The 137521-nt window shown below is 37.0% G+C and overlaps 1 protein-coding gene and 1 pseudogene across 3 annotated transcripts; one reads left to right on the top strand and one right to left on the bottom strand.

Moving 5' to 3' along the window:
• Positions 1-28747: 28747 nt before the first annotated feature.
• On the bottom strand, positions 28748-118827 carry TRAPPC8 (trafficking protein particle complex subunit 8). 3 transcript variants are annotated; one of them, XM_007167039.2, is made up of 29 exons: positions 118298-118827; positions 112016-112210; positions 101335-101424; positions 100339-100513; positions 98088-98241; positions 95723-95816; positions 94831-95087; positions 94360-94475; positions 93490-93640; positions 87796-87896; positions 83688-83793; positions 76915-77046; positions 72833-73057; positions 71495-71603; positions 69872-70066; positions 68563-68693; positions 65572-65646; positions 64919-65045; positions 62872-63026; positions 56151-56593; positions 54655-54802; positions 53348-53444; positions 45314-45382; positions 45165-45223; positions 42798-42971; positions 39723-39824; positions 37169-37314; positions 30762-30851; positions 28748-29802 (listed from the first exon to the last, which is right to left on the bottom strand). In XM_007167039.2, the coding sequence occupies exons 1-29, from the start codon at positions 118452-118454 to the stop codon at positions 29568-29570; spliced, it is 4308 nt and encodes a 1435-aa protein (XP_007167101.2). In that variant the 5' UTR covers positions 118455-118827; the 3' UTR covers positions 28748-29567. The 3 variants fall into 3 exon arrangements, with proteins under 3 accessions (XP_007167101.2, XP_057382605.1, XP_057382606.1); XM_057526622.1 differs by lacking the exon at positions 95723-95816 and having other exon boundaries at positions 94831-95090; positions 98123-98241; XM_057526623.1 differs by lacking the exons at positions 101335-101424; positions 112016-112210; positions 118298-118827 and having other exon boundaries at positions 98123-98241; positions 100339-100478.
• On the top strand, positions 90705-91301 carry LOC103009825 (small ubiquitin-related modifier 2-like; annotated as a pseudogene).
• Positions 118828-137521: the final 18694 nt, after the last annotated feature.

The raw sequence follows: 137521 nt of genomic DNA, 5'->3' as shown, positions 1-137521 counted from the left end.
GGTTGCCTGTAGGTCACAGGGATTAATGGGATGAGACATGAGGGAAATTTCTGAAGTGAAAGTAATGTTCTATATCCTGATCAGAATTTCGGTTATACAGGTGTATGCATACTTAAGATTCGTGCATTTCATTTTACGTACAGGAAAAATAAAACTAAAAAAAAATTGAACTAATGCTATGTATGCTGAAGTATTTAGGGGAAACTATTCAAATGTCTTCAATTTACTTTCAAATGTATCAAAAAAAAAAGATGACTTGATGGATGACTAGAAGATGGGCAGAGAGATGTGTGATAAAGCAAAATGTTGGTGGTAGAATCTAGGTGGTGGTATTGGTGTTCATTGTAAAATTATTTCAACTTTTGTAAATGTTAAAAAAAAAAATGATGTGGCTGGTTAGTGGTGTCAGATGGCCTAAACCAGCAGCTTCATAAATATTCATGCTGATAAAGCCAGTCCTTTGCTCCCTCACTGCATTCAGGTCTCCACTCAAATTTCACCTTATCAGAGCTATCTCTGACTCTTTCTGTAAAAATAATGCCACAACCCCGCTCAAGCCCCTAATGCTATCTTCTGCATTATTTTACTCTATAGTTCATATTATAACCTGACATACATTTATTTCCTAGTTGCTCATCTCCTTCTGCTAGAACACAAGCTCCATGCAATCAGAGTCATTGTTTTATACTACTGACTCCCCAAAATCTAGAACAATGTCTGACACAGAGTAGCAGCTCAATAAATATGTGTTGGATGAAAAAAATGCTGAAAGAACCAAGAAGATTTCTCATGTACAATTGCTCTGTGCAAGATGCTAGGCCAAACATAGAAAGTAAGACTGGCTATCATCTCTCTTCTCAACAGATCTTCAGCCTAGTTGGGTGTCACAGGATAGTAATAAATACAATAATAGCAACACACAGTGGCAAATGCAAAGTGCCCAAGGAAAGCTAAAAAACAAAACAAGAAAGGGCCTCTTGGAGATGAGATTTAAGCTTTGTCTCAAAGGAACAGTAATGACTTCTTAGTTTCCTTGAAAGGTACACCTGTCACTCTAAATTAATACATTGGGATGCCACTTTTCAGGATTGTTTGATATATCAGTTCTCGTGAATTCACTCAACTTCGCAGATGTTGACATAATTGAGCTTTGGGGAATCACAAAGCTAGAAAAAGCCAATGAAAGAAAGAATTTGAAGACAGGAAATAACTGAGAGAACCGGGTCTCAGAAGAGGGAATATGATGGATATCTCAAGTGGAGGGATTTACCTGGGACAGAAAAAAGCATTTCTTGTTCTGAGCCTGGAGGGAAAGAAGTTGTTTATCAGTATAGAACTGAGTAGATGAAAGACAAGAAGGTAATGGTGTTTATGCTTTCATCATCTCTTTGTAAGAGAGGACCTTGGTCAGAGCCCAAATGTACGGGAAACAGAGGCAATGTCACATAGTGATTAAGAGATTCTGCAGACAGGATGCCTACATTTAAATCTTAGTTCTGGTACTTAGTAGCTGTGTGACCTTGAGCAAGTTATATAACTTCTCTGTGCCTTAATTTCCTCATCTATAAAATGAGGTGAGAAGTAATAATAATAGTATCTACCTCCCAGCGTTGTTATGAGAATTAAATTTAAATGACTTAATACATAAGAAGGGTTTTGAATAGTGACTGACACATATTAAGTGTATTATTATTTGGAGGCTTAAGGTTGGTAAGAGCTACTGTGAGAAACCAGAGCAAGAGGAAGGTAAAGTGAAATTCCAGTGATGCTTAAATGAGGTTGCAGACGATGGGTTGATTGTTGTATTAATCTAAAGATGTTTAGGGAGGGATAAACTGGGAGATTGGGATTGACATATACACACTACTATATGTAGGTAACTAATGAGAACCTACTGGATAGCACAGGGAACTCTACTCAATACTCTGTAATGACCTATATGGGAAGAGAATCTAAAAAAGAGTGGATTTATGTGTATGTATAACTGATGCACTTTGCTGTATATCTGAAACTAACACAACATTGTAAATCAACTATACTCCAATAAAAATTAATTTAAAAAAATAAAGATGTTTAGATTTTCTCAAGAAGAGCTAAGCTACCTAGTGCTGGAGAAGAGAAAGTGAGCTTTAAGACATATCCAAGGTCGAGGGCCTACGAAGTGAGTTGGATGGAACCCCAGTGGATCTACGAGCTGAGACTGGTAAGGAGGAAGTAGTTCAATGGGTCAACCTGGTTGTAAAGATGTGAGTCCTGGGGGAGAAGTGTTCCACTTGCTGAAGTCACCCACGGTGACAGCATGAGGAAGGGTGGAGTCAAGACTGGACTCTGGGGTGAGCGTCACCATGTGTAGGGGAGTCTCCTGATGCTCAATCAGTGGTGACAAGGACTGTATGGGGAGTTGATGCGGTCATAGACAAGGGTCATTAGGGAAGGGTTGTCTAGGGAGGGCAGTTGGTTTCTTTGAGCCTCACAGAGCGGTATTCCTGGGGTTAGGGGGGAGAAGAAGGAGGGTATTGTGAACAAAACTGTGCCCCCAAAATTCATGTTGAAGCCCTATCACCCAATGTGATAGAACAGAATTTGTAGGCAGAACCTTTAAAGAAGTAATTAAGGTCATTAAGGGTGGGGCCCTAATTCAGTATGATTGGTGTCCTTTACAAGAAGAGAAAGAGACACCAAGGATGGGTGCACAGAGAAAAGGCCAAGTGAGGATACAGTAAGAAGACAGCCATCTGCGAGCCAAAGAGAGAGGCCTCAGGAGAAACCAAACCTGCCAACACCTGATCTTGGATTCTCAGCCTCCAGAACTGTGAGAAAATAAAATTCTGCTGTCTGAGCCACGCAGTCTATGGTACTTTGCTCTGGCAGCCAGAGCAGACTAACATAAGAGGCTATGGACCCGGATCTCACCCTCAACCCTGCAGAAACAAAAATCTGATTTTGTTCGTGAGCACGCTAGATAATCATTCAAGGGCTGACGCATAGGTACCAAACTCATGAAAGGTTATTTTATGGACCAGAAGAGTAATATTGATTAACAAGCAAAATAAAGCCTGCAGGAGAACTGGAATACAGATTACTACTACTACCAGTATGTTCTCTCCCTGTTGGCAAATCCTGGGGAAGTTAAATCATTATTTAAAGGTCACTCGGTGAGCGTGGCTTTAGGAGAAAGGGAAGTGGAGGGTGTGAAAGACACTGCCGCAACTCCTGTTGCCAGTGACAAGGGCCTGTGACCTCAGAATGGGCTTACATTTTTGTTTATGCAACTTATTATGACTCAGACACCACAGGCCTGCTTCCACCAAAGTGCCTTCCTAGCTATTTGCTGGCGTTTCCAAGGTCCTGCCTCAGGGGAATTTTACCGCAGGTGCCCTGGTTTCTTCTTAACGTGCAACCCTGATGAGCCTTGTGAAATGGCCCCCTGGTGGGGTCAGCTGTCCCTCATGACGACCATGCCGCTGCTTCCACTCGGCCCTCAGCTTGGGGATCCTGTTGCCACTAATTGCCCAGAGAACAGCTGAGACCAGATGGCAGCTTTTATTAATTTTTAGTAAAGTGGGAATACAGAAAATTATGCTGAGAACACAGTGTAACTGCTACAAACCTAACCTTGAGACTTACTTAACCGACTTACAACAGACCTCCTCGTGCCAGGAGCAGGCCTTGCTCCCCAGTGGGAATCCCAGGCATCTCTAAGCATCCCCACAAATTGACTCCAGACCCAACTCTACCCCAGATGGTGTCTTCCCTCCTCCCATCCTACCTCAGGATGATTAACAGTAGAAACATGTATTCTCTTCAGGGGAAACCTCACACACACACACACACACACAACACACACACACACCACACACACACACAACACACACACACAACACACACACAACACACACACACACAACACACACACACACAACACACACACACAACACACACACACACACACACACACACACAGCATGGTGCGGGGTCCAAGGCTCAGCCAGTGCCATGGCAACAGTCAGCAGTCCCCCAAGTCCAAAATCCCTCCTTTCGTGACATTTCCACCTTCTGATAATGACACATATATGGATGTGACTGTGAAATCTCCCCCAATAAATTTTAAGAAAGAGATACCATATTAACCCCTGAGTGTTAAACCAGTGAATTATAACAGATGTGATTCAATCTGCTCAAAGTTTATCTTAGAGTTTCTCCCAGGGCCATGAATGGGAAGAAAGCAGAAGAAAAGCAACTGATGCTTGATTGAACACAGAAGGAAACCAGCTTTATCACCGCCACAGGAGTATCTGAAGAGGGAACAGGTGAGCAGAGGCAGTCATCTGCAGGGAAGGTAATAAATGGGTATTGAATGATAAGGGATTCCTCAGGGTTCAGCCAGGAAGAAGAAACATTGAATCTGAGAAACTCCATCACCAGAAAGTACTTTTTTGGAGGATGTGGTTTACGGAGAAACAGGAATGCAGGCTAGAGAAACAAGAAGAGAGCAGAGGAAAGCTGCTTCCTCATTTCCCAGGGGGGACCCACCTCAGCTCTCTGTGGCCTGTCGCTCTTGTTAAATTAGACAAGGAGGCCATTAGACTGAGGTGATGCCCTCTGATGCCCTGCCGTCCTCCATTAGCAAACCAGTGTGATGTAAATGCCTCAAGGTTACAAATCAAAACACTAAGGTCACAAACAGCCACGTAGGCTTTAAGCTGTAGCCAATCAAATACAGTAAGTCCCCTACATACCAACCTTCAAGTTGCGAACTTTCAAAGATGCGAACATGCATTCACACGTCCAATCACGTAAGTCAGTTCACTTGTCTGGCGTACATTGTCATGTGCGTGCATCCTCTACAAGAGGTTGTGCTATTGTGTACTTTACTGCACAGTACGGTATAGAGTACAGTAGTACAGTATCTTTATTTCAAGCCGAGGATGTCCGGAAGCAAGCGTAAAAGCGGCAGTGATGTAGCTGGTACTACTGTACTTTTCAAGGTACTGTATTGTAAGGTTAAAAATGTTTTCTTTATTTTTTATGTTTGTTTTTTATGTGTTATTTGTGTGAAAAGTATTATAAACCTATTACAGTGCAGTACTATATAGTCGATCGTGTTAGTTGGGTACCTAGGCTAACTTTGTTGGACTCATGAACAAATTGGACTTACAAATGCACTCTCGGAACAGAACTCATTCATATGTAGGGGACTTACTGTAATTTCCTTTCTTTCTTACTGTAATTTCCTTTTTGTGAATTTTCTCTGAGGGTCCCCCAGCTCCTTGTCCTTGGATGCCCTTAATCACTTCCAGTTTGCCGCTGCCTGATTCTCATAGATTTTTGCTCAGACAAACTCAACATTTTTAATATGCCTCAGCTTAACACTCTTGAGGACTCCTATTTATTTGGATTCTGCTGTACAGTTCACAGAGGGTTTCATCTGCATCTCACTGGCTGCAGTCTCCGTGAGGGGAGCAAAGAAGGTGGTGTCAGGCTCCCCTTGCTAAGAGGAAACAGGCAACACCATTGCTAGTATGCAGCAAACTGAACTAAAACCGATCTTCAGAGTCCAAGTCAAAGAAACTGCCCCCGTAGGATTGTTGACCCAAAAACAATGTTCGTCTCCCCAGATATGCCCTTTCTCGTCAAGGCTCTGTCATTTCTCTTTCCTGCTTGCCGCTCCATCCTTCCCCTTTACGTTCCTCCCAATTTGTGCCTCTTGGTGGCGCTGTGTCTAGACTGTCATGAGGACCACGTAGAAACATCGCAACAGCGCCGCCCTCTCCCCTCACTCTGTGATGCCACCGCTCTTTGCCTTGGGATTTTTCATTTAGGTAATAACTGAACTATAAATTACAACCCCTATTCTGTCCTCTTTTAGCAAGGAGTCCTAAGGCAAGGCAACACTAACCTGGATGGGTTCTGGGAAGAGAAGATTGTGAGGAGAAAGAGGAAAAACAGCCGTTTATCACAATCTGGATTGTTCAGTGGTGAAGCAAAACGGATACACTTTGTCCCCGCAAATACTTGTTACAGCTCATGAGATGCAAAATAGGTGGGAAATGGACTACTACACTTTTAAAAGATTATGTTCCTTGCTTATTTTCTTGTGTGTCCTTGACCCTGAAACTTAGGGGAAAAAAACCTTCAACGTTGAGGAGATACCAAAAGGAGACCAAACCAGAATGCGAGAACATCATTTACGTCAGAAATCATCTGCTAGTCTTTACTGTTAAGCAAAATCTGTTAGCCTGGTTTAATGGGGATGGCTCGGTCTGAATGGGGTGAATTGTGCTGAAAGAAAACATTATGCATTTATCTTCCTTTCCTGTGGGTGTAAAGCTGGTTCTGACTGTTATCTATGCAAGGAAAGCTGGCATTTAATGACCTTGCATTTGCATAATGACCAGCCTTTGTAGCTTTTGCTGTCCCAGCTAATTGCCTTAGAATACTTCTGCTACATCTGTTGGGTTTTATCACTTTCTAATAGAATCAAAATCCTCAATCCCAGCCAAATCCACACCACTTATATACAAATTTTGAAACATGGGGTTGTATGAAACATCCAGAATTCACGTGATTTGCCTGCTGACAAGATCATGCTCTATCAGAAAGAAGGTAACAACCCAGAAAGGACACACAGTCATCAAAGAAAAAAAAAAATCAAAATCCTGTTTTCTATGTCCTCTGTACCTCACTGGAATAAGCTTTGAACAAAGCTTTGTTTCCTCTCATGATAGAGGTATCTTCCTATGAATAGAATCCAAGATTCTACATGCCAGGCGGTTCTCGGGAGCTCAGTAGGGTCTCTTTTATAAGATCATTAATTTCATTCGTGAAAGCTCCACCCTCATGACCTAATCACCTCCTAACACCATCACACTGGGCATTAGGATTCACCATGTGAATTGTACAGGGGTGCAAACATTCAGACCATACATAGCACTTGGTGTGAGGACTTTTTTCATTTTCTAATGAGGAAACTGTACTTCACGTCAAGGTCAATGACTGGTGGGGTTGAGGCAGGACACAAGGGCACAGGTCTGGATGGGGTGCCCTCTCTCCTAAACCTGTTTGGGTGGGTGCTGCCAACGGCTGGTTCTTTGGGAACAAGTTTTATAGGTTTCAAATTAACCAAGCCACTTGTGTTTCTGCAGGCTTTCTCCAAAGAAGGCGTCATATTACTTGGTTTTCCCCTTACTAAATTATAATCACTTTCCAGTCCCTTGCTTCAGAGTAATCTAGATTGAAGGATTAGATATTTGTAGACTTTTCAGACACATTATTTATCTACAGTTTACTCCCAGATCTCCTATCCAAGATCTTCTTCATGGAGATTGATATAGGTCAGTGAAATTCAAGATTCCAATCAAAAAACTCCCCTTGCTCTGACCCTACACTCTCCAAACCACATTTGGATGACAACTTGGCTCCTTAGTAGCTTGTCCACAAGAAGCCCAAGGGCAGATCTGACAACGTAAGCGTTCTGATCAATTTGTCGGTGCTGTTGTTTTTGTAAGTTAAAAAATGGGTGTGCACGATACACTCCCCTCAGTTATTATGCATGTGTCGGGGCAGGGCTTGTGTGCCTACCTCAGTCTATGCAAGTATTGAATCTTTTTCTCGGTTTTTGTCAAAGCCAGATTGCTGAGAGTTGGAGGCTCTGGAACATCCCTTCAAAGCCGTGAACGGGCTGAGGCGAATACCACCTGTGAACGCTCTTGGGCATGGCAGCTGGTCTCTGCCGGCGACAGACACCCTCCTGCAACACCTGGGCATGTATCCTAATGTTCAAAATGGCAACAGTATAAGATCCTGTGCTTTAAGAACGTTTAACAGGTGAGAATTTGAGCTTAATTTAAATCAACAAATTAGAGAACTTCCTTTGTACGAAACCTCATCAGTTCCAACCAAATAGGGACATTGCTTTGATTATTGCAAACAATTCTAATTTTTAGAATAACTATTTCTATGAAACAGTCTATGAATTAATAAATATACACATATATGTATTTTAATATTACAGACAAGAAAGTGTATATCACACACACACACTTTCTAATTCACAAATTGGAGCACATAGAATTTTAATTTTAATTTTAATTCCCAAGGCCACAATCACTTAAAAGTTGACAAAAAGTTCAGAGTTTAATTTGCTCAATGAGAGTCAGCTTGTCTCTTTCTTTCTTTTTAAATTATATTTTTTCTATCATATTATTCCATCACATAAAAAATAAAAGAATTAAAAATACTACAAAATATGAGAGTTGTGATATTTCTGTCATAAATAAGGAAAAGGTAAAGCTACACTACTTGGCAAGAGTTAACAATCCTCTATGATATCACCCCATCTCGTATTGGGGAAGAGTTATGCTAAATATAGAACCTTTGAATGCATGCAAAGCCAAACTGGTGAATAAAAAAGAGGAAATAACAAGCTGTGGACCAGGTGCCAGCCTCCCCAAATAGAAAAATTTGTGTGAAGATCAGGAACCCTGGAATTGCTTTATCAGTCATTTGAGGACAGACTGTAGAACAACTGTCTTCATCTGCAAAGAATTCCTGATTATCATCAGACTATTAAGGCATGATACCAAGAAATAAATGTCTAGCACAGATTTTTGTTTATGATGAAACAGCAGAGGGTATAGATATCGTTTCTAAGGCTATCCATGTTCCTTGGTTCTTGGCTAGCAATCCCAACAATTTCTTGATATAACCTGTTCCTTGTTCCTTTAGGATTACATGCTGAGGCGTAAAAGTGTTTTGCTAGTCTTAACATTACTCGGGAAACTTCTCAAATGTTCAAGTAGCCTCAAGAGACAAAATGCTGCTTTCTGTTGGGAGACAGTTCCCCACGGGGCTCCTGCATTTCTGCTTGTCTTGTGAGCTGAAGCATCACGTGGCCATTGGTTTCAGACTACCCTTTCCAGGATGTGTAGTGAACAGCCTTGTAAGCTTAGTGTCCAGGATAACCCTAGTTAATGACCCACTCTGCAGTCAAGTTCAAGCAGGTTGGCTTATAGCCCATTATAAAAGGTATCTTACAAATGATGAAATAAAATTCATATTTTACGGCAAGACAAGAAAAATTTAAACATAAAAGTTTTCTCTGCCCGTTTAGGCCTCCTCCCTCCCCTCTAGTGTGAATTGTGCATCGGCATTAACCAGCCCTCCTAGGAGATAACTTTACTTCTTAATCTCGTAAGGGATCATGATGACCTACTACTTGCTTTGTACATGCAGATCTGGATTATGTAAACTGTCAGTGCATTATTTGATGTATAATCCTTTGTTTCAAAAACATATATAACTATGCTTTGATCTCTAATGGGCAGAACAGCACTCAGAACTTTCTGAAAGACTATCTCTTGGGTTGTAATCCTCAGGTTGACTCGAATAAAATCTTCCATTTCTTTCTTAGATCAACTATTGATTAATTTTTTGTTGGCATAAATATTCTATAAACAGCCTTTTGAACTTATGTTGTCCCATAAATCAATCAGTGAAAGCCCTCTGAGAAAAATGGATTGATGAAGACTGGACTTTAAACTTTTGTTTAAATTAGGAAATTTGGCCATTTAGGCAACTTCGCTCCATTTGAAAACAGACTCTAGTTTGTGTTCTTGTTAACGGTAAGCCTTCAGTGAATTCTTGTTTCAATGCTACAGCTTAGTAACAGCTGTCCTTTGGGGACTTAATAAAGGGCCCAGGTTGGCCACACTTGGGGCAAAGCAGCCTGGGAGAAGCTGCAGCTGAAGAGAAGCCTGTTACCTTCCCAATGGCCAGAGGTGGCCCAGAAGCCAGAGCAGCAGCTGTCCAGACAAGCATAACAAGGATGAACTTGAGGCAGGAGATGGATGGGCTCCAGGTTAGACATTTACAGCCAGCCTCCTGTTTATACTTCAAGATAGAAATAACAACAGGAATAGGGTAAATAGCTGGACTTTGTCTCCTGTGGACACTTTAAGAAAACAGTAATGGCAGAGACAGAGGGGGACTAACCACTGCCTGTGTAAAAAATAAAGAGGTCACATAATTTTCATCCTTGGGGTCAGAGAGACCTCGACTGCACATGAGCAGAAAGGCTCCTCGGGGATCAAAAAGGGAGGGGACGCCAGAGCATAATAAGTTCTGCTAACTTCCCAAAGGTCCTTGCACTGAAATCCATCTTGGCTAAAGGATGCACGCACACATAAGAGAGGGTCCTGAGTCAAAGAACAAAGCAAGACGATTGGCCAGAGGAAAACAAAGACCTGGAAGGCTGGCCCCTTATAAATGGTTTAAACTTCCCAAAGGCACGACTCTCTCTCTGAGCTCTCCCGTGCATCTGTCTGCATGTACTCTGTTTTTCTAAAACAACGCCTTACTTTCCTTTCTACCTTCTGTCTCCTTGTCTATTTTTTTTTCAAGGCAGATGAGAACTGGGACCCAGACTCTAGCCACTGACCCTCGTGGTCTAGTGGTTAGGACTTGGCGCTCTCACCACCGAGACCAGGGTTTGATCCCCAGTCAGGGAACTAAGATCTTGCTTCAAGCTGCCGCTCACTGAGAGCTAGCACTCACTGCTGTCTCTCCAAAATCAGACTTACAGTAGGGTAAACTTCCTTGGGAATGGTGAGGGGAATCTGGTCGAAGACTAGACTTTAAAAGGATGAGTCTGGGAAATGGAGAATTAGGGGGAATAATTGGTTTACAATAGCAATGCTAACCTCAACCAAATTAACTGCTGTATTAAAAGTTGGGTTTAAATAATAAAATATAGGGGACTTCCCTGGTGGTGCAGTGGTTAAGAATCCGCCTGCCAATGCAGAGGACACGGGTTCGAGCCCTCGTGCAGGAAGATCCCACATGCCATAGAGCAACTAAGCCCGTGAGCCACAACTACTGAGCCCATGCGCTCTAAGGTCTGCTTGCCACAACTACTGAGCCCATGTGCCGCAACTACTGAAGCCTGCGCACCTAGAGCCCGCGCTCCACAACAAGAGAAGCCACCCAATGAGAAGCCCACGCACCGCAATGAAGAGTAGCCCCCACTCACCACAACTAGAGAAAGCCTGTGCGCAGCAATGAAGACCCAAAGCAGCCAAAAAAAAAAAAAAAAGCAAAATTATATAAATAAAGAAATAAAAATTAAAAAAATAAAATATGGCACACCAAACCAGCCTGCCTCCATAAATCCATCAGAGTGATCCACTCACTGGACAAATACTTCTGAGGATATAGTTGCCGGCCAGCACTATGCTAAGATGCAGAGGTGCAATGGCGAACGTGATGCATGCCTGCAAGGATCTTAACAGTTAAAGGTAACAACACATCTTGCTGACAATGGCTACACAGCTTTATTATGTTTTATTTAGGGTTATGTTCAGTAAAAAGAGCAATGGCTTAAATAAAATTAAGGTTCCTTTCTTTTCCACCAAAGTTCAGGTAGACAGGCTACTATGTAGACTCCACAATCACTAGGACCACGGGCTTCTACTAATTGGTTTCTCCATTCTCAACACATGGCTTCCACCTTGTGGCTGAGGATGGCTGTTCTAGCTTCAGCCATCCCAGCCTGTGTTTCCTGGCCTTTAGCAAGGATGAAAAGACAGAAAGAAGGTATACCCCCTCCCTTTTGGGACACTCCCCAGAAGTCCCACATAATACTTCCAATTACATACCAGAGGCTGGAGTTTAGAAACATAGCTACATCAACTCTACCAGAGAGTTCCTTATTCTGACCAGCCATGTGCCAGCTAAAGACGTGGGGCTCTACTATGTGAAAGGAGGAGAGATGACCAGCACCGCCATAGCTTGTATAACACAATGCGGTAGGCAGCGCACTGGGAGCTATGGGAACTACTTCTGGGATTTAGGGGACGTTTGGGGAAGAGATCTAACTGGAATCCTGAAGGACAGCTAGGCTTGTCCTGAAGGCATGAGTGGGAGGGTACATTCCAGGTAGAGGAGGGAGTTTATACAAAGACCTGGAAGTGAGAGAAAGCACGATGCATTAGAGAAGCTCAAAGTCCTTTTGAAAGCTGAGCACAGAGTGCAAGGTTGAGGCGGGTGGGAGATGCAGCTAAAATAAAACTCACAATGAAGAGCTTGCTGGGAGTTTAGATTTTCTTTTTGGAAAATGAAGGGGGTCAAACGGAAATAACTTGATCACCTTTGCACTTTAGAAGGAGACTCCGGCTGCAATGTGGAAACTGGATTGGAGGTGGGGTAGCACAAGGGTTAGACACATTAGGTCACTTTTGTAGTAAACCAGACTAGCCATCACAGCAGTCTGGAGTCTGGGGGTAGCAAGGGAAAAGGAGAAGGGAAGACAAATTCACCTGGTAGGAGACAGTATCAAGAGGACATGGCGGTTCATTGGATGTGGAGAATGGGGGCGAGGAAAAAGTTAGGGACAAGTCTACGACGTGTCCTGGCTTTGATGTGGCTGATGGTAGTGCCACATTCAAGACAAGGAAGTTGGCAGGCGCATCAGGGTTTGGGAGGGTTGGGGAGCTCAGAACATGCTGAGGCCAAATGTGCAGGGCTACGGCTCAGAGAGAAAGTTTGGCTAGAGATGGAAATTTGTGATTGATCATCATGTTCAAAATGGTGGATCTAAGCTTACATTTTCAATTAATTATAACTGACAAATGTGTGTTTGTGAAAAGTATCCAATTCCAAATTCCTATATGGTAGACCTAAATTTACATTTTAAAATAATTATAATAGGCAGATGAATGTTTATGTAAAGTAGCCCCTTCCAAGTTCCTGTATACAGGAATATAGGAATTACTACATTACATTAATTGTATTAGGTTAATTATTATTATTATTATTATTTATTATATATATTTTTTTAATTTTATTTATTTATTTATTTATTTATTTATTTATGGCTGTGTTGGGTCTTCGTTTCTGTGCAGGGGCTTTCTCTAGTTGCGGCGAGTGGGGGCCACTCTTCATCGCGGTGCGCGGGCCTCTCATTATCGCGGCCTATGTTGTTGCGGAGCACAGGCTCCAGACGCGCAGGCTCAGTAATTGTGGCTCACGGGCGTAGTAGCTCCGCGGCATGTGGGATCTTCCCAGACCAGGGCTCGAACCCGTGTCCCCTATATTGGCAGGCAGATTCTCAACCACTGCGCCACCAGGGAAGCCCAGTATTAGGTTAATTATTACATTAGCAATAATCATTTATTTTTAAATCATACCTGAATTGCAGGTATGATTGCATGCATGAAATATGCATCATAAAAAATTTAACTGCTAGGCAGATGGTCCCAATTTTTTAAATATTAAACTTAACAAGGAGGTTTTTTTTTTTTTTTTTGGTTGTAAAATCAAATACATTTTATTTTGCATTTTTAGATCCTTTTTAAAAATTAAGTTGATAACTTCCATAAATATTTTGTCTGCTGGTGGTTTGAGTCTGTTTATTTATTCAAAAATTCAGTTAGCTTTGGCTAAGTGAATAGTTTTACCTCAATTAAATGACAAGATTCATCAGTTATAGGGACACGTGGCATGCATGTCATGGGTGATCTAGGATCCTTAACAAGGAGTTTTGAACCTCCCCAAACTGCAATTCATTTTAGACTAACAGACATTTCCTAGATTTTAATTAACTTTCCTTGAGTCTACAATTCTGTTTTTCATAACAAAATAATAACTTTCTAAAGAATAGCATTTATTATATAAGAATATTTTAAAAATTCATTTTATCTCATTTCTCTGGAGTGTTTTTCTATTATACAGCTATTTCTCTATTGTCTTTCTTATTAATTCATCTAGTCCTTGAGCACTGTTAATTTTTAAATGCTTAATTACACACCCTGAAAATCCAGGAGAAAGGTCACTTTCCCTATGATTTTCTATGCTTACTAACCCCAAATCCCAGGGAAGTGTGGACATAAAAAATAGGAATAGGATCAAGCCCCCCTTTTAATGGAAACCTCACTCTGTGCCCAAACCAGCTCACTCTTTAAGAAAATAATTAGGCCTGTTGAAGTGGTTGAAGAAAGGAAAACGAGCTTAAAAAGGAGACACAAACGGAGCATCAGATTTGTCTGAGGAAAACCAGAAGGGTGTTCTAACATAAAAGTCAAGATGACAGTCTATCCTGAGTTTGAATCTGAAGAAAAGCAGAGAAGGCAGGGCTGAACTAGAAATTACACTGACCAGCCATTTTTCTAAAAAAATCTTGCAGTGAGGCAGAGTGCAACTCTGCAACAACTTCTACAGCTATTAATCCTAGTTGGCTAAAAAATAGCAAAGGCTAAAATTATCTATCTATCTATCTCTATATCTATCTATATAAATATATATATAATAAAATAATCTATCTACCTATCTATCTGTATATAAAACCCTCAATCGTAAGGAAATTACTGGGACACAACAATATCAAACATACACAACCCTCTCTCCATGGGCCTCTTGCAAATGGGAACAATAGGTCGAGGAACTCATTTCTTTTAAAGATAGGTTTAGAAATCGGACTAGAATATATATAAAAAATACTACAAGGAAAAAGGAAGGACAAGAAAAATTATCAGAATAATGTTGACACAGAGCAGACAGAATATGCAACCGAAGATACTGATACACCCATCAGATAAAAAAACAAACACAATGAACCAAACCCCTGTGTAACAAGAGCACAAGGCAGAGAGATACAAGATCACAAGGACAAGATGTTGAGAATGAGTTTTAAACAGCTACCAAGACCAGAGTGCCCAGAGGACATCAATGCCAGATTCCCACAGCACCAGGGAGGGAGGACAAATTCTGGGAGGTAGGTATACTGAGACAGAAGAGGCGGTGCCCACGATAGAAGAAGGGAGATTTGGCCACCCTCCTCCCTAATTTAAGGCTTCCCAGCAGAAAGCTAGAGCTTTAACATTATGACATTCAGAATGCTGGTTGTTTAAAGTGCTTAGAAAATTTAATTATTGAAATCGAGGCTGTTCTTGAGATTTAAAGTGACAGGAGCACATTGACTGAAAGAGTTACCAACATTTCATTCAATGTGTCTGGGTGGGTTTGGGTGCATGTGTTGGGGGCAGGGGACGGGAGGGAAAAGAATAGAATTGTTTTCTCCTGCATCCTATGAAGTCCTGCTCTTTCCAGGTAACAGCTACACAAGACAGGAAGACTGCATTTCAGGAGGCAGTGCAAAAGGGAGACAGGTTTGGGAGCCAGATGATGAGATGGAAACTGTGCGAAAGTAGATCAGCGGGAAATGATGCCCAAGGATTAGGGTTGTCAAAGGACTTCTACCTAGATGTCTGGTTTTCAGTTTTCACTTGCTATAGGGTTGGCTTCAAGATAACAACCCTCCAATGCCACAAACCTTCGAGCTTCTGTTACACAGAGTTTGGGTTATTGGTAATTCAAAGAGTGAAACAACTGAGCATTGTGTGAGGAAATGGGACGTGTTTTGCCCATGAGTGATGTAAAGTACTTCTTGAGAATCTCTGTGAGAACATGCCACTCCCTCGTCAACAAGGGGAATTGATCCAAAGACATCAGTTAGAGGCAAAAAAACTAGATTATTATGAATCTAGTTAATGTGAAAACTACAGCAATTAACAGCAACAACTGGTAAATATTGATACTATGCATTCTTTCAGAAGAGAATTCTAAATTCTATCATTACACTCATACCAATGACAAGTTCCTGAGGAAACCTAAAAAGTTAACTTTTTTGTTGTTATATATGTAAATTCATGATTCCCTACTCAGAGCTGCTTAATTAAAAGTTGGAAGTTGGGGCTTCCCTGGTGGCGCAGTGGTTGAGAGTCTGCCTGCTAATGCAGGGGACACGGGTTCGAGCCCTGGTCTGGGAAGATCCCACATGCCACGGAGCGGCTGGGCCCGTGAGCCACAGCTGCTGAGCCTGCGTGTCTGGAGCCTGTGCCCCGCAACGGGAGGGGCCGCGATGGTGAAAGGCCCGCGCAGCGCGATGAAGAGCGGTCCCCGCACCGCGATGAAGAGTGGCCCCCACTTGCCGCAACTAGAGAAAGCCCTCGCACGAACCGAAGACCCAGCACAACCAAAAATAAATAAATAAATAAATAAATAAATAAATAAATAAATAAATAAATAAATAAAATAAATTAAAAAAAAGAAAACTGATAAAAAAAAAAAAAGTTGGAAGTTAGCTTTTAAGTTATTTGTTTTTAGTTATTTCAATTTTTAAAATAAAGATATTTGCCTAGTTTGAAATATAAATGGCGACAAAGCATATGGAGTGGAAAGCAAGTTTCCCTCCCACTCCTGTCCCACTATTATCAACTTTCCAGTCTAGAGGCAACCACCATGATTTGGTTCTTCTGTAACCTTCCATAAATATAATCTAAACATCACGCGGTTTTCAAAATCTGTATTTAAATAGCACACAACCAACTCCTGTGGGCTTAGAAGTTATAAACCATTCAAATTTTAGAAAGCATATTGTAACCTAGTTTTTTTTAATAGGTAGTAACACTCGTGATGCTTTGGGAAACCGTATTTTTTTTTGACAAAATAAAATTGTTGGGTTTTTTACTTGTTTTAAGGTAAAATACTATATTTCAATGCAAGAACCCAAGAAATAAGAAAGCAGCATCAAACTGAGGCTAAGAGTAAAGGCATGATGGCAGAATTAACTCACATGCTCCTTGATATATTACAACAAGGTTTAAACCTCTAATGAAAATAAAATGATTTTCTTTATAAGCAAAAACATACAAAGAGAGTCCTCAAATATCAAGAGATGACAGGATTTATACAGCATAACAATTATAGTACAAACAGTAGGTACCCATCATATTAACAAAAGAATTTTTAAGTGATGACTATTAGAGAAATGCTAATTAAAACCATGAAGAAATGCTAATTAAAACCACTAACCCTGGTGGTCCAGTGGTTAAGACTCTGCGCTTCCACTGCAGGGGGCATGGGTTTGATCCCTGGTTGGGGAACTAAGATCCCCGCAAGCCACACGGCACAGCCAAAAAAAAAAAAGCTAAGAATTACCATACCTATTAGAATGGCTAAAATTTTAAAATAAATAAATAAACTGATAATATTAATTGCTGGCAAGAATGCAGAGCAACAAGAACTCTCATTCATTGCTGGTGACAATGCCAACTGGTAGAGCCACTTTAGAAAACAATTTGGGAGTTTCTTATCAAGTTAAACATACACTACCTGCACAGTATGTGACACAGTAATCCCACTCCTAGGAATTCACAAAAAAAAAAAAATCAAAACTATGTTCACATAAAACCACGAATGTGACTGTTAATAGCAAGCTTATCTGTGACCTCCAGAAACTGGTATTAATTCAACAATGTGTATGAATCTCAAATGCAGTATACTAAGTGAAAGAAGCCAGAGACAAGAGTCTATACTGTATAATGCTACTGATATGACTTTCTGAAAAAGGAACAATTATGGACCTGAAAACAGGTCAGTGGCTGCCAGGGATGACGGTCGGGGTAGTGGTTGGCTACTGGTATGAGTTGAATTGTGTCCCCGCCCCCAGTTCATATTGTGTCCCCGCCCCAGTTCAACTCCCCAGTACCTCAGAATGTGACCTTATTTGGAAATGGGGTCACTGCAGATGTAATTAGCTAAGATGAAGTCATACTGGAGTAGGCTGGGCCCTTCATTTGAAATGACTGGTGTCCTTATAAAAACGAGAAATTGGGACACGGACTTGCACATAGAGAGAACCCATGAGAAGATGAAGGCAGAGATAGGATGATGATTCCACACAGCAAAGAATACCAAAGATTGCCAGCAAACTATCCGAAGGGAGGGGAGAGGCATGGAACAGATTCTCACAGCTCTCAGAAGGAACCAACTCTGCCAACACCTTGATCTTGGACTTCTGGCCTCCAAAACAATATGAAGATTAATTTCTATTGTGTGATTCAGCCAATTTGTGGTTCTTTATTACAGCAGCCCTAGGAAACTAAACTAAAGGGGTGGCACAAGGGAATTTTGGGGGTTATGAACTGTTCTGTCTCTGAATCATGATGGTAGTCACATGATTACATGTGTTTGTCAAAACTCAGAAGTGTATACCGAAAGGAATGAATTTACAGTATGTAAATAAAGTGAACAAAAAATTTAAAGGTAGTAGCTTGAAAAATGTAATCAAAAGATTTCATTGCTTGGTCTAGTAAATTCACATAGCAAAACACTTTCCTGTAACTTTCAAATATGAAATTCTGATTCTTCACAAATGTACTATTCATACAGTTGTTGTCTGAAGGATGCCACACTTAAGTTAAAAATTATACTTTTTTTTTTCTTTTTGGTCCCGCCATGCGGCATGCAGGATCTTAGTTCCCCGACCAGGGTTTGAACCCGTGCTCCCTGCAGTGGAAGCGTGGAACCCTAACCACTGGACTCCAGGGAATTCCCCCCCACCTCAAATTCGTATCTTTAAATTAACATTAGCTATTACTGCAGCCAATGCCCAGGATTGTCTTTCTAGCACCTAGAACAGTGCCAAGGCAAAACCCTATTCATAACTGTTGAATGAATGACCCATTAGAACTTCTATACTTGAAATCACTTTTAGTGAAAATGTTAGCAAAAAGGCACAATACAGAAGCAAACCCAATGTTTCCACTTCCTTAAAACCCTTAAACTTTTTGTCATGAATAAAAGGCTCAGTTATTCTTGCTGTTTGCTTCCATTCTTTTAACAGGAAAATGAATTCATTTTGAAAATGAATGCAAGTATGTAAATTCAGTTTTAAAAGCTCATTTTTATCAAACTAAATGCCAGGATTATGAATATTTCTCATTTATAAAGCATTACACATGTTATATTAAAGTCATTGAAGAGCTGCTGCCCGTTGGCACTGAGAATCACAAGATTCATTGCGCTTGTAATAGACAAAAGGTAATTTAATCAATTCTTATATTCAACTCAACAAGAATTTCTAGCATGTGTCCCACACCGTTCTAAGTATTAAGGGATGATATGAAGGGAGCAAATCTCATAGTTGATGTGCATGAGGCCTAAGCCTGCAATCAAAATAAAGCCTATAATCTTGAACAAAATTGGAAACTTAAAATAGTGCGGTGGTTGCTATAGATAGAATTATGGGTTTATGGTTCATACAGCCATTTGAAATGACATCTATTAGAGGAGCTTACAAAGAGCATTCTTAAATGGGATTTAAGTAAATCATGTTTAAAAATAACAGGGCTACCCTCGTGGCGCAGTGGTTGAGAATCCGCCTGCCAATGCAGGGGACACGGGTTCGAGCCCTGGTCTGCGAAGATCCCACATGCCGCGGAGCAACTGGGCCCGTGAGCCACAACTACTGAGCCTGCGCGTCTGGAGCCTGTGCTCCGCAACAAGAGAGGCCGCGATAGTGAGAGGCCCGTGCACCGCGATGAAGAGTGGCCCCCACTCACCGCAACTAGAGAAAGCCCCTGCACAGAAACGAAGACCCAACACAGCCAAATAAATAAATAAATAAATAAATTTTAAAAAATAAAAAATAAATATCAGATTATTGAGTGTTCACTACCAGTCACTGAACTAAGAAATTCATGGAATTTAGTCATTTGATCACCACAATGACCTAGTCATATGGGAACTATTGTTGTCACACTATACGGATGAGAAAACTAAGGTAGTTAAGTTACCTTTACTTTCCCAAGGTCTTGCATTTATTTGGTAAGGAGCAAAGCTGTGGATTCAAACCCATGTAGGCTTAGGAGCCATTGGTACTAGATCTTCCAAGGCAGTCTTGTCTGCAGAGATTATGGTCCATTATCCACAAGTCAATTCATATGCCCCGAATCATGGCCCCTTACTTTTTTGCTTAGGAAATATTACAACCTCCCTTTAAATATCTAAAATATTTAAGTATTACATTTGACATCTCTATCTTGGTACTGATTTTGAAATCAATGTTTTAGTTTATAATATCGTAACTTCTGTTACAAAATTTGAAAGATTATGCAAGCCAACTTCTTCTTAACAGCCCCAGATTGTGACTTTTGGGTAACTGTGGGATACTTTAAAAAACTGCCCAAATGACTGAATCAAGCTGGTAAGTTTTCCTGTTCTCCACAATGCGTGGGCGTTCTTCTGGTTTGAGTCATCTTGCCCTATAACGTCATATCCTGCTGGGAGGAACCCTCCAGGTACATTGGTAGCTCCCCAACTCATGACTTAGTCAGCATGCACTGGATACCAACCACGTTCTAGGAACTTTAAAACCCATTATCTCACCGTATATAAAAGAATCCTGTGATATAAGGAAAGAAAAAGGTTAAGAGGTGTGTCCACCAAGCAGGGATGGAAGAATTCTTACCCACATATTTCATCAGAAGTTTCATTGATTTAACAATGTTCCATTTTAGCCTCCATCTTAGATTGCACTATGACAAATTAAATGACTTTCTGATCAGTAAAACTTTACAATGTCTGAAAAGATTAAGTTTTGGGAAAATCCATCTATCTTGATTCTCTGGATGAAGTAAAGACTACTGAAAAGTCAGCAACAGTTTTGTTTTTTTTAAAAATAAATAAATTTATTTATTTATTTAATTTATTTTTGGCTGCATCGGGTCTTCGTTGCTGCATGCGGGCTTTTCTCTAGTTGTGGCGAGCGGGGGCTACTCTTTGTTGTGGTGCGCAGGCTTATTGCTGTGGCTTCTTTTGTTGCGGAGCATGGGCTCTGGGCGCTCGGGCTTCAGTAGTTGTGGCACGCAGGCTTAGTTGCTCCGCGGCATGTGGGATCTTCCTGGACCAGGTCTCGAACCTGTTGCGTGCATTGGCAGGCGGATTCGGTTTTTTTTTTTTTTTTTTTGACATTTTTATTGGAGTATAATTGCTTTACAATGGTGTGTTAGTTTCTGCTGTATAACAAAGTGAATCAGCTATACATATACATATATCCCCATATCTCCTCCCTCTTGCGTCTCCCTCCCACCCTCCCTATCCCAGCCCTCTAGGTGGTCACAAAGCACCGAGCTGATCTCCCTGTGCTATGCTGCTGCTTCCCACTAGCTATCTATTTTACATTTGGTAGTGTATATATGTCCATGCCACTCTCTCACTCCGTCCCAGCTTACCCTTCCCCCTCCCTGTGTCCTCAAGTCCATTCTCTACATCTGGCAGGCAGATTCTTAACCACTGTACCACCAGGGAAGCCCAGCAGCAACAGTTTTAATTATGAGGTATTTCCTGAGTTAATATCGTAACTTTAGGTTGGTAGATTATCATTAACTTGTCTGATTCTAATTCTCTGTAGCAGAAGAAAAAAATGTGTAATGTGAAACCCAACCCCACTAAGTGTTACCTCATAAAATGCTAATTCCAATATTTTACAGGTAAATAGTAAGGATGGCACTGATGCAAAATTGCACTTCTGGTGCCCTCTAGTGGATACAGTTGGTTTCAAGAATCACTTGCTAGGTTTTAACAAACCTGCCTTAGAAAGGAATGAGGCATACCTTCTCCCTACAATCGGTCCTCTCTCCTTTCTCCTCTATTGTCTAGTCTTATCCAGGTTTCCAAGATATGCTGACAATGTCATTCAGTGCTAAAGCTAATATAACTTTATTTACAGAAATAGGTATTTACAAAAATAGCTACACTCACATATTGGGTTTGGCAGCTTTTGTGCTACAGCTGGAAGAGTTAAGTAGCTTCAACAGAGACTGTAGGACCCATAAGGCCTAAACTACTATCTGCCACTTTGCAGAAGAAGTTTACCAACCTCTAGTCTATAAGCATGTCACCAGTTATGAAAAAGGCTTTGTCTGGGAAGAGCTGGCTGGTCCCTATCAATATGTTTGGGAAACCCCCATGAATGCACATGAGCAATAAAGAAACCTCTTTAATTTCATTTAATTCCATATTTCCCTAATTTGTTTAGTCAGGGAACTCCTTTTTCACCTAATACCTATTAACATCCTATTCAGTGAAATAGGCAAATACTATTTTATAATATTGTGCTTAAATTTAAGATTCAAGTCATTATTACTACACTTCTTATCGATATAAGAGGAAATTCTGTCTTGGAACATTGTGCCTTAGGAATCAAATGTTATATTGAGTATAATTTACTTTAAAATATTTCACCAAAAACAGTGTGATATATATGTAAGTTAAGTTAGTTTTAACCACCTAGAAGTAGTTAAAAAACATTTCAAGTACCTAACCCAGGGGTGGTTATTTAGCCTTTGAAAAACTCTGGTCAGTCCATAATCCAGAAGTGGCTACCAAAAGCCTTTCAAATATGAGCTATCTCAGCAGATATTAGCACTAACAAGTTTGCAAAGCAACATAAAAGACATATAAGTGGTGTTCAAGATACGTGCATTGGGGCTTCCCAGGTGGCGCAGTGGTTGAGAATCTGCCTGCTAATGCAGGGGACACGGGTTCGAGCCCTGGCCTGGGAAGATCCCACATGCCGCAGAGCGGCTGGGCCCGTGAGCCACAACTGCTGAGCCTGCGCGTCTGGAGCCTGTGCTCCGCAACGAGAGAGGCCGCGACGGTGAGAGGCCCGCGCATCGCGATGAAGAGTGGCCCCCGCTTGCCACAACTGGAGAAAGCCCTCGCACAGAAACGAAGACCCAACACAGCCAAAATCAATCAATCAATCAATCAATCAAACATACGCATCTGATTCAAGATCGTCAATTAAAAAAAAAAAAAAAAAAAAAAAAAGATACATGCATTGGCTAAAAATATTGTACAAGCTCCTTCACACTTGAATGAAAAGGGTTTAGGAATCTAGTTAGGCCGGTAGCCCATACCCATTGCAGTGGCATTCTTAGCCCAGGGCTAAAATTCAGTCCTGGTTCCAGGCACTAGGTAACCAGAGGATTCTGCCACCGGATTCTGATCTGAAGGTTAGCTGACTCTTGCCACTCATCATCACATCTGAATTGAGTGAACATTTCTGCCAAAAAAACAGGGAACTAGGACTCCCCCAGGCATCTAAGGATAAGCCGTATGAGTTTCGTGAATATGCAGTATTTGTATGTGTAGCAGAATTCATTGTAACATACCAGCCAGCAAAGAGCCTGAGAGGAGAGCTGAGGTCAGTATGAACTCACACTCCAGCGTGTCTGGAACACACCGTAATTGTTCAAGTGCCCCCTTTCCCTCTCAAAATGCCTCATTTTGGGTGAAAACTTCAGCGGTTATCCTATCTACAGCTCTCATCTACCTGTACCTAGTAGAGACTACAAGTTATCTGTCCAAAAGAGCCTAACCATTGTGAATGGCAAAAGGGACAACACCAAAAGCTAGTAAGTGTTAGCAGTTATGATCAATGGCCAAGAAGTAAAACTGACAGGCAAGCTGGGATTGAGTGTCAATCCCAGCCTTTAGTGTTTAACTAATTGAGCAAATGAGTTATTGTAAACCCAATTTTTATTGCAACTGTCCTTAAGCAGAAAATTAATCTTTGAGCAATTTGCCATGTCTTAGGGGCATATATTCAAAACACTGGCCCAGCCACCCAGAACTTTTAAAGACTAGTAACGTTTCCATGACGTGCCTGAAAACTTGATAGAAACAAACTTTATAAAAGTCTGCTGCTGGACACAGTGCTTCTCAGGCTCCCCGGGGCAACGTTTCCCAAAGTGTGGTGTCCAGGTCTCCTCTTCAGAGTCAGGGCTTGTTAAAAACCCCACGATTTAAAAACAACAAACGAAACAAAACCCAACAACAAAAATAAGATTCCACACTCAAACCAGACCAACAAAACTAATCGAGGCAGGTAGACCAAATTGCTGGGGAGGTAGCCTCTGGAATTGCATTTTTGGTAGCTACCCCAATGATCATGACCATACGTTTCGAGAACCGCTGCTTCATGGGTTCCTAATGGCTGGAAGATTCAGCAAGACACCTTACCTCTCGGCTAAGAGCAACGTGGATGTCAGGACACTAACTTTTTCATGGTCTATGCTCATACCCTGAGGTGTGCTGATAAATGTCTACCAAATCCTCTCCAGGAAAAAAAAACACATTTTTTTAACTGATATAAAGTCTTTGTAGCACATAATTTACAAACAAAAACAAAATATGCAATACTCTTTACTGAAAATTCCATATAGCCTACTGATTCTCACAAAGGACTTTTGTTGAGTTTTGCCGAGCTCTTGGATAACCAGCCTGGGCTCCGATTCACAAATGAGAATAATTCCAGTATGATGCTGGTTGATATTTTTGTTTATGCTAAGGAGGAAGAGAAAAGTGAGAAGGCACATCTGCTCCTGTTCACCAATGACATGAGCAACTTTGCTGACCTGGGTAACCGTTTTTGGACACCAGAGGAATATCTTCTCAATTATTTGTGCTATTCATAATGTGACAGCTACAGACAGGCAACGCTTTAAAGTTTAATCTGCATTAACATTTTCTGCATGTCTTTCTTAGTTTGAGAGTAAACAGCCAAAATCAATACAGCAAGCCCGGATGTTCAGCATTTGATTTTCCAGAGCTCAAAATTCCCACTCTGGCCAATTTCAAGCTCCCAGAGCCAGATAACATGGAGTTGGGAAGAGATGGGATTGAACACAGAGTTGGGAGGAGATGCGCAGGGGCTCTCCATTAGGTAGTATTCACCCCTGCACCCCTCCACACACACAATAGACACAAACAACAGTATAAGTAACAGTAAAATATTTAGCAAGTGAGGAATTTTCAGTTTTACCTTCATTTTGAATACACCGTATTTAGCTGTAAGTTTATATAATTTGATTTTTCAGGAGTGTCTGTGTTTAACAGTTGGTTCACAGAAGTCCTGAACATTAATAACTGGCCCTCCTGCATGTTATGAACATGCTTCTGAGACAGGAGGGAAGGGGGCAGGGCACAATACACAGCCCTTGAGAAAAACTGGATAGACAAAAACCGGTTAGAACTGATTAGGCCCAAGATGGTGGAAGAGTCAACCTCCACTGGACCTTGAGCCTCATTATGCGCTCACTGTAATACATTAGCATATGCTAAATGACACCCCCACAGGCGCCAGGGCAGTTCCCAGGCTGACCATAAAAGGCCAAAAAGTGGGCAGTGGCCCTATTCCTGGAAATCCCCTTCCCCTCCCCAAAATAGTTGGAATAATCCTCCCACTCGTTAGCCTATGAAATTACCTAGCCCATAAAAACTATCCACCTCATATTCTGGGGTCGCTCTTGCCTTCTGAGAGGGGCCGCATTCTGCCTATGGAATGCGTCTCTCTCAATAAGTTTACTTCTTACATGTCACTCTGCTGCTTGCTGAATTCCTTCTGCGCTGAGACATAAAGAACCTGAGCTTCATTAAGTCCTCAGATCAGTTGTGCGGATTCAGTCGGAAGATGGTGGGTTCCAGCCCCATCTGAGGTGTACCGTGTCACCTCAGCAGTGACTACACCTCCCTCTCACTCTCAAATTTGCTCTCTTTGCTGAACATTCTTTGCAAACCATAGCCCTAAACTTCCAGGAAAGAAATACGTGCCCCCAAATGTGACCTTGCCCTACACACCGGGAAACGCAGGGCGGAAGGCGTGGAGGAGCAGACGAGATGCCCACGTGAGACGTGGCAGGCGCAGACCAGCAACCCCTGCTCTCAACAAGAGTTGCTCTGCGCCCAGGCTTTGAATCCTCAGTCTTTTTGAAAATGGGGTTTATTGATCTCGCCTCACTTTCGTGCAGTTCCCCCTGGAGGGTTGCTGGGATGCAGACTGGAACAGACCTTGGAGCCGCAGGTGGCACAGGGGTCGGGCTCCCGCAGCTACCCTCTCGCCCACAGCCCTTCTCCTTCAAGGACAGGAGCCTCCCTTCCAAGCACTCTCCTCCCCTTCCTCTGTGCTTTGCATTAAAAGTCCCTATTGTTCCTTCTTGCGGCCAAATGCCTCTTCTCTAGTGCAAAAAGTTATTTTTAGAGCAGACTTTCTAAGCAACAGATTGCTAATGGTCTTCAAAAGATTTCACGTTGTTTTATATACTACATTCTGGTGGAATGTTGATTCAACTAAGACATACCATTCGTTCACATGTGAAAAAGAACACTCGTTTTTGCCTTTTCACAAACATCCCGTTACCAGACGCATCCTCTCCTGCCACCAAGTACAGCATAACTACTCAAGTAGGTGAGATACTGAAAACTGTTCCAAGTTTTAGGAAAGCTGACATCTATCACAGCTTAAAAATCAAAACAAAAACACAGGGAGTGGGACTTCCCTGGTGGCACAGCGGTTAAGAAGCTGCTGCCTATGCAGGCGACACGGGTTTGAGCCCTGGTCCGCGAAGATCCCACATGCCGCAGAGCAACTAAGCCCGTGCGCCACAACTACTGAGCCTGTGCTCTGGAGCCCGTGCTCCCCAACAAGAGAAGGCACCACAATGAGAAGCCCGCGCACCGCAACGAAGAGTGGCCCCGCTCGCCGCAACTAGAGAAAGCCCGCGTGCAACAACCAAGAGTAGCCCCCGCTAGCCGCAACTAGAGAAAGCCCGCGCGCAGCAACGAAGACCCAACGCAGCCAAAAATAAATAAATTAGAAAAAAAAAAAAAACACAGGGTGTGGGGACAGACGACACATGACATGCAAACTTTTCTCCTGAAGTGAAAAACTACAGCCCGATAATCCTGAGGAACAATGGAATACTACCAAATAGGGTTTGACCCTAAGCAAGATTATGAAACGGGCCAAGTTTTCCTTCAGCATCCTATCCCTTCCTCCTTCCCCTCTCCCCATTTCCTGCTCCTCCCCCCAGCTCCCCTCACCGCCCTTCTAGACACTGTTGTGTCCCATTCCAAGTCTTGCCTCACTCTTATAGGCTGCCTGACAAATCTTAACATTTTAAAGGTCAATGAGGGTGAGTTATTAGGGTACCTACAGGCAGTTGCATTTTAATGGAGTCTTCTGGAACTGAGGCCTAAGGGTATGAAGTTTTAATGGAACAATTTCACTTGATTCGGGGTGCACAAGCCTCAAAATACTCGACACTCTAAGTAACCAATTTATCAGGTAATTCCTATTAGGAGGCATTTCTTTAGCTGTGTGATAAATGGACCCTGTTCCTTTCTGCTCCTACAAGACCCCACTGCAAAGCCTCAAGTGCCTTGCCTGTCACCAGGGCTCTGATCTACCAGATGTCTTGTACTTTTACAGTCAGGATGACTTTCTTTGTTTAGTGATTTCAGCTCACCCTTAAGCCCTGTTCTCTTATTTCCTTTCCATAGGGTCTTTCCGGATGCCGGTCTTCCCCACCTGCATCCACTCTGTACAAAGGCTTGACAGATGCTTGAGATAGCCAGCTGGAATTTAAGGCTAAATTTTCCATGTGCAGATAATTTGAAGTTCATATTTTGTCTAGTTATGCTAAACACACGAGCTAGGTGTGGTTTCACTTGCTCTTGTTGATTTGTATACTTATTTGGAGAATGAGTGGAAAGATTTAGATTTAGGCAGATTATCCTAGAGTCACATGAAGTAAACTCTCTGGTTTTGTCTGAAAACGTCTTTGTTTCACTTCCATTCTTGAAAGGTATCCTTGCCATTTAGAATTTGGGCTTAGCAGTTAGTGGGGTATCTTCAAGGGTTGAAAGAAACTATCTTCTGGCTTCCATTATTTTTGTTGAGAAGTCTGCTATCAGTTGAATTACTGCTACCACTCAAGGAAATTTTGCCTTCTGTACTCAAGACTGTTTCTCCCCTTGTCTTTGATTTCTAGCAGTTCCGCTATGATGCATCTGTATATAGGTTCCTTTACATTTATGTTGTTTGGAATTTACTGAACTACTTGAATCTGTAACTTGTTGTCCGTCTTGGAAAATTCTCAGATTCTATACTGCTTCTGCCCTATCCTCTCCCCTTTCTAGGACTCCAAATAAATATGTAAGACTTTCTCACTGAATCCAGGTTTTTTTTGGCCTATTTTCCATCCTTTTCTTCTCTTTGCTTCAGTTTCAATTATTTCTCCTAACCTATACTTCTTGTCTCAAAATAAGTCAAACATAGGCTCTGCCTCTCAGCTGCTTCTTCCTAAGTGGGCAAACCTCCCAAGGCAAAGTAGGTCCAAATATCATCTCTCTAGACTTTCTTCTACTGGATTTTGGTCCTCTAATAACGGACTATATTGATAACACTTTGTTTTTAGTAAAACATTTTCTTCTATTTTGTTCTGACTTTTTACTTTTCTCCAGCAGGAGGGCTAAATTACCTAGTCTGCCATAACCAGCGTAAGTGTCTGCAATGTGGTTATTTACAGTAGGGTCAATAAGCATTGATCTTCCTTTCTCCCAGGATATAAAAAGGTTATCCAAAATTGTAACTGGGTATCAGACATGAAACATTTAAAGACAAAACTCATTTGTTCATGTATAACACGGCCACCAAGGACTATAGGAACAAAGATTGTCCTTCACTTTTGGAAACAAAGATAATGCTTTCTCAGGAAATTGACCTGGTACCTGCTATAATAATATGGTTGGCATTCTTTTTTTTTAAAATATCCATCTACCCATCTATTTATTCGACTGTACTGGGTCCTAGTTGTGGCGTGCGGGATCCTTAGCTGCAGTGTGTGGGATCCCCAGCTGCGGCATGCGGGAACTTTAGTTGCGGCAGGTGAACTCCTAGTTGTCGCACGTGAGATTCAGCTTCCTGACCTGGGATCGAACCCAGGCCCCCTGCGCTGGGAGCACGGAGCCCCAGCCACTGGACCACCAGGGAAGTCTCGGCTGACAGTCATTTTCAATAATATGTTAAGTTCTCAGAATTTTTTTAAAAAGGCATCTAATAAATCTATACAGTGAATAGCATGTCTTTATTCTATTTACAGTACATTTGTTATAAATATAATACATTTTTGAAAAGCTTATTTTTAATTAACTTGAGTAGATTTATATTTTAAACAGATCATCTCAATTGTTAAAGTTACATAATAAAGAATATGATAATTTAAATGACAAAAATCTCATATTGTGAAATAGTGCACTCTATGCTGAGATGAATGAGGGGGGGGGGAAAGTCAAACTCTTTCCAAAACTATAATCAAAGCATCAGAAAAAAAAGTTTTTGTTTTTACAAAGTTATGTATAAGCCATAGGAACAACCAGATACTGAAGTATGAAGACCCTATAACCAACGTTCAAAACTGATTTTAGAGAACTGTGTGAAGCAAGACAGGAAAATCTGTATTTAACACTCTATGGAACTTCACACTAAAGCTGGAATTTATAGACTAATGGCTTAACAGGAATATTGCCACCTTACAAGGCCTTTTCTTCCTCAAAATCATCTCCTAATGTTCATATACCATTGATAAGTTGTAACAGCAGACTTAGACACTGGTTTTAAGTGGGGCTTAATAAGGTGCATGGATATGCTGAAATTCTGTATTATGAGCATGTAAATTATTACCAGGGATTAAAGAAATACAAAAAAAGAATTTAAGTACTCTCAGTCCAACGTGCTTTACATCATCAACAAATTGACAAATCAAAAGTATTTTACAGTGATCTAACACCAACCTCCCGAACAAGTTAGGTATTTCAAATACTGCTGTAAAAACCATTCAGTAAAATAAAACTGATTCCTGTGGATTTCAGTACAAATTTGTAAGTTGTCACACATTATTGATGATGATCAGGGCAGGCATGGAGCTCTGCTGACTTGTTTCAAACACTGTAACTTGGTCCGATAACTTGGCAAATACCCTAGGAGTTCCAAGGTTATAAACACCTGTATGGACAAAGCATGCTTTCAGCTGCAAACTGTGAAGCTCCTGGCTTTTAAGATGAAGTTTATATTGTGTTTGTCCAAGCCATGTAAATGATCCATGGATTTCCAATGCTTCTGGGCTAAGGGAGGAGGCAAGTAGTAAGTTGGAGAATTTTTTTCTTCATAAATTTTTTCCCAAAGTCCCAATAACACATCCCTTTCATCTAGCAATTCTATTTCTAGAAATTATTTTATGACACCAACTGTATTAATAACAATAACGGCAATAGCTAATATTACAATTTCTATAACAGCTAAAATTTATTAACACTTACTATGTTCCAGGCACAATGCTAAGAATGAATTATCTCACTTAACACTCACAACAGCAGCTAGTAAACAATGGAACCTGATTTCAAACCTGAGCTTTTAACCACTTGGTTATCCATACCTAAAAGTAAATGTGCATATAAGAATGCTTATAATATTGAAATTGTTTATAATACTGAAAAATGGAAAGCAACCAAGGGTCTACCAATAAGGCATTAGCAAATTAATTTATGATACACATAATCATACACAAAATGTTCGGATTTCACAGAGCTAACCCAGATCCTGTTTGGAGTGTTATACAATAATAATCAGTATACGCTTCACACTGCTTTTCTAAAAACCCAAAAATTTCTGAATTCTGAAAAGCATCTAGCTCTTGGAGCGCCAGTATGGACCAGCATTTTTGTTGTTGTTGTTAAGCATTATTTTATAAATCAGAAAACAAGACAAAAGAAACTTCTATTCTGAACTTGCTGATTTTCAATTTTAGAGTTCTTTATCACCAACAAACTTTTATAAAAATTGTTGCCTCTGGTCAAAATAATTTGTTGCTTTTGGAAATTGCTTTCCATTTGCCACTATTGAAATTCTAAGATAATCTTCGGTAAGTCTTCTCTAACACTTCTTAATACCAAATAAAAAAATAAAGGCATGCCTGAGTAAACTTTATCTATGTTAGGTAATTATTTCCATAATTTCAAAATATTAAATTGCTTTCAAATCAATCTTTAACTACAAAATAAACTTGCCCTAAATAAATCTTTACCTTGTTGTTTTATGCCTAAGATCAACTATTACATCGACGTCGGCCTTTGAACAATTGGAAAGTAAAAGGGTCACTGGTACTAAACAAAGGCTGTGGAAAAAAAATAAATAAAAAAGGTTAGCGGGATATTAAAAAAAAAACAACAACAAAAAAACACTTTCTTGAAAATAAAACTTAAGAGTACCTAATAGCATAAGCTCCTCAAAAACAATTAGATTCAAGTAAGGAAAAAAACTGAATTCTAAAATCACTCAAGCCAAATTATTTGCATAAACAAGAAGTAAAACATACTAATACAATGCCTGAATACTAAATACCAGAATATATACATCCACAAAACCATTTTATTTATATATATTAAAACTAATCTTAAAAAATAACCAAAATGTTTCTAGGTGGTTATTTCCCAAAATGCAAAACAGAATAATCGCAACTAAGAAAGATCAATGGAGAAAAGAAAATCATGAAAATGCCAACAACTAATCCTGTTCTCTATGCTTCGTGAAAATTACTTAATTTTGAGAACTGACATTTGCTCTTCTATCAAATTTGCATAAAAGCCATCACGTTCGGGAGAATATGAGAATTATTTCTGTACAGCAAGTTATGAGGAGAGCCCTTTCAAGTAGACACATCTGCTCAGTTAACCTAATTTCTGATCTCACTTTATAATTAGTAAATCACTAAAGCATAGGAGAAAGGACATGGAGTGATAGAAGAGGACCTAATGAACAGACTGGTGCAGATTTAAAATCAAGAACACAATAAATGAACGTAACTATGCACAAATGGTTACACACTATTATTGAAAATAGTTTACTCTATTAACACAAAGAACAAAGGGATAGTAAAAAAGAAAAAAGGAATCCTATAAGCTCCCACAAAATTAACTTTAAAATTCTGCTCAGATAATATATTTTTATGCTTTCAGAAATTTTATATCCTCTTACTAAGAAATACTTTCTGAACCATACTGCAAATAACAAATTTCCCTAAACAAAAACTAAGATAATTTCAAAGACTTATTCTTAGATTGCACCGGTGCTACGCCCTCACCTCCTCCACAAACTTCTAACAAGGAGAAGAGGACAGCAGAGACTACCGAATAGGTTTCCAGTCTAGAGCACCCCACTGAGTTAAATTCTAATCGCATAATTTGTAACCCAAAGCAAAAGCTCAGAAACTTTGCTATTCTGTTACCATTTGGGCCTCAAATTCTCCATGCTTTATCTAAATGCTTCTAGTAAAAGAAGAAATCAGAACATCTGGATGTTTCCCAGCCCCAAAATCATTTCCTTCATTCCTCTTCTTCCTCCATTCACTGCTTCAGTGAATAGCACCCCCATCTCCCCAGCAAACCTTAGGCATCATGCTAAGTGTTAATAAGTGGGAATGGGGGCTACTGCCTCACTAGCCCCCATTCCCAATTTTCTACTATTCTTCACAAATTCCTGTCAATTTCTTTGATTCATACCTTTGTTATCTCTGGTCACCTGCTGTTTCTCATATTCTCATTCCTCTGCTGCCCTGTGTTCCACTGCCATGACCAAACCTCCTCCCTGTCCCATCCCTCCCACATTTCTGTATTACGTTAACAACACTCCTCTAGATCCTCAATCTCCTCTCTTTATATGTCTACATCTTACTTTAACTGAAATTTGGCTGACTACACAGCTTCCTCTGCAGGCCTCTCAGTAACACATGCTGTTCTTCTTCCAACATCTTCCATATCTCTAGCCAGAATGTCTCATTAATACAGTTAATACCACTTCTTGAGTTCTTCCTCCTATCTCTCCTATAAAAACACCTCATTTTTTTGGTCATAAACTACTCCAAGGTTTTTATTCTTTTTTTCTGTCCCCATACTGACAAACTAAAACCAGTGACAGTAACTCAGTACAGGAGATTCTTTGGGGGAGGGGGACGGGATGAGTCTTTTGAAATATCTGCTTCACCCCCTTCCCCCCACCCCAAATTCATCTAGTACATCTGTCAAGCAGAGGCCTACCATCTAGACAGGAAACATTGCTCAAGATTTTTCTTCCATATCATCTTATTGGCTTCATTTATTAAAAGCTTCTGGATGAGTCTGCTTTCTTCTTTTCAATCCTGAATTTTGTCATCTTTTTGGAGAACTTCACTGTCAAGGTAAGACAACTCATTCAACTCCTTCTCAAACCCTTGATCTGTCACCTCCATAACCACCAGTACTATTCAAAACTCAGCCATCTAACTTCCATGACCATACTGTGAATTTGTTTTAGTCACCTAAAATAAATGCCTCTGAAATACCACTCAGATTCTCCACTCTCTGACCACTATCTCCAGCTCTCTCACTCAATTACACTTCTGATATTTAGTTTCACAAGGATGCCCAATCACTTGACCCTCTACTTCAGTGATTCTCAATCCTGGTTACTGTGGTAATGGTAATTATTGTTTAGCAGTTATTCACTCCCCTCACCTCCCACTGTGCAACGGTGGATCATCCTTGTTGATTGTTAAGGAGAGGCTATTTGGCAATGGAATATTAATGACTCTGATGCAAACAGAAGCCTTAAACGTGCTACTGCAATGTGGCTCACTTTTTGTACTCCAGAGATATGCCATGAGAAGAACATAACCCAGCTAGCTGCTGCCCATTTGGACTGAGCCCAAATATATGTGGCACAAACACGAACCCAACCAACCCACAGTCTGAAGCAGAGCTTCAGCCAAATCGTCATTGGCCTGCAGACCCATGAGCATGGGAATAAATGCCTTGTAAACTACTGAATTCTGGAGTGGGTTCTTACGAAGCATTATTTAGCAATAGTAACTGATACAGATTCACTCTGGTATCATCTGAGGATTTATTTAAAATATATAGACACATAGGTCCTACTCCCAGAGATTGTGATTTAACTGGCCTAAGTATCAGGATTTTCAAAAATTCTTCAGGTGATTTTTTTTTTTTTTTTCTTAAAGATAGTAGTCATCTTTTCTTTTTAAAATTTATTTATTTATTTTTGGCTGTGTTGGGTCTTCGTTTCTGTGCGAGGGCTTTCTCTAGTTGTGGCAAGCGGGGGCCACTCTTCATCGCGGTGCACGGGCCTCTCACTATCGCAGCCTCTCTTGTTGCGGAGCACAGGCTCCAGACACGCAAGCTCAGTAGTTGTGGCTCACGGGCCCAGTTGCTCCGCGGCATGTGGGATCTTCCCAGATCAGGGCTCGAACCCGTGTCCCCTGCATTGGCAGGCGGATTCTCAACCACTGCACCACCAGGGAAGCCCTCTTCAGGTGATTCTAATGTGCAGCCAAAGTTGGAAGAACCTGCCATATCTTATCCTTCTCAAACCTGCCTTGTTTTCACATACTTCCATGCACAGTTTTAATTCTGTGATGCTTTATTTTAGCCCACTGCTCTCCTTTTAGTTTGATCAAACCTGTCCTGTTTCACATACTTCCCTGAACTGCCTAGAGTCTATGATGCTTTTTACCCTAATAGAAGCACATGGAGAAGTCCTACATATCCCAGCCTCTAAGGCATAGCCAGGGCTTCAACCATTAAGCAGCACCATGGCATCTAAGATATTCAGGAAGTACGTGAAGCAGGACAGGTCTGATAAACAGGGACAAAGTAGAACGGTGGGTTAAAATGAAACATTATGGAATCAAAACTGTCTATGGAAGAGTGGGAAGACAGGTTCACTAGGGATAAAACAAGAAATTTTTTCTCAGCTTTGGCTGTACATTAGAATCACCTGGAGAACTTTAGGTAATCTAGATGTCCAGCCCCCAACCTTCAGCCAATCAAATCAGATTCTCTGGGAGTAGGACCAAAGCATTTGTATTTCTTAAATTTCCCCAGGTGACCCCAGTGTGCCTCTGTCAGTCAAAGGCATACAGAATGAGTACTGAGTAATTAAGACCTAGACAAAGATTTAAGACCAAAAGTATTTAAAAATAACTTAAATGGCTAAAATCTTTAAAAGTCTGACAACAGAAAGTGTTGGTGAAGGTTATGAGCAGAGGGAACTCCCACACACTACTAGTGGGATATATGAATCAGTAAAACTACTTTGAAAAAATTCCTAGATAAATGTGGAAAAAAAAAGAGGGGAGCAAACACACATGCACCAGGAGATATATACAAGAATATTCAAGAGCAGAAAGCTGAAATATGAAAATAATCCAAAAGTCCATCAACAATAGAGTAGATAAACTAATTCTAATATGTTCAAACATATTCATTTGGCAATGAAAATTCCACAGCCTCGTCAATGGTTGATGAATAACATAATATTAAGTGAAAGAAACTGGACGTAACAAGAATATATTCTGTATAATTCCATTCATAAATAAAGTTCAAAAAAACCCAAAGGACTTCCCTGGTGGTGCAGTGGTTGAGAATCCGCCTGCCAACGTGGGGGACACGGGTTCGAGCCCTGGTCCAAGAAGATCCCACATGCCGCGGAGCAACTAAGCCCGTGCGCCACAACTACCAAGCCTGCACTCTAGAGCCCGCGACCCACAACTACTGAGCCCGTGCACCTAGAGCCCGTGCTCCACAACAAGAGAAGCCACGGCAATGAGAAGCCCGCGCACCGCAACTAAGAGTAGCCCTCGCTCGCCGCAACTAGAGAAAGCCCACACACAGCAACGAAGACCCAATGCAGCCAATAAATTAATTAATTAATTATATTTTTTTAAAAAACCACGACAATCAAAATACAGATATGTAACAATTGGTTGGAAAATTATAAAGAGGAGCAAAGAAATGACTGCTAATACTGGGGATGGACAGGGGAGTGACTGGAAGGGAGTACACAGGGGGCTTCTGAGATTGCTAGCAATATTCTAATTTCTTCCCTAGAGGTGATTATTTGGGTATTAGCTTTGTGAAAAATAATCACTGTGGCCACACGTTTTCATTTTTGAGCACTTTTCTGTGTGTTATATCTCACAATAAAAGGGTTTAAAAATGGTTAGCAGCATTTAAGTTACTTTTTAAATATTTCTGATGCTAAGTCAACATCTTAATTTTGCCCAGCACTCTTTCTGTGTGTCCTTGGCCAGCTCCTCATTACTCTCAGTAGTTATCCTCAAATTTCACTTTTAAAAATTCTCTACCCTTTATTCTCTTATTTCCTAGATTACTTTGAGTACTTAACCGTGCTTCTATAAACTCCCGAAAAATGGAGGCGTTCCAATAATGTGTAAACGTGTTAAAATTTTTCCCTACTTTCATCTTTCCCCGTTTCCATAGTAAGGAGGTCTGAAGCTAATCCTGCCACTCTTTGGTGTATCTTTCCATCTATTAAGGATTCTGTTGCCCTTCCTGTATCCCATCATTTCCTTCAAGACCATAAATACATCCATAGCTTACCTAGTAAAACAATAATATTGCATGGCTATTCCCTGATCCCCGTTCATAGCCCAGCTTCTTGAAAGGGTGGTCTACGTGAGTATCTTTACTTACTTCCCTCCCACTTCTCCTCAACCTCCTATATCACGCCTCCACCCCCACTATAAAATAACATTCTTCTCAAAAGCATGAGCAACTTCTTTACTGTCAGAGCCAATGAACGACTTTCCTGCAGCATTTAAAACTGTTAACCACTCTCCCTCCTTGAACTGTTCTCACTCCACCTTTGTGATGCCACTTCCTCCTCATCGGTCTTTTCTTCCTTAATTCTTTGATTGCTACTTCTCAACCAGTCTTCTTCGTGGACTTTCTCCTTAGCTCATCTCTCAAACACCACTGTTCTATAGGTCACCATTCTCTTTGTTCTATCCCACCCCATCCCTACCTCTATCCAAGGTGACTTCACCAAAACTTATACCTTCAGTTATAATTTACAGACTGGCTCTAACAGACTTCTCTCCATCTTCTTTTATATCTGTAAACCAGCCACTTTTTGAAGTGTCATCGGACTTAGACTTTTTATTTTAGAACCTTAAGTTTATATAATCAGGCTATTTACCAAAGTTATAAATACATCAGTCCCCCAAAAGTTTAATACTTAATAAATCTTAAGTAAATGATGCTGTCTAAATTTAAACTGTTTGATGAGTCTATACTGTAGTCATGTCTTAGGTTTAATTTCTGTACTTAAAACAAAAACAAAATGACGGTATTTTTTCCTTCTTTTTGACTTAATGATAAACCTGCTCAACAAAAGAAAACTTTTGACAACTAACTGGCTGAGGAAATATCCATCTTTTAATTACAGCAGCAACATATAGTAATCATAGTAAAGGGTAAATAAATTACTTAAGGGCAATTTCTACAGACTCAATATTATTCTAAATTGTTTCTTCAATATCTGGGTTAATGCTATTAATAAATGTGTGTATGTCTGTGTGTGCATGCACGCACAGGTGTGTATATTGTAGAAAAATGTTAACAAAAATACATCTCAAACCTTTTTTGATGAAAAGGATGACTAAATGATTCTGGATAGTGAAGACTCGTTTTAATGAGATTAGAAAGCTGCTCTACTGATGGTCTTGAGGAAACTGTAGTGTTTTCTGGCCTGAAAAATTTTAATAGTTCCATTTCTGGTGGCTCCTGAGAAAAGAAAAAATATATGACAATAAAAACACTGCCCTGTTAAAATAAAGTATAGCACATACAAACTAAAGAAGTTAAAACCAGTAGAGATAAAGTAAAGCATGAACAATACTTTTTCTGCTGTAAAAACTAACAAACTAACAGTTGAAATCATATGCTATACATACAACCTAGGATAAAAAAACTAGGATCTGTAATCATTTATTCATTCTGTATTTATTATGTGTTGGGGTTAGACTTGAAATCCAGCAACCTCACATATTAGCTCTGTGATCCTGGATAAGTTATTTAATACTTTAAGACAATTTCCCCATATGTAAAAAAGGGGTTCACAATAATAATAATTTCAAAAGTTGCTATGGTTCTCATCTAATAAAATTGCTTAGTACTTAGGCTATAGATATTCAATTGTATAGCATCTGTTTTAATAGTTGAAAAACTAAAATTGCCTTAGAGAGTCATTTTTTGAAAATAGCTTGCTGAGTTTTTACAGATTATAGTGCCTCAACTATATTAACTGAAGATTAACATACATGTAAAAGTCTCAATATAGCTAGTGTGAGGCACACTGTAAACATTTCAATAAATATTATTATCGTCTAAATGAAAATAGAGAATCATGTCCCACTTCTAGTATTATTATTGCTTTCTTGGTAATTTTTTTCTCCATTTTCCTTCACTGTCCAGAAAATTTTGATTTTTTAATTTCCTGCTAGCCTAGCTGGATTCTGATCTACACCAAGGACTGGCAAACTACAGCCCATGGGCCAAATTCAGCCTGCCTCCTCTTTATGTAAAGAAAGTTTTATGGAAACAGAGCCACATCTATTTGTTCATACACTGGCTATGGTTGCTTTTGGACTCCAAACAACAGATGAGTAATTCTGACAAAGACTCTGAGCCAGCAAAGTCTAAAATATTTACCATCTGGCTTTTCTCAGAAAAAGTTTGCTGACCCTTGATTTATACAGCTGCAAAAGCAAGAATTAAAACTGCTTTTGACTTATGAGTGAGAGAAAAGTGACTAGAGGCTGACTCTGGAGGAGGGAAGCGAGCAGGAGCAGAACTTCTGCAGGGCGGGTCACGTTCTCTTTCTTGATCTGGGTCCTCCTTATATTGGAGTGTTCTTCAATTTGTGAAAAGTCAGTGACCTAGTCACTATTCTGCGTGTACGTTACACTTTAATAAAAAGTTCAAAAAATGTACTACTGTTTATTATAATCTAATCATCTAAGAAAAACAAGCTGTTATTTGAGACTTCTAAATTATACTACATGAATCTCTACACACCACTTACCAGGAGGAACACACACGAACAACGGCCAGAAAAGGATACCAAAAACCTGAAGGTAATTTACTGAGGGAATATTTAGAAGAGCTTCCCTCTCTTCTAGCTTAAAAGCAACAGCAAGTATTTTCGCAATGAGTGCTGGACAATTTGTACAGTAGTTTCATAATAAGGGTTTGATTCAACCTTATGACAGTCCCGTCACAAGAGAGGCAAGGTATAAAGTACTATTACCCCTGTTTTATATGTAAGCTAAAAGTTTATCAAGTTATGCGAGTAACGTGCACTAGGTCATCAATCTGCAAGTCTCTGGGCTCCAAATATATTATTCTCAGTATGATGAACATGCTGCATCTCCCAACTCAGTTAATCATATAAAGAGAATAAAGTATTTCAAAGGTGAAATACAGAGGATAAAAAGGATATGCCCTACACAGTGTTTTAGTAAAATGGGACTATAACTTGAGTGAATTTTATAGAAATCACTTTGTTTCATTTTCTAAGTGAAAAATCTTGCCTTGTTTGAGACGTCCGAAATTATCAAAATACGATAATTTGCAACTAAAACTTGGGACTTTTTTTAACTAATCAAATCAGTTTGAGAAAAACAATTTTCTTAAAATAAGAAACAGATTTGGGTTTAAATATTTACACATACTATGAGAACTTTTGGTAAGCTTAAACAGTATTTTAGGAAAAGTAAGAAAATAAACAGTATTACCAGCTGCTGCACAACTCCAGAGGGCATCCTTTACACTGTATGATAGGCCCCATGGAGTTCTGCAATGGTATGGGCCTGTTAAACAACAAACAAGATAATATAGAGAATATGGTTCCCTTCCTCTCAAGTTAACTGTGAGTTCTAGATTCAATAAAGAATATATCTTAGGAAACCCCAAGATCACAAATGCATCTTAATACTCTTATGAAGTGCTAGTGAATTTTAAAATCAATTTATGTTCATTTCTAATTTTAATCAGCTTTCTGCCACCAAGCCCCAACTCAAATTCCAATATAAAAGCTTGCACAAACCAGACACCTTCAAAAACACAAAAAACAACCAAACAAAAAACCCCACAAGTTCACAGGAAGGCCCCAAAGCAAACTCTGTCATTACCTGTTTCTGAGGATATGAAAAAGCTTCTTTTCCTATAGTGCGAAGAACAACATGGTGCTGACCTTCCAAAATAAGCTGCTTACTGTCTTCCACTACGTATGCCTGAGAAGTACAAAGCACAGAAATGTTAGCCTGCTTGGCAGTAACCTCAAAAGTAACCAATGCAGTATCTGATGGAAAGCAGAGGTATTATGGCTAATAACTATCAATTACCAACACTCATGGCTGTGTCAGCATTTCTACTTTTGTTCATTCATTCAATCAATTAAGTTATCTGTCAAAATCTGCTCTGCCTCAATATAAAACAGTTGGCCTGGATACGTGAGAGACACATCTTGAAATCTTTTCCAATTTTCTCTAGAGCGCTTAAGAAACTAGTCCAAAAGAACAGTGCTATACCATAACACAAGTTTTTTTCTTTACTGGACTGCCAATATACAGGCAAAAGGCTTTTTCTTATAGTCTTGCTTCTGAAATGCACCAGGGTTTATCACATAGTGGAGCAAAATCAGTGAGTACAATCATAAATCCTAGAAGTGGAAATGCCATGTCCTTGGAGATCTTAAATTTAAGTATTGATACATATGCTTAAAAGAAAAAAGAAAAAAAAAGGCTTTTTTTCTTCCTATACAATGAACTGATCTCATCTATATTAAAACACTTACTCCAGTACGTAACTTTTCTTCTTGAACTTCTTCTGTGTTGGAGAAAATAAAATCTGTAAATGGCTCTGATATACTGGTACTGTCACATTATGTAAATAGAGATGCTTAATTTTTTTTTGATAAGCCCAGTTTTTTTTACTATTAGATTCAACAGATTCAAAACTACTCAGAATGCTATGAACATTCCTAAGTGTTTATTTTCAATTTCTATACTTATCATCAGTGACAATTTGTCATCCATGAATCACACTTGGAAAAGTGCTGCACTAAGGCAGAGGCAGGCCCAGGACCTGCTCAGCACCCATCCATGCACAACCCAGAAATGCAGGAGGAGTTAAATACTTGATGGGGTGACCTTTAATCAAGAGAGGATGACAACTGATAGATAACGTCCTGAGACAGGTCACACATCTTTTCCAATGGTCTCAGGGACCAAACGAAAGTCACCCATAGCCATGCATAATCCTATAATGCATTCTCTTTCCTGCACAAAGTCTTAGTTTTTCAAAACAAACCTTTATTTTTGGTTAAGATCGGTTACAAGTTATACTATACCCCCTTACCAACTAATATTTTTTACAAAAATGTTGTCCAAGGTCTTAGTTTTCTCCTGAATCATATTTTTTTAGAGTACTATGTTCCCTATGCATCAACTCCACAATTTAAATGACTTGTCAAGTTTTCTTTCATTCAAGGGGGTCCTTTGTGCACTATCTAGAGCCTTCACTAAAGAAAATCTACTAGTCACTTCCTCAAATGAGTTGAATAATAAACTTATCATAGCTACTAGCCCCTACCAAACTTAATATCCCGTCCTGTAATCTATTCAAACTTCCATTTTCTAACTAAGGAGTACCATAATCTTGGGTAGTTTTCTTCTTCTTCAATGATGATCAGCAATACTAGTAACTGGTTTTTATTCAGGGTGATTTTTTGAAAGATAACCCCTCGCCGCCCCGCCCCCACCAAGGTTACTGTGGGCTCAACAATGAGTACAGAATACAGCACACATTACTCAAAATCTTGTCTCACGAATATTGCAAATTGTTACATGGCAGGAATCTGTGGAGTGACAGCTACAAATGCCAAAGGTCTACTATACATTTAATGGATGCTTGGTTTACATTAAGGGGTAATGCTACTGAGCCTGAAAACAGGATTCTCTTGATTCTAAGCTTCAAGTACATTTGATTTCAAACTAATAACGTGTAACTTATCTTTTTAACATTAAACACCTTCACCTTCTACAGTCAACAAAAGTATCAATTTGCTTAAGCAGTTTTACTGGAATTCATGTAAAGCCAGCTTGGTTTCAAGAAAGTTTACTTAATAGCGTGCAGTTTAGTAAAAAGAACACTTTAGAACATCTGAATCAATTTAAAATAACATGTTCTAATCATCTACCATGAGCATGTCTCCATGTTAGGCCTTATATCAGACAATACAAAATCAAACCTCCTCACATAGTACAGGTGAATACCCCTGGGCAAGATCCTAAATTTCACTGTAGAATCATTTCTACAGTGGAAAAAAAAGATACATACTTAAGATACAAAAGGGTGTACTGTGAAAAATAAACCTCTTCTGCATTATAGTTAACTTTAGGGAAGACCAATGCCTAAACAACCTCATTCTGGTCTGTCATGTGTATGTGCAAATCTTAGTTGAATCTGATTTTTTTTTTTAATTAAAACATTTTCAAATAATCTGAAAAATTTCAACACAGACCAACAACTAGATAATTGTAAAGAATTACTGTTAATTTGGGTGAGATAGTAATATGGTGGGGTTACATTAAACAAGAAAGTCCTCATCTGCTTGAAGTATATATAAAAGCATAGAGATAACAATATGGTGGGGTTATATTAAACAAGAAAGTCCTCATCTGCTAGAAGTACACATAAAAGAAGATAAAATATGTCATTAAAAGATATATACTACAGTTAAAAAATAAAGGAAGGTAAAAATAAAAGCAAAGTAAAGGAATACGTGAAAATGAACAGCAGCAAATTAGTGGTTGTTGGAGCCTAAGTAATGGGTACTTAGAGGTTCATAGTGCTACTTTTCCCATTTCAGAGTTTGAAAATGCTCACAATAAAGAGTTTAATAACAGCATTTTTGCTTTCATGGAGCTTATCATGTCTACAATATTCTCAGTACCTCTTACAAGTAATAAGTAACACAGAAGAAAGTCATCTAATTTGAATGAATTCTTCCCTTTAGGCAAAAAAAAAAAAGTTATTTTGGAACGGTTGAAAAACTTATAAAACTACTTCAATATTCAAATTCGAAAATTTAAGCAGAGAAAATATAAAGAGCAGCTTACATTTACTCTTCAGCTTAAGAATCAAGTATAAGTGTAAGAATCAAGTATAAGTGAGGCTTGCTGAAATAATTTAACAACACATACCTTCCACAATACAACAATATTCAAATCCACCTCATTGCACTTCTGAATTAATCTCATAGTGTCCTCTATTGACTGCTTTTCTGTATGCAGAGAAGACTGGGCTTGTGGTTTCTTCAATTCAGAGGATAAACTTCGATAAAAGAAGTCTGCACATGGGCTTGCTGAACTTACTATCTGTTAAAAGAAAATCGTTTGTCTGTATGTGCTTTCAATTAGATATACCCTGCCAAAATTTATATTTCTACAACTTACATATACCCAAAAGGCTTATTCAGTAATTTCTTATCAATTTGGTTGAATACAAGGAGGCCACCCTAAGACTTGAATACCTAAAATATTTGGCACAAATTACCCTGAATCTTAAAGTTCGAAGCTTAAATTCATAAATTTACACTTCCATGACATTGGCTTTGACCTTCTAAGTACCCAGGGAGGGCAAATGGGTATCTCTAAGAAAATGAATAAAAAGTGAATTGTTGAGAATCTGACAAACAACATATATATGTATAACTGAATCATTTTACTGTACACTTGAAACCAGTACAACATCGTAAATTAACTATAATTTTTAAAAAGGTAAATTGTTAAAAGGAAATTATGATTTTTTTAACTATGAAAAAAAAACAAATATTTCCCATTCAAATACTTGGAAGACTAAGTGATATCCAAAGAAACAGAACGAATGAAGCCACTGGCATTAACCTGGCTTTTATACTTGAAGGGAGAGAACAAGAGAAAAGATTTTTAAACAGACTCAGAATTAACAGAATTTCCCTTAATTAATGGACTACTGTGTTTCATAGTAAAATCTCCACACTTAACAATTTCCTGCATTATAAACTATATTACATAGCTGTTAAGCTTCAAGTTAATTATTAAATATGAATAAATACATATATTTTCCCCCTTAGACATGAAATTTTTCTGGTAAACCACTGTCCACATAGTTATCTCATTAACGTGTAGTGCCTGGTAAGTTCTGGTAAGTAAGATTCATCAAAAGGGAAAATGTCTTTGTTTATGCCATCTGCAGTGCTCCTATACAAAATTACTAACAACAAATACAATAAAGATTACAACCTTAATATAATTTAAGGGTCCTGATGATGTTTCTAGGGAATTTTTTAAAAAAGACACAAACAAAGCAAACAACTGAAGTCCTAAAAGCTAAAATTCAACCATTCAGGAAGCAAGGAAGCACAGTGTCCAAAGTCATACTCATTCTGGAATTATTGGACTTTTGGTGCTCTGGGATATTTCTAAATAGCTGCTTCCTCAAATGGCCAAAAGACAGTACAAAGAGTGGGTCAGATGAAGGCAAATGATAAGCGCAATACAAAAGTCTAAGTATGTTTGGAATTATCAAGGAGAAGAACACAAAGAAATAATACCAGTAACAGCACAAAACGACAGGGAATCTGGTCCAGTATTTTTCAAAGAAGGTCCCCAAATCACCTCTTCTGATTATCTGCAGAGCTGGATGAAAATGTGTATTCCCAAACTCTACCCAAAGTATGAGCCAGAGCTTTAGAGGTGGGACGGCAAAGCTTTTATTTTTATAAAAATTCTCTAGATAAAAAATAGTGTGCAGGGCTTCCCTGGTGGCGCAGTGGTTAAGAATCCGCCTGCCAATGCAGGGGATATGGGTGGAGACCTGGTCCAGGAAGATCCCACCTGCTGCGGAGCAACTAAGCCTACGCGCCACAACTACTGAGCCTGTGCTCTAGAGCCCACGTGCCTAGAGCCCGTGCTCTGCAACAAGAGAAGCCACTGCAATGAGAGGCCCCGCGCACCACAACAAAGAGTAGCCCCCACTCGCCACAACTAGAGAAAGCCCATGTGCAGCAACGAAGACCCAACGCAGCCAAAAATAAAATAAATAAATTTAAAAAAAAATAGAGGGTGCAGACTGATAACCTCAAGATCACCTCAGAGCTTTAGCAATTCAGAACCCCAGGTCTCATCCAGTCCCACTGACAGAGAATTTGCATTTTAACAAGATCCTCAGGTGATACTCCCAAATTCAGAGGGTTATCATCTGTATGTTCCACTGTGACCACATTCCCAAATAAACAGGTTCCTTCATATAATCCTGTTTCTTTCTTTAATCCCAAGGACTAAACTTATTTCATGAGTATCTTACACTCTAAAAGAAAGTTAAATTTAAATAACTAATTAAAATGCTATATTCCATATAGCATTTTTGTTTGCTTTGGGGCATGAAGACAAGTTGCAAAACCCAACAAAGCTGACATGTTCATCCACCAAAGAATTTGGGGATTACTAAAGCAACAGTTTTACCAAACCAGTCAAGATACTCCAGACTGTGACTTTTAAAATCAAACGTTATTGTGCTTATTTGCATACCTGTTCATTTCCAAAGATGATATCTGCAAAGGTATATTTTTCTGAGGACTGTGTAGCAACTAAAAAACAGGGGAGAACAAACTGATCATATCATTGGCATGAAATATAAAATGACCATTTAACAAAGTGTGACAGTAAAATGAATTTACCTTCTTCCTCCTTACACCGTATTGCCTTGAAGCAAAACTTTCCCTTCTCCCTACTGGCAAGTTTGGCATCTAGGAAAAGAAAAGAGAAAATTTCAAATATCTTTCTCAGTTTATAACATGGTAAAACCTAATTCATTACTCAGACTTCTTCAGTCACACTGGAAAATATTTCATCATTATAAATAGTGTTTAATGAAAAACATCTTTGCTTTCCTCTCAATAAAGCAAATCTCATTCAGCTCTTTAAAAGGGTAAGATTAAATTTTCTTGAAATGCATGTTCATATGCACATATATATTCAGATATGTATGACATTACAGATAAACAGAAAATTTGAAAAATTAGAACTTGGGAACCAGGGAGTCCACAATTCTACCACTCTATCATTTCTTCATTTTCTATCAATATTTTTTTCATATGGATGATTTATACCAATATTACTATATGCACATACTTTGCTGTGATGCATTTTCCCACTATTGCAACACATTTTAAAAGCTTACATATTTTAATGACCACAAAATAATCTGAGTTGTAGCTTAATTCACATTAAAGCTCCATTTGATTTTTCCCTATTAAACATAATCTTACAATAAACTGCTCTGAATATATGGATCTTCTTATATTTTGAATTAATTCCTCTGTATAAATTCCAAAAATAAGAATTACTATGAAGCTAGGTAAGAGTTTAAACATTTTTTTAAATCTTTTAAAATACATTGTACAATTCTTTCCAGAAACAGTAAATATTTTGCCAGCTTCAATCTACTCTTACAAGCACTAAGCACTTTCATACTACTAGCAGGATGATAAAATGATGGAAATATTTTGGAAAACAGTTTGACAGTATGTATCATAAGGTGCATATTCTTTTGTTTAAAGTTATATGTGTATACAAATATACAGAAAAGCCAATCAACACACAAGTTTGGTTATACACAGAAAAACCAGCTTTCCAATAGTAAAGGAAACAAAGAGAAACTTTCAATTACAGTCCATATGTTTCTGTACTGTTTGAAATTTTGACAGTGACCATGTATTCAGGCACTGATTTTACAACTGAATTTTTTAAAAAAGAAAAAAAATATACAAATAGAAAAGATGTGGAATAAAAAGATGGGAAAGAATCGATTAACACTGTAATTTCACTTACAGTCATGTAAAGTAATGAAAGCATAATTTAATGCTTACAAAAGTTAATTATAAGAAAGTCATCAACCGCCTAAACGAGCTCCAAAGACGGGCATGAGCTGTGGCTATCAGCACGGACCCCTGAGAGGGGCATGAAACACTAAGGCTGCTGCTGCAGCCACCAAGAAGCCTGTGTGTAAGCACAGGTCACTATCCACACCACCCCTGCTAGAAGTCTGTGCAGCCCGCCACTGCCAGGGTCCCGTGATCCAGGGACAACTTCCTTGGGAGAACACATGGTGTGCCTCAGGCTGTTGCAACGTCACACCATCCTCTGCCACTGCAGGCTTGCCCCACATTCCATACCCCTCCCTCCCCCCGGCCTGAGTGAGCCAAAGCCCCCTAATCAGCTGCTACTTTAACCCCGTCCTGTCTGGCAAACAGATGCCCTCAGGCGATCTACATGCAGAGGCGGGGCCAAATCCAAAGCTGAACCCCAGGAGCTGTGCGAACAAAGAAGAGAAAGGGAAATCTCTCCCAGCAGCCTCAGGAGCAGCGGATTAAATCTCCACATCAACCTAATGTACCCTCCATCTGTGGAATACCTGAATAGACAATGAATCATCCGAAATTGAGGCGATGGACTTTGGGAGCAACTGTGTTTGCTTTCTGTGTCTAATTTGTTTCTGGTTTTGTTTATTGTAGTTTAGTTTTTAGAGCTTATTATCATTGGTAGATTTGTTTCTTGATTTGGTTGCTCTCTTCCTTTATATATGTTTTTTTCTTTCCTTTTTCTCTTTTTGTGTCTGTATGTGTATGCTTCTTTGTGTGATTTTGTCTGTATAGCTTTGCTTTTGCCATTTGTCCTAGGGTTCTGACTGTCCTTTTTTTTTTTTTTTTTTAGTACAGTTTTTAGCACTTCTTATCAATGGGGGATTTGCTTTTCTGTTTGGTTGCTCTCTTCTTTCTTTCTCTCTCTCTTTTTTAATTACTTTCTTGTTTTTTTATTTTTAATAATTTTTTTCTATTTTAATAACTATTTTATTTTATTTATTCTTTTTTTTTTCTTTCTTTCTTTTCTTTTCTTTCTCTCCCTTTTCTTCTCAGTCGTGTGGCTGACAGCGTCTTGGTGCTCTGGCCGGGTGTCAGGCCTGAGCCTCTGAGGTGGGAGAGCCAAGTTCAGGACACTGGTCCACCAGAGACCTCCCGGCCCCACATAATATCAAACGGCAAAAGCTCTCCCAGAGATCTCAATCTCAACGCTAAGAACCAGCTCCAAAAAAAAAAAAAAAAAGAAAAAAAAAAAATGACCCAGCTCCATTCAACGACCAGCAAGCTACAGTGCTGGACACTGTATGCCAAACAACTAGCAAGACAGGAACACAAATCCACGCATCGGCAGAGAGGCTGCCTAAAATCATAATAAGTTCACCAACACCCCAAAACACACCACTGGACATGATCCTGCCCACCAGAAAGACAACATCCAGCCTCATCCACCAGAACACAGGTGCCAGTCCCCTCCACAAGGAAGCCTACACAACCCACTGAACCAACCTTACCCACTGGGAGCAGACACCAAAAACAATGGGAACTACAAACCTGCAGCCTGCAAAACATATACCCCAAACACAGCAAGTTAAGCAAAATGAGAAGACAGAGAAATACACAGCAGATGAAGAAGCAAAGTAAAAACCCACCAGACCAAACAAATGAAGAGGAAATAGGCAGTCTACCTGAAAAAGAATTCAGAGTAATGATAGTAAATATGATCCAAAATCTTGGAAATAGAATGGGGAAAATACAAGAAACATTTAACAAGGACCTAGAACTAAAGAGCAAACAAACCAGGATGAACAACACAATAAATGAAATTAAAAATTCTCTAGAAAGAATCAGTAGCAGAATAACTCAGGCAGAAGAACAGATAAGTGACCTGGAAGATAAAATAGTGGAAATAACTACCACAGAGCAGAATAAAGAAAAAAGAATGAAAAGAATTGAGGACAATCTCAGAGACCTCTGGGACAACATTAAACGCACCAACATTCAAATTATAGGGGTCCCAGAAGAAGAGGAGACTAAAAAAGGGACTGAGAAAATATTTGATGAGATTACAGTTGAAAACTTCCCTAATATGGGGAAGAAAATAGTCAATCAAGTCCAGGAAGCGCAGAGTCCCACACAGGATAAATCCAAGGAGAAACACGCCAAGACACACATTAATCAAACTATCAAAAATTAAATACAAAGAAAAAATATTAAAAGCAGCAAGGGAAAAGCAACACTTAACATACAAGGGAATCCCCATAAGGTTAACAGCTGATCTTTCAGCAGAAACTCTGCAAGCCAGAAAGGAGTAGCAGGACATATTTAAAGTGATGAAAGGGAAAAACTTACAACCAAGATTACTCTACCCAGCAAGGATCTCATTCAGATCCGATGGAGAAATTAAAACCTTTACAGATAAGCAAAAGCTAAGAGAATTCAGCACCACCAAACCAGCTCTACAACAAATGCTAAAGGAACTTCTCTAGGCAGGAAACACAAGAAAGGAAAAGACCTACAATAACAAACCCAAAACAATGAAGAAGATGGTAACAGGAACATACATATCGATAACTACCCTAAATGTAAATGGATTAAATGCTCCAACCAAAAGACAAAGACTGGCTGAATGGATAAAAAACAAGACCTATACATATGGTTTCTACAAGAGACCCACTACAGACCCAGGGACACATACAGACTGAAAGTGAGGGGATGGAAAAAGATGTTCCATGCAAATGGAAATCAAAAGAAAGCTGGAGTAGCAAATCTCGTATCAGACAAAATAGACTTTAAAATAAAGACTATTACAAGAGACAAAGAAGGACACTACATAATGACCAAGGGATCAATCCAAGAAGAAGATATAACAATTGTAAATATTTATGCACCCAACATAGGAGCACCTCAATACATAAGGCAAATGTTAACAGCCATAAAAGGAGAAATTGACAGTAACAGAATCATAGTAGGGGACTTTAATACCCCACTTTCACCAATGGACAGATAATCCAAAATGAAAATAAATAAGGAGGCAGAAGCTTTAAATGATACATTAAACAAGATGGACTTAATTGATATTTATAGGACATTCCATCCAAAAACAGCAGATTACACATTCTTCTCAAGTGCTCATGGAACATTCTCCAGGATAGATCATATCTTGGGTCACAATTCAAGCCTTGGTAAATGTAAGAAAACTGAAATTGTATCGAGTATCTTTTGCAACCACAACGCTATGAAACCAGATATCAGTTACAGGAAAAAAATCTGTAAAAAATACAAACACATAGAGGGTAAACAATACACTACTAAACAACCAAGAGAACATTGAAGAAATCAAAGAGGAAATCAAAAAATACCTAGAGACAAATGACAATGAAAACACGACAACCCAAAACCTAAGGGATGCAGCAAAAGCAGTTCTAAGAGGGAAGTTCATAGCAAATACAATCCGACCTCAAGAAAGAAGAAACATCTCAAATAAATAACTTAACCTTATACCTAAAGCAATTACAGAAAGAAGAACAAAAAAACCCCAAAGTTAGCAGAAGGAAAGAAATCATTAAGATCAGATCAGAAATAAATGAAAAAGAAATGAAGGAAACAATAGCAAAGATCAATAAAACTAAAAGCTGGTTCTTTGAGAAGATAAACAAAATTGATAAACCATTAGCCAGGCTCATCAAGAAAAAAAAGGGAGAATTAGGAATGAAAAAGGAGAAGTAACAACTGACACTGCAGAAATACAAAGGATCATGGGAGATTACTACAAGCAACTCTATGCCAAAAATATGGACAACCTGGAAGAAATGGACAACTTCTTAGAAAAGCACAACCTTCTGAGAATGAACCAGGAAGAAATAAAAAATATAAACAGGCCAATCACAAGCACTGAAATTGAAACTGTGATTAAAAATCTTCCAACAAACAAAAGCCCAGGACCAGATGGCTTCACAGGTGAATTCTATCAAACATTTAGAGAAGAGCTAACACCTATCCTTCTCAAACTCTTCCAAACTATAGCAGAGGGAGGAACACTCCCAAACTCATTCTATGAGTCCACCATCACTCTGATACCAAAACCAGGCAAAGATGTCACAAATAAAGAAAACTATAGGCCAATATAACTGATGAACATAGATGCAAAAATCCTCAACAAAATACATCATACACCATGATCAAGTGGGGTTTATGCCAGGAATGCAAGGATTCTTCAATATACACAAATCAATCAATGTGATAAACCATATTAACAAAATGAAGGAAGGAAAACATATGATCATTTCAACAAATGAAGAAAAAGCTTCTGACAAAATTCAACATCCATTTATGATAAAAACCCTCCAGAAAGTAGGCATAGAGGGAACTTACCTCAACATAATAAAGGCCATATATGACAAACCCACAGCCAACATCGTTCTCAATGGTGAAAAACTGAAACCATTTCCACTAAGATCAGGAACAAGACAAGGCTGCCCACTCTCACCACTATTATTCAACATAGTTTTGGAAGTTTTAGCCATAGCAATCAGAGAAGAAAAAGAAATAAAAGGAATCCAAATCAGAAAAGAAGTAAAACTGTCACTATTTGCAGATGACACAATACTATACATACAGGATCCTGAAGATGCTACCAGAAAACTACGAGAGCTAATCAATGAAGTTGGTAAAGTAGCAGGATACAAAATTAATGCACAGAAATCTCTTGCTTTCCTATACACTACTGATGAAAAATCTGAAAGAGAAATTAAGGAAACACTCCCATTTACCACTGCAACAAAAAGAATAAAATACCTTGGAATAAACCTACCTAAGGAGACAAAAGACCTGTATGCAGAAAACTATAAGACTCTGATGAAAGAAATTAAAGATGATACAACAGATGGAGAGATATACCATGTTCTTGGATTGGAAGAATCAACATTGTGAAAGTGACTATACTACCCAAAGCAATCTACAGATTCAATGCAATCCCTATCAAACTACCAATGGCATTTTTCACAGAACTAGAACAAAAAATTTCACAATTTGTATGGAAACACAAAAGACTCCCAATAGTCAAAGCAATCTTGAGAAAGAAAAACAGAGCAGGAGGAATCAGGCTCCCGGACTTCAAACTATACTACAAAGCTACAGTAATCAAGACAGTATGGTACTGGCACAAAAACAGAAATACAGATCAATGGAACAGGATGGAAAGCCCAGAGATAAACCCATGCACATATGGTAATGTTATCTTTGATAAAGGAGGCAAGAATATACAATGGAGAAAAGACAGCCTCTTCAATAAGTGGTGCTGGATAAACTGGACAGCTACATGTAAAAGAATGAAATTAGAACAATCCCTAACACCATACACAAAAATAAACTCAAAATGGATTAAAGACCTAAATGTAAGGCCAGACACTATAAAAGTCTTAGAGGAAAACATAGGCAGAACACTCCATGACGTAAATCACAGCAAGATCCTTTTTGACCCACCTCCTAGAGAAATGGAAATAAAAACAAAAATAAACAAATGGGACCTAATGAAACTTAAAAGCTTTTGCACTGCAAAGGAAACCATAAACAAGATGAAAAGACAACCCTCAGAATGGGAGAAAACATTTGCAAACAAAGCCAACTGACAAAGGATTAATCTCCAAAATATACAAGCAGCTCATGCAGCTCAATATCAAAAAAAGAAACCACCCAATCCAAAAATGGCAAGACCTAAATAGACATTTCTCCAAAGAAGATATACAGATTGCCAACAAACACATGAAAGGATGCTCAACATCACTAATCATTAGAGAAATGCAAATCAAAACTACAATGAGGTATCACCTCACACCAGTCAGCATGGCCATCATCAAAATATCTACAAATAATAAATGCTGGAGAGGGCATGGAGAAAAGGGAACCCTCTTGCACTGCTGGTGGGAATGTAAATTGATACAGCCACTATGGAGAACAGTATGGAGGTTCCTAAAAAAACTAAAAATAGAACTACCATATGACCCAGCAATCCCACTACTAGGCATATACCCTGAGAAAACCATAATTCAAAAAGAGTCATGTACCACAATGTTCATTGCAGCTCTATTTACAATAGCCAGGACATGGAAGCAACTTAAGTGTCCATCAACAGATGAATGGATAAGGAAGATGTGGCAATATATACAATGGAATATTACTCACCCATAAAAACAAACGAAATTGAGTTATTTGTAGTGAGGTGGATGGACCTAGAGACTGTCATACAGAGTGAAATCAGAAAGAGAAAAACAAATACCATACACTAATACATATATATATGGAATCTAAAAACAAAATAAAATAAATGGTTCTGAAGAACTTAGGGGCAGGACAGGATTAAAGACGCAGACATAGAGAATGGACTTGAGGACACGTGGATGGGGAAGGGTACGCTGGGATGAAGTGAGAGAGTGGCATGGACATATACACACTACCAAATGTAAAACAGATAGCTAGTGGGAAGCAGCCTCATAGCACAGGGAGATCAGCTCACTGCTTTGTGTCCACCTAGAGGGGTGGGATAGGGAGGGTGGGAGGGAGACGCAAGAGGGAGGAGATATGGCGATATATGTATACATATAGCTGATTCACTTTGCTGTACAGCAGAAACTAACACACCGTTGTAAAGCAATTATACTCCAATAAAGATGTTAAAAAAAAGGACTTTGATATGATGTAATATATAATTATAGCAAAGTATATACAAATATTTAAATGAGTAAAAAAAAAAAAAGGCACCAATAATCTTATGATATTCTGGTACTGTTCTGAAAAAAATATAATCAACCAAGGAAGATATCAGAATTTATTATGAAGAGGGATAAAGGCACAAACCTTTGTTTTCAGAGAGATTTACAGATTTCTGTAACTTCCAGTGTTTGCTACTACTTGATACTTGTACTATATGGAATTCCTTAACACCTGCTTCACTCTATCAAAAAGAAATAAAAGAGTCATTCAGGATTGAGGAGCACTAACGTAGAATATTGATAACATTATTCTAATATAGAATAATGAGAATGACACTGCTACCAAAGTCAGTATCAATTAACATAAGACAAAATTTTTATTTTGAAATAAATTAACAATACATTTCAGAAATGTAAATTATTTAAATCCCTCTATAAACATTCTTAAAACACATAAGTCATCATCTTATTCACGAAATAGGTTTAATTATAATATACTCCCAGTGGCAAATTTTTAAATATTGAAAGGCATTCAGTTATTAGAATCTATTATAATGAGTCATTTAATATAGCAAAAATTATTTACTGCCAATTTTTAATCAAAATCATAGCACTTTTATTTCTTCTGATCTTTCTCTCACATTCCTGTTAAGGCAAAAAGCAACAAAGAACAGAATCCCAATATACAGTCAATGTACATAAAATTATTTAAATTGCATATATTTTTTATTCTCCTGAATAGGAGCTAATTTGAAATTATTCACATGTTCTTACTCTTACAAATATTGATTTTTTGGTAAGATCACCAAAGTATCAGCACACAGACCTTAAATGTGCTAAAATGAAGTGACCATACAAATTTATGAAGCTAAAAGAAAAAAGACATTACAGAAATAATAAGTAACATTTCAAATAGGTATCTAAACTGAATCAATATGAAGCTAAGATTCTACGTTAATAAGACAACATTTCCTTCTTCAAGAATATTCATTTTGATATTTAGAGTACATAAACAGGAATGATAAAATGTTTGAAATGCTTTATATAAAGGAAATGGTACTGTTGGAAATGTATAAGTGAGGGGTTATCAAGTTAATACTGAATGTGAAATCCTAACAGAACTTTGTAAATTTCAGCACATCAAAACACATCCTCAATGGTGAGACTAGAAAGCACTTTATGAGATCTTTTTTGGGTTGAATTACTGGTATATGGCCATATACCATATGATTATATACTATATTAATACCACTAGATCCTTTTATTTGAAGTACTGAGGGATAAAATTACAAAGCAAATTGAGAATTAACATGTTTTTACATTCTATTCTATATGAACATTCCTAAATTCCTAGCTTATGCTGTCCTGTGAAGGAAAAAACAATCATTACGAAAAACAAAGGATACACTTAAAATATAATTAAAGACAAAATTTAGTTTTAAACCAGCTTACGGTATTAGTATTTTCCACATCCACAAAGACTAGCATATTGCCTCCTCTGCCCTCCTCATCTTCAAGAGAATTACTTCTGCAGACAGTGGCTCGCACATTCAAAGATCGACTGGTACAAATGACTGCCGTGTGTCTTAATATTCTGTGACTAAAGAAGTAAAAATTACAAATTTAATCTAAGACCCTCTCCCAGTGTTATGTTTCTCTAATTCCAAATAAAGCTTTTTAAAACCTATTCACCCTCAGGACAATTTACACTCTAAAAAAACCAAGACAGATACAATAAGGTAAAATTATCTAGTTAGCCTAACATTAGTTCAATTCTTTATTCTCAGTTTGGAAGAAAACTATTAGTCTCCCTTTTTCCCTGCTCATCAAACTCAGCCACAGTATAGTACATGAAAATAATCATCATATAGTCATGTCTTGATTATACCTCGTCTTATAGTAGTTCCAAAGTTAATGACTGAATGCCTACCAAGTAAATGCCAAACTTTCACCTGGCATTTAAGGCTCTCCACAATAGAGCTTTACAATTCAACCTTTATTCCCCTTCTATACATTTTATACTGTAGCCAAACTAATTATATGCAGTTCATATTTCCCAACTTGGAAATTTTCATTCATATATACAGTTACTTCCTGGAATACCCACTACTCTCTTGCCTATCCCCTTTGATCCAAATTCTGAAATCTTTACTTTCTTTGGAAGCTCATTTTACCACTACTACATTCTACAAAGCCTTAATGGATTGCTTTGGCCAGAGAACTCTTTATCACCTTCGTAAGGGGAATTAACATTTACCGAGGACCTAAAATGTACCTGTCCTTACAAATATTATATCTTTTTGTTCTCACAGTAAGCCTTACAAGATATTTTATTAAATTTTAAAATGTAGCACAATTATTCCAGGTTAATTTTGTAAAAATGACAATGGCATTATCATAAAATACTCTACTGTGCTACAGGCTACAGATCCTTGTGTAAGTCAGTTAGGTTTGATTTCTTCAGCAATGCCCATAACACCACCTAAATCATGTGCTCTGCAAATACATACATTTTGGGAGGCAGGGGAGGGCACTAGGGAAAAGGAAAAGTAAAACAGAATAATTTTCTTTAAAAAGGATGACTGTAGGCAAGTTGTCTTCATATACAAATGACACCCTGTTTTAATACATGATACCTGTGAATTTCATTATTATGTGATAACTCTGGCCATAGTACTTAGCTGTATCAAAGAATCATGAAGTTTATAGAAAGAAGCATGAAAAATATTAATGTAGCTTAATTTTTTCCACTTTTGGGCTGCTTAGAACTTACAGTTAGATTAGGGACAACCTCAGATATAAACTTCATGCATAATTTGGAAGGCAGTAATTTCTTAGTAAACTATGACATATGTTAACAAATATCAAAATGTTTATTTGAATGGGTGTATATATATCTATATATATTAGACACAGAGGTTAAACCTAAAAAGTTTTATAATACTCACCGTATTTTAGGCTGCTTTTTAACACTTTCATAGTAAAACAAAAAGTTAATTTCATGGACACCTTCTTCATCTGGCCCACGTAACCACATTGGTAGCTGAACTGAAGCTCCAGGCAGAAGAACAGTGTCAGGAAGGGGAACAGGAATCACCTCTGGCTGACTTCCTATGCCAATGCCAAAGTCTACAGAAGAAGCTGATGATATGAGTGCTGTACACACAGAGGTAGAATCTGTCACAACAGTCTTGTAAGCACTACAGTTCTCAGAAGCTGAGGGACTTAGTGGTGTTAGAACAGCTGTGTTACCACCAAAAGTAAAGAACTCTGGACGTTTAGAAACAACCTTCAATCCAGTAAGAGGACATTTGCTGACATTGACAAATTCTACATATGCTTTTCGGATTTCTCCACAGAGAAGCCCTGTAGGAAAATGTATAAAGAACACCTGCATTGGAGGGAAAAAATATTATTATATTGTCTGTTAAAAATTCTGAACTTCTAATTAATAACACTTTAAGATGCTGTATTTCTTTACTACAGGTTTACAAGTATTTTATTAATTCTCTTTGATATCTCCCTGGGTATTTGGTATTAAGAACTCCATTTTAAAAAAGAGGATGAGACAGAGACCAGTTTTACTCAGTAGCAGATTTCAGAGTTATGAATTAAAGGTACAATGTCAATAACTAGAGGGCCACCAGCAAAACTTTCACAACTGTGTAGATTATGGACAAGAGAAGCTATAAGTAATTTAGCATGGTTACATGAACAATTATCAGCTGTAAAACCCTTAACATTGTCAACTTAAAAAGTAGCTCAACTATCTATTTATACATCATTAAAATGAAAAGATGCACAATAGGTCTTAAAAGGGAAAAGCATGCAGATGCATGATTCCATATGTATAATTTAAAAAGCCGGTATCTTTGAACATCCTCAGGCTTTCAGTAACGTGTGTGGAAGCAAAACCTGATCTGACGAATGGAGGCTCTTTATAGCCTTTTCCATTTAGTGTGATATGCATGTGGTTCACTCAAGCCACGTTAATGTGCTTGATTACCAGGTGCTGCCACAAACCCAACAGGGGTCACATAATGCTTTAGATAAAAACACACATGTATATGCACAATTTCTAAAAATTAAAAAAAAAAAAAAATTGACTTCCAACACATGCCTGGCCTCAGGATTTCAGATAAGAGATGGAAATACTGGCTAACGAAATCATCCAGTAAGTCATTTGCATTTAAAAGATCCAGAAGAATAAATGTCAGAAGTACTCTGACAGCATCTAAGAAAGGAAGAATATAAAGGTAACAGTATGAGGAATAAAGTTACAGCTGGCTGTCCCAAAGGAGTTATGAAAGTCCAGTGGAAATACCTGTGTCTTTTAATCTAAGTTTGAATAGGACTTCATTATGGCCATATTCTTAAGGAATCAGATAAAATCTGGGAAAATCAGAAGCTTTAAAAATGGACATGAGAGGGCTTCCCTGGTGGCGCAGTGGTTGAGAATCTGCCTGCTAATGCAGGGGACACGGGTTCGAGCCCTGGTCTGGGAAGATCCCACATGCCGCGGAGCAGCTGGGCCCGTGAGCCACAATTGCTGAGCCTGCGCGTCTGGAGCCTGTGCCCCGCGACGGGAGGGGCCGCGATAGAGAAAGGCCCGCGCACCGCGATGAAGAGCGGTCCCCGCACCGCGATGAAGAGTGGCCCCCGCTTGCCGCAACTGGAGAAAGCCCTCGCACGAACCGAAGACCCAACACAGCCAAAAATAAATAAATAAATAAATAAATAAATAAATAAGAAAATCCTTAAAAAAAAAAAAAAAAAAAAAAAGTTCTTTTAAAAAAAAAAAAAAAAATGGACATGAGAAAATACGGGATTAAGGGAGAAATCCAAAACACAGATTAAGAAGATGGGAAAAAATAAACCAAGTATAGCATTATACTGAAGACACTGATGATGTACTCATTAGCTAGTATCAAATAAGCTTAGTCAAATAAGCGAAAATTTGTGAGGGAATATCAATTTTGAGTTGTTATATCAAAAACAACTGCATGACTAACAAGTGAAATAGAGTACTGTAAAGACACACTAAAACACATACCGATACCCAGATACCATCAATAAGGCTACAGCACTGGTAGAATGGGAAGGGTGATGGAATAAGACCAGGGATACACCACTTGTAGGATATTGTGTAATATACCTTCAGAATAAAGGTTTTACTAAATACACTATGTTGACTCTAAGGAGAACCAGTGTATCTAGCCTTTACTTCAAATGCACTGTTGCTGAAAGTCCTTTATTTTATTTTATTTATTTTTTGGGTGGGGGCAGCTACATTGGGTGTTAGTTGTGGCACGCAGGATCTTTTCATTGCAGCATGTGGGCTCTTGGCTGCGGCACACAGGCTCAGTAGTCGGGGTGCGCGGGCTTAGCCGCCCCATGGCGTGTGGGATCTTAGTTCCCCAACCAGGGATTGAACCCGCGTCCCCTGCACTGGAAGGCGGATTCTTAACCACTGGACCACCAGGGAAGTCCCTAAAAGTCCTTTTAAACAGGTGGTGTTTTGGACAGCTTCAAATTTTAATGGAAAATAAGACCAAGAACCAGGAATGTGACTTCTACTAATTTATCCTAAAGATATATGTGTGATATGCATATACATAATGTATGAAACTGATATGCAAAGGTTATTCATTGTGGTTTTATCTGTAACAGCAAGTGATCGCACACAAGTGATAGACAAGTCTGGTTGAATAAACTACATATACACAACTTACTGCCTATGCAGTGAGAACCTGAAGGGGCCTGCTCTTCTTTCTGCTTTTCTATGTTAAAATTTATCCTAACAAAATGTTAAAAATTAATAAGTGAAGAAAATGTTTTGGAATGACACCATTTTTTCTCCAACAGAACTTAAATACAAAATATTTCTAAGTAGATATAGCTCATAGCTCACTGTCTGCTTTCAGTATGCTATACACATGAGAGTTAACACATGACACTTTATCTTTTCTCAATGAGTTTCCCTAATTTTCATCCTCAATCTTGTTTTGATAAATATATACTATTAGAGACTATTTCATCAGATGTTGTAGATTGATTACTTCTTTCACTACTCCCTTAAACACTTCAAACTCTATAAAATATTTCTGACATAAGATATTAGGAATGGGAATATTCTATGATTTTTTTTTACTTATATTAAAGTATACTACTGTTCATCCAAGTATAATATAAGTCTCTTAACTGACCTCCATCCTACCATGTCTGTTGGATTAACCAAATTCTCTAGTATTTCAGTAGAAAATACTAAGTGATGTTTATGGAACTGAACATTAGTAGCTTTTGGCTTTCTACTAAACCCACCCTCTTTTATACCTTAAAGTACAACTTTTATCTGTAGATAAAATCTAGACATATACTGTACTTAGATTACTTGACAGTTTCCCTTAGCTTCTCACTCTGAAGAAACCAAAACTGGAAACTTAAAATGTCAACTTATGGATGTGGAAGAATGCATGAAAGATGAAATGAAACTCATATTAGGAAACCCATACCAACACAAAGAACTCATAGAAAAGACCTCTAACCTAAACCCACACCCCCAAAATAGTAAATAAATGGATATTTGTATGTTTTCAATTAATGTTTAGGGTATGGATCTATTATGGTTTTTTTGGTTATTCACTTTACAAGCTTTTTTGTTTAATTAACCAAACACCAGTTGCTGTATTATGTAGAACAAGAGGTCCTCTGCTCTAAAACACCCTTTTCAGGGAGAATTGCATCTATAACAATAAAATTTAAAAAACAAAACAAAACAAAAATACTATGGTATGCAAGAGGCAAAGTTAAGTACAGAACCAGCAATATCGAAAACAAGATGAATGTAAATTTAAAGACTGTTGAGTTAAATAGAACTTAAAGTCAAACAAACTTAAAGTCAACTGGTTCAACTTTCCTCATTTTATAAGTGAAGAAACTTTCCAAGATCAAATAATTAGAGATGGGCTTATGAAAAGCTAAGCTCTATCCTTAACAATGTGTGCCTGAGAAGCATTGCACTTAAAAACCATTGGCACATTTAACAGTCTTAATAACTGAAGAACATTTAACTGATATGGTATAATGAAAACCATAAACTAGGAGAATCTATAAAAACTGAGTATTTTGGTATTCTCTACTGATTTATCTCAAAACTTTAACCAGAGAGGTCAGAATCTCCCCTTTTGCAAGTAAGCTCTAGAAAATTCTTACATATACAATCCTAAGCAAAATGCTTATTAGTTAGTGACTTCTAAACTACAATGGTATTGAATAGCCCTAAAATAACATTTGGATCCCAACTCATTTCATCTTCAGTCTCAAAACTCCTAGCTATAGCAATGCAATTGTAATAAAAATGCCAATTTTCATTATTGTATTATCGTGGGAACTTGCAAACTTGGACAAAAGTGGCACAAGTGTAAGAAAAAAATTATTATGAGCAGGCCTCAGCTTGCCAAATTAAAAAAAGATGATAAAGCAAGAGTATGGAACTGACACAAAAACAGAAGAAATATCAAGGAGAATAGGTATCATCTGCATGATATACTTTCAGGATTTTAGTATATTAGAAAGATGCCATAATAAGTTGCCAATATTCAATTAATGGTAATTGGGACTAGAAACAAAGTTTGATCCCTACCCCCTGACATTCAGAGAGTATATTCCCTTGGATTTCAAAGCAAAGACACTAAACAATAAAACTATAAAAGTTTTGACTAGGGAAGTCTCTGTAAGTAAATATAAAACTTAGAAGCAACCAAGTAAAGGACTATCAGTTAAGAATGATTTAATATAAGTTAAAAATCTTTAAGTGATGAAAGACACCAAATCAAAGTTAAAGTATGTGCAAATATTTATCAACCAGAAACTGGCACTGCCATCAGTCTTCAATGAGTCTTTTATTTGCCCTACACAACTCTTTAAATGCAACATAATTAAGCAAGTGTAAAATCTGGGCAGAATACATGCAGCTCAACAATACCTTTCCCTCAACACACACACATCACCGTTTTCACGAGCATGTTACCTACCCCACCACTATAGGATTAGTACCCATAAAATCATCCAATGAGAAAAAGGAAGTAACACCAATTAAAGGGAATCATATGGACATACAGAAGAAAAAAATCATACGGACCAAAAAAATGAAGATTGACTAACCCTATCAGTTATCAAAGAAATGCCATTTTGATTTGCAGAAGTTAAAAAAAAAAAAAAAAACCTGATAGTATCCATTATGGCACAGACATGAAGCAATGGGCACTCTCATTCTGAAGGAAAAGAGTCAATTCCTACAGCCTTGCTGAAGGTAATTTTATAGTATATTGCATGATTGACCCAACAATTCCATTTCTAAAAGCCTAGCCTAAACTAGAACATGAACAAAATATGTAAATAATGTTTACTGCAGAACTGTCAGTAATGATGAAAAACTAGAACCACACTCATCAATACGTAAATGATTAAAATACATTATAATGTATCTGAATAAAGGAATACCTTATCTAGCTGTTAAAAAAGAATTTTACTGATTGAAAACACAGACCAAGTTTTGTTGTTAAAGACAAAAAACAAGTCACAGGATAAAATGTGCAGTATGATTACTAAAAATATATATAAGTGTACAACGAAAGGTCTGAAAAGAGAAACATCAGTTTGGAATCACTGGCACTTTCTGAAGGTGAATGACTAAGCTTCTAACTCCCCTACTAGGGAAACCTGAGGGTGCAGGAGGAAGGCCCTCCTTCCAGTGTTCACACTTATACCTCATGGCTGTGCCACTGGCCTGCCTCTCAGGTAAACACCTGATTCAAGGTGGGCCACAGTTCTTTCCTAGAAACTTGAAATTTGTAATGAAGTGGCACAAAGACCAGAAGTTGTAAGACTGAAGTCATATCAAAAGTAACGCTTTCTAAAGGCTTTACGAATTCCCTGGAGCTGCTGAGTCCTTATTCTTCCTTGAGACCTACTGTTCTATGTTACTTTAGTTTCCATGAGATATTCCAAAATCCTTCAAACTAAATAATATTGGTGGGGGGAGGCGGGTTATGCTACCCAGCATCAGTTTCTATCTTTTGCAACTAAAAGATGGCATGAAAGTATGACAGGGTGGGATACAAAGAAAGTGAAGGGAATATTGGTTTTATTCATATAAAAATTATCTATATTGCTTAAATTTTTTACAAGAATTAACTCCTGTTATTTTTATGCCCTACCCAGAAAGAGCCATTGATTTTAATAACAACCAAAGTGTTCTTTCAGAAGGTTTTTCTCAACTTCCATTAGTATTTTGAGGATTATATCTTACAACCTGAGTGTGACTTAATGTTAATTTGCATGATTACCTTATCTTTGCGAATTACATCTGTTCAGCATCAGCTTTTTTTTGGCCGCACCACACAGCACGCCGGATCCCAGCTCCCCGACCAGGGACCAAACCCGCACCCCCCACAACCCCACAGTGGAAGCACAGAGTCTCAACCACTGGACCGCCAGGGAAGTCCCCAAGAATTTAAAAGTGCAACCAAAGTCTAAAATTAATCTACCCAAAATATCATACCAAAGTCTAAATCAATAATACCAAAGTCTAAAATTAATCTACCCAAAATATCATCCTCCCCTTACAGATAAATTATTAAGTGCATGAAATTTTAAAAAGTGAAATACCTCCAACAGTGGCATTTCCTCAGTGATTATGGGATCTAGACGTCGATCAGGACCATATTTAATAGATGTTTTCTCTTCTTTTGTGTTGTTAAGTCGAGGACCTTGAATTTCTAAATCCTGTCTCCCTCGGACTGACATACTCAAGGAATGCTTTCCTGAAATAAAAAACAATCAATGCCCTAAAATAATTTGGTATGTTAACTGATAACAATTTAGCTTGAATATATGAATACTGTATGTTTCAGATTATTTCTAGAAAAATTCTAGACAATTACTAATTAGCATGGTTAATCAAAGAGTTAAGCATATTTTATTTCCATGCTTAACAACACCTATTGCATGCTGCTTAATTTCTCATTTTATTAGGATTTACTTACTTTGCAGAAGGACTATTAAATAGGAAGTTTTTGAAATCTATATTTAACCATAATGGCTATTAACCAAAAAGATCTATCTGACAGAACAGCTACTCATATTCAATATATATATTAATTTGAATTATTTCTGGATTATAAATAACTACATCTTCTTAATAGACTGCACAAAGAAAATTAAAGATAGTATAGGGAGCTTTCTCAAAATTAAACTCACTTAATAATCATGTGAGATTTTCCTCAAAAGCTTCCACACATTGCATGTAGGTGTGAAAAAAGCCAGGGTGTACAATTGTATTTCCTGCAGGAATACTTAGAGACTTTAATGTGCTGAAGATCACCATGATACTCCCAGACCAGACACACAATGCAGCATTTCCCATACCTCATCTGACCCAGATCCCTATTAGCATTTTACATAGTAAATAGAACTACACTAAAACTTCAGAAAAATTCTGCTATAAGATGCAATTTAATAGTTAATTCAGGTTCTCCTCCCACTAATGTCATAAAATAACATATTTATTAATGCATATATTTGGTACCTTAAATGAAGCAATTAGATATAATTTATTGACAACCGTAACTTTGTGGTACTCGATTAAAATCCTAGGTAGGTACAGCGGGAAAGGAAAGAAGCTTCAAAAAGTTTTTAACACTCAGTTTACTTACTTAAAATATTCAAAAATTAGCAAGATTATTTATAAAAGAATCTTGTCTGGTGCTTTTCAACCAAGAATTACACATATAGTACTAAAATGCATAAACACCATACTCAACTTTAGTATCAATTTTTTGTTTATAATTTTTGAATTCTTATGGATTCATTCCACTTCTGTATACTTTTTAAAAAATGTTTTATTGAATTATCCTAGATATGCAGGCAAGTAGAAATATCCAACTGAAGGTTAAAAGGACCAACAAATTTTCCAAGTGTTCCCAAAAGATTTCCCAATATAATCAGCTTTTGTAAATGCTAAATTCAAGTCTGCCAATGACTATAATTTGTTAAAAAAAATAATAAGACTTAGCTACTAAAATTAAGAGATAGAAGTGATGGATTTTATAGTAAACTCTCTCTCTAGCATCTTGTCAACTTAAACTCAAATAACAATTACAAGGTGATATTAGAAGGGTTCCATGAAATTAAAGGGCAAAAAAAAGGCAAACCATGTTAAACATACATCTGGTAGTTTTACTCTTCAAAACTTTGTAAAACTTATCATCTGGTGCACCAAGAATATCAGCTTAACTCTAAATCCTACTCTTTTTACAAAACAGATGACAGAATTTAAGGTGTTTCACATCCAATGATATGAAAACACTGGTCTTTGGTTTGCATATTCAAAAAATAGAATATATTCAGACAATTTTTGTAGTGGCAGCAGACATCTCAACCAATGGTTAGAATATATTTAGTTAGAATTTACTAAATTTGGATCAATAACAAAAAAGAAAAATACATAGGGTAGAACCAAAGAATTATCAAAAATACGTCAGAAGGGAATAAAGTTGTTTATTTTTGAAGCAATGGCAGAGTTAAAAATAATCCAAATTATTCATTCTTTCATTTGATTAAGTGCCTTATTAAATGTACGTTAAACTTATTTTTAAAATACCTCATTTTTCATTTTATTCTATGGAGACTTAATTATTAGTTTCTATAGCTTTACCTGTGTGACATCCAGGAAGAGCACCAATGCCATCTACTGTCATGGAGCCCTGAATAGTGCCAAGATTATAAACAACTCCCAGAATATGCAGCTCCCCTATGTGATGGGGAAAGAGCTTTAGCCTTGCCTGTGGAGATATTTAAGTCACTCTTATTATCTGTTTTCATAGTCTCTTAAATAGTACAATACCTAAATTCTGTAATGTTGCAGAATTTATATTTAATATCAATATAATTTAATATCAATATAAACTCATGACCTAAACTTAACTATCAATTGATTTCTCTTACTAGAAAGCATTTTCTTCAAAAGAAATTTTCTAAATTCAGAAGTTATGGGCCTGGATCCTCATCAGTATTTTTAATAAAAACCAAAATATTCTGGTCAACCAAATATCATATGAAATTACAACACTCATCCCAAGAAGAAAGCAAAAACTTTTTTCACCAGGCTTCTTAGGAAATTAACAAACTAAAGGCCACTGCAAACCTACTTTCCCAATCAATTTCCCCCCATGCAATTCCAGTTTCCTAATATTCCAAATTTTAGTTTTTAAGAAAACTGGAATATAAAACAAACTGAATAAATGGATTTTTAAAATTTGTTTTCATCTTACTTTTAAAGACTTGACAGAAAAATAATGAAAAAATTACCACTTTAGATTCTTCACTATTAATTAAGAATTCTGAAACAACTTCAGTTCCAATCATTTCAGGTTCACCTTTTACCTGAAAAGTAAATTATGTAAAATATACATTCTAATGAATAAAGTATCAGATTATTAACATTTCTATGTATCAATATTTAAGAACAATAACAATAGTTATAGTTAGCATTTATTAGCTTTTCACCATGTGCTAAGCAATATGCAAAGTGCTTTGATTTCACTCCGGCAGTAAAGTCATGCAGTAGTAGGCACTTGATTTATTTTATTTTCATTTCATTCAGTCCAATTCAACTGCAGAGGATAAGTGATCTACTCAAGGTCACAGCCACCAAGAAGATAAAATCTCAAGAGATACAAGTTCAGTTGCTCATCGCAAAAAAATGGCCATTTAATTTAATCTTGCAATAAGAGCAAATTTTTTCATCTTTTACTCCGACCAGCCTCTTTTTCCAAATTGGCTAATTACACATGGAAAAAGTAATAACAGCTTAAGTAGGATACGTAAGATTGGTGGACAATAAGGGCAGTGCGGGAGAGCAAAAAAGTCCTGTCTCTTCCAAAAGCAGAGCTAAAGTTGGCTCACACTGGGGGTAAACTTAATCCTCATAAACCCTGTTTAACTTTTACCATGAAATTAGCTAATTGACACAAGAAATAAAAATTTCATTTCCCTAAATTCCAATTCAGCATCTTAGTCCATCACCAGTAGAAGCTCATGAAGAAACCCGAAAAGTTTGAAATTTACAGAAAAAAGTGCAACTTCATTATACACAATGACAATTTTCACTTAACTTTAATAAACCTCCTTTAAAACCTAATATCTTGAACAGACTAACACACATCAAAAACTAATAGATCTTTTAAAAAAACTTTTCCAAGAGTGAACAATTTATACTCTTCTAATTTGTATTCCAGGCATCCAAAAAACATTAGAAAAAGTACTGAGGTTGCTAAAATTCAAGTCAGAATAGAGCCTGGGAAACCTCAATCTTTCAAAACTATTCACAATAAGTACAAATAATCACAAAATGTCTTCAAATGAATTTAAGCAGCAAGACTTAAGACTTAATAAAGCAACCTTTAAAAAACTGAAAACGCTTCAAGAGAAATAGTTTAAATAGTTTAAAGTTAGTATAACAGACATCTTCTTTTAAGTTCTCTCTTCATAAATCAGCACCAAAATATTGGGATACTTCCCAATTTAAAAATAATTTTTACCACATTATTAAAGCATATAGCAAGGTAGTATAAAGAAGTATAAGTAACATAAAAGATATTGGTGATTAAACTAATAAATAACTAAGTAAAAAAATGTACTCGCCCAAATTATTTCTGTTAAAATCAGCTGGGTAACAAAATTTCCTGCCTCAAAAATAACTATCTTAAATATATAAAGAAATTATTAGACATACATAAGAAAAAAGATAAATATAAATGAAAGTTATGACAATTCACAAAAGAAGAAATACAAAAACAAGAACTTCAACTTCACTAGAAATCAATGAAACGGAAAATAAAATAGTAAGACAGCATTTTTCTTAACCTATAAAATCAAGATTTTTTTAAATAAATAAGAATACTTAATCTTGCAAAGATGAGATACCCAACCCCATATACTGCTGGTGCAAAGCTTGCTGGTATGACCTTTTGGGAAACCAAGAGTATTAAAATATTTATTCCCTAAAATATTCTAACTTCATGGCTAGGAATTTTTCCTACAGAAGTAATCAGGATAAAAAACTATGTACCCAAATTTTCACCAATGAATTATTATAATAGTAAACAAATGAAAACTTCCAAAACTACTACCAACGGAGAGAGAGTAGAATAGCTTACAGACCATTCGTGTTATGGAATATTATACAAAAATGAAATATTAATATATTTAATACCAAAATATGCATATAAATACAGAATGAAAAAAGCAACATACATAATGAGAATCCCACGTATGAGGAAAAAACATACAAATGCAAATGATTAGAAAGGCATACTGTAAGTGTTAAAGTAGTTAGTTCTAAATACTGAGAAGACAGTGAAATCTAAGAAGCAAAACAAATGAACAAACATAACAAAACAGAAACAGTCATAGATACAGAAAACAAACAGGTAACTGCCAGGGGGTGGGGTGGGAGGAAATAGGTGAGGGAGATTAAGAGGTACAAACTTCCAGTTGCAAAGTAAATGAGTCACAAGAAATGTACAATGTGGGGAATATGGTCAATAACTCTGTAACATCTTTGTATGGTGACAGATGACAACTAGACTAATTATGGTGATCATTTTAAAATGTACAGAAATAGCAAATCACTATGTTGTGTATCAGGAACTAACATAGCGTTGTAGGTCAATTATACCTCAAAAACAAAAAAACAAATGAACAAACTCATAGAAAAAGAGATCTGATTTGTGGTTATCAGAGGCAGGGAGTGGGGAGAGGGGAAACTGGATGAAAGAAGTCAAAAGATACAAAATTCCAGTTGTAAGATAAGATACCAGAAACGTAATGTACAGCATAATAAATATAACTAACACTGCTGTACGTTATATAAGAAAGTTAAGAGAAAATCCTAGGCATTCTCATCACAAGGAAAAATATTTTCTTCTATTTCTTTAATTTTGTATCTATATAAGATGATGGATGCTAGTAAACTTACTATGATAACCATTTCTTGAGGTATGTTAAGTCAAATCATTATGCTGTACACCTTAAACTTATACAACGCTGTATATCAGTTATATCACAATAAAACTGGAAGAAATAAATGCTGAGAAGACAAAACAGTTTTACTTCTATCCTTATCTTCTTCTGTACTCTCAATTTTCAATAAGCATATATCATACTTTTTGTAACTAGGGAAAATAAGCATAAAAAAGAGTAACTTCAGCTCACTGAACAGAAGTTGAAATGTTATTACAGCATCTGTTAGACTGTTAACTGAAACATGCTTATTACAAATACCTTTTAACAACTTACTAGTTCTTTAACTTCTTCATTTTCCTTTCCACTGACATCTTTAGGTTGAAACTTCCAGAGCAATGACAAATCAGTCAACAAAAGTGGAACTTTCAAAGGGTTTCTAAAAGCCACTTCCACTGTTACTGGCTCTATAAAAGAAAGGCCTAAATTAATAACTTGAATAAACCCCATACATCACCCTATGCTTCAATTCTCTGAACACACCTTGCTTTCACAGCTCTGCATTTCTGCCTATCATCTTGTAAATGTCCATTTATTCAGGATCCAGTTTAAATTACCTTCTCAAGAAGATTTCCCCAATTTCTCTGTACCAAAGAATGTCATTCTGTCTTCTATATTCCAAAAGTACATTGCATATTCCTGTATTAAAGCCCCCACTGCATGGTTTTATAAATGCAGCTCACTATATTATAAGTACTCAATTTACTTTTGCACCCCCAACTTCCAGTCATATTTGGCATGCAGAACATTATCTTGAGGGCTTCCCTGGTGGCGCAGTGGTTAAGAATCCGCCTGCCAATGCAGGTGACACGGGTTCGAGCCCTGGTCCGGGAAGATCCCACATGCCATGGAACAACTAAGCCCATGCGCCACAACTACTGAGCCTGCGCTCTAGAGCCCGCGACCCACAACTACTGAGCCCACGTGCCACAGCTACTGAAGCCCGTGTGCCTAGAGCCCGTGTTCCGCAACAAGAGAAGCCACCACAATGAGAAGCCCATGCACCGCAATGAGAAGCTCGTGCACAGCAATGAAGAGTAGCTCCCGCTCGCCACAATTAGAAAAAGCCCACGCGCGGCAACAAAGACCCAACACAGCCCAAATAAATTAATTAATTAAATTAAAAGAAAAAAACAAAAAACCCACATTATCCTGAATACACTGTAAACAAAACAAGTAAAAGCTGATTCACGTTGTTGTACAGCAGAAACTAACACAACATTGTAAAGCATTTATACTCCAATAAAGATGTGGGAAAAAAACCCCAAAAAAAACCATGAACAGAAATTCAAGGGACTTCCCTGGTTGTCCAGTGGGTAAGACTCCACGCTCCCAATGCAGGTTGGATCCCTGGTCGGGGAACTAGATCCCACATGCATGCCACAACTAAGAAGTCCGCATGCTACAACTAAGAAGATCCCACATGCTGCAACTAAAGATCCTGTGTGCTGCAAATAAAGATCCTGTGTGCCACAACTAAAGATCCTGTGTGCCACAACTAAGACCCAGCACAGCCAAAATAAATAAATATAAATAAATAATTAAATAAATAAATATTTTTAAAAAAGAAATTCAAGTATATCACCTTCTACAACTGTGAGCGGAAATCTTGAGTTATCTGAATAACTGTTCAAACAGTACTCTGTGGGGTGGAAGTTGGATGGAAGTACTCCTCTGTTGACCACAGCCACAACATGTTCCTCAAGTTCTCGCCATTGCTGAGAGGATTCAGAGTCATATTCTTGATCAAGACTTACATGAGTAGCTGCTTGCTTTTCACCTTAAAAAAAAAGAAAAAAGAAAAGTGTCACTATTAAATATACATATTTATTAACACCTGCCCTCAAATGAAATATATTTAAAATAAAAGTCTAAGGTATCCAAATAAACACATATACCATTCTTGCCTATTTCCAATTATCTGAGAGAAAAATATCCTCTTACTAATTCTAGCCTAATTGGAACTTAACTTATAATATTGATGCTTTTTTTCTTCTGACTCTGAAAGAACACATCTTCCTAGTCGTCTACAATTTTATATGAAGTATTTCAAACATACGAACAAAGCATGGAGAATAATATAACAAATACTTGTATATCAAAATTTAACAAATGTCAACTTTGTTATATGATCCCAAATTTTATTTAAAAATAAAATAAATGTTACAGATAGAGTTGATGTCCTCTATGTCACCCTCCCCAATCCTGTCACTCTCCTTCATCTCCTCCACTGGTACCACTTCTTCCCAGAGCTACTCTGAAGCTGAAGTATAGCATTCACACTCATATTTTTTATTTTTTTTACCTTACCAAATGAGTGTATACATAAACAATTCATAGAGTTGGTTTACATTTTTGAAATTTATATAAATGGAATTACATTTCAGCCATCATTCTGCAACTTTTTTCACTCAGCTTTATGTTGTAGGTATTATCCATGAAACCACTATATGAATGTACCAAAATTTATCAATTCATTCCCTGCTGTTTTACTTTTCTTGCTACTAAAAACAATGCTGCTATAAGCATCCTGATAAAAATTTTTAAATAAATTACTAAATTAGCTCTTAAAAACATATTAAGCTCCAATTAAGAAGGCTTAAAATTACAAAGTTTACTTTAACATGCATAAAGACCCTTGATATATTTATACTTTTGGCCCAGGACTGCCATTCTACGGCTCAATGCTAAGGAAATAATCCTCTGTTTTAAAAAAGTCTTACAACAAGAACAGCATAATATTGGCAACTGTTCACTGCATCTGTGTACATTTGAAATTTTCCATAATAAAATGTTAAGACAAGTTTTATCCACAAAAATGTCTATTACAACTTAGATTTTATATAAGCAAAAAGATGGAAACTATATAACAAGCAAATGTTACAATACTTTATATGCACTGAATGGAATATTTTACAGCCATTAAAAATGTTTATCAAGATTATGTAATAACATGAGAATTCTTTATATTATATAAGAAAAGTCATTATAAGTACGGCTATTTTGTTGTTATTGTTTTTAGTTTTTAAAGCTGGAAGGAAAACCCCGAAGTAGTAGCTCAGGTAGCAGGATGATAGATGATATGGTATTGCTGTTTATTCTCAAATATTCTTTAACAACTACACATTATTTTTTAAATGGAAAAAGATGAAAAAACTTAAAAAAAAAAAAGTCAAGAGGTAACAAAGCCAAATTAAACTTTACTAACCATCTGCTGGTCGTCTGTCATGGCCAAAGAAAACCCGTGTTGCTGAACTGTTAATATATGGTAAAGGAAGCTGCGGTAAAGGACCATCTGGTGATAGCTGACTTACATTCTAGGAAAAATACCAAAGAAAAGAACAATTTTTGAGAAAACTTCGTTATCTTCAAAATGTGTTTCCTCATTTTTTAATACACAAGATATTAAAAACATGTTAAACAAGAATATTAATTACTAGTTTTACTTAATATTTTAGAGTCATAAAATTTTATAACTGGGAAGAACTTTAGATATCATTGATTGTGGTCCAAGAGAATCTCCCTAAGTTTACTCTGCTAGTTAGTTCTCTCTGGATGTTATACCTCCAAATATTATTATTATTATTATTTTTTTAAGCCCACCACCACCCCTCCCCCACCCCACCGCTTTCCCTGCTTGGTGTCCATACTTTTGTTCTCTACATCTGTGTCTATTTCTGCCCTGCAAACTGGTTCATCTGTACCATTTTTCTAGGTTCCACATATATGCATTAATATACAGTATTTGTTTTTCTCTTTCTGACTTAACTTCACTCTGTATGACAGTCTCTAGATCCATCCACGTCTCTACAAATGACCCAATTTCATTCCTTTTTATGGCTGAGTAATATTCCATTGTATATATGTACCACATCTTTATTTTTGTATGTTTTTTACCTGGACTCATTATAGCATCCTATCTGCCAAAATTCTTACCCATATGATTTCAAATTAATAAAGTATAAAAGGGTAATTATATTTTGCAGGACAGATAAAATATTTACTATTTATGGACCCTGAGGAAAAAATTACAACTTTCCATTTTTCCACAAAACAATGCTTTAAAGTTACTATCCTCCTGTCTCAGTGAAATATTTTTTCTTCCTATTAATTTTTCTGCATTACATCAAATTAATCTATCTACCTCCCACAGATCTGTATCTCCTTATCTTTCATAGGAAAAAGAGAGGAATGTACTTTCCAAATGGGGAGATAACCCAATATACTGTAAAACCAGTTATAATTCAAAAATACATAATGAAGAAACAGTCCAGAAAGCTCATGGCATCTTTTCTTTTTTTAGGATTCCAAGTACAGATACAAATGTTTACTGGAATATTAAAATTCTCTTTTATGAGAACTGTGGAAGGGCAACGCAACTCAGATCTATGACCAAAAAGCCTACCCTGCCATATTAAGACAGATAATTGCATATATTCTAATAAAACCACTTATAAGACTCCTACTAGCTAGTACTGAATGTGCTTTTTGCTGAGAATAATGACAAATATAATTTTAACATCCACTCCTGAAAATCAGTGTTCACCTTGTAAACATAAAGATATTCTCTGAGGAAGGCCCCTTGCTGAGCAGCAGATTGTTTACTTTCATTGATTAAAATATGCCTAAAAGCAGACACAGCATTGTCCAGTTGCCTAAGAGTATAGGACTGACGTCCAATGGTGAAGTTAATGTGATCCTCTGCAAGAGACCAGCCTTTTCCTTTGTAAACTTGCATGGCTTGACAATAGCAGCGTAAAGCATGTTTCTTCTGTAAGAAAATATACAAAACAAAGTATTACAATCCAAATTTCTCTTGGACTGGGAAAAATACACACACACACACACACACACACACACACACACACGAAATCAAGTAACTGGTAATTAGTGCTTCCTCTAACAGACACTGGGATGATGAGGAAAATGAAACTAACATTTATGAAAACCCCTTTGCAATTACTGCTAAAAACCAAGAGGTCCTGAAGCAAACAAGTAGCTGCTCTGTGCAAGGGCAAGAAGTCTAAGAAGTCAGGGCTAATAATGACTTCATGAAAAACCATCTGGGAGTTTCCAGAGCAGTAGCACATGGAGTCATGAATGAGTTAGAGACTTGTCGTTAGCTTGTAGCTGAGAGCTATCTTGTAAAGTCTAAATTTTGTTATGGTCAGTCAGCTCTCTATACCACTGCACTGGGCTGAACAGTAATGTGTGTGCTAATACTGCATATATGAGTATATGGTATAAGTATGTACATATATTTATTGGTCTTGTTTGTTTGGTAGTGATAGAGTTTGGCATCCTTTTCTTCTGCCCACCGCTGCATCCTGCCACACCCATGAGCAGATATTTGGCTTTAATTACATATCACTGCCACCCTCTGAACTCAGACAACCTCCATTCTAAAAATGGGATTTGGTACCAAGAAAAAGGCTTCTCTCCACCTAACCTTTTGCTTCAGACTAAATTCTTGTAACCACTCCTCTCTCCAGGGCAGATTTACAAATTCTGTACCATGTTTAACCAGAATTGTTCATTTTTTTAGGAAATATTTTCTTGAAAAGAGATAAAGAAAGCAAATCAAAATAATCTGCCACTTGATAGCATGCAATAAGAACAGTCTCTCTTTTGTGATATTCTTACAAAGATACCCGATTTGAATCTCAGGATGAGGAAACATCAGATAAGCCTAAACTGAGGGACATTCTACAAAATAATTGGCCTATAATCGTCAAAAGTGTCAATATCATAAAGTCAAAGTATCCTTCTGAACAGGATCCTTCACTATAAAGGACATTTAGGGGGCAACTATCAAAACCTGAATGGCGTCTAAGGATTAGATAGTAGTACTGTATTAGTACTAAGTTCTTGATTTTCATTGTTGTTTTATGGTAATACAGGAGAAAAAAATTTGTTTCTAAGAAACAGGAAATATGTCCTAAAGTACTGGGGGGTACTGGGGCACCAGGTACACAACTCTCAAATGGCTCAGGTATACAAAAGCTTCTGAACTGTGCTTGTAACTTTTTTATAAGTTTGAGATTATTTCAAAATAATTTTTAAGTGATGTTTCTTTAAAAAACAAAAAACCCAATCTCCATACTGCATTTAGAAAAGGAACACAGCTACTGAATCTTAAAAACTGAGAGATACAGAGAAACGAACATGTCTAAAAGTGTCACGTTCAAGTGCATTTTTTAGGATCTCTTGAAAAAGCATCTAAAGAGATTTAAGAGGTAACAAGGATTTAAAGTCTGCCTTTTGAAGTAAAAAATAGAAAGACTGTCCAGGGTATTCTGGGCACAAACACCTTCTCCAGCACTTTCTTAATTTTTTTTTTTTTAACTGTAAAAGTCTCTCATAATGTCAGTTCTCTAACTTTAAATACCTTATACGTGTTCATATTCTTAATGAAAAAATTGAATTATAAAAAATTTCTGGGGACAAGTAATTCAACATGAACTCACAATCAGAGAGGACTGAGAAATGACATTACTATATATATAATCTCCTCTATGCTCCTCACTCATCCCTCCCAATACACACACCTGTTTTTAATGGAAATGTTATAAAAAGTTGGTGCTTCTCAGAAACAACCTGGCCTCAGTCAGAATTACATGCCCTATGCGTGCCCTATCTTCCAAGGAAGATACTGTTCTTGACAAACTTCAATGGGACATATATTTGCTTTTCCAATAGGTCTTCATTACCAGTTATATTTTCAAGTTTCTACTACTTGAGAAAGCGATTCCCTGGGTTCAAGGTATACAGAGAGTGGTCACAAAGCAGCAACCTACCTTGGAATCATTAACTCCATGAGATAACTACAGCTAAAGATGATTATTAGGCCAGAGAGCAAATGTATGTCAACCTACCACAATGTAGCCATTTTTAACTTGATATGCATTTCCTAGAAGCAATATGCCCTGTACTTTCAGAAGGTAAATACAAGATCCAATGACATCATAACCACAAATGAAACCATTCACAAAAGCGGACAAAGATGTGGAAAAAGGATAACTTATTTTTAGTAAGAGACACACAATCATTCCTAATGGGGCATATAATTATTCTTCTAAGGAAAGGAAACCACATGCTTAACACATTTTGTAGATATTTGAATAACACTTTTAAGCAAAGATAAACAATGGAATAGTATGTTTCAGATGCATTTTATACTTACTATGGAAAAAGAGCTGTGAAAAATCAGAGCTTTTTTATTTTTTTTCCCCACTTCAGAGCCTGAGAAATTCTAATACATAAAGTACATCAAATTATTATAAAGACTTTTAATTTTATAAATATTTTTACAGTTTTGTATTTAATATAAAGCAAAGTCACATATTTTCTAACTTGCCAGTTTCCAAAAATAGAGGGAGGAACCCAAATCTTGAAAAGTTGGTTTTTAAAAATCATGGCATTCTTACATGAAATTGAGAATAATTTTAGAACACCTTTATTTCTTTGTATCTTTGAAATAACATATAATTTACAACACTGGCATGTTCTGGTTATCGCAGACTTTGAAAAATGTATGTTCATAAAAATTCTTATTAACTAAATTCAAAAAAATCCTCACACTCCCTGACTAGATTAAAAAATTCCTTAAGAGACAAGACATGTTAGTTTTACGGGTGTAAGCTCAGCTCCTAGCAAAGTCCCTGGAATATAGAGATGATTACTCAATCCACACTTCTATCTATATTTACAGTAAACCACCGTATCTCAACTGCTGTTACCACTCTAGAAAGTGGTAACTGCCTCTAGAAAGGTCCCTCCAGCTAACGCTTAAAAGGACAACTGGGGCCAGAGAATCTCTCTAAATTAATAAAGATCTTTTCCAACCCAACTGCTCCCAGGGACAAGAGACAGAAGGTTTCTACCCATTAAATATTTAGTAAATACCATTAAGAGACATTCTGAGAGAAAATAGAAGACCAGAGTTGAAGTAGGGAGGGTTTAATCGCCTTTAAGAAGAATTAAAATTACTTAAGTGCAGTATATCTGGCCTTCACATATATGATTTAATTTAACCTCACAAAAATTGGGGCAAAATTCCAAATTTTATAAATTAAAAGAAAACGGAGGCTCAAAGACATAATTTTAAAAAGTCAAGTTGTGAGTAGATCAAGATTTAAACTCAGATTTGTCTAAATCCAAATCTCATGTCCTTACCAATATAACACATTACCTCAGAACAAAATTTAATTCCATCTTTAGAACCTGAAATCAAAAAATTGACAAATTGGGGCTTCCCTGGTGGCGCAGTGGTTGAGAATCTGCCTGCCAATGCAGGGGACACGGGTTCGAGCCCTGGTCTGGGAGGATCCCACATGCCGCGGAGCAACTAGGCCCGTGAGCCACAATTACTGAGCCTGCGCGTCTGGAGCCTGTGCTCCGCAACAAGAGAGGCCGCGATGGTGAGAGGCCCGCTCACCGCGATGAAGAGTGGTCCCCACTTGCCGCAACTAGGGAAAGCCCTCGCACAGAAACGAAGACTCAACACAGTCATAAATAAATAAATAAATAAATAAATAAATAAAAGACTGTGAATTTCTTTAAAAAAAAAAAAAAAAAAAAAAAAAAAATTAAAATAAATTATTTTCTTTTTAAAGCAAATGCACTCACCTGCCCTGCTTTACTAAACCGGTGGCCTGCCAGTATCATATGAAACGCGTATTTTCTAACCATGGGACTCTTCATGTTTATAAAGCAATGTGCCGCCTGTTCCAAAAGAAGTGCACTTCGAAGATCAGAATCCTATTGAATGTTAAAGAAAAAGAAGGTTAATTTCACAAAATTAAAAGTAAAGAGGTAATTAGTGAAAAAACATTTACTTTCTTAAAATAATATATAGCATACGCAATATTTAACTTAGGAGTATCTGAGGGCAGAGATCAAGAGACAATCCAGTCTTGATGATTCTTTCTTCCAATAAGCCAAATTAAAAAAAAGTTCAAAAAAGTCTCTATCATGAAATATTTCCTTTTGCTTTTCATAGAGCCAAATGTCTGGTTATGATATGCTCCATGTAATAAATCTGTAAAGAAATGCAATCTCTTTTCAAATGGCAAAAAATAATATAAACTGGGAATTTAATACAGGTATACTGATTTAAAGATAAACCAGAAAATGGAGTACAGAAAAAAATAGATTCACACCAATCTAATTTCTTCTGGAAACTGATCTGTGACATACAATAGCATCCTTCCATCCATCCAAGAAAAAAGGAAAAATAGAATGTGTGTAGATCATGATATAATCTAATCTACTACTCTGTCCTCTATCAAGTTTTACTGTACTTAAAAGGAATTCTCAGTTTTTGCTCTAGCTCAAGAGGGTCAAAATGACTGATTTGCATTAAAAAGTCCAGAAGGTTTCCCCTTCAAAGATTATCACCTACTGTTAGCATATTAGTTAGTAAATGGTACAACTCAAATTAGTTTCCACTTCAACTGACTTACAACAGAGTCTAAAAAAACCACATACTACATTTATAGCCTCACCCGTAAGGACAACCTTTCAAATGACAGAGCCATCATCACTTTACAAATAACTGAGAAAGTACTGAAGGTTGCTGATCAAGCATCAACAACATTTTCACCAAACTTTCTCTAGTTTTTCAGCTATTCTCAAGCTGAACTTACCATGCCCTTCCATGTGTTCTGCTGCCATTATTTTCCCCAGGGAAAGTTGAAAACAGAAAACATTGACTTTAAATGCAATAATTTCAACAGATTATAGTTACATCAAAAAGTGCTCATAGACCATTGATTACTGTAACTATCTCTGTAGCAATCATAAAATTATATTAGAGCGGAAAAAGATCTGAGGAGACACTCCAGAAAGCATTCAGTAAATGGTAGATATTATTAATCTATTTCAACCCCCTCATAACAAAAACTAAATGATCAGATGATTTTCTTAGTTAACTAAATCCAAAAGCTAGTGAGTGGGAAAATTAGGAATATACAATTAACAAGTAGTTCTTAACCAAGGGTTTGCATCGGAATTACCTGGGGAAGCTAGGGAGCTTACTTCTTTATTTTTTTAGGAAAATATTGTCTTCTTAAAAAATTATTAAATACAGCCTCTTTTTTTCCTTAAAGAATAAATGTTTGAAGAAAAAAAGTGAGTATCTTTCTTTCCCACCTCATTCCTCATCCAATTTGCCAGAGGTAACTACCATTACCAACATGGTGCTGGTTTGTGTCATTTCTCTCTCTCCCTCCCTGTACTTACATGTTAAATACAACAGTTTTTTTAATACTCATACTTCCTTACGCATAAATGGTATTATACAGAGTATTATCTGGCGTTTTAACTTAATATCATGGACTTCTTTCCAAAACATCTACATCTCTCATTTCTTTTAAAGCCACATTGTATTCTATTATATAAATGTACCATAATTTATTAATACAGTCTCCAATTGATTGATTTAATACTGCCACATACTTTAATTACTACAAAAAATGCTTCAATAAACATCTTTACAAAAAGATTTTTCGGTAACTATACAAATATTTTTATTAGACAAGTTTTTGGACGTAGAAGTGCTGAGTTAATGAAAGCTATGCATATACTTCAAATTCCAATTAATATAGCCAAACTGGTACAAAAAAAGCCATACCAGTAAAAATTTCCATAAGAGAATAAGAGTTCATTTTCCACTCAGCCAAAAATCATTTTTTTTAATTTTATCACTTTCATAAAAGAAAAATAACACTTTATTCCTCAACATACATTTCTTTAATAGTAAGGCTGTTCATCTTCCATATGTTTAAGTGTCTTTGTACTTTTTCTGCGAATTGCCTATTTATGCCCATTTGTGAATGGGTTTTTGTGATTATCTGGTTTGTAAGAGCCCTTTGTACACTTAATTAATATTAGGCCTCTGTCATACATTTGCAAATAGTATTTCCCAGTTTTGACATGAAAGAGTCTATTCTTTAGTAGTCAAACGTACTATATCTTTGCTTCTATGACTTCAAAATACTGTATCAAACTAAGAAAGAATGTTATCATTCCTAGATTTAAAAAAATGTTCTCCCATATACTCTTCCAGGTTGTTCATTTTTTCATATTATAACTTAATCAAGCTATAATTATATTATCATGTAATGAATAAGATAGGAATCAGCTAGTTAGATGTCACAATACCATTCAGTGAATAACCTAACATTTCCCACTAATATGACAAAATGACAGCTAATTATATGTAGTATTTATATTCTCATTCTATTACATTACTCTGTCTATTCTTATCATTGTAAACAGTTTTAATTTCTAAAGCCTTATAATACATTTTAATATCTAGTAGATTCCCTCTAATTACTTCTTCTATTTTGGAATTTTACTTAGGTTTCTCAATAGAGTCAGTTTAAGTCCTATAAATTTCTTAAGTTTATTCTTAGCATGCACATGCACCCACGCACACACACATACATGCACACACACAGCATAAAAACATTTTTTTAATTGCCTACAAAGCTTCATTAACCTGCAAAACCCAGATGGGCTGCAATCCTGGACATTCTGAATAAAACAAGGAATATACCCTAGATATCTTTGATGGTGTGTAAATGATTCTAATGTACAATTCAATTGAGAACCAGCACAGTAAACCCTCAGCATTCTGAACTTTAATTTGACTGACCAATTCAAGAGAGACCCGGAAGTCCACAGCATATATTAATTTAGCTGAAGCAAAATTTGCCTCCTGCATCCAGTAAACCTGTTTGCTGAGAAAGAATCGATTTGCAGAGCTAAACACCCTGCACTCATATCTCACTGCAGCCTTTGTTCTTCGTTTAGGTCCTGTCTTACAGTGACACCTAAAGTAGAAAAAAAACACTGCTTTGAAACCAAAAAATGGCCCTGAAAAGAATGGCAACTGCCATCTGTGTTGATGGAAGAAAAATGGAAGAATTTCACAAAGTGATAGTTTTATCCAGAAAGCAGAGGCTTTCTTTGAATGAGCTGAAGAATAAAATTTTATTTTAGTGTTAGTTCACATCCACGCTATGACAAGTCTATCATATATGCTCTATAAGGAACTAAGGAAAAAACCCCATGATACCACTTCAGCAAGAACTCCAGCCTGTGAACTTTGCCCACAGCCAAGATATAATTTTAACAAAAGCTGAAAAGGCAACACTAACTTAAAATATGAAGATAAATATAAGGGAAAAAATCATTTGAGGTAGAGGTTTCCGTAAACACTTCCATAGAAAAAAGGCACCCGCTGCACAACCTGAACTGAATCAAATCTCAAGGATGGCATGGCACTAAGATTTTTTTTCTTTGCCTAATTGTGCAATTAACAGGAAAGGTGCTAGCAGCTGAACAACTTACCACAGGAACAGTTCCTCCCAAGCTGGAGAAACTTACAAAAAACTGGTGCTATTACTATATCCTTGATAAGCTGATTTATTGTATTTAAATGGAGTAAGAGACAAAAAGGGTTATATGACCAGAATAAATGTTCAACACAGAAACAGAGACACAAGGAGCGGGAAAGCACCACGTTTTAAGCACCAAATTTAGACACACTACCTATGTGCTACTAAATGTGACATGTTTCATCACTAAACTGGGTTTGCTCTGCCATGCTGAAAATGCCAGGGCATAACACAAGAATAAGACCCACTTGCCCATAAACTTACAGTGCAAAAAATAAAGTCAAAGCACAACTCTTTTCATCACAGCTATCTTTTGCTATAATGGTATTAACAAAAATCTAGTAAAAACAATGCATGAATGTCAAGACTATGTAACTCAGTTCCCTACCCTCAGGATGAGTACATTTTTCATTTCATACAGACTGTCTAGTTAACAAAATTACAATAAATACAAATTATTAGTTAAAATTTAATAATCTTAGACATATTATGCCTAGCAGTCTTTACTTTCAAGTTATCTCAAAGAAATATCTGACAGGTATAGTACAAAAGGCCATTGAAAAATCACAATTTCTGGGGAAATATATCGCATTCACCCCCATCTGTCACCCCAAAGCAGTAAATGACAATGATAAATTTCCTAGAATTTCATGACAAAATAAATCATCCAGGTTTGAAAAAGAAAGGTAAAAACAAAGAGTTGGAAAGAAAAAGAATAATGAAAGAAAATAATAACATTACAATGCAGACAGAAGAATTTGCTCTAAAGAAATTTTACTCCACGCTCCTAAACCATAAATTCCTTTTACACTCACTGATAACCCCTAGGTTGAAAAATTCAGCAACATATTCAAACCCAAGTTAAGATTATTTATTATAATACAGAACATCAACACACTCAAGAACCTATATTCAGCTCTAACAAATAGTTTCTGTCTGACAACTGTTCATACTGGTCAGTGTCCATGCAGTATCAATTATTAAATATTTTTAAAATCATCCCTTAGCCTACTTAGTTATAACTGACAGAAATCTTTTTAGAATAATTAATGGTTCAGTTCAACAAACATCTGTAAATCACATACCATGTGTCAAGCCCAGTGTTAGGCACTAGGGATAAAAATGTAGAAAGTTGGGGCTTCCCTGGTGGCGCAGTGGTTAAGAATCTGCCTGCCAATGCAGGGGACACAGGTTCGAGCCCTGGTCTGGGAAGATCCCACATGCCGCAGAGCGGCTAGGCCCGTGAACCACAACTACTGAGCCTGTGCGTCTGGAGCCTGTGCTCCGCAATGGGAGAGGCCGCGACAGTGAGAGGCCCGCGCACCGCAATGAAGAGTGGCCCCCGCTCACCGGAACTGGAGAAAGCCCTCGCACAGAAACGAAGACCCAACACAGCCATAAATAAATAAATTAATTTAAAAAAAAAAAAAAGGTGTAGAAAGCAACCCAGTTCCCTATCCTCAAGAAGTTTACAGCTTAAATATAATTTCCAATATAATATGACAAGTCAGGTCTCAGAGCATATATGAGAGGACAGGACAGAGACACTTAGAACAACCTGTGTACTACATACAAATATCTGAAGGATATGACTGATATCAGGACTACTAAATTAAGGCGAAGAAAGAGGAAAAGGGCCAAAGTCCAAGAGAAGGACATTAAGGACATGAACCAGGACAGTAATAGGAGGGATTTTAAAAAGAGAAAGAGAGAGAGGTAAAATATGTGAAGACATAAAAACATGTTTAAGAAGTTAAAAAAAAAAAAAATCCCCTGGGACTTCCCTGGTGGTCCAGTGGTTAAGAATCTGCCTTCCAATGCAGGGAACATGGGTTCAATCCCTGGTCAGGGAACTAAGATCTCACATGCCGGGGGGCAACTAAGCCCACGTGCCGCCACTACCGAGCCTGCACACTCTAGAGCCCGTACACAACTAGACAGAAGCTTGCGCACCGCAACAAAAGATCCACATGCCACAACAAAGATCCTGTATGCCACAACTAAGACCCGATGCAGCCTATTTAATTAATTGATTGATTAAAAATCCCCTAATTGTGTCACTGACAGTATAGAAGAATATAGGAACATCTCAAGTAGTTTCTGCCCTGAGCAAATAAGGAGTTGGCTGGTTATAATTTAAGATCAAGATCTATAAGGTAAGAAAGTAGAAGTTTAGTTATTGCTATGTTGACTCAAAGGTGCATTGGAAACACTCAAGTAGATTAAGTCTAAAAGGCAGTTGGCCATTCAAATCTAAAGCTCAAGGAGACGCCAGGGCTGGAGACAGATTTGAGAGTGAAAATCGTAACTGTAAATAGATTACCTAGAACATGTATGAAGTAAAAAAGTACAATGGTCCAAGGATTAAAACCCTAGGGAACATTAATATAAACACAAGGGTGTTTGATTTTGTTTTTTCTGTTCTTGAGCATTCATCTAAAAAACATGTCTTTAACCATACTTACAAAGAATTACTGCCATTCTTTACAAGCTTAGTCAATGCAACTTAATGTCTGTTGGAAACCTTCAACAGCAACTATTTAAGTGAATTTCTTTTTCTCCCTTTTGAAATATTCATAATATAGATTTTAAAAATGCATAAGATGATTTTTTAACAAGTTCATATGAATGAAAACAAAATAAAAAATTCCTGAGTAATTACTTTTTAAAGTATCAATTTTATATTAGGAATGATGTATATGCATGTTGCTTTAAATACTGTTATCCATAAGTCAAAACCTAATTCATAGAAGACATACAGTGCATGTTTGTGGTTAATAATCATGCAGGCTTAAAATCTGTAAATAAAATAAATTCAGTTTACAGAATACTGAAATTAAAATTAATTCAACAAATTACTAAAGTAGCCAGGTTATAAATTCCCAAAGAGAGATACCCCTCTAATTTTGTTTTGCATACCCTCTCAAGAAAAAATAAACACTTTTAAAAAAATATGAAACAATACTAATTAGAACAAATACTACACAGTTTTAGTACCTCACTGGTCAACCGTATTAGAAGAGCTGCAGCCTCTGAATATTTGCTTTGGCTTTTTAAGATTTCAGCACTGAGCAATACACATCTTTCAGCCAATACCATATTCCTAGAGAAAAAAAGGCAAGAAAAATATAATTAGCACTACAATAATATTTTAGTACATCATAGTAACCATGTGTTCAACAAAAGTTTCCAATTCTAGTTTTTAAGTAAAAAGAAATCCATGTCCTTGTTCTCTACTTACCAAAAAACGTTAAAAAAAAAAACTTCAAAGAATTCTCATAACTCATCAAAACTTTTAGCATTGTATAATTTTGTAGTAAGACTACAATACAAAGTCACATTTCCTGTATGAAAAAAGCTAGAACCCAACTCGTATCTCTGAATAAGCAGTTAGTTAACAAAACTTGCTTTCAGACATAAAGGAATATAAACATTTCACCCAGATTTCTTTTTTCCTTCCTTATTGCAAACTCTGGTTATGTGTGTTTCATTTTACTGACTACTTTTAGGAATAATTAGGCAATTTCTCTCTGGTTAGTACTATTGAGATGTTTCACTTGGAGATAGCATGGAGCCAGTGTTGCCTGACTGTTACTGAGCAAAATCTTCTTTGTAAAAACACAAAATCAGTTGATTTTTCTTGTGGACAACTACTATCAAAAATCTAAGAGTTGTATTATTTGTTCTTGAAAATAATAAAAATAAATGAAAATATTTTTTACTGTGAAATTATAAGACGGAATCCTTTTGTTGAGAAATACACTTGACCACTGAACAGTGCAGTCAAAAATATGCAGTTGGCCCTCAGTATCCACAGTTCCACATCCATGGATTCAACCAACCTTGGACTGTGTAGTACAGTAGTATATATTTCTTGAAAAAAATTCATGTATAAGTGGACCCGCGGGACTTCCCTGGCGGTCCAGTGGTTACAACTCCACGTTTCCATTGCAGGGGGAACAGGTTCAATCCCTGGTTGGGGACCTAAGATCCCGCATGCCGCACATTGTGGCCAAAAAAAAAATGGACCCACACAGTTCAAACCTATCCTGTTCAAGGGTAAACTGTAGCAGCAAAGTTTTTCTCATTTTACTTTCTAATTCTTATACAAAAATATACCACTTGACCTTAAAATTACAACCAAAGATTACTAACTTAAAGGTCATTCTGAACAGTGATAGTTTAAAAATACAATTCACTACTTTCAAAATTACTGTAGTGATCTGCCATAAACTTTCTACAAATCATGATTTTTTTTAGAGGGTTGGTATTTATGAATATCTGAGAATGTTTTAATGAATACAAAAGACTAACTCCTCCTTGCCAGTACCTACTCACATACTACAATATGCTCAAATATGCTCAGTTCTTAAATCTTCTTCTTAAGTAAACTTTACAAATCTTAACACAATTGTTTTATTTTTATCCTCAGCTATTTCCCCTTGTGATCAGCTATGAAGTCACAGGCTACCAAGTTCAGGACTTTAAATTAATTTGTTTATTAAAGTAAGATTTTAAAAAGTCATTTGTGTCAGGCAGTGGAATTACTAAAGATTCAAGTGTTTCTATGATGCAATCCCTATCTAAAAGCAGAAACTGACATGAAATAGATAATAAACAGGGTACCACTGATTTTTATTATGATTTGGGGAGATAAAGGAGGGAAGGGAAAGCTTCAAAAAAGAAATGTATAAAGATAAATAGGATTGCATCAGTTAAAAAGTGGAGCCTGGCATTATAAGGGCATTGCAAAAGTAATATTGTATTTCCTGTACTTAAGAAAATTTATTTACATTTTAATATTTCTGAGACCAGGGAGCTTTTTAAAATTGATATGTATAACTAATGTAGTGTTTTCTAATTTACCCCAAAATATCTATTAAATTGTTGATAAACCTTACCAATTATGGTAACTTAGAAAAAAGATTATAAGGTAAACGCATGTCAGTTAAGTATGTATTTAGAAAAAGCATATAGTCTGCTATGAACAGGAGGACAAAACTGCATTGCCACGGCTTATTTGGCTATCTGGGTCAATTGGTATTTTCACTTTTCTTTTGCATCCCTCCATGTGCATCTCTCCAAAAGCTCTGTGCTTCATGAAGACAAGGAAAATCTTTTCAGAGAAAGGACTTTACTGCTCTGGCTTCCTTAATGCCTCATTCTCATAGTTCTTCTACCTTTTGAATCTCTCTTTTTCGGAATCCTTCAAAGGTTCCTCTTTCACAGAAGGCTGTTTCTCCTGCCAGAAACTCCAAATATATTCTCAAACAGATTATACAAAGTATTCTATACAAAGGGCAGGATTTGATACTGGCTCCACCATTTATTAACTGCATACCCTTGGGCAAGTTAAACTCTTTAAGTTTCAATCTCCTTGTCTATCAAATGGAATAATAATAGTATCCACCATTTCATAGGCTTGTTGTAAAGATTAAATGAGCATGTAAATTACCTTGGCATAGTGGTAAATGCTGAGCACTAAACAAATGTTAATCATTATTACTAGTGTTGTGTTGTAAACACATTGCTATGACTACTACTTCTACTTCAACATTATAGGACACAAAACTGCCTTTGTGTCTCTGACTCTAACCCATCCATTCTACATAGAAAAGTCATATTAAGCTTTCTGGGGCTTCCCTGGTGGTGCAGTGGTTAAGAATCTGCCTGCCAATGCAGGGGACACGGGTTCGAGCCCTGGTCTGGGAAGATCCCACATGCCGCGGAGCAACTAGGCCCGTGAGCCACAGCTACTGAGCCTGCACGTCTGGAGCCTGTGCTCCGCAACAAGAGAGGCCGCGACAGTGAGAGGCCGGCGCACTGCGATGAAGAGCGGTCCCCGCTCGCCGCAATTTGAGAAAGCCCTCGCACAGAAACAAAGACCCAACACAGCCAAAAATAAATAAATAAATAAATAAATTTTTAAAAACACACACACACACACAAAAAATCTTTCTGAAAAATAACTTTTATTATGTCAAGGCTCTACTCAAAAATTCAGTAACTCCCCCATTTACTACTACATAAATCTTAACTACAGCTTAAAAATAATAATGAGAGTTAATGCTCCCCCACGCTGATTTCTCTCAAAACACCTTTCCATATATACAAACCCTCTAACCTAGCTAGCCAGGGCTCTATTCCTTTTCAGCAGTAATGCTGTATCCAAAACATTGTTCCTGCCAATCACAATTACTGAAATGTCTTTATGGCTATCAACTCCCAACCACCTTTCTTTCAAGGTCTATTCCTCAAGCATACCATGACACCTTCTCTGGACCAGTTCATAGTCTCCTTTACAGGTGGTGAGTTCTAACTCCCATAGAGTTTCAACAGAACTCACTATGTGTACAAAACATTTCTCATTTTCTTCCCTGAACCACTATTTAAATCTCTGTGTTTGCCTATTTAACAAGGAAAGTTCAAACTAGCTAACTCCTGGCTTAACAGTAGCTAAAGTTAGAGATGTCCCCAAAATATAAATCACCCTCAATAGAACAAATAACCTCAACATTACATATAACAAATTCCTAACCACATATCCAAACAAAATTGGAAAGGAAAGGAAAATGTAGTAAAACCCTAGTTTTAGGGCTTCCCTGGTGGCGCAGTGGTTGAGAATCTGCCTGCCAATGCAGGGGACACGGGTTCGAGCCCTGGTCTGGGAAGATCCCACATGCCACGGAGCAACTGGGCCCGTGAGCCACAATTACTGAGCCTGCGCGTCTGGAGCCTGTGCTCCGCAACAAGAGAGGCCGCGATGGTGAGAGGCCCGCGCACCGCGATGAAGAGTGGTCCCCACTTGCCACAACTAGAGAAAGCCCTCACACAGAAACGAAGACTCAACACAGCCATAAATAAATAAATAAATAAATAAATAAATAAATAAATAAATAAATGAACGTGAATTTCTTAAAAAAAAAAAAACAAACAAACCCTAGTTTTAAAAGATCATCTCACCTTATCTATGACTATATTAACTTGATTTGGGAGCTTATTTAAGTTTAAAGCATAAAAAACAAAGAACCATTTATATCTAATAACCATATAAATGTCAAATTTACCTCTAAATGGACAGAACATAAATATTCTAGTCACCTACTTGCAGATATCCCTGTATGTCTGGATTGCTGTATCCATATAATGTGCAGGGTATGGCCTGGGTGCTCCTGGCTGAAGGAACGCTGACACTGCTGCCATTTCCTAGAGGAAAAGACATGATTTATAGTATTTCAAAAGGAGAATATTCTTGTAGTTTAGCATCCAGGAAGTCTAAAAATTGGAATGAAGTTTGCTGAGTTTTTTTATGTATCCACATATATAAATCTGATAGCCTAACGCAGACTTGGAAAATACATTTATATGCTTTTAGTTTCAAAATTCTCTAGTCAAATTCCAAAGTCTGTCATTCAGTATTTAAATGAGTTTTTTCAAGAAGACCTAGTAAACCATTTCAGTCATGGTATATATATAACTCCACTTTCAGTCATGGTATATATATAACTCCACTTTCAGTCATGGTATATGTAACTACCAAGTGAGCCTAGCTTAAGATTTCTGCTACCACCTCCTCCTCGTTATTCCCTATTCCTTAATGACTAAAGAACAGACCAATGACAGAACCATATAGAGAGAAACAAAACAAAGTGCGTCTCTTTCCAATGTACTGGCTTCAAAATTTGAAAACAGAGCACACAACAGCTTGCACTATGTATCTTTTCAGCTACTTACACACTCTATAGTTTATATCCTATATCATACAGAAGGCACAGACACCATTTCTGAGACCTATACTACTGTCAATTTTCTAGGACTTCTAATTTCATTTTAAAAACCCATTCCATTGTTAATAATTCAAATAATATACAACAGTGCTAAAGAATTTTGAAATGAAGATGAGAATGAAGGTTTTGGCTTCTTAGTAAAATATTCTATTACGTCCATACTTGTGGTCTCATATAGACCAAGTTTTAATAAAAATTTAATTAGAAATAAATGAAACTTTCATACATTGGGGAAAAACTTGTTAATGCCAATCCACTTTTAGGACGAATAAACATTTTTCTACGACAGTTTTTAAAATAGAAAAAAAATACAGAAATAATTTAATTATCTAAAAAAAAAGAATTATCTAAAAACTGAGATATGATTAAAGCCTTTAACCTGACAGACTATATATAAAGTTCCATGACAGTATGAACCATATCTGTTTCAGAATACCTCTGTATCCTCAGCACCCAGCAGTGTCTGCTCAAAAATTTATTGAAGAAACTGAATGAAACTACGTGATTTTCACGTGAAAAAATTTCCTACAGCTCTGAAACGTCATGTTTTCTTAACTAGTTTATATTTTAACTAATATACATAATGATATACATAGGGGTCTATATTATACAAAAAATCTAATATATATTATATATATGGTATATTATATAAAAATACATTATATTTGCTATATAACTATATATACTGTATATATATACATCAATAAAAGTGTACTAAGAAAAAATCCTGTAAGAAAAATAGGCCCGAATTCTAAGTTATTTTCTAATTTCATTCTACAAGAAATTACAAATCAGTATACACACAAACCGACAATTTCTAAGGATACAGTGAGAACATTCAGAATGATCACCCCAAGTTACTGCACGATCTTCAATAATCAACCATTAAATCATTTCTTATAGTCTACAATAATGGATTAATACATTTCACAAAGACTTTCATCAAGAACTGGAGTGATCTACTTAACCTTCAGCTAGTTATGACAAATTTAACTACAGAAAAACCATATTTCTCCAAGAATTCCTATTATTGGTTTCACCGTGATATATCTTTTAACTTTATAGTTAAAATAACTAAGTATCTTCTTAATTATCATCAAAAAAGCCAGGCAACATAGTCTGTTATCAATTAGCTACTATGTGACTGGTAAATAGGAAAGAGATATCAGTTCAAATGAAATTTTTATTCATTCAAAAATAGTTTTTCTTAGGCAACGGGATCAAATATAGCAAATATAGAATTATAACCTTCAGCAGGAAAGGAAAAAGCTCTGAGCTTAGCTGTTGCTCAAGCAGGAGCTTTTTTAATCTGTATTTTAAGAAAATATAAAATGAATGCCTACACTTCGTATCTGTGTGTGGTTGGGGGGCTGGAGGGGGCCTCTCTAGAGACTTATGCTCCCAGCCTTGCACAGTTCTTGGTTCAAGGCAGGCTGCGCTTCCTTCCATGCTCACCTTCATGGCCGATTACAATGGTTACAAGTTCCTCTTCCCCACCCCAGTGTTCATATTGTTTTTCGTATTTTATTCCTTGAGATAACCTCCTGCCATGCTAACCTGCCTCACACAAACATTTTATGCTCTGGTTACAAACATACATAGGTTTTATGAGACTCTCCCAGCCCTATTTTTCTCTAAGGCCTATTATTTTTAGGGCAGCTATTCTAGACTACAAAGATTTTTAGGTATGCATATATTATGCTACAGCAGCTATGCCTTTATTTTCCAGTGTTAAACTACCTTCTCTCATATAGCTGCTACTAATATGCCTCCATCTAAATGATTTAAATGCAGTATTTATCAGACTGCAGATAGAAATGAAAAAGCTTAGGTACCATAAAATCATAGAAGGTTTTTGTCATACTTTTCTAAGATTTTACCAAACTTTCAATTTGCAGATGCATTGTGTACAATTTTGAAATTATAAACTTATAAATGATGAAATAAAATTTAAGTGTTTGTGATTTTATATTAGCTCATATTAGATGACTATAAGACCAGAGACTGTCTAGCTAAGGACAATTCACATAATTTTTCAAACACTCTTATTCATAAAGGTAACATATTTTCAGTTCCTGAAGGTTTTTTAAAAGTTAGTTGACTTTTTAAAATTAAAAATACTAAGAAATAAAAAAGAATAGTAATGTAATTTTGCTATTTTAGTTTTACATTTTAAAATCACCTATTTTATTTTTATAGACAGAGTATTAAAATAAATGCAAAAGAGATGGCAGTTATTAAACAAGTATCTACACGATAATTATCAATGAAGTAGAGTTCTTATGTATTTTTATTCTTTCCACTTTTGTTTATAGCTTTCGTGTTTTTAAAAAGATTATGTAGGCACGCAGGGTGTGGGGGAGGGAGCTCACGAGGGGCGCGGGCCCTCTCCCTCCTCCAGGGCTGCCGCTCCTCCTTCTGCGCTGCTTGTGTGCCCGCTGCTCGTGTGCCCGTACAGGGCAGACCTGGTTTGGGAAAAGGCAGCTGAGGAGACTCCAGCGCTCGCCATGGCCAATGAAAGCAGACGGAAGGAGTCAAGACTAAGAACAACGATCATATAAATTTGAGGGTGGTGGGGCAGGATGGTTCTCAGGTGCAGTTTAAGAGGCATACACCACTTAGTAAACTAATAAAAGCCTATTATGAACAACAGGGGTTGTCAATGAGGCAGATCAGATTCTGATTTGATGGGCAGCCAATCAATGAAACAGACACACCTGCACAGTTGGAAATGGAGGCTGAAGATACAATTGATGTGTTTCAGCAGCAGACAGGAGGTATCTACTAAAAAGGGAACCTGCTAGTTTACTTCAGAATTCTGTTCCTCCAGACCAAGAAGACTTTCTCAATTAGAAAACCGCAACTTGGTTCCACCACATTCTGACTACTACAATATAGTTTCTCTACTCTTTCATTTTCCCCTTCCCCATTCCTCTACTGTACATAAAGTAACTGGTGTATGTGCACAAGCATATTGCATTTTTTTTTAACTAAATGGTCAATGGTATGTTTTGATCGACATCAAATGGAGATGGGATAGTATACTCAGCAAGTTATTTTGCTCTCATTGTTTAACAAAAAAAAAAAACAACATAAAAATCCTTGCATACCTTGTTGCAAGGAAAATTGGAGAATTTTAATGTTTTTCATTTATCATTGTAAAACCAAGGACAATTTTATACCTTTTTTGTACATAGCTATTATACGTAGGGCAATCTGTCTTTAAATAGGGATAAATTACTCTAAAAGAAATGAATCCTATAGTTTTTCCTTCAACTTAAGCGTCTTGTTTAAATAAACTTCTTGTTTAAATAAATAAATAAATAGACTATGCAGAAAGTAACAGTGCTAGTTTACTCTTTTCTAAGCACAGAAAGCAGATTATAAATATATTTATGACAACTTTTCAATTACATTAAAAGGTTATAAGGCAACAAACATAGAAAATTCTTTCCGAAACACCTAGGTTTTATACTGATTACAAAAACTAACACAGCCAATGCTTACTGACAGCTTATTATATATATATAAGATAGTGTGCTAGGCACTTTACAAACCTTATACCTTATCTAACCCTATGCCATTAGGATTCCCATTTTACAGATGAGAAAACTAAGGCTTAAGAGATGTTCAATAACTTGCCTAAGATGAATTTTATTTGTACTGATATCTCTTTCCTATTTACCAGTCACATAGTAGCTAATTGATAACAGACTATATTGCCTGGCTTTTTCGATGATAGTTAAGAAGATACTTAGTTATTTTAACTATAAAGTTAAAAGATATATCACGGTGAAACCAATAATAGGAATTCTTGGAGAAATATGGTTTTTCTGTAGTTAAATTTGTCATAACTAGCTGAAGGTTAAGTAGATCACTCCAGTTCTTGATGAAAGTCTTTGTGAAATGTATTAATCCATTATTGTAGACTCTAAGAAATGATTTAATGGTTGATTATTGAAGATCGTGCAGTAACTTGGGGTGATCATTCTGAATGTTCTCACTGTATCCTTAGAAATTGTCGGTTTGTGTGTATACTGATTTGTAATTTCTTGTAGAATGAAATTAGAAAATAACTTAGAATTCGGGCCTATTCTTCTTACAGGATTTTTTCTTAGTACACTTTTATTGATGTATACATATGCAGTATATATAGTTCATATATAGCAAATATAATGTATTTTTATATAATATACCATATATATAATATATATTAGATTTTTTGTATAATATAGACCCCTATGTATATCATTATGTATATCAGTTAAAATATAAACTAGTTAAGAAAACATGACGTTTCAGAGCTGTAGAAAATTTTTTCACGTGAAAATCACGTAGTTTCATTCAGTTTCTTCAATAAATTTTTGAGCAGACACTGCTGGGTGCTGAGGATACAGAGGTATTCTGAAACAGATATGGTTCATACTGTCATGGAACTTTATATATAGTCTGTCAGGTTAAAGGCTTTAATCATATCTCAGTTTTTAGATAATTAATTCTTTTTTCTTAGATCATTAAATTATTTCTGTATTTTATTTTCTATTTTAAAAACTGTTGCAGAAAAATGTTTATTCGTCCTAAAAGTGGATTTAACAAGTTTTTCCCCAATGTATGAAAGTCTGTCTCACACCAAAGTACATGTTCTTAAGCAATATATAGTCTTAGATCAGAAAAAAACATTTCAAACAATTTTAAATCATTTTAAGAGATGAAAAAGCATCTTCTAGAAAAAAAGTTTTTATACTGTGAATACAGTGAAAACTGTAATTCAAATTAAATAGAAAGTACTAACCAAATCTAAGAAACCAACCCTCACATATGACCATGTTTGAATGCACTAGTTTAAGAAAAATCCATCAAGTTATCATAAATGAATTCAAAACCTATAAAGCATTGTATGCTATTTGAGTACAATTTACCTCTAGGTTTTTTGCTTGCCATTTCATAAATAAAAATTTCTAAGTCATTTATGGTAGCAGAAGTAAGAAATTACAATACTACAGAATACCAACCAAGGCACCAGCTGCATAAAGCATTGCTTGATCATTAAGAAAATCTTTCTTTGCAGTATGATAGCAACTGTAAGCCAAATCATAATGCTGCACCAAAAAACATAAGTCAGCCATTTTCCTGATTTGAAGCTCTGGAGCTTCTGGTGGATACCTGTAAATACAAATTAAGTTAAGAAAGGAATTTACAGTTTATGACCTTTAAACCATTAAATATCATAAAATGTCTAAAAAGGTGCCCAACTGTCCAAAACATGAGAAAAACTGATCTTGTTTGATAAGAATTCTACCTCCAAGGAGAGAGTGTCATTTCTCAAAGATATTCGGAAACATAGATAGTTACATCCTTATTTATATAATTTATATCCCTATACTGAGAACTTCTCAACAGGAGGCAAGCATTTTCTCTATTGTCAAATTATGAAGTAAATAAATGATCAATTCCATGTGACTCACCTTTATGTACAGCAGAAAAAAAAAGAAAATCTAAAATGGATTTTATTTTCCCCTAAAACAGGATTTTGTATTAAACAAAATTTCTAAATATATGCCATGTCTTAGAATTATTAGACCTCAATACTTTAATATAGTTATTAATGAATACTTAATCTAACTCCATCTTTTTACAAATAGGAAAACAGACCTAAAATAAAGTGACCCTCCTTATTATCTTGTTTATTTTTAGATATCCAATTAATCATAGTTTTTAAATTTAATATAATTTACTTATTGTCACTATTCTTATCTACCCCAGCTTTGACCAATATGAAACTAAGAAACTAAAGAGACAGTCATTTTTTGCAGAACATCATATAGTCAAACACTAATCAGAGTTAAATACAGGAAAACTAAAAACAATAATATTTTACTCACAGCAATCCAGATGTATTTTTTAGCTCATTAATGCTCTTTTCTGGAACTTTACTGCCACTAAACCATTTTTTAGTTGCAGAAAATAGAGATCGACTCAAACCTTTTCTTGATATTAGCTAAGAAAAAAGATTAAACATATTGACAAATATAAGAATTTAATATTTATCTTTTACATACAAAAGAAAAAATTCTAAATAACTAAAAAGTTTTAAGAGTGAGCAAATGTGCATTTTAACAACACTGATTTAAAGAAAACTGTCCAAAATGCTGACGAAATCCCTAGTGAAAATTAATAAGCCTCTTCTAGGATTTAACAGAATTTCATCACTGATAGTAATGTTAATAAACCCTAATATTGGTCTATTTTTAAAACAAAAACTTAAATTCTTTAAATAACTTATACTACTATATTCTCAAGTTTACTATTTACTGAAATTTTTTAAAATATTAGTGCAAATAATTAAATCTTACCTGATCATTTAATTGCCGAATTGTTTTCTCTATATGTGGCAAGAGGCCCCGAAATGTGAACTCTTGTATAAACTGTCGAATTCTATCATGATCAGTAAGGGTTAAACATGCACCATGAATAATTCCAGCATTTGCTTTCTTTGTTTCATGTAATGATGAAGCAGATTTTACATGATCTGAGCCATCAATGTTGTTAGAAGAGTCACCAGATGGGTCCAATTGAAGCGGGTGCGTTCTAAAGTTGTTTGGTAAGCCATCTACTGAAAAACAGATCTTTCTTTTACTCTCAGAAAACAACAGAAAATTGTGATATTACTACCATATTACTAAAGAAAAGGAAGAATGTTGGAACCGTTTATCTTTCTGTATGTCTTAAGAAATCTAAAACAATAACATTAAAGTTTTCCCCTTAAAATTTTAGGACTTGGGTTAATACCTGTTACATGTAATAGAAATTTTTTAATTCATGTAAAGAAATGAAGAAAAATAATGTTAAAATATAAAGAATTATTTTTAAATAGCATAACTAACCAATAAGAAAAATTATAACAAAAAATTTTTAAAGCTATCACTATCTAAACTGTAATTTAAAATACAAAAATAAAGCTCTCAAAATCATGTGAACTGGGGGAATAATTAATGCTACACATATCTTCCCTTGCTTTCTACCAAAAAAATTTTTTATGAAGCCTGATATATTACTCTTAAAAAACAAATTTTTAAATGTCAAAAAACATCAAACTCAAATAACTCAATAAAATCTTCAGAGGAAAAGCTAACCTGTCCATTATCTTTTTTCATCATGAAAATTCCCCCATCTTTTATGTATAAAGATTTAACAACAGTGCATATTTTCAATCAAAAGAGAAACTTAGAGAAAGTATATCAAGACCTTTGACTTCGTTATCTAATCCATCCAATGAAAGCAAGTTACTATCAGAATTCTTATTTGAAGTTATAGTACAAAGGCCATCTTCATATGATTCCTATCAAAATAAAATTTAAACAGCATTAATGGTAATATTTAATCATGTTTAAGATACCATCAAATTCATCAACAACTATGGTAAATCTCATTTTTTTTTGCTACAGCAATTCTTTTCTTCCAATCCTCCAAATTCTTAACTTCTTCCATGTATCATATTCTATCACTTCAATCCACACCTACTATATTCTTAAATTCTGTTTCACATGCAACCTACTATCCTAATTCTTCTGAATTCAAGTTACTTCTATCTCAGTTTTTCTGTTTATATGTGATATGCACATGCTTATATGAATACCTGTATATGTATCTATGTAAGGAATAATGGCAAGACAGATGGACTACTAGAGTCAAGCAGGGGTAAAAAAAGAAAGATGGTATGGAATCTCCTGGATCACAGATGCAGCGTTAATAGGTTGGAGTGCATTCTGAATACACAGAAGTGTTTTGGAAAAATATCCAATGCAACGTTTACTTGTAAAAAGGGCACTGATTTCAGCCAACAAAAAAAACTTTAAAAATACCCAGACTACTCCATGAGACCACTAATACTATGAGGTATTATTCTGAGTGCCAGACTTTGAGAAAAATATATAAACTAGAACTTAATAAGAGGAACGTGATCAGGACAAGAAACAGTCTAAAAACAACATTTAAGAAAGAGTTGAAAAAAACAGTATATTTAGCCTAGAAAAATATTAAAAAAGACATGAGAGCTATCTTCTATAATTTGAAAGTTGTCTTAATGGAAAACTGATATGGTCCCTACAGGATTGAGTACAAGCAAAGGGAGAAAAATTCTGGTTGATCCTCAAGCTGCTCAGACATGGAACAGGTCACCTGAGAAGACAATGAGTACTTTTACTAGTTGAGGTCATTTATAGGTTTAAAGGAAATTAAAGCATTAGAACAGGGGTTGGATTTGACAACCTTTAAACTATCCTTCAATCCTGGGCTTCTAGGATTCTAAGCTGTAGAATTTCTATAGCTCTGTCTTCTATTAAAAGTTCTTCAACTGGACAATCTGACTTATTATGTTCCCTTTCCCAACCTAAGATGGCTGGATTCTAAACTGAATATTTCAATACTATTCCTATTCTGAGTGTGGCCCTGAAACACCATTTAAAGTTTCTCCACATCCAACTGGTTCTTTTCTCTCAGACACCTTTCCCCAGCATTATCTTAAAGAAGGTCAACAATCATCTCAATATTAAAGTGAGTAAAACTGGATTAAAAATTCCATATATAAGACAGAAAAGGCAAATAAACAGATTATTAAACAATATTTATATTAGAACATCAAAAACTACATGAACTTTCTAATTCATATTTCTTAAAATAATATCACATCAAGTACATAATGCAGTTTAACTGTACAAAATATAAATATATTTTCCATTTACTTAAGAAATCCTCTTTCTGAACAAAAAACAGTCAACTCTTGATTATCTGAACTAAGCACAGTAACTTGGCATTTGACCACTACCAAGTGGCATAAAATTCTACCTTAAAAGTTGGACACAATGTGAAACCTTACCCACACGCATCAGCCAACAGACAACAATTAACATTAGTCTAGAACTCTATATTAGAAGAGTTGATTAGGAGAAACAAAACTTGCTGGAAATTCAAAAGAAAAAAAAAAATCAGAGGAAAGTTAGGGAAAAAAGCCCACCCACCTAAAAAGTATGAGCTCCAAAAGGTGGCCATAAGAACAGCGTGTTGAAAATGAAGGAAGGCAACCCCAGAGCATGTGGATAATAAAGAATTGACTGTAAGCATTCATAATGAATTAAATGTACAAGCCAAAAATTCTATTCTCTACATGTTTAGTCAATCTAATTCAATTCTTAATGTGTAATTCACTTTTCATCGTTTTTTTTCTCTTTTTTTTTTTTTTGGCTGCGCCGCGCGTTATGCAGGATGGGATCTTAGTTCCCGGAGCAGGGATCAAACCCATGCCCCCTTTAGTGGAAGCGTGGAGTTTTAAACACTGGACTGCCAGAGAAGTCCCCACTTTTCATCTTTTAAGAAAACAATCAATTAACACTGATATTATATACCTGAAAGGTATACACATAAGGGATTACTGCAGTTAGTTAAAAACAGCTTCTGAACTACTGACTTAAGAGCTCACATACTGATGGATCAAAACTAGCCAGATTCCACAAAATAACTATTAGTAATTCTACAAATTCTACAGTGATACCATTAGCCATAAAACTGAAATACAGCTTTTGTGGTTTGCTTCATTGTTGTTTTTTACATATACCTGGTTTTGAATACTATTTTTCTGGAGATACTGACTCCAAGGATCTGGTATCTGTTCATCTGACGCTCGATTAGGTGTTCGAGAATTAATTTTAAGTAAATAGCAACCCTGAGTTCCATATTTCTGTTTCATTTCTTCATAAATTGATTCAGCTCTAAAATAAAAAATGGAAAAGTTTGTAGCCAATGGGGAGCAGACCTTAGGCAATAAGATATTAAAATAATACAAAAACCATGAAAAAATAGTCCCCAAAAAAGACAGAACAAAAAGTTAGAGATAGAATAATTTAAAAAACTAAACGTTTATGATCCTAACTGAAATTTAGCTAGCTTGGTTATCACCTTAAAGCACAGTTACCAAAGTATGCATCATGGAATAAAATTTTGCAAGATACTCTTACGTTAGTCAAACAGAAAGTTTTGGTGGTCAAACTAGTTTGGGGAACTACAGTAAGCAAGCCAACCAGTTTCTTTTGCAGCAGACCACCTCAGAGCCTTCCATTTGCTAATATGTACTGTGAATTTCCAAAGAGTGGCTTCAAACTTATAGATCAGAAACTCAACTATGTGAACTAGCCTTCAGGAAATACAACTTTGCGAAATTCTGTCTTAGAGAACAGACATTTATCAAAAAATGTAAGTGCTAACATAAAAAAGTATAGCACCCGCCAAAAAAATCATCTTTCACTGCTACAGTTTACCATTCCCTTAGCTGTCTCCAAAGGGACACACTTCAGAGGAAGAAAAAAGAGAAAATGCAAGAAAAGCAGCCAAAATATTTATTATATAAAAATCCACCCTTTTCCTTGCAAAATTTATAATAGCTGGATCCATGAGCTAATCTCAGATACAACAAAAAGTATTTGATTTCCTTACTTTTAGTTAACTAGACTTGCTAGTTGGTGGGAGACAAGATAATTCAAATGATAAGTCAGCCTAAGAATCAAACAGTACATTCTGATGGAAAATGAAATTTTGGTACATAGAGCTAACCTAATTTAAATAGCTTTTTTTTTTTAACCAATCAGCCATCTGGTGCCAAAAAGCACATGGATAATCCTGTATCACATTCAAATGCAGAAGCTAATACTATACAAATAACAAGTCTAACAAATAATTAAATCACATTACACACTATAAAATTAAGGCTGGATAAATAAAATAGTTACAAATTTGTATAAACACAGATATAAGTGTATGTGTATGTGTATGTATATACACTCAAGTACAATAAACTAAACATCTACTTGCTTTACCAATGACACTGCTAAGCCTAAGAACCACTGATCTAATACTGCAATTATCACTTAAATATCCTAGTTATAACCATCCAATATGGAAGATATATACCATATTCAAATGACAGAAACTAATTTTAATAGCCAGTTAAAATTATTTCTATTTATATAGTACACTTTATCCAATAGGCTACAGGTTGTTTATGATGTCAAAAAAATCCTAAAGATTAGTAACCCTCAGAACAATTCTGTGGTCTTACAGAGGAAAATTTATTTTTAAATGATGGTTTGTGCTCATAACAAGGGCAAGAAATAATTATTTAATTGCATATCCTAAACAGCATTGAGATATCAGAATAACAGTTTGAAACAAAAGATTAATTTGATCCACATCTTGAACCAAAATTCAAAATAAACTGCAAAGCCACAAAAGTAAAATTGTTTTAATATTATCTTATTTTTCAAGAACTCATCTTTAAAGATATCTATTCTCTTATCCCAAAGATAAAAGGACTATGACAAATCACTAATAATGAACATTAAAGGGAACATAAGAAAGAAGTGCTTGGATGTTTCTCAGACTGTGAAAAACATCAAGGCTAAAAATATAAAGTGATGAGAAAGGGAAGAGTGAAAAAAGCAGTGCCTATAAGCCAGGAAGTGAAAAGTCAGAGGAAAACTGGGAAAGAGAAAAGAGAAAAAATGAGAAATAATATTATACAAAGTAAGAAATAACAGTGAAGATCTATAGGTATAAAATGGCAAGCACTTGTGAACAAAGATTACAATAATAGAGATACACACTGAAAGAAAATTTTGGGTAAGCATATGAAATCTAACATAAAATGATGTAGCTGTTGAATATAACTCCAAATAAGAGATATAGTTAAACGTTTTATTAATGAATTTTTACTTTCTTGGATGAAAAATATATCAAAAACTTAAGCCATGTCCAAATTAAATTAACTCATTTAACAGGAAATTATTTAAAATTTAAAAAATAGAAAAGCTTACCTCTGTTCATCTCCTGCACTTACATCATGTAAAAGTACATAATATTTAAGTGTATTTGGTATAAACCACTTGGGATAGGAATAATCATTGTTGTGTTGAATTCGATGCTGTTCTTGTGACAACTTTGAAAACTGTTCCATAGGTTCAGCTTCACTAGACGATGCCACCAACATACCTTGTAAATCATGTTAAGGTAATTATCACTTATCACTTAATAATAAATATTATCCTAATAATATAAACTTTAGGGAGATATTTTTTGAGCTAAAAAAAAATCTGATTTTACAGGTTTTCCTACAAGCATAAAACACTGATAATTTCTTCAACATTTCTAAGTAATTCAAGGTTCTAAATAGTAAAGCTATTTTGTTGGTAGTTTTTAAGATCATTTATATATGTAATAAGGAAATCCATGAAAATGAAAATGGACAATATGAAAATTGTGCAACTGTCAACATAATGAAAAATTCTGCTGAATCTTGCTTCTCTCCATTCCATCCCATTGTGATCTCATATTGTATCCCATCTCAACTTTTCACTGTAACTGCATTAAGAAAATGAAAGTCGTAACTGTCAAAGTAGGTTAATAACTATAAAACAGATTACTAAAAAAATGGATAACTGTTTTTAAATATGAGCTTTTGCATAAGCAATTAATTTTGAGGCAATCAGCAAAAGCAGTTAACACTGGCAGTTTACATTTTTTCTTTCTAAAATAGCTTAAAAACATATTAAGCATGAAATATTCAAGTTGGGTGATAAAGAAAAATAAGCAAGCCCTTAGTATTCTTATTTTTTAATCTAAAATTAGTTACACCAGTCCTGTATCTAGGATGCCATTTAACAAAGACAGCAATAAAACTTGTAGCATCATCAATAAAAAATAATTTCTCCATCTCTATATCCTCTCAACAATTTTGCCTTCATATAACTCTTTCTGAGATTAATAACTTCCAAAACATTTGATTTTAAGAGAACATAAAAGTCAAAGGATACATGCTAAATAGTGGTTCAGAAATTCATGATCTGATGCTGGCATCGACTGAAGAAAGGTCTCTCTGTAAGACTCAAACCATGGAGTAGTAGCTAAAATTAACGATAAATAAACCAGTTAAAAATTCCTCAGTAGAATCAGTTTACAACAGACAAAATTTCAAGTCCATATTCCTAAAAGGTATGAAACATCATTTCTAGCAATACACAAGCATTTTTCACTTTTGCTTTAAGATACACGTGTGATGTATGTGTATAAGCCTACACACAAATATATTCATACATGGCAGTATATATATTTGCAAAAATAAAACTGACCTATTCCCAAACCTACCCAATGATCCCACAGCTTACTTATTAATGCTTTCAATGTTACCTACATGAATAATCAGATTTTAGAACTAAAGTTTTGTATCCCTGCCACTAGTCATGTTGTCATAAGTAGCTCCTTTTCATAAATGGTATTATTTCCGAACAGTGGTTCTCAACCAAGAGTGATCGTGACCCCCAGGAAACATTTGGCAATGTCAGGAGATACTCTGAGCTGTCACAACTAGGGATAGGGAGGGGGTGCTACTGGCATCTAGGGAAATAGGTCAGGAATGATGGAATGATGCAGTACAGCCTACAATGAGGAGAACAAGACAGCACCCCCCGACCCCAGCAAAGAATTACTTGTTCAAAATGTCAACAGTGGTGAGGCTGACAAACCCTACTTTATAATTTGATTACTTGAGTATGATAGCAACTAAACCTCTTCAAATGGAATTTCAACGCATACTTACCTTCTAATCAAATACAAAGACGTGTGCTTTCACTTTTTGCATACATGTATATGATGTGATTCTTAAAATTTCAAATCTCTCTTGCTCCATGCTAAGCATTTTACATTAAAACTAATGACAAAAATTTGAATTTAGTTAAACTTAGTCATTTCATTAGGTTTAAGCAGATTATCTAAATCACAGTTTTACTAAAAGGATACTCCATTCCTATTTACTTATGCTGACTATAAAACCTTGTGTACTTTTTTGTCTTATTCTTAGAATCACTGAAAACACAGCAAGTCTGTTTTCTGTTTACATTATAATACTACATTAAGCGACTGGGAAGGTTGAAGAAAAAAAGCTATTCATTCTGACCGAACAGCATATCCAACCTGGTGCCAGATATACAGAAAAACTTTAATTGCAAGAAATGTCTGTGAGAGTAACCCACACGCTGTTTAGGAGGGCTGTTACAAAAATCTCATGTTCATTGCTATAAAAGAGGAAAAACATTCCCAGAAATAGTACAATATACATGAAAAGTGGCAAAAATAGGAGAATGAATGACAAGGATTAGTCTGTTAAAACAGGAAAGCAATTTTCTTACCTACCAGTAAATATATCTTCCCCCCCAATGAATCAAAATTAGTCTCTATCTTGAAAATTAGTATTAATTTTCATTTAATACCAATGCCAAGAAAATATAAAGATTAGATAATGAAAATTTTGGTTAAAGAAGAAGGAATCTCCACAGATGGGGGAAATGACTATCAGCTTTGATTATTTTTCTGTTTGTTGCTTCAATGATGCAACATTAACAAATTATTAACAAATTAACAAATAACAGTAAGTTGTAAACATATGTAGACATATGAAGACACATGTAGACATATAAAATGTAGACAAAGGAAAAGGGGTTTGTTTCATGGTGGGCTGGGGAGTTCTGAATAAACAAATTAGGTCTTCCAAAACAGCTATCCATTGCAACACTATCTGGAACAAAAGACTAGAAAACCTACATGTCCATCGAGGGGGACATTAAATGGAGGCACTATGCAGCTTTAAGAGAAAAGGGAAAATCTCTATATATTACTATGAAATGCTCCCAGGATACATTAAGTGAAAAAAGGCAACAGCAGAAAAGTATACATTTTTGTGAAAGGGAAGAAGATACAGAAAGCCACACATGTATTAGCTTATATTGTCAAAGAGAAATAACAGAAGGATAAAGGCCACCAACAAATGCCATCATGTGTAAGAGAAAGAAAAGAGAACAGATGAGAAAGGGGAAGGGCCTGAACAGAAGCTAGACCTCTGTAAATGTACCTTGTTTCATAGTTTTGACTTTGGAACAATATAAATGTCTACATAACTAAAATTAAAAAGAAAAAAAGCAAGTACACACATGTAGGAGTTCTTAAACGGAAATAATACTTTCTAAATACTGGTGCAAGAAAACACTGGGTACTCAACAAAGAATACAAGGAGCAAAGGAAAATCTTCTAAATGTACATGGCAGAAGTGGGTTTTATCCTTCAGGTAGGTCACATTCAGGTTCATGAGGTAAGGTTTTCCCTCAGCCACATGTTTCCTTGAAGGGCTAGAAGTCCCCCTTTATTTTTCTTACATGTCAGTAAGTCTAGGGCATCCTTTTTTGCTTTTTCTAGTGACATTTTTGAAGAAAGTAGAAAAAAATAATAGTTTAATTTTTTTTTTTTAATATTAACAGAAGACTAACATTTAGTGACAATTCTCTTCCCTTAGAAATTCTCTTATTTTGGGATGAAGTCGGTATCTTGCTCATACCCCTTTCCATCTCTACATGTTCTCTGGCTGGAACTGAAACAGCAACCATGTTATCCTACCAGTTCAAGTTTCTCTGTGCAGAATGTACTTTTCCCTTGGTAAGAAGGATAAGGAAGGCAGCTAAGAGCTGAAAAACAACATAATGCTCTATATCCTCCACTCACACTCACAAAATGCAGCCCTCTCTCTCCCCGTTTCTTCTTTGTTCCCTACTTAGTGCCAGTAGCTTCGGACACAGAGTTACTAGTGTTCCAATATCTAACAAGGGCTGCCAGCAGTGAGCTAGACCTAGAGCAACTCTGGTCCTCCTTCTACTGAAATCAAATACTATCATTAGAAATCCCAAATCTGCCAGTGAAAAAGACTGACTACCCTAAACATAAATGTCACCTGTAAATCACATATCTTCCCTTTGTAATCATTCACAAAAGTTGAAAGTACCAGAAAACCACCATTCAGACTAAACAAAAAAGCACTAAGAAATATTACAAATTCCACATAATGTTGTCACTTAAGATTATAACTTTAGATAAACAGTAGTACCAAAACTTAGTATATTTCAGAACGAAAATATTCAAGTAAGGAAAAGAAATCAGATAATTAGATGCTGTATAATTACTTAATTCTTTAAAATACAGTCTCAAGGTCAAAAATACTTGACAACACGGTGATTATCAGAATATATGGTTTAATTCAGAGTATCTTAGACTACAAAAGCTCCAACAAACTAAAACCAGAACTCATAAAATTTATGAGCATTTTGCAAATCAAATAATCTTAGATAATATGAAGAGCTAAGAAATACTAACCTTGTATTTTAACAACAACCTTGAGAACTATCCTTGAAGAGAATATTTCTAATCAAGTGTTTTCAGAAAAATCAGCAAAAATCAAAGTATTCTAAAGAGATGAGAGTCATCATTACTTATGCCCAATTATTAAATTTCTCACACACCACAGGAGAAGACTTTTTAAAACAGGCTGTCCTTTATTGAAACTATATTCCTTTCAACCCTCAGTATATCAGGAAAAATAATCACTGCCTTTACTATCTGGATCTAACTGACCCTTGATATTTTATTGTATTTTTAATTCATTTTACAAATTATTTACAGAATTGAGAGTAAAACCATAACAAACTTTTTAATAAATTTTAGTAAAGCAAACTCAAATTGTATTCCATATATTCCCCATTTTAAAGATACATGTCTCAGTTAGGCAACGTTTTTTGCATGCAACTAACTGTTCATCAACTATCATGCACAAACCTAGAACACATCCATCATGTAAATACCAATTCCAGATTCAAACACATCTCTAACAACTTCTAGTTTATCTTTACTTCTGGTTCTTCTTGTACTTGCATAGTCAAGGTGCAATATTTTGGAAAAATGTGATGGCTCATATTCGCTGAGAAGAAAAAGGTCATTTTATTTGCTCCATCACTGCAAAACGTTTTCATTCTTTAGACTTCTAAACAGCAAACAGGATGATCAAGCTAATAAATTTTTTACTTCTACATCATCTAATTCTTTCAGATTACCTTCATACACATACCTGCCTTCAGCATTTGTCCACTTACAAACTGTATCAAGTAAATTTTGTTACACAAACATCATAAAAGATGAAAGAATACGGTCACATGTCCTTTAACAAAATGGGATGGTCTAGGTTATCATCTCAAAATATTGTGTAAAATCTTTCCTGCTAAATTAGTGATTAGCTGGATGAAAATACTGTATTTTCTTTTTGTTCTTAGAAATACATTGTTCACTCATCAATTCTTGAGCTTGAGAAAAATTGTCCTAGATATTGTCATCTGAAGACTCACAGACTGGGATTTCTGTATATGATCAATTTCACCATTGTCCTCAGAGTCCAATAAAGTAGGTAGCCACTAGCCAAATGTGGCTAATGGGCACCTGAAATGTAGCTTGTCTGACTGAGGTGTGCTGTAGGTGTAAAATACACATAAGATTTCGAAGACAATACAAAAAAAAGAATAAAATTTTCCACTGATTACATTTGAAATGATAATATTTTGTGTGTGTATATATATATATAAACTGGAATTAAATTAAATATATTATTAAAATGAATTTCACCAGTTTCTTTTTACATTGGTTTTTTTTTTCGGCCACAATGCGCAGCTCGTGGGATCTAGTTCGCCTACCAGGGATTGAACCTGGGTGCTCGGCAGTGAAAGCGCAGAGTCCTAACCACTGGACCATCAGGGAATGCCCTCTTTTTACATTCTTTATTGTAGCTACAGAACACTGAAAATAATGTAAATGGCTTACATATTTCTATTAGACAGTGTTAGTCTAAAATGCTGTATGTCGGGCTTCCCTGATGGCACAGTGGTTAAAAATCCACCCGACAATGCAGGGGACACAGGTTCGAGCCCTGGTCCAGGAAGATCCCACATGCCGCGGAGCAACTAAGCCCGTGCGCCACAACTACTAAGCCTGCACTCTAGAGCCTGCGAGCCGCAACTACTGAGCCGGCGCACCACAACTACGCGCACCTAGAACCCGTGCTCCGCGACAAGAGAAGCCACCGCAATAAGAAGCCCACACACCGCAACGAAGAGTAACCCCCACTCGCCACAACTAGAGAAAGCCCGAACGCAGCAATGAAGACCCAACACAGCCAAATATAAATAAATAAGCAAATTTATATTTAAAAAAAAAAGAGTAAACACAATAGGGACTTCCTTGGTGGTCCAGTGGATAAGAATCCTCCTTCCAATACAGGGGATGCGGGTTCCATCTCTGGTTGCGGAACTAAGATCCCACATGTCGCGGGGCAACTAAGCCCATGCTGCGCAACTACTGAGCCTGCACATCACAACAAAAGATCCCGCAAGCTGCAACGAAGATCCCACGTGCTGCAACTAAGACCCAACGCAGCCAAATAAAATTTAAAAAATTTTTTTTAAATTGCCTTAAAAAAAAAGTAAACACAATAGACAGTAGACGATAGGATAGATAAAAGTTATCTCCGTTTCAGAAAAATTAGACAGAAATGCTAATAATAGTAGTAGCTGAATGGAAAAAAAGATAATAGACAAGGAGTGGAGTGTAAACAATCTGGAACAGACCACCACAGGAAATAACTGTATATAATGAAGATTCTTTCAATCCCATCATTGTGTCTTTCCAATTACTGTACTAAGGAACACTAGCTTTAATTGACCAATCTGATGAAGAAAACATGGCACTGTTAAGCCAGGCTTATGAGGTAAATATATAACATGTATTTCATAAATAGAATGGGTGAAAAGTATGATGACTCACATTAATAGTAAAAACTAGAAGCGTACTTCTAGACAGAGAATTAATCTTATTTACAATGGATAAAACCACTCTCATATCTCCAAAGAGAAGTATTCTGTTATAACAGAATTTTATTAAAATGAATTCAGTCCTTCATATCACATTCCCAGTCTTCAAGACCAACATAAAAATAAAGCTAAAGGGAGGTGCCTTTAGTAGCAGGGAAAGAGCTTGAAGAAACTGTTTTCTTCTGTAGTTTGTCCTAACCACTTGGAATTCTTTTTTAAAATCTGCCTAAGGAGTTCAGCTATAGTAATGCCTCCACCCACTTTTAAAGGCAAATGGCACTGAATCTTTTCTTATGTGGAGATGTTGGCAGGGACCTGAGAATGTAAGTAATATAATTAGATAAAATTTCTCACAACCAAATCATGACCACATTGCTCCTATAAACTATCTATACCAAACCGCTTTAATAGACTATAAAAAATAAATACGCCAATCCCTAATATACAGGCAACCAGACATCGGATTTGAGAATCTTTCTCTAAAGATACTTAAATGGTCCCAAATAATTCATAGTGAGTAAGGGACTTCCTTGATGGTCCAGTGGTTAAGACTTCGAGCTTCCAATGCAGGGGGAGCGGGTTCAGTCCCTGGTGGCAGAACTGGGATCCCGCACGCTGCGCAGTGCAGCCAAAAAAAAAAAACAACTGTGAGTAATAAAAACTGGGCAACTCTCAAGCCTATTCACAGCCTTACACCCAATAAAGAAGTCCACAAGATGACAAACTTTTTTATGCCCAATCAGGGTTATAATGTCTCAATTTGAAATAGAAAATAATGCCAAAGGCTCACCAGACATTTAAGGAAAGTTTCCAACATGAAAAAGAGAACAAAACAAACTGAAAAATAATACAAATGAAATAAAAAGCACAGGATAGAAAAAAACTTAAAGACTTAAAAGAAGCCAACAACAATTTACTAATATCTTTTTCAGACATTCATTCCTCAAAAATTTTACCTTCTGGGCTTCCCTGGTGGCGCAGTGGTTGAGAATCTGCCTGCTAATGCAGGGGACACGGGTTCGAGCCCTGGCCTGGGAAGATCCCACATGCCGCAGAGCGGCTGGGCCCGTGAGCCACAACTGCTGAGCCTGCGCGTCTGGAGCCTGTGCTCCGCAACGAGAGAGGCCCGCGCATCGCGATGAAGAGTGGCCCCCGCTTGCCACAACTGGAGAAAGCCCTCGCACAGAAACGAAGACCCAACACAGCCAAAATCAATCAATCAATCAATCAAACATACGCATCTGATTCAAGATCCTCATTAAAAAAAAAAAAAAAAAAAAAAAAAAAAAAATTTTACCTTCCACACAACTTTTCTCAGGAAGCCGCTAGAGATGTCCTTCACCAAATCAACAAAATACACCGAAAAAGATATGAATGAGAGGCTACAGAAAAGGGAAAGAAATCTCCAGAAAGACAGCAGTGGAGCAGGCCTTGGAAAGCAACCAGACCACAACTGAGTAGAAGAGTGTTTTGAAACTTTTATTTCATTATCTCCTCCCATGAGCCTTTTTAGACATTTTTCTAATTGATCATTCTCCCCAAAGAATACTTAAAAGTATTCTTAGATACTTAGATATACTGTGTATCCATTTACAGACTGTGGTCCTTTGGAGAGCCACAAACCATTATAATATCTAATATTTTTGCTCCCCAAGTACCAAATTTTCACCCCATTGAGGGACGGTATCATTCCCCATTGAGAATGCCTGTAGTAGAAAGAGAGAAGCCTTCAGGAAGGAGATCTTAATAAATGGATTATCTCATAAATTAATCTGTCAAGGGGAAAATCTTACTGAGTGAGAGAGGCTATTAGAAGTTTGAGAGACTAGTAAAAAATACGAAGAACTCTGGGCAAGTTGCTTTTAAAAAGGCAATTACTAAATACTGAAAAAAAAAAAAAAAGAGCTGTATAAGAATGAACTGAAAGCCCAACATTCGGCTCAGCAGTGAAGAAGTGAATACTCAGTCACAGTACTGTAAACAGTGAGTATTAATCAAAAATTATAAAAACTGCATTAGGGAGATGGAGGAAGGGAAGTAATTAAGCTAAATTTTCATCAATTATAATGAGAAATCAGTAAATAAAAATTTTAATTAAGCCATAAATAGCCATATAAAAATATTACTTAGAAACACGAAATGAATACCAGAGCAAAGAGTTGGTGGGGCAGGGGTGCAGAGAGCAGATCAACTGTTGCTTGTTCCTCTTAAGTCTTTTTAGCATTATGTCTCTGTGTATATATCATTCTGATAAATTAAATTTTTTTTTTTTTTAAAGTAATAGGTATATAAGCTTCGGAGGTTAGGAAAATATTTTCAGTACAGAAAAAGATAATTTTTTTTTTTTTTTTTAAAAGAAGCACTGTTTTTTTTTTTTTGTTTTTGTTTTTTTTGTTTTTGTTTTTGTTTTTGTTTTTAATTTTTATTTATTTATTTATTTATTTATTTATTTATTTATGGCTGTGCTGGGTCTTCGTTTCTGTGCGAGGGCCTTCTCCAGTTGCGGCAACTGGGGACCACTCCTCATCGCGGTGCGCGGGCCTCCCACCATCGCAGCCTCTCTTGCTGCAGAGCACAGGCCCCAGACACGCAGGCTCAGCAGTTGTGGCTCACGGGCCCAGCTGCTCCGCGGCATGCGGGATCCTCCCAGACCAGGGCTCGAACCCGTGTCCCCTGCATTGGCAGGCAGATTCTCAACCACTGCGCCACCAGGGAAGCCCAGAAAAAGATAATTTTTAAAACATATGATAGTTAATCCTTCTCTCTGTGCCCCTCAGCACTTTGGCATATTGGATATGCCATATCTCTATTATAACATATTGTCATTTTAAGATACTATAAATTTGGGCTTCCCTGGTGGCGCAGTGGTTGAGAGTCTGCCTGCTAATGCAGGGGACGCGGGTTCGAGCCCTGGTCTGGGAAGATCCCACATGCCGCGGAGCAGCTGGGCCCGTGAGCCACAATTGCTGAGCCTGCGCGTCTGGAGCCTGTGCCCCGCGACGGGAGGGGCCGCGATAGAGAAAGGCCCGCGCACCGCGATGAAGAGCGGTCCCCGCACCGCGATGAAGAGTGGCCCCCGCTTGCCGCAACTGGAGAAAGCCCTCGCACGAACCGAAGACCCAACACAGCCAAAAATAAATAAATAAATAAATAAAATCAAGTAAAACTTTAAAAAAAAAAAAAAAAAAAAAAAAAGATACTATAAATTTGAATGTATTATAATTATTGACCAGATATATGACTACATATATGAAGTTATATATAGCATCTTATTCATCTCTATATCTCAATGCAAAGCATACAGCAGGAAATCAATACTTGTTGCATGTATAATAAAAATGTTAAAGTCCCTATAAAATAGAATCACAGGATTAAAGGTCTAGAAAAGGCCTTAAGAAGTAATCTAGCCAATTCCTCTTGTTTTCAGAGAATAAAACTGATTCTGAATAACTGACTTATTCAAGTTATCCAATTAACTACTGGATAACTCTGGCCCTTGATTCATTGCCATTCACATCTCAACATGAATTTTCCATTGATGACAGAAATAGTTCAAATTCCACCGCTTTCTCCCAGAAATCTGCAAATTTTGCCTCATGTTGAAAACATGTTATGCCAGGAACTGCTTAAAATATGTATCCTGAAAATGGATTCTTTTGATTTACAAAGATAACCATAATCTTCTAAACTTAGTCTTATCAAGTTAACTTGCCTTGCTGGAATTAAAATGACACAGAAAGAAGAAAAATTATAAATATTTAAACAAAATAAATCTACAAATATTTCTAACTATACAAGTGCAACCAACTAACTTCAGGATTTTAAAACATGCCACTTAATTTCTCTTTGTATGTTTGGGAAAATCTTTAAATATGCAATTAGGAGGTGTTAAAGTAATAGATTATAAGTTATACTGATCTAAGAAGATTATTTTATTAGGCTGCTAAAATATCCTAATTAGATGATGTACTTTTTTTTTTTTTTTGGCCGCACTATGCAGCATGTGGGATCTTAGATCGAACCCGTGCTCCCCTGCAATGGAAGCGCACTGCCCTAACCACTGGACCGCCAGGGAACTCCCAGATGATGTACTTTTAATCTTTCCCCTCTAAAGATCTATCCCATGTCTCCCCATTAAGTCTTTTTCATACTGGAAAAGAGTCACACCAACCACTGCTAACTCACTTTACATAGTATTACATAATTTTACCTACCAATCCTATTATGAAAACATTTACCATTCAAATCAAATTAAGATCAAATATTTATTTATATATTATAAACACTTCCTCCACTTAGCGCTAAGCAAGATAAAAAATATAATAAACTTAATGCTTTTTATGTAATCATAGTATTACTTAATGTCACAAAAGAATAGTTGTTTTTTATCTACTGTTAGTTCTTTCATTCAAGAAATATTTATTATGCTTATGATCTAGGCATTACTTTAGATACTAGGAATAAAATAAAGAGCCAAAGTTCCTACCCTCAAGGAGCTTGTATTAACTTTACAATTAGAACTACAAAAAAAATTTTTCATTATGAAATAGTAAAGTGAAATCACATAATTCATAGTTATTTGAATGGCTGCCTGCTTACTTGACTGTAACCTCCTTAAAAGCAAGGACTTTTTTTTCAACATTGTATTTCCAGGCTCTAGCACTCAGCAAGCACTTAAGTGTTGAATGATTTCCAAGTTATAGAATTACCTTTTCTAGTAAAAGAAAACATCATTTAAAAAATAATAATAAACCTTATTACATACCACTGATGTTGAGGTCGTAATCTCCTGCCGTAATCACATTAGCTACTAATCCTTCTGCAGGCTGACTGCCAGAAACAACATCATTCAAAAGCTTCCGAATGGCTCCAGGCTGAGGTGGTTGGGTGATAATGTTGCTTACTGCTATCTTCAAGTTTTTGATTACGTGAAGCTGATTATTGGGATCTCTCATATGAACTTAAAAAGAAAAAAGAAAAAAACTTGAAATTATTTCTATACAAAGCGTAACAGGCCAACTATTACAACAATAATAAACTGGGTTAATGGTTTATAGAGGATGCCCAAATTGGAAACCAGAAATTCCAAGTGGAACAGTCTTCGAGAATACAACTGACTTACAACATTCCATTATACACCAAAAGGGCTAGCTAAACAGTGTAACCTTCCTCTCCCACAATGCTACTGCCCACAACTACTGTACTCTAGGTCCTTTCCTTCCTCTTATGTTGGAGTTGCCAGGGACCAACTACCATCCATACCAAATGTCTAATTCTCACCTCACCCTAAGGTTGGTCCAAGGCAGTGTGAGGTCTATGGTATCAACACTGAAAACAGTAAAAGGGAAGAAAGGGAATTAAATGCTGCATGCAGGCTTCCTCTGCTTCTCCGATAGCGATGCCTGCATTCTCAGCCCCTATTCTACTATCATAAAAATCAATGCCGCTCTGCTGCGGGATGTTGACAGTGTGGGGAGGCTGTGTGTGTGTTGGAATGGGAGGTATATGAGAACTCTCTGTATTTTCTGTTCAGTCTTGCTGTGAACCTAAAACTGCTCTAAAAAATAAAGTCTACGAAAAAGAAAGAAAGAAAAAAAAAAAAAAAAAACAATGCCCAGATCCCTTCTCCTAACCCAATACCTCCTGCCTCCTCCCTGCCTTGGCTCAGTCTATGGGATTTATAACCAGTGGTTCAGGGCTTCAAGGCCAAGAAACAGGTTCTCAGGCGACCGTAGCAAGACAGTGTCCACGGTGCACAGAAGGAAATGTGAGCGTATTTTTTCTCATAAATATAATCAGATAAGATGATTAGTTGCCATGGTACTATTAGAAGCAGTCCACTGTACTGATTAAGGACCCAACTTTTGGAGTCAGACTTTATTTGAAATTCCAACCCACCACTTATTAACTGGGTTACCCTAAACAACTTTTAAACTCTCCCACGCTCAACTTCTTCATCTATAACATATAAAGAAAGTAACATACTTCACAAGGTTATTTGAAGGATTTAGGTGAGATATTCTTAGAAAACATAGTAAGTGTAAAGCACTCAGCACAAGCCTGACACATGACTGTATAGTTAAGATGGAGGCAGCACGCACAACATACTCTATTTCAAGTACATCATGGATCATATACAAATACGAGGCACTTTTTGGAAAACTGACTTTGGGTACCTACCCATTAAAAACTGACATTATTTTCCCCAATGGAAAATGCTTTATACTGAACTTTTAAGCTCAAGTCCGCCTACATTTTAAATAAAGTTACATCTGTTAAAAACTGTCTTCCTAAAGTGTTCTGTGTGTTCTGTTGACTTCTAAATCTTTAATTTAAAAACATCAGACAAAAATCTTTTTAAAATACTACATGTGGCATGAATATGTGTACTTGTATTGCAAAACTAAATATATGAACAGAAAGTATACACGCAAATTCCATTATAATGATTACCTATGATGAAAGAAAGAAAGAAATGGGACTGAGGAAGGGTAAAAAGGTGAATTCAACTCTATAATGTTTCTTTTTAAAGGAAAGGAAGATACAAAGCAAATATGACAAGATTCGTTGGCTCTAGGTAATGAGGACCTGGATGTTTCTTGTATTCTCTGCATTCGTCTGTAATTGTTTGTCTTCTAAATTATTTAAATAAATACATGCAGGCCTCTCTCCCTAATGAAACTTCTCAGCTGGTCTAACTATGAAACAGAGAGACCAAAAAACACAAAAATACTATGGTACATTTCTGACATTTTTAGAACGTACTGTACAAGTAGTTTCCTTGAAGGGTTGATCCATAATTGTCAAATAACATAAGTAGCCATGTGTGCATTAAACCTCTTTCAAAATTTTTAATTGACTCTAGTATCCATAAGTGTTAACACAAAAAGGCTACTCTAGTTGCGCCCTATATTCAGAACGGGTTAGTCAGTTATTACGTTATTAGTTATTGGGTAATCTTACTAATAATCCAGAAATGAGTTATTACGTGTGGCAGCCAGACTCTGAAATGGCACCCAATGATCCCGGTATTTCCTGGTATATACTCTAGTGGAGTCCCCTCCCACATCCCAGGACTGGTATGTGTGACCAATGGAACACAGCAAAAACAGTGGTATACTACTTCTGAGATAAGGTTATAAGAGTTCAGGGCTCCCCTGGTGGCAGTGGTTAAGAATCCGCCTGCCAGTGCAGGGGACACGGGTTCGAGCCCTGGTCCGGGAGGATCCCACATGCAGCGGAGCAACTAAGCCCATGCGCCACAACTACAGAGCCTGTGCTCTAGAGCCCGCGCACCACAACTACTGAGCCCATGTACCACAACTACTGAGCCCTCGCACCACAACTACTGAAGCCCACGTGCCTAGAGCCCGTGCTCCACGAGAAGCCACCGCAATGAGAAGCCCATGCACCGCAAAGAGTAGCCCCCGCTTGACCCAACTAAAGAAAGCCCACGTGCAGCAACGAAGACCCAACGCAGCCAAAAATAAATTAATTAATTAATTTTTTTATATTTTTAAAAAAAGGGTTCAGCTTCCATCTTGGGTTCTGATCACTCCCTCCAGGATAAGCTAACTGCTATGTCATGGGGACACTCAGGGAACCTATGGCAGAGAACTGAGGTCTCAGGCCAACATCCAGTGAGGAAGTGAGACTTGCCAACAACCATATGAGTGAGCTTGGAAGCGGATCCTCCAGCCCTAGATGACCACAGCCCCTGCTAACAGCTCCACTGTAACCTCAAGAGAGAACTGTCCAGCTAAGCCACTCCCAGATTCCTGAGAAACTGAGAGATAATAAATGCTTTTGTTTTAAGGTGCCAAGTTTTGGGGTAATTTGTTACACAACAATACATAAGTAATACACTGGAGTAGCACAAAACCAACTTAATAAAGAGAAAGGCAAAAGCTAAGAATGACTGAGAAATGCTCTTAAATCACACACAAAAAATCCAAAGGTTCAGAATTAAATAATTACATTAAGGCTTAAGATTATAATGTCAAAAAAGGTGATGTTATGTATCATATAACATCTCAATTTCAGGGTGAAATTCAGCTCTACCATTACCTTACGTTTATAGACTACCATATAAATATAGTTTCTTGAATACTGTACTATGAAGCAACATTCCCCAGTATGTGCTGCCCATAGATTACTGGTTGCTCAAGATAGTTGTCTGAAAAATCAACTCCATGTTCAAATAAATTTGGGAAATACTGGATTAAGTTTTTAAAAGGTCTCTTTACAGCAGGTGTTCCCAGAACTCTCCATATGCTGAATGACACCAATTCTCCCAAACACGTACTATATTAAGCAAACTTATTTGACCACAAAATTTTCCTAGGAAACATACAACTGGTGTACTACAGAACATATTTTGAAAAATAAAATAATGATATCTTTTTACGTAGCACACAAAAGTTTACTGTATTAAAAAAAAAACAACCTCAATTGCTTATAAACCACACCAACTCCCCCAAAACTCCATACCCTTGCTTAAATCTGTGAGTGCCACATATTTACCATTAGATATGAAATCAAAAATTCCTTTCCTAGAATTCAAGATCCTTCCTTATCTAGGCATTTTCTCCCTTACTATCCTGTACTCAATAGGGACTTTTCCCACTGTTCCCCAACCACTCAATCATAATTTATACCTTTGCCCATACCATTCTAACCTCATCCCTGTCCTCAGCAGGGAATGCCCACCCTCTTCTTTTCCACCAACCGTCTACCTATTAAAGTCAACTCATTATACTCCTTCCCTAAATCTTTTGCATTCTACACAAGGAAAACAGCGTACTAATTTCAGCCTCTATTCACTGCACTGTCCAATACAGGAGGCACCAGCCACATGTGTCTACTGAGCACGTGAAACATATCTAGTCCAAACTGAGATGTAATATAAGTGTAAAATGCACACCAAGTTTCAAAGACTTAGCAATAAAAAAAAATGCAAAATAGCTCATTAAGATTTTTCAATATTTATTACATGTTGAAATGGCAACATTCTGGAAATACTGGGTTAAATAAGATATTACTTAAACTGCTTTCACCCATTTCTTTTCACCTTTTTAAATGTGACTACTAAATAACTTAAAGTTATACATGTGACTCACATTATGTTACTACTGGACAGCACTGCTCCCTTGTGTGAATAAGTGATTCTAAATATTACCAGCAGATAAGATGACTTGATTAAGAACACCTTGTCTTGAATCACATCGCCTGTTTTTAAATCTTTCCCACCTGTAAGACTGAACAAGTTACCATCTCTGGGCCTCAACGTCCTCAAATTTAAAATGGTATAAACGGTATCTACCTCACAGGACTCAAGGAGGACTCAAAGAGAAATGCTACGTAAGTAGGTATAGGCGTTAGCATTATTATTCTTTATTACCAAAGCAGGAAAGTGCACACAGCTCAAAGTCAAACGCACTGTTTTGTTTTTTAAGAATGTAGCGCGCTTTATTTTTTTTATTGACTTAGGACAATACTTGAAAATAATCCAAGCGTTCCCAAGAGTTCCCAATCTTTCTTTTCTTGGATAGCTCTCTCTCTCTCTCTCTCTCTCTCTTTCTCTCTCTCTCTCTCTCTCTCTCTCTTTCTCTCTCTCTCTTTTAAATATTTAAATACAAAACGTGAGGGCTTCCCGGGTGGCGCAGTGCTTAAGAATCCGCCTGCCAATGCGGTGGACAAGGGTTCAAGCCCTGGTTCGGGAAGATCCCACATGCCGCGGAGCAACTAAGTCCGTGCGCCACAACTACTGAGCCTGCGCTCTAGAGCCCGTGAGCCACAACTACTGAACCCACGAGCCACAACTACTGAAGCCCGCACGCCTAGAGCCCGTGCTCTACAAGAGAAGCCACCGCAAAGAAGCCCGCGCACCGCAACAGAGTAGCCCGTGCTCGCCGCAGCTAGAGAAAGCCCGCGCACAGCAACGAAGACCCAACACAGCCAAAAATAAATACATAAATAAATTTATTTTAAAAAAATAATAAATACAAAAGCGAACTTGTAATGGAGATATTCTCCCAAAGAATACACACGTGTGGCATGTAAAAACATAAATTTATAGCACAGCATTTTTTTGTGTGGAGAAGTCATAACCAAATAAACATCATGGTCGTTGGCTTGACACAGCTTTATTATAGAACCTTTTTAAAGTTCTTAACACAGAACTTTACCTATACTTTGCTATGTTCTGTTTGCAAAGTACAGGTAAAGATATTGGTTAAACCACACTTGACTATTATTACACTTGCTTTTCCCTAATAAAGAATCTAAAGCTGGAGAAAACAGGCAGCTCTTCTATAAAAGATATTTCTCCCGTTGATTAAACTTTTAACTGAAAAAAAAAAATTCAGGACTTTTCCATCCCTATAAATCATAACTCCAACTATCTCGATTAAATTAACTACAACTTGTCCTTACTTCCTCGTCCATTAGACAAAAAAAGGCTGCTGCAAGTTTCATTAATTTTAAAATTCTTTTTATTTTCTTGAGAGGTTAAGTAAAATACTGGATACCTAAGGAAATGTTTGAATTCTCAAAAGAAAAAAGTAAAATAACTGAACAGAACGCTTGAAGGGGATGCACCTCACTGCTAAAGAATATAATACTCAAGACAACTTTGAAAGCCCGGTTTAACTCCCAGGAGAAAATGATTCGTCGTCTTCCCCCTAAGACCTCATCGGTCTAACAGGGAGCATCTTCTTACCCTGCCCTGCCTTGCAACTTCCTAATTCCCTCCCTGTGGCGGCTGAGAACAGTCTCAATGCCCTTCTCTGGGGCTCACATTTTTAATTACCTAACAGTCTGGCTTGTCAGGGAAGTGCCTAGAAAAACTGGAGGTTAGGACCATGATGTCTTGACCACCTCACGGTCCCTCATCCTGCGGCCACCGGAGACACCGCGGGGCCCCAGCCCAACGCCACTCTACCGGCTCCGGGATGTAAACACCGCCCTTCTCTTCCCTGCCCGCCCCCAACTTCCCTCTCCCGGCCCCAGCTTTGCGGGAGCTCAGTGAAAAGGGGAGACCACATACCCTCAGAAGTGAGGCGAGAGAAGGGCTTAAGCAACTCCGCGAAGCTAAGGTGACTGAGACGAGTGAGCCGCTCGGCTTCGTCGCTACACAGCGCGGCGACACAGGGGACGAAGGAATCCGGGATGAGCTCCTGCACTGATTGTACACACTGGGCCATCACCGCGGCAGAGGCAGCAGCGGCGCCCGCCCTCCGGCCCACTCTCAGAGGCTGATCCTGCGGCTGCAGCAGCTACTGCCGCCGCCCGCCGGCCTGGCCCGGCCCGGCTCGGCCGGGCGGGGCCCGACACTGAAGCCTTGAGACCAACAGAACAGACACCGCCGCCTCGGCTCCCGGGGCACCCACCACCGACCCCTCCCCGTCACCGCCGCTCCTCAGCGCTCGCCCCGGCGTCCTTGCATTCCACCCTGATAGGTGGAGACGCCAACAATCGCCAGTTAATCCTCCCGACGGCAAAGCGTTGGTCGCCACCCGACAGGAACCGCCATGTTGAAGCCGAACCCTGACCCACCGGCGTACTTATCCCAGCAGCCCCCGCGCTCGCCCCTCACGTGACAGTGTTAAAGACGATGGGGGCGGGGGAAGAAAGCCAGGGAGAGGGAAGTAAAAAGCGACGGAGGCCGGTCCGGAGGCTGGCGCCGGAAGTGCGACGGGTGGGCCCCCCTACTGGGCGGGGCTGGGGCGGGGCTACGAGCTCGGTGGACGGAGCCAGGCGCGGAGGCACGCGGCGTTTGGCCTGGTTCTCACGCACGTACTTGGCAAAGCCCAGCGAGGTGTGACGTAGGGGTCGGTAGGCCGACGCTCGTGGTCGGTGCTGTCACAGTGGTGGAGGCACCCGTTCGTCTTCCACGCCCACTCGGCCCTCCTGGGAAACGGTGGGCAAACCATGTGGCTGTTCGAGCTGCTTCCTGCCCGCTCGCCCCGCCCTTCCCACGCTCCTGGTGGAGCGATTGGGGGCACCTGCTCAGCGGAGAGAGCGTGCTGCCCGCTGGGTGTTTGGATGTTTCGCTGGAGCCGGCCTAAACAGGCCACGTATCATTTAAACACAACCATGCTTTGAGAAAGATTTTAGAAAGGACTGCCACGCATGTGGACTCAACCAGTGAGCAGAAATGTGTGCCGTTGTGGGCGCTGCAGTTAGCCCGAGTGTAAGAGAAACTACTGCATTTTTGTTGGTCTCAGGGAAAGGGTGTTCCTGCCAATCTCCGACCCGTTCATCCGCTGCCGCCTTCTTTTTACACTCTGCTAGAGTATTTACTTTATAGTGATGGAGGTGTGGGAATCCAGTAATTATGTGCCGAATGGAGGCCTGAACTTCTCTTCCTAGCTTTCATTTTTATAGATTTTTTCTCTAAATATGTAGAAGTGAATGAAAGGAACTTTACTATAATTTTATTCAGCTGATTGGACTTCTTCTGAATTGAATGCCAAAAATATAAGACAAGGAAAAATGCAACATCCATAAAGCCAACATCATGGCTTTATGGTCCTTGATTTAAAGGAGGCTTCCCCAAACAAGAGTATCTCAAATTGACAGATTGGCACCCTGAAGTTTCTACCCTGGTAAGAATTTATTGCAGGTGAGTATGCCTTTCTCCTATAAATTGAAAAATGGGAGGTACGAAAAGACAATAGGACATAATGACATGACAACTTAGCCACAGATCAATCTAGAAAAGATAACACGTGCGAGTTGAGGATCTGGAAATTCGTTTCCTTAAAACTATCTGTGCCTGAGGACCTCTTGGAAAGTCTTCTTTTATCCCCAGGGGTATACATATTCCCTTTTGAATACCTCTAATATATCCCTTACCCTTTATAATGTAAGAATCTCACACAACAGAGTGTGACTCAAGTTATAAGATATATTTTTTGGTAACAGGGCTCCTTAATGCAGGCATACTACTTTAGTACTCAACTCAAACTTAAAAAGGCAATTTATTTTTTACATTGAAGGTAAAACTAGCTGTATTAGGCTCTGTGAGAAGGACTTTCAAGGGTAATTTAGCCTGAATGGATTTTTGGAGATATAATTCACATACCATAAAGTTCAGTCCTTTAAAGTGTACTGTTCAGTGTTTTTACTGTATTCAGAAAGTTGCACAATCATTACTGCTAATTCCAGAACATTTCCATCACCCCAACAAGAAGCCTGGTGCCCCCTAGCAGTCACTCTCCAACGCAACACCCCCTCTAGCCCCTGGCAATCACTAATCTACTTTCTGTCTCTATGGATTTACTTATTCTGGACATTTCATGTAAATGGAATCATACAGTATATGGCCTTCTGTGTCTGATTTCTTTCACTTAGCATAACGTTCAAGGTTCATCCATATCGTAGCATGAATCAGTACGTCCTTCCTTTTTATGACTATGCCTAAATGGATTTTCGTCTTATGCATTGACTTTACAATGTAACACCACATGCACACACTGTTTCCAGTGAGTGACTGCACTGTAAAACACTATTTCTCTCCTAGTTTATCCTAAACTATCTAACATGTTCATCTTATAAGGTATTGTCTTCCCCTAAAGATTAAAGCTGAGTCACTGCCACATTTGCTTTTCAGCCTACATGAATGGGGAAAAGAGAATGGAAACGTACATGACTGATGGTTTCAGATCAAATTGTAGAAATGGCATTCAGCAATTTCACTCACATCCCACTGGCCCCAGTGTCTCCAAAGGAGACTGGAAAATGTAGGCTTGAGGGTTCTGTTGCTAGATGAAGAGGAGAATGAATATGGGATGACGGTCAACGGTCTCCACCCCGCTTTATTAGGAATCAGGTACCTTGCAGGATGTATCAATATTTGCCTGAGGTCTAAGATATCACACGTCTCTCATTTCTCTGACTCCTCTGGACGTTGACCCTTTTTGCATCACTTGTCCTCTGAACCATTTACTCTGTCCAGGAAACATGAAGTGTTATGGTTGGCCAGGCCTTGGCCATGTGCCCACCCTCAAGGCCAAGCAGACAGGGTCTATCACTAAAAGAGAGGAAGCTTGCTGGACAAAATAGTAATAACACAAGCAACTAAGGACCTCTTTTCCAAGTATTGAAGATGAGACCCAGCTTCCTACTCTCCCCAAAATCAAAGAATCCCGTAAAACGTATGCTATGCCAATTTTGAAATACTGTGTTATGAAACATTCATGGGTTATTTTATTTTGCATGTGTGATACTGCTAGTCTCTTCTGATGTCTGGTGTGGTCAAGAATACGGACACTGGGGGCTTCCCTGGTGGCGCAGTGGTTGAGAATCTGCCTGCTAATGCAGGGGACACGGGTTCGAGCCCTGGTCTGGGAAGATCCCACATGCCACGGAGCAGCTGGGCCCGTGAGCCACAATTGCTGAGGCTGCGCGTCTGGAGCCTGTGCCCCGCAACGGGAGGGGCCGCGATGGAGAAAGGCCCGCGCACCGCGATGAAGAGCGGTCCCCGCACCGCGATGAAGAGTGGCCCCCGCTTGCCGCAACTGGAGAAAGCCCTCGCACGAACCGAAGACCCAATACAGACAAAAATAAATAAATTAATTAAAAAAAAAAAAAAAAAAAAAAAAAAAAAAGAATACGGACACTGAAGTCAGAGAAGCCTGAATTCAAAACCACTCCACCACCTGTGAATAAAAATAATATCACCATTATTGTTCACCATATATCAAGCATGGCACGTTACATACATTGTCTACTACATATATATTCTGCTTCTCACACAAACCCTGAGAAGCACATGTGTTGCCAGTTTTCAGATGTAGCGCCTGAAGCACAGAGCAATTAATTAACTTGCCCAAAGATAGCACTGGAGCAGAACCAGCTCGGTTCTTAATCCTTGAGACTTGATCACTAGGATAAATTGTTTTTCTATGTGTTCCCTCGCTTTGAAAGCATCTACAGAAATTCTAGCTTGCAATACAGTTTTAGCAAGAAATCTGTGACTTTTAACAAGTTACTTGTCTTTTGTGAACCTCACATTCTTTATCTGTAAGCTTATGAAGTTGGGACTAGAAGATTTCTTGTATCCATTCCAGTATGAGAATCTGGAATCAGTATGAGTATGAGTATATGAGAATCTATTATTCTTTCCACTATTATTAAATTTCACTATGTTAACAGTAGATGGTGCTATTGAGTATTGGCTTCAAAAGCCAATAAAAAACCAGTTCTGATTCCTGAGTACATGGATCTCACATAAGAGATACCTACCTGTACATCAGAGCATTGGAGGTCAGGGGATGCTGAGAAAATTTGTACATTAAAAGTTTCTTAAGCTTCTGTGGAATCTAAAAAATGTGAATGTATATACAAAACAGAAACAGACTCACAGACATAGAAAACAAACTTATGACTATCAGAGAGAGGGCAGGACAAATTAGGGTATGGGACTAACAGGTACAAACTACTATGCATAAAACAGATAAGCAACAAGGATTTACTGTATAGTATAGGGAGTTATACCCAATATCTTGTAACAACCTATAATGGAATATAATCTGCAAAAATCCTGAATCAGTATGCTGTACACCTGAAACTAATACACTATTATAAATGAACTATACTTCACTTTTTAAAAAAGTTTTGTAAGCTCAAAGATTTTTATGCTATGCTACTTTAAAACACTAAAAAAAGAAAGGTTTAAATATATAATCCACATATTGGCCCACACTTTTTATTCTATTTACTGTACTGGATTTTTTTTTTTTTTTTGGCTGCATTGGGTCTTCATTGCTGCTGTGGGTGGGCTTTCTGTAGTTGCAGTGAGCGGGGCTACTCTTCCTTGTGGTGCGCGGGGGCTACTCTTCCTTGTGGTGCGCGGGCTTCTCATTGCAGTGGCTTCTCTTGTTGCAGAGCATGGGCTCTAGGCGCTCAGGCTTCAGTAGTTGTGGCACGTGGGCTCAGTAGTTGTGGCTCGCAGGCTCAGTAGTTGTGGCGCATGGGCTTAGTTGCTCTGCGGCATGTGGGATCTTCCCAGACCAGGGCTCAAACCCGTGTCCCCTGCAGTGGCAGGAGGATTTTTAACCGCTACGCCACCAGAGAAGCCCCTGTACTGGATGTTTTGAGTATACTTATTATCATTAAAATTCTGACTAAAACAGATGGCATCCATTTCCTGGTTATTTTAAGGATGAATCATAGCCACAATTTTGCTCATAATTCTATTTTATACTTATTATAGGTATTTAAGCCCTATATAAATCCTTCTCTAATTTAATCTGCAGCAAGTAAAAATCTTTTATACATATTTTCTCCTTTATGCTTCTAAGGGAATAATATTAATGCTTGGTTTTAAATCATATGTAAATACTTCCAAAAACAACTGGGTTTGGATAAGAAAAATGTAGATGGGGGAACGGTGGGTGAAAATGTTGAAGATCTAAACTCTAAACAATTCTATAAACATTAATCCTCAAGATTTAGGCTAAAAATAAATACAAATTTGCATGCCATATTTAGATTGGTTGCATAAACCCATGACTTTCCGTTTAGGAAAAATTACAATATCATTTTAAATGTGAGGAACAGTCCTAGAGAGATAAAGTAATTTCCCCAAGGTTATATGCCTAGTTAGGTGCAGAGCTAGAAAATGCTTCCCAGTTTCCTGACTTTTAGTTTCAAGCACTTTTCATTATACTTCCTCGGTTTATATATTAACTGAAAAATTTTTACTTATTTGTCCCTCCTTATTTCAGAAATTATTTAATGCAATGGATATTGTTTTAATACATACTTCTATATAAATGCTTTTGATGTCAACACATTAAAAATGATTTTATCTCTATAAAAATAAAAGGAATAGTTACAGCTGCTAAGCAGTCCCCAAAAGTCATGTACTTTTTTAGCTAACTTGCTATGCAACTTAAAAAAATATTTGCAGTTTGAAAGAAATTAAAGACCTGAACACATGAAATGACATCTCATGTTCATGGATCGGAAGACTTAATAAGATGTCAACACTCCCCAAACTGTTCTACAGATTGATATCAAATTACCAACTGGCTTCTTTGTAGAAACTGGCAAGCTGATAGTAAAGTATATGTCAAAATTCAAGGGATCCAGAATAGCCAAAACAATCTTTAAAAAAAACAAAAACAAAAAAACACAAAAAACAAAGTTGGAGGACTCAAACCAGCTAATTACAAACTTATTACAAAGCTACAGTAACCAAGACAGTGTGATACAGGCAGAATAAACCCTCGCATTTAAGGGCAATTGAATTTTTTAAAGGGTACCAAGACAATTAGAGGAAAATAAAATAGTCTTTTCAACAAACGGTGGTAGGTCAACTGGTTATCTACATGCAAATGAATGAAGTTGGACCCCTACCTCACACCATACACACAAAAATTAACTCACACTTAATGACCTAAATGTAAGATCTAAAACTATAAAACTCCTAGAAAAAAACATAGGCATGCATCTTGATAACCTGGAATTAGGCAATGGTTTCTTAGATACAACAGCAAAAGCAGAAGCAACAACAACAGCAACAAAAAGAGAGAAACTGAACACCACCAAATTTTAAAACCTGTGCTTCAAAGGACACTGTTAAGAAAGTGAAAAGACAGCCCATAGAATGGGAGATTTTTTTTTGCAAATCACATATCTAATATGATTTGATGAAAATCTGATAAATTTAAATACTGCCAAAAACTGGTTTTGGATACCAAAAGTGCAGAAATACAAGGGAAAAAATCTAGTACATGTAAAGAACTATTATAACTCAATAATAAAAAAGATAAATTATCCAATCAAAAATGTGCAACATCTAGTTAACATCCATCACCATACATAGTTACAAAAATTGTTTTTTCTTGTGATGAGAACTTTTCAGACCTACTCTCTTAGCAACTTTTTGGTGACCATTTCACAATATACACAAATACTGAATCATTACCTTTTACACCTGGAAGTAGTATACTATTATGTCAATTATAGCTTAATAAAAATAAAAGGAAACTCCTAAACAGATAAAGGTTATGTAGCAAAGATTCATAATGTTATACCTAATGGTTAAATGTAAGTAAGAATCATTTCCTTTAAAATCAGAATGAGGGACTTCTCTGGTGGCACAGTGGTTAAGAATCTGCCTGCCAATGCAGGGGGCACAGGTTAAAGGAAGATCCCACATGCCTCGGAGCAACTAAGCCCGTGCACCACAACTACTGAGCCTGCGCTCTAGAGCCCGCAAGCCACAACTACTGAAGCCCAAGTGCCTACAGCCTGTGCTCTGCAAGAAAGGAAGCCACCGCAATGAGAAGCCCACGTGCCACAGGGAAGAGTAGCCCCCGCTCACCGCAACCAGAGAAAGCCCACGTGCAGCAACAAAGACCCAACGCAGCCATAAATAAATAAATAAATAAACAAGTAAATAAATTTATTTAAAAAAAGAAATTATATAGTGGGATAAATATATAGCACACCTTCCTCATATTTATGTAGCTGTCCATCTACTCTCCTCCCAAAAGTAGGAGGCAGGACTCATATTTTCAGCTTCTCTTATAGCTAAGACATCATCATTTGACTTAAGTTTTGTCAGCTAGACATATATCTGCAAGAATCCTATCTGAAAGTGAATTATATGAGGAAACATTTTTGGAGAGCTTTCATTTATGCTCTCATTGGTAGTGAGAGACACTATAAAGCTGTCAGTTCCACTAAAATTAATCCAGAGGTTCAGTGCAATTCCAATCAAAATACCCACAGAGATTTTATGGAATTTGACAAAGTAATCCTAAAATTCATACCTAAGAGCAAAGATCTAAGAAAAGTTAAGATAATTTGGGGGACTTCCCTGGTGGTCCAGTGGTTAAGACTCCATACTCCCAATGCAGGGGGCCTGGGTTCGATCCCTGGTCAGGGAACTGGGTCCCACATGCCTCAACTAAAGATCCCACATGCCGCAATTAATACCCGGTGCAGCCAAATAAATAAATAAAATAAATAAATGTTTTTTTTAAAAAAGATAATTTTGAAGTTAAATAAAAAGGGAGAGGAATTTGCCCGACCAGCAAGCAAGATATATTAAAGTTATAATACGGTTATCAAGAGACAGGCGTAGACAAATAGGCCAATGGAATAGAATGGAGAGCTGTGGGACAGACCAACTTGAAACATAAACAAAGCGATGTAGAACGGACAGATTATTCAATAAACAGTGCTTCAGTAATTGGTTATCTCTGTGGAACAAAAACCCGATTCGTTTTCTATGTCACGGCATACAAAAAAAATCAGGTCAGGTAGAATAAAGATGCAAACAGTAATAACACTTACTTGATGCTTATTTTGTGCCCAGTACTGTTTTAAGCATTTTATATATCCCGATTCATTTAGTCCTCATAACAACCCTGTGAGTAGGTACTATTTTTTTTTAATTAATTTATTTATTTATTTTTGGCTGTTGGGTCTTTGTTTCTGTGTGAGGGCTTTCTCTAGATGCGGCGAGCGGGGGCCACTCTTCATCGCGGTGCGCGTGCCTCTCACTATCGTGGCCTCTCTTGTTGCGGAGCACAGGCTCCAGATGCACAGGCTCAGTAGTTGTGGCTCATGGGCCCAGTTGCTCCGCGGCATGTGGGATCCTCCCAGACCAGGGCTCGAACCCGTGTCCCCTGCATTGGCAGGCAGATTCTCAACCACTGCGCCACCAGGGAAGCCCTAGGTACTATTAATATCATTCCCATTTTATAGATGAAGAGACTGACGCAAAAGAGATTAACTAAATTGTCCCAGGCCACAGTACCACAAAGTAAAACAGCTGTGATTTGTACTCAGGTAATCTGCCTCTTGAGTACCCATTTTAAACAACTACACTAACACTGCCTCCCTTTCACGAAGGAAATAGGGACAGATTTCTTAAACAAGATTCAAAAAGTGCAAACCATAACAGAAAAGATTGATAATCGAACTACATTAAATTTAAGATCTTTTTATCAGAAGATCACAAAGTAGTGAAAATTCAAGCTACAAATGTGCAAAGATATATATCTACCGTAAAGAACTCCTATAATTAATAAGAAAAAAGGCAAGCTATACAATTGATACTGTATAAGTGCCAGAACACAACACAATATGATACAAGTGACAGAAAGTCACAAAAGAGGAAATCTGAATGACCAATATATATTTAAGTATTCTCAAAGTTTTAAAAAATGAGCAAAGTATATAGACAGTTCTCCAAGAAAAGATATACAAATAGGCAATAAACACATGAAAAGGAGTTCACCATTATTAACCATCATGGAAATGAAAATCAAAACCATAATAAAATACCACTTCACACCCACAGGATAGCTATAATCCAAAAGACAATAACAAGTGTGACAAAAATGTGGAGAAATTTGAACCTTCATACAATGCTGGTGGGAAAGTAAAGTGGTGCAGCTGGTTTGGAAGACAAGCTGTTTTCCAAACTATTAAACATAGAGTTACCATATGATCCTAAGAGACTCCTAAGAGAAATAAAAACATATGTCAACACAAAAACTTGTACCTGAATGTTCATAACAGTATATTAGTAACAGTCAAAAAGTAGAAACAATCCAAATGTTCATTAACTGATAAATGAATAAGTAAAATGTGGTATAGCCATGCAATAGAATGTTATTTAGCAATAATAAGAAATGAAGTACTGAGACTTCCCTCGTGGTCCAGCAGCTAAGACTCTGCACTCCCAATGCAGGGGACCCGGGTTTAATCCCTGGTCAGGAAACTAGATCCCACATGCCACAACTAAGAGTTCACATGCTGCAACTAAAGATTCCGCATGCCGCAGCTAAAGGATCCCACATGCCGCAACAAAGATCCCACATGTGGCAACGAAGATCCCGCATGCTGCAACTAAGACCCGGCATAGCCAAATAAATAAATAAATAGTTTAAAAAAAGAAATGAAGTACTGATACATGCTACAACATAGATGAACCTTGTAAACATGCTAAGTGAAACAAGCCAGTCACAAAGGACCACATATGAATCCATTTATACAAAACATTTAGAATATGTACATCTATAGAGATAGAAAATAGATTAGTGCTTGCCTAGGCCTGGTGGTAAAGATGGAGATGGGAAGAGTAGGAGAGTTGGGAGGTTATGGCTAAGGGGTGCCAGGTTTCTTTTTGAAGTAGTGAAAATATTCTAGTAATGATTGTGATGATGATGCATAACTCAGTGTATGTGCTAAAAGCCATTGAACTGTATCATTTAAATGGGTGAATTGTATGGTATGTGAATTATATCTCAATAAAGCTGTTACCAAAAAAGGTACAAATGCAATGTTTTGCAATTTTTAAAAAATCAGAGATGAGGAAAACTATTACAATTTTTGTTGTAAGTTTTGGTAAAAACAAAACCATAAATGAAAAGAAATTCTAGTCATGGTTCTTCTACTGCCCACTTTTAAGACCTTGGAACTAGTCACTTAACCTTTCTGATCTCAAGAATCATCACCTGTAGACTAAAGACTGTATGATTGCTAATAACTCATGATTCTAAGCAACAGTTCTTAATGTTTAGAATCACAGATCTCTTTGAGAAGTTGATAAACATCAGAAACATTCTGGTGAAAATCAGAAGCAAGGCACTATTAATTACTATTAATATTTAATATTGTTTTGAAAATTTGGGTTAATGAAATAAAAATAAGTATAAATATTGGAAAAGAAAAGCAAATTATTATATACTCAGAAAGCTCAGATAAATTTACTGAAAAATATCGTGAAAATTAATAAAAGTACTCAATAAAGAATTCTAAATTCATAAAGTCAATAGCAATGAATAAGAATAATTCAATTAGAAAAAAAATTTTTTTTAAAGATATCACATTCAAATCCATACTCCTAAATTAGAATGTTATCTCAACCAATGAAAATTTCAACACCATATATGACAAAAACAAAACAAAACAAACAAAACTTAAATGTTCTTGTAAAAATGCTGCAGTAGCAGATAAGATCACAGTTAATGGTCAGTTAAATTACAAATAAGCGCTACTTTAGATGCATTCCACAAAATTTGATATGTTTGTTTTTCATTTTCGTTTGGTTCAAAATACTTTCCAAATTCCCTTTGCTATTTCTTTTTGTACCCATGGATAATTTAAGAGTATGTTATTTATTTCTCAAATATTTGGGATTTTTCAAATGTTTTCATTATTGATTTATAATTTAATTCCATTGTGATCAGAAGGTACTTGGTATGATTGAATTATTTTAAATTTACTGAGAGTTCATTTAAGGTTCAGAATATGGTCTATCTTGGTAAATGTTCTTTGCACATTTGAAAAAAAAGATGGATTCTATAATTGTTAGAAGGATGTTCTCTAAATGTTAATTATGTAATATCGTGTTCTTCAAGTCCTCTATATCTTTGTCTTGTATTTTTATGTTTATCTGTATTAGTTTCTTAGGGCTGCTCTAACAAATTGCCACAGACTGAGAAGCCTAAAACAAGAGAAATTTCTTTTCTAATAGTTTTGGATTCTAGAAGCCCAAAATCAAAATGTCAGCAGGGCCATACTCCCTTAGAAGGCTCTAAGGAAGAATCCTCTTCCCTCTTCCAGCCTGTGGTGGATACTGACAATTCTTGGATACTGACAATTCTTGGCATTCCATGGCTTGTGGCAGCTCCAGTCTCTGCTTGCTGTCACTTGGCCTGCTTCCCTATGTCTCTGTATCTTCAAACCTCTCTCTCCTTATAAGGACCAATCCTTGGACTTAGGGCCCACTATAATCCAGTATGGCCTCATCTTAACTTGATTACATCTGCAAAGACCCTATTTTCAAATAAGGTCACATTCATAGGCATCGGGATTAGGAATTCAACATATCTTTTTGAGGGATGCAATTCAACCTACAATACTATTCTTTTTTTTTTTTTTGTCTGCGTCTCGTGGCTTGCAGGATCTCAGTTTTCTGACCAGGGATTGAAACCAGGCCACAGCAGTGAAAGCCCAGAATCCTAACCATTAAGCCACCAGGGAACTCCCCTACAATACTATTCTTGTATCTAGTCTTATATCCTTATATTTATCCTCATAGAAGGATGTATCCTTCTATATCTTTAGACTAAAATTTTGAGTAAGAGTTTTGGTGTACTACTATTAATTATTGAGAGAGAAGTATAGAAATATCTGGTTATAATTGTGGATTTGTCTTATCAGTTTTTGCTTCATGTAATTTGAGGTTCTTTATTAGGTACATTAACATTTAGTAGTGCTAACTTCTCTTGATGAATTAACTCCTTTACTTAAGAATGTCTATTACTACTTCTATTCAGCATCATACTGGAGGCCCTAGCTAGCATAATAAGGCAAAAAAAAAGAAATATATGGTTTATGGATCAGAAAGAAAAATAAATAAATCTCTCATTATTTGGCAGAATAATACCTTCTACATAGAAAATTTATTTTAGTATCATAGAAAAATTATTGATAACAGAAAAAGAATTCTACAAGTTTGCTAGATAAAAGATCAATATACAAAAAAATCAATTGTGCTATTACATATCAGCACAATTAGAAATTTGAAAATAGATGTTTTAAGAGATACGTTTTTCAATAACAAATATTTGAGACTACTGACAAAATATTTATATATAGTAATACATATAATTATTTTTAAAACTTGGAGGTATTTTGTGAAGAAAACTACAAAACTTTATTGAAAAACTCAGGAATTTAAAAGAATGCTTAAGTAGATAGAGAGATATACTTTGTTCATGAGCTCAGTACTATAAAGATGGTAGATCTTCCCCAATTAATATGTGACTTCAATTCTAAGGTTAAGAATATTAAAATCACAAAAGAAGAAATGGGCAAATTTTACTACTTCAAAACTTAAAACTTTTTTTTTTTTGGCCATGCTGCGCAGCATGTGGGATCTTAATTCCCTAGCCAGGGATGGAACCCGTGAACCCCTGCAGTAGAAGCGTGGCATCTTAACCACTGGACCACCAGGGAAGTCCCTAAAACTATTATTTGATCAAAAAAAGTAACAAAATTCAGGAAAACAAAAAGACAGGAGGAAAAATTTATCATACATGTAACAAAAAGCAAATATGTTTTTCATATAAAGGGTTTCTAATAAAGCCTTTTTATGAGAAACATGTTTTCTTTTTGTTATATTTATGATAAATCTTTCCTTCTATGTTTTTGTTCTTATACATCTCTCAAATCAGTTCCATTTCTTCTTTCCATCCTCAGTTATTGTCTCACTTTAGTGCTTCATTATACCTCACCTCAATTTTTCAATGGCCAAATAATTGCTCTTTCAATTTCCAGTCTTGCCCAGTTCCAATTGTATTCACCAAAGTGAACTCTCCAAAAATGCGTATGTAAACATGTTACTCACTTCCATAAAAATTTTCAGTGACTCCCCATAGCACAAATCCCTGGCACATATTAGGATATACCTTGACATGGTCCTTGTCCTCCCCCCAGTCTTTTGCTCCTCAAATGCAAAATTTTAACAATATTTGAAACACTTGATGGGACTTTCCTGGTGGTCCAGTGCTTAAGATTCTGTACTTCCACTGCAGGCGTCATGGGTTCAATCCCTGGTCAGGGAACTAAGATCCCACATGCTGTGAGGCCAGAAGAAAACAAAACAAAAAAAACTTAAATTTTCTTAAATCTATCAACTCTCTTTAATTATAATAGAGTTTTAATAGAAGTTCCCTAAGCCTTTAATTACAGAAAAACTGAGACCCACTCAAAATAACTCACATACAATGCAAAGGAAACTGTTACAATATAGACTTTTCATCAAATCCAAGGGCAGGAACTGAAATATAACAGGGCTTGATGCAAACAGAAATAGAAATGCTAGAGCCAAAGCTCCTTCCTCAGTCCGGGTTCTTAATGTCCTTTTCATCTCAGCCTCTTTTCTGTTATGGAGTCTATGCTTTTTCTAAGCCCCTCTCTTTCCTCTTCTTTCTCTTCTTCCTTTTCTTCTTTCCCTCCTTCTCTTTCTCATCCTCTTCCTCCTCCTTGTCCTCCTCTTCCACCCTCTTCCTCTTCCTCTCCTTTTCATTTCTTTTCATTCCTCCTCCTCCTCCTGCTCCTCCTCCTTTTCCTCTTCCTCCTTCCTCTATTTCTTACACACACACACACACACACACACACACACAGAAACACACCTTTTTCTCTTTACTCATTTTTCACGATACTTAATATAGTTGTCCAAATCCCAATTCTATATGATGTAATAAAGTATTCCCTCTGCTTCCCTGTTCAGTTTATTAAAACAGATTAAATGGTTGGTTGTTTTTAGGTGTCCATCCTTGCTTTAATTAGCCATGGTCAGTGACAAGCAGTCATGTATTATAAAAAGTGTTATGGGAAGGGCAGGCAATGAAAACTTCCCTTTAATCCTACTACCACTTCTTCATCATTCTCTTTTCATGTGATTAATTCTTATTCTTTCAACATTAAGCTCAAATTTCACCTTCTCAAGAGATAGAATTCTCTGACCTTCAGATCTAACCATAAGCTGTCCCTCTATGTGTCTCATAGCATACCTTAATATAGACTGTATCTCATAAAATAATCATTTGTTTCCTCATCTGTTCTTTTATTTAAATTTTGAGCTTTTAGCAAGCAAGTACACATTAGGCACTCATTTCATCACCCACATAAGATAAATGAGTGAAAGTTATAAAGAGAGAAATCTTAGAAGTTTTACTTGGTGGCTTTGTAAATTGACATCCCACTTTTGAAAAGCAATTTGAAAGGTATCAAGAGCTATGAAAATGTTTATAGTCCTGCACAAATTTGATTTCACTATGGAGAATTCATTTCATTTCATTCAATAAATACTTACTGACTACTTTTTATAGATTACACACTGCTGTAAACTCTAGGCTTTAGAACAAGGCCAACAAAGACCTGCCATAATCATATCATGACCATTAGAAGTTTGAACCATGAACGCTGCTCTCCATGGTTCTGAACAGTACTTGCCATTCAGGACACAAGTCTAGTTCACTAATATCTCCTGTGTAATCTTACACCAGAGTTGTGAAGCAGAGTGGGGAAGAGAGAAGAATAAGAGAAAAATCTAGAAGACAGAGGAAGAGAGATCATTACAAAGGCATAGCCACTTAGAGAGTCTTGATCAACCACTAGGATAAATAAGTGAATTTAGTAAGGTCACTGGATATAAAATAAGTATATTTAGATGGGGAGATTAGCTCAAGATAGCAGAGTAGAGGACGTGCGCTCACCCCTTCTTGCGAGAGCACAGGAATCACAACTAACTGCTGAGCAGCCACCAACAGAAAAATGCTGGAACCTACCAAAAAGGATACTCTACACAAAAAGACAAAAGAGAGACCACAGTGAGACAGTCAGAGGGGTGCAATCACAATAGAATCAAATCCCATAACCACCAGGTGGGTGACCCACAAACTGGACAACAGTTATACCACAGAAGTTCTCCCTCTGGATTGAAGGTTCTGAGCCCCACATCATGCTTCCCAGCCTGGGGGTCTGGCACCAGGAGGAGTACCCAGAGAGTCTGGCTTTGAAGGCCAGTGGGATTTGACTGCAGAACTTCCACAGGACTGGGGGAAGCAGAGACTCCACTCTTGGAGGGCACATGCAAAGCCTTGGGCACACAAGGACCCAGGGGAAAATATCAGTGACACCATAAGAGACTGGGCCAGACCTATCTGCTAGAATTGGAGGGTCTCCTGCAGAGGTGGGGGCAGCTGTGGCTCACTACAGGGACAAAGACACTGACAGCAGCACTTCGGGGAAGTACTCATTGGCATGAGCCCCCCCAGAGGCCGCCATTAATCCCACCAAACAGCCTGTAGGCTCCAGGACTGGGTTGCCTCAGGTGACCAAACAACAGAGAGGGAACAGAGCCTCAGCCATCAGCAGACAAGTGGATTAAAGTTTTGCTGAGCATGGCCCTGCCCACCAGAGGGACAAGAACCAGCTCTACCCACCACCAGTCTCTCCCATCAGGAAGCTTGCACAAGCCTCTTAGATAGCCTCATCCACCAGAGGACAGACAGCAGAAGCAAGAACTACTATCCTGCAGCCTGTGGAATGAAAACCACAATCACAGAAAGTTAGACAAAATAAAATGGCAGAGGATTATGTCCCAGATGAAGGAACAAGATAAAACCCCAGAAAAACAACTAAGTGAAGTGGGGATAGGCAACCTTCCAGAAAAAGAATTCAGAATAATAATAATGAAGATGATCCAGGGTATTGGAGAAAGAATGGAGGCAAGGATCAGGAAGATGCAAGAAATGTTCAACAAAGACCTAGAAGAACTAAAGAACAAACAAATAGATATGAACAATACAATAATTGACATGAAAAATACACTAGAAGGAATCAATAGAAGAATAATTGAGGCAGAAGAACAGGTAAGTGACCTGGAAGACAGAATGGTGGAAATCACTGCCATGGAACAGAATAAAGAAAAAAGAATGAAAAGAAATGAAGACAGTCTAAGAGACCTCTGGGACAACATTAAATAAACCAACATTCACTCTATAGGGGCCCCAGAAGGAGAAGAGATAGAGAAAGGACCTGAGAAAATATTTGAAGAGATAACAGTTGAAACTTCCCTAACATGGGAAAGGAAACAGTCACCCAAGTCCAGGAAGCACAGAGAGTCCCAGGTAGGGTAAACACAAGGAGGAGCATGCCAAGACACATACTAATCAATCTGAAAAAAATTGAAGACCAAGAAAAATTATTAAAAGCAACAAGGGAAAAATGACAAATAACATACAAGGGAACCCCAATAAGGTTATCAGCTGATTTCTTAGCAGAAACTCTGCAGGCCAGAAGGGAGTGGCATGATATATTTAAAGTGATAAAAGGGAAGAACCTACAACCAAGAATACTCTACCCAACAAGGCTGTCATTCAGATTTGACAGAGAAATTAAAAGCTTTACAGACAAGTGAAAGCTAAGAGAATTCAGCACCACCAGATCAGCTTTGCAACAAATGCTAAAGGAACTCCTCTAGACGAGGAAGAGACCAGCAACTTAAAACAACCTTGTACATATATAGACTGCTATATCAAAACCTCATGGGAACAAGAAACCCAAAAACTACAATAGATACACACACAAAAAAGAAAAAGCAACCCAAACAAACACAACACTAAAGATGGTCATCAAACCACAAGAGAAGAGAACAAACAGGAAGAGAAGAAAAAAGACCTACAAAAACAAACCCAAAACAATTAAGAAAAAGGTAATAGGAACATACATATTGATAATTACCTTAAATGTAAGCAGATTAAAAGCTCCAACAAAAAGACATAGACTGGCTGAATGGATAAAAAACAAGACCTGTATATATGCTGTCTACAAGAAACCCACATTAGACCTAGGAACACATACAGACTGAAAGTGAGGGAATGGAAGAAAGTATTCCATGCAAATGGAAATCAGAAGAAAGCTGGAGTAGCAATACCCATATCAGACAAAATAGACTTTAAAATAAAGACTGTTATAAGAGACAAAGGAAGACACTACATAATGATCAAGGGATCAAGCCAAGAAGAATATATATCAATTGTAAATATGTATACATCCAACACAGGAGCACCTCAACATATAAGGCAAATACTAACAGCCATAAAGGGAGAAATCAACAGTAACACAATAATAGTGGGGGACTTTAACACCCCGCATTCATCAATGGACAGATCATCCAGACAGAAAATCAACAAGGAAACACAGGCCTTAAATGACACATTAGCCCAGATGGACTTAATTGATATTTATAGAGCATTCCATCCAAAAGCAGCAGAATACACATTCTTCTCAAGTGCACATGGAACATTCTCCAGGATTGACTGCATGCTGGGCCACAAAGTGAGCCTCAATAAATTTAAGAAAACTGAAATCATATCAAGCATCTTTTCTGACCACAACACTATGAGATTAGAAATAAACTACAGGAAAAAAAACTGTAAAACACACAAACACGTGGAGGCTAAACAGTATGCTATGAAACAACAAATGGATCACTGAAGAAATCAAAGAGGAAATCAAAAAATACCTAGAGACAAATGAAAATGAAAATACAACAATCCAAAACCTATGGGATGCAGCAAAAGCAGTTCTAAGAGGGACGTTTATAGCAATACAATCTTACCTCAGGAAACAAGAAAAGTTTCAAATAAACAACGTAACCTTACACCTAAAGCAACTAGAGAAGGAAGAACAAATAAAACCTAAAGTTAATAGAAGGAAAGAAATCATAAAGACCAGAGCAGAAATAAATGAAATAGAGACTAAGAAAACAATAGCAAAGATCAATGAAACTAAAAGCTGGTTCTTTGAAAAGATAAACAAAATTGATAAACCTTTAGCCAGACTCATCAAGAAAGAAAGGGAGAGGACTCAAATCAATAAAATTGGAAGTGAAAAAGGAGAATTTACAACTGAAACCACAGAAATACAAAGGCTCATAAGAGACTACTACAAACAACTGTATGCCAATAAAATGGACAACCTGGAAGGAGTGGACAAATTCTTAGAAAGGTACAATTTCCCAAGACTGAACCAGGAAGAAATAGAAAATATGAACAGACCAATCACAAGCACTAAAATTGAAACTGTGATTTAAAAACTTCCAACCAAAAAGTCCAGGACCTGATGGCTTCACAGGCGAATTCCATCAAACGTTTAGAGAAGAGCTAACACCTGTCCTCCTGAAACTGTTCCAAAAAATAGCAGAGGAAGGAAAACACCCAAACTCATTCTATGAGGCCACCATCACTCTGATACCAAAACTAGACAAAGATACCACAAAAATAGAAAATTACAGGCCAATATCACTAATGAACATAGATGCAAATATCCTCAACAAAATACTAGCAATCCAAATCCAACAACACACTAAAAAGATCATACACCTTGATCAAGTGGGGTTTATCCCAGGGTTGCAAGGATTTTTCAGTATCCACAAATCAAACAGTGTGATACACCACACCAACAAATTGAAGAATAGAAACCATATGATCATCTCAATAGATGCAGAAAAAGCTTTTGACAAAATTCAACACCCATTTATGATAAAAACTGTCCCGAAAGTGGGCATAGAGGGAACATACCTCAACATAATAAAGGCCATATACAACAAACTTACAGCTAACATCATACTCAACGGTAAAAAGCTGAAAGCATTTCCTCTAAGATCAGGAACAAGACAAGGATATCCACTCTCACCACTTTTATTCAACATAGTTTTGGAAGT

Source organism: Balaenoptera acutorostrata, chromosome 13, assembly GCF_949987535.1.
Source record: "Balaenoptera acutorostrata chromosome 13, mBalAcu1.1, whole genome shotgun sequence".
Lineage (NCBI taxonomy): Eukaryota > Metazoa > Chordata > Mammalia > Artiodactyla > Balaenopteridae > Balaenoptera > Balaenoptera acutorostrata.
This window is presented reverse-complemented; position numbering and strand designations above follow the sequence as displayed.

Coding starts and splice junctions, on each gene's coding strand:
- TRAPPC8 (XM_007167039.2), bottom strand. CDS start 118,454: ATGGCCCAGTGTGTACAATCAGTGCAGGAGCTCATCCCGGATTCCTTC. Junction 101,425..112,015: donor TTACGACCTCAACATCAGTG/GTATGTAATAAG, acceptor CGTTAATTTTAG/CTACTACTCCATGGTTTGAG. Junction 45,224..45,313: donor ACGGTGTAAGGAGGAAGAAG/GTAAATTCATTT, acceptor CCTGTTTTTTAG/TTGCTACACAGTCCTCAGAA.